General features: G+C 39.8%; 3 protein-coding genes across 3 annotated transcripts in view; 1 reads left to right on the forward strand and 2 right to left on the reverse strand.

The window, feature by feature from the left end:
* Positions 1-23,957: 23,957 nt before the first annotated feature.
* Positions 23,958-88,134, reverse strand: SUCLA2 (succinate-CoA ligase ADP-forming subunit beta). The gene is made up of 11 exons (XM_007960374.3): positions 87,996-88,134; positions 82,131-82,311; positions 73,850-73,949; positions 73,514-73,676; positions 58,126-58,254; positions 52,001-52,139; positions 36,190-36,351; positions 35,934-36,076; positions 31,229-31,349; positions 30,684-30,772; positions 23,958-24,737 (listed from the first exon to the last, which is right to left on the reverse strand). The coding sequence occupies exons 1-11, from the start codon at positions 88,083-88,085 to the stop codon at positions 24,663-24,665; spliced, it is 1,392 nt and encodes a 463-aa protein (XP_007958565.3). The 5' UTR covers positions 88,086-88,134; the 3' UTR covers positions 23,958-24,662.
* Positions 88,135-103,484: 15,350 nt separating this feature from the next.
* On the forward strand, positions 103,485-112,771 carry NUDT15 (nudix hydrolase 15). The gene is made up of 3 exons (XM_007960376.3): positions 103,485-103,708; positions 105,810-106,006; positions 111,243-112,771. Exons 1-3 carry the CDS (start codon positions 103,551-103,553, stop codon positions 111,380-111,382), a joined length of 495 nt encoding a protein of 164 aa, XP_007958567.1. The 5' UTR covers positions 103,485-103,550; the 3' UTR covers positions 111,383-112,771.
* Positions 112,772-133,863: 21,092 nt separating this feature from the next.
* The window catches only part of MED4 (mediator complex subunit 4), a 19,223-nt gene continuing 8,907 nt past the window's right edge, over positions 133,864-144,179 (reverse strand). Inside the window, exons 3-7 of the mRNA XM_007960377.3 lie at positions 144,172-144,179; positions 140,473-140,530; positions 138,911-138,997; positions 137,134-137,265; positions 133,864-134,599 (exon numbers count right to left, since the gene is read on the reverse strand). The exon at positions 144,172-144,179 is cut by the window's right edge and continues 163 nt beyond it. Of these exons, the coding sequence (XP_007958568.2) occupies positions 134,427-134,599; positions 137,134-137,265; positions 138,911-138,997; positions 140,473-140,530; positions 144,172-144,179 (458 nt within the window). The 3' untranslated portion in view covers positions 133,864-134,426. The remainder of the gene's footprint in view (positions 134,600-137,133; positions 137,266-138,910; positions 138,998-140,472; positions 140,531-144,171) is intronic.

Here is a 144,179-nt window from a genome sequence, read left to right on the forward strand (position 1 = left end):
AAGCTTCATAAATGAAGGAAAAATTGTTCTTTTTAGACAAACAAGTGCGGAGAGAATTCACCACCACCAAGCCTGCACTACAAGAAATGCTAAAAGGAGCTCTAAATCTTTAAAGAAATCCTCAAAATACACCAAAATAGAACCTCCTTAAAGCATAAGTCTCACAGGGCCTATAAAACAATAACACGATGAAAAAACAAAAACAAAAACAAAAAAAAACAACAAGGTATTCAGGCAACAATTAGCACAACAAATAGACTACTTCACATCTCAGTACTAACATTGAATGTAAATGGCCTAAATGCTCCACTTAAAAGATAAAGAATGGCAGAATGGCTAAGAACTCACTGACCAAGTATCTGCTGTCTTCAAGAGACTCATTTCTTTTTTCTTTTCTTTTTTTTTTTTTTTTTTTTTTGAGACGGAGTTTCACTCTTGTTGCCCAGGCTGGAGTGCAATGGCACAATCTCAGCTCACCACAATCTCCACATCCCGGGTTCAAGCAATTCTCCTGCCTCAGGCTCCCAAGTAGCTGAGATTAAGGCATGAGCCACCATGCCCAACTAATTTTGCATTTTTAGTAGAAACGGAGTTTCTCCATGTTGGTCAGACTGGTCTCGAACTCCCTACCTCAGGTGATCCATCCACTTTGGCCTCCCAAAGTGCTAGGATTACACTTGTGAGCCACTGCGCCTGGCCAAGAGACTCATTTCTAACACAGAACAACTCACATAAGCCAGGTGCAGTGGCTCATGCCTGTAATCCCAGCACTTTGGGAGGCCAAGGTGGGCAGATCACCTGAGGCCAGGAGTTCAAGATCAGCCTGGCCAACATGGCAAAACCCTATCTCTAGTTAAAGTACAAAAAAATTAACCAGGCATGGTGGCGCACACCTGAAGTCCCAGCTACTTGGGAGACTGAGACAGGAGAATCGCTTGAACTCAGGAAGTGCATTGAGCTGAGATTACTCCAGCCTGGGTGACAGAGTCAGACTCCATCTCAAAAAAAGGGGGGGTGTGGAAAAAGATATTCCATGCAAATGGACACCAAAAGTATGCAGGAGTAGCTATTCTTATATCATACAAAACAGACTTTGAAGCAACAACAGTTAAAAAAAGACAAAGATACACATTATATAATGATAAAAGAACTAGTCCAACAGGAAAATAGCACAATCTTAAATATATACGCACCTAGCACTGAAGTTCCCAAATTTATAAAAACAGTCACTACAAGACCTAAAAAATGAGATAGACAGCAACACAATAATAGTGGGGGACTTCAATACTTCACTAACAGCACTAGACAGGTCATCAAGACAGAAAGTCAACAAAGAAACAATGAACTTAACTGTACCCTAGAACAAATGGACTTAACAGATATTTACAGTACATTCTACCCAACAACTGCAGAATATACATTCTATTAATCAGCACACGGAACATTCTCCAAGATAGACCATATGATAGGTCACTTTTCAAGTTTCAATAAATTTAAGAAAATCAAAATTATATCAAGTACTCTCTCAGACCACAGTGGAATAAAATTGAAAATCAACTCCAGAAGGAACCCTCAAAACCATGCAAATATATGGAAATTAAACAACCTGCTCCTGAATGATCATTAGGTTAACAATGAAATCAAGAAGGAAATTTAAAAATTCTTTGAACTGGACGACAATAGTGACACAACCTATTAAAACCTCTGGGATACAGAAAAGCAGTACTAAGAGGAAAGTTCATAGTATTAAATACCTACATAAAACAATCTGAAAGAGCACAAATAGACAATCAAAGGTCACACCTCAAGGAACTAGAGAAACAAGAACAAAGCAAACTTAAAGCCAGCAGAAAAGAAACAACAAAGATCAAAGCATAACTAAACAAAATTGAAACAAACAAACAAACAAAAACAACATGCCAAAGATAAATGAAACAAAAAGCTGGTGCTTTGAAAAGAAACTAGAAAACCTAAAAGAAATGGATAAATTCCTGGAAATATACAACTCTCCTTGATTAAACCATGAAGAAATAGAGACTCTGGACAGACCAAGAACAAGCAGCAAGATTGAAATGGTAATTTTTTTTTTTTTTTTTTTTTTGAGATGGAGTCTCACTCTGTCACCCAGGCTGGAGTGCAGTGGCACGATCTCATCAGCTCACTGCAAGCTCCGCCTCCTGGGTTCACGCCATTCTCCTCCCTCAGCCTCCCGAGTAGCTGGGACTACAGGTGCCCACCACCTTGCCCGGCTAATATTTTTTGTACTTTTAGTAAAGACGGGATTTCACCATGTTAGCCAGGATGGTGTCGATCTCCTGACCTTGTGATCCGCCTGCCTCGGCCTCCAAAAGTGCTGGGATTACAGGCATGAGCCACCGTGCCCGGCTGAAATGGTAATTTTAAAATTGCCAACAACAAAAAAAGTCCAGGACCAGAGAGATTCACAGCTGAATTCTATCAGACATTCAAAGACAAATCAGTACCAATCCTATTGACACTATTCCAAAAGATAAAGAAAGAGAGAATCCTCCCAGAATCATTCTACGAAGCCCGTGCCATCCTAATACCAAAATGAGGAAAGGACATAACAGAAAAAGAAAACTACAAACCAATATCCTTGATGAACATAGATGCAAAAATCCTCAACAAAATACTAGCTAACTGAATCCAACAGCATATCAAAAAGATAATCCACCACAATAAAGTGGGTTTCATACTAGGGATTCAGGGACAGTTTAATATATGCAAGTCAATAAATGTGATACACTACATAAAATTTAAAACAAAAATCACATGATCATCACAACAGACACAGAAAATCATTTAACAAAATGCACCATCCTTTAACATTAAAACCCTCAGCAAAATGGGTATAGAAGGGAAATATCTAAATGTAATAAAAAGGTATTTATGACAAACCCACGGCCAACATAATACTGAATGCGGAAAAGTTGAAAGCATTGCCCCTGAGAACTGGAACAAGACAAGGATACCTACTTTCATCACTTCTATTAAACATAATACTGGAAATCCTAGTCACAGCAATCAGATAAAAGAAAGAAATAAATGGCATTCAAATTAGAAAAGAGGAAGTCAAACTGTCACTCTTCACCAACATGATTGTATACCTAGAAAACTCTAAAGACTCATCCAAAAAGTTCCTAGAACTGGGCTGGGCACAGTGGCTCACGCCTGTAATCCTGGCACTTTGGAAGGCCAAGGCAGGCAGATCACTGGAGATCAGGAGTTCGAGACCAGCCTGGCCAACACAGCAAAACCCTGTCTCTACTAAAAATTCAAAAATTAGCCGGGTGCGGTGGCACATGCCTGCAATCCAGGCTAATCGGAAGGCTGAGGGAGAAGAATCGCTGGAACCCACGAGATGGAGGCTGCAGTGAGCTGGGATCATACCACTGTATTCCAGCCTGGGCAACAGAGGAAGACTCCATCTAAAAAAAAAAAAAAAATCTCCTAGAACTGATAAATGAATTTAGTATACAAAATGAATATACAAATCAGTAGCACTGCTATACACCAACAGCAACCAAGCTGACAATCAAATCGAGAACTCAACCCCTTTTACTATAGCTGCAAAGAAAAATGAAATACTTAGAAATATACCTAACCAAGGAGGTGAAAGACCTCTACAAGGAAAACTACAAAACACTGCTGAAAGAAATTATAAATGACAAAAACAAATGGAAACACATCCCGTGCTCATGGATGGGTAGAATCCACACTGTGAAAATCACCATACTGCCAAAAGCAGTCTACAAATTCAATACAGTCCCCATCAAAATATCACCATTATTCTTCACAGAACTAGAAAAAATAATCCTAAAATTCATATGGAACCAAAAAAAAAAAAAAAAAAAAAAAGCCCTGCGTAGCCAAAGCAAGACTAAGCAAAAAGAACAAATTTGGAGGCAGGCATCACATTACCCAACTTCAAACTAGACTATAAGGCTATAGTCACCAAAAGAGCATGATACTGGTATTTTAAAAAGGCACATAGACCAACAGAACAGAATAGAGAACCCAGAAATAAAGCCAAATACTTACAGACAACTCATCTTTGACAAAGCAAACAAAACCATATTCAGCAAATGGTGCTGGCATAATTCACCAGCCACATATAGAATAAAACTGGATCCCCATCTCTCACCTTATACAAAAATCAACTCAAGATAGAACAAAGGCTTAAATGTAAGACCTGAAACCCTAAAAATTCTAGAAGATAACACTGGAAAAATCCTTCTCGACATTGGCGTAGGCAAAGACTTCATGACCAAGAACCCAAAAGCAAATGCAACAAAAACAAGGATAAATAGGTGGGACTTAATTAAACTAAAAAGCTTCTGCACAACAAAAGAAATAATCAGCAGACTAAACAGACAACTCACGGAGTGGGAGAAAATATTCACAAAGTATGCATCCAACAAAGGACTACACTGGCCAACACGGCAAAACCCGGTCTCTACTAAAAATACAGAAAAAAAAAAAAAAATTAGCCAGGCATAGTGGCGCATACCTGTAATCTCAGCTACTGGGGACGCTGAAGCAGGAGAATCACCTGAACTCAGGAGGCGGAGGTTGCAGTGAGCCAAGATCGCACCACTGCACTCTAGCCTGGGTGACAGAGTGAGACTCAAAAAAACAAAGAATCATATCCAGAATCAACAAGGAACTCAAATCAGCAAGAAAAAAGAACAGTTCCATCAAAAACTGGGCTAAGGACATGAGCAGACAGTTCTCAACAGAGGATATACAAATGGCCAACAAACATATGAAAAAATGCTCGACATCACTAATTATCAGGGAAATGCAAATCAAAACCTCAAGGTTTTGATTTGCACCTTACTCCTGCAAGAAAGGCCTTAATCAAAAAAATCCAAAATTAATAGATGGTGGTGTGGATGTTGTGAAAGGGGAACATTTTTACATTGTTGGTTGGTATGTAAACTAGTACAACCACTGTGGAAAACAGTTTGGAGATTCCCTAAAGAACTAAAAGAAGATCTACCATTTGATCCAGCAGTCCCACTCCCGGGTGCCTACCCAAAGGAAAAGAAGTCATTATACGAAAAAGATACTTGCACACGCATGTTTTACACACACAATTTTCATCAAACCAGCCCAAATGCCCCTCAATCAATGAGTGGATAAAGAAAATGTGGTATAAATATACCATGGAACACTACGCAGCCATAAACGAATGAAATAATGGCATTCGCAGCAACCTGGATGGAGCTGGAGACCGTTATTCTAAGTGAAGGAACTCAGGAATGGGAACCCAAACATCATATGTTCTGACTCATATGTGGGAGCTAAGCTATGAGGACACAAAGACCTAAGAATGATACAATGGATTTTGGGGACTCGGTGGAAAGGTTGGGAGGGGAGTGAGGGATAAAGGACTGCATGTTGGGTACAGTGTACACTGCTCGGGTGATGGGTGCACCAAAACCTCAGAAATCACCGCTAAACAATGTATCCATGTAACCAAACACCACCTGTTCCCCTCCACAAAAAAAATAAATAAAAATTTAAAAATCAAAATTAAAAAAAAAATTGAGACAGATGGGAAAAACAAAAAAAGTAAAAAATAAAATAGTAGTAAATTGTAAACCATTGAAAAACAGGAATTCATGAGTCCAAGCAAGAGATGGCTCCTGCTTGTAGTATTAGGTTGGTGCAAAAGTAATTGCGGTTTTTGCTATTGAAAGTAATGGCAAAAACCGCAATTACTTTTGCACCAACCTAATAGAATGCTGAGGGGTGACTATTCAACGCACAACAAATTGGAAAAAATCATCATTTGGGGGCTATCACTGTGATGTCTGGATAAAGCAAGAAACATCAATGGATGCTAAAACCAAGGGGGAATTTTTAGTGAAGAGCACAATATTTGGCTGGTCTTGAAAGTGTCTCCCTACAGAATGCATATTAATTACAAGGAAAAAAGAAGAGTGGTAATTGTAATGTGTAATTGTAAGTGTAAATGTATTACAGTGGAGAAATGGAGGAAAACTTTGACAAAGTAATTGAAATGATCACCAGTGAGAGCCAGACGGACACCATGCACTTGTCAATACACTGAGAGCACAAAATCAATGATGCAGTGTTCTTTCAAGCCAAGAATGCAGAATCCACATCTAATCATAAGAAAAAGCTAGATGAATATAAAATAAAAAACACTAACTTTTGTTAAAGGCTGTGGAAATGTTTCAGGTTAAAAAAAGGCTGAGACATGACAACTACATCCAATACCTAACCCTCAACTGAAGCCTGCACTGGAGGGGGAAATGCTACAAAAGACATTATGAGATCAACTGACAAAATTGGAATATAGATGGTAAAGAATTCTATCAATGCACATGTATCACACCGACAACAGTACTAATGGTATATAAATGAATATTCTATTTTTTAGCAGTTTATAAATAGTTTGTTCTATTCACATTATGCAGAATTTCAGTATCATCCACAATGTGAGTACAGTAACTGAAACACAAAGGAGAAAGCAAGGCAGTGGGGTCAGGGTGAGGTTCAACATGTGGCCTGACAAAGCCCAAGAGTTCTTTCCTTTAGTGCGCATCTCCCACAGGCAAATAATATCAGTTCATTGTTCGAAGGAGAGTAGCCTATGCAGGATTCGTTTATTGTTCAGGTGTCTTTTCCAAAGTATGATAAAACAGGAGTAAGCTCAATAATGAATATCTGCAATCCAAACCAATTTAGCTATAATCAAGGATATCTTTCTTATCTATTACCACAAACATCCCTGTTGCCTCCATCTGTCTTAAAAGAGTTTTTCAAAAGTAAAGACACAATTTATTATACCTTATTAATTTCCTCAAAAGCAAATTAAAAAAATGTGTGTACCACTCAGCATACAAAAGTTACACATTAAATGTGCATAGATAGATAGATAGATAGATAGATAGATAGATAGATAGATTTCTTAATTGGCCCAGTCATGAAATTTACATTATTTACATTTGGCCATCCTTACTTTTAACATGTCCAGAATTCTTCATGTAAATGTAGATGACTATACTGGTTTTTTTTTTAAAAAAGTTACTTCCATACAGTACACGCTTCCTTCATGAAATGTTAACCTCAGTTCTCAATATTGTAAACTTGGATAAACCCACAGTTTGTTGGACAGCTAACATACAAACATCACAAATTTTACTAAAAATTTGGGCCAACTCATTGTACATTTGCCCCCTGAAATGAAAAACATACTAGAATTGAAGCAGTATATTGCCATAATTGACCTTAAGGGTAAGGAGATTCTCCTATATTTATAGACTAAGACTGGAGACATGACTGGTAATCTCTAATACAAGTGCTTTTAAAGAGAATCTAATTTTAAGCTTTGAGGTAGCATAGGATAAGCCTTATAAAATTCATTTTTCTTTTCTCAAAATAATGGAAGAACCTTTTGAAACCTAATATCTCATCAATATTACCACATTATAGAGCTAATGCAACCCTGATAGCTTGGTCAAAAGGACAAAATACAATAAAAAAAATTAAGGTGTTATATGAAGGAGAGAAGACAATGAAAATAATTTAAGGCCTTGAAGTGAATTAATCAGTTTAATTTAAAGCTGAAGAATAAACCATAAACTATCCACCTGAAATGCAAGCAGTATGCTTTTTCAGCTTCTGTTCTGTGGACAAAACAATAGAATATTCTTATCCTTAAGAAATACTCAAAGCATTTAGGGGGAAAGAGCCATGATATATGTAGCTTACTCTCAATTGGTTCAAAGAACATCATGAAGAAAGGAAGAGAAAGACAGAGCAAAAGATTAAGCAAATGGAGTGAAATGTTAAGAATAGGCAAATTTAGGTAAAGTGTACATGACTATTCCTTGTACTATTTTTATTTTAGCAACTTCTAGTAAGTATGGAATTATTTCCAAATAAAAGTTTAAGTCTTTTAATACTAATATTCCAGGTCAGAGAAAACAAAAGATGCAACTTACGCAATACTAACCAATAATTCCTTTGGGCTGTCAAATTGAAGACGTACCATTTTTTGGGCCACTTGTGGTTTTCAGAGGTCATTTCCCATCTATTTGGCAGCTAGTGGATTTATTTGTCACCCTTACATGTAGAAAATCTAAAGTACCTTTGAAAGACAAGGCTGAAACTCAGAAGAAATGATTTAAGACTCCAAGTCCCACAACAAGTGGTTACAAAACAAATTTAAATTCACCTTACAGGTGTGAAGTGAAGTAAGTGTCCTTTCTCTATCATTCAAGAATAACTACTCATAAAGATCCTTTGAGCCCTGGGCCCTACTGGCCGCCTGGAAGCTCAGAAATGAATGGAGGAACACCACTACCTTCATATTTCATCGCCTGTGGGCTCCTCCTCCCTGCTTCTATCCTAATGTTCCGTTTCTAGGCTAGTGTCCCTGGGCACATGGTACCTGCTCATAAGCCAGTGTCTCACCTCTCCACGTGTGCTCAGTCCCTCCAGCCTACCTGTCCCAACGTGGTGGATTCCTACTCCTGCTTCAAGATCTGGCTTTGAAAGCCTTCCCTCTCTCCACAGCATCTCTTCTCCCTCAGCACCCTGAGCATGTCGTTGTGAAAGCTACAGTCTAGTAAAAGGGCAGGTGTTTTTCCTGTATTTCCCTCGAAGCTCCTTGAAGGGCAGAAATCATGCCTCGGTCATCTTTGCACTCCCCATTTCCTACTAAGTGTCTCCTTTGTTTAACCAAATGGAACTGCAAGTCTTTTGCTGTAGCCACCAAAAGTCCTTTTGTTGAAAGAAGAATATAAATAAAACTGAAATATGAAATAGAGTGAGTTACAGAGGTAAGTAGTAGCTCTACCTCTCAGAGAAAGAAATGATCTGTCCTGCAAACGCCCATTTGCTGGGTCTTAGGTATCACCACAGAAAATAAGGAAAGAACCTTTAACCCATAAAGAACTATTTAGTTTAAGTTGAGGAAAATAAATCTCCAATGCTGTCTTTCAGGGTGATGAGAGATTTCCCTATGAGAAAAGGCAGCTAATTCCTGGACACTTAAGGATAGCACTATCTTGTCCAAAAATGGCAAAAGTAGTATCCTGGGCAATGCTGACCTAAGGTGATGGCTTATAGTAAAATGAAAGCAAATTGTAAGCACAAATCTTACTCTGCATAAGTTATTTACTACCCAGACATGTATTCTTTGCTGATTAAAGGTACAGTATCAGTGAACTACTGGAGTTATTTTTAGCCAGAGACAGAGGAGATTTTTTTAATCCTTGAAAATTAGGGGGTAAGATGTTCCTTACCCTATGCCGCCTCATGTCTCATTCCTTCTCACAAGGTCTGGTATTCTTTCTACTCCCATGCAACATTAACAGCTTTTCTGGAATATGATTATAACAGCACTATCTTAGTCCATTTATGTCGCTATAAAGGAATACCTGAGGCTGGGTGATTTATAAAGAAAAGAGGTTTATTTGGCTCATGGTTCTGCAGGCTGTACAAGAAGCATGAAGCCAGCATCTGCTTCTGGTGAGGGCCTCAGGCTGCTTCCACTCATGGCGGAAGGTGAATAGGGGCCGTATGTGCAGAAAGCACATGGCAAGAATGAAACCGAAAGAGAGAAGCGAGGTGCCAGACATTTTTTAACAACCAACTCTCAGGCTCTCACAGGAACTAATAGAGTGAGAACTCACTCATTACTTCAAGGATAGTACCAAGCCATTCATGAGAGATTCCTCCAAGACCCAAATACTTCCCACTAGGCCCCACCTCCAACCCTGGAGATCAAATTTCAACTTGAGGTTTAGAGGGTCAGATATCCAAGCTATAGCAGCACCATCCCATGATACATTTGGTATCTATGTCCTTAACCAAAGCTCCCTCCGGCTTTGCTGTCGTTTACTAAGCTGTATATTATACTTTGTGTGGGATTTTCTCACTGCCCCCTAACATGGAGCATAGAATCTATTGCTGGAGCAATTTCCTCTGAATACTTTTCAGTTTGGTGGCTTAACGGATATGCTTATTGCACCTCCTCTGCAGACCCAGAGGTTCTTGGAGTCTGGCCACTGCTTGTGCCAATGACAAAGAATGCTTTAGCTCTGAAGTCAGAGCTCAGACCATGAGAGTAAAGCCTATGTATTAGCAGAAGAGAAAAGCAAAAAGAAAAACAAAGAATACAGAGGAAAAGCAGGGAAATGAAGGGAAGCAGGGAAGAGGAGTAAGTGAAACGAATCCCAGGAGTGGTAAGGCACAGCGGGCGCCACTAGAAACTGCCCTCTGATCTAGTTCTCCTAACATGCAGAAAAGGATCCTTTGTAGATTGAGTTCACTATTCTTCCAGCAACCACTACCAGATGACAGAAATTCTAAAGCCTAACATCACTTCCACTTTACGACCAGCAAGGTATGAAGGAGGTAGGTAGTAATAGATTACGAAGAACATGAGGCTGGGCATTGTGGCTTACACCTGTAATCCCAGCACTTTGGGACGCTGAGACAGGAGGATGACTTGAACTCAGGAGTTCTAGAGCAGACTGGGCAATAAAGCAAGATCCCATCTCTACATTTAAAAAAAAGAAGAAGAAGAAACGAAAAACATAAAATTTGAAGGCAGAAGGCCTGGTTCAGGTCATAGGCTATGAGACACAGGGTAACCACTTCTTAACCTTTTCATCTCAGCGTTCTTATCTGTTAAATGGGGATAATAACACCTGCCACACAGGATTGTTGTGAGCATCAAATGACTGCACATGAAAGGGTAAGTTCCTATTTCAACCATGGATGAAGAGATGGTTAACATGCCTGTACTTCACAGATTCTGAGAACTAAAGGACAAATAAACCCAACAAGCAAAATTCAAGGTGCAATTGCTTTATTAGATTATATCCAAGTACTCATGTATCTACACATATTTCTCTATATCAACTAATAAAATGGGGAGGCTTAAAAGAAACACAAGTATTTTTTTCAAATATTTGAAGGGTTCCCAGAAAGGATTAGCTATTTCCAAACTGGTTCAAAGATAGAACCTTAGTCAGACTATCAGGTAAAAGCTACAGGGAAAAGGATTTGGGATCAATATAATAAAGAGCTTTCCAATATTTCAAACTGTTTGAAAATGAGACAACTCCCCATAAGGAAATGAGCTCCCTGAAAGTGAAGATGTTTACACTGAAAGGAATGACCGACTGTCAGGATATGTTAGATGTTGGGTGAGGTGCAAGTTGTATGAGGGCAGGGGGTGTGTGTCTGTTTTGTTCACTGCTATCACCCTGTGCCTAGTAGAGTGCCTAGCATGTGGAAGGCACCCAGATATGACAAATAAATGAGCAAGCTGGGCATGGTGGTGCATGCCTGTAGTCCCAGCTACTTAAGAGGCTGAGACAGGGGCATTGCTGGAGTCCAGAGGTTTGAGTCTAGCCTGGGCAACATAGGCAGACCTTGAGAAAGGAAGGAAGAAAGGATGGAAGGAAGGAAGGAAGGAAGGAAGGAAGGAAGGAAGGAAGGAAGGAAGGGAGGGAGGGAGGGAGGGAGGGAGGGAGGGAGGGAGGGAGGGAAGAAATGAGCATATTCTGTGATCACTTTGAATCTAAGACTCTAATTTTATGATAGATGTTCAACAGTTCTTAGTTCTGCTGAGCCTGTGTCAGCTCAGCAGCTCAGCTGGGCATCTCAAAGGCCAAATCATTTAAAGATTTTCTCCGAGTCAAACTCACAAACACAAGGGTTGATTCTACATTTGCAGACAAACAGGTACCAGAAAGCCCTACCTCACTGTTACACACGAAGAGTGTGGAATGAACAGCAGGTGAAATAGCCAAACCTACACAAATCAACCAACAAAATCAAACGGGAGTTGAGGAAAGGGGTAGGTGTTACTCAGGTATAGTGCCAAGTGGATCTGCGGACAAGAATGTTCTCGTATGCATCTCTATATCCGTAATACCGAGCACAGTGCCTGGCACAAAATAGATGCTCAAAAAACCGTTTGCTGAATTCAATTGAACTGAAATTTATGTCTGACAATTATTAAACTATTTGCCTTTTCATTTCATATCAGGTTCACAATTCATTGTTATATATTTATTCACACACTGACTTGGATTTAATTGCTTGTATCTCCCCCACTACATTACAAACACCATAAGGGACCATGGATCCTATTGATCATTGTATACCCTGTAGCCCTGGTATACTGTGTGGCACATAGGAGGTGTGCACTTCATATTTGTTGAATGAAGTGAATAAATACTGGAAGTGGATCTCTAAAACAACTGTGTACTTGAAAGAATTCTAGAATCATAGAATCTTTCTAACCCTTTTAGTTATTATTTATTATCAAGTCTGCCCATTTAGACTGAACCATTTAAGAAATGAAGCAATTTAATCTAGATAAAGTAATGGTAATGCAATAGTAGTATCAGAATATTTCTTCTAAATTGATGGTCAAAAATACTAATGAGAGTCCCCAGAAAGACTCTGTGCTTCAAGTTTTTTAGGGAAACATTTTACTGGCCAACATTCCCAGTTTCAAAGAGACTTCACAGTCAATCCAGAGGCTGCAGATAACTAAGTTAATCCTCTTCTTTGGGCTATATAATTGGGTTTGTCTTTTCTTTGGCACTTCTACTGAAGGGCATACTAAGCAGAGAAAAGAAATCCAGTCAAACCATAAGCATGAATTTTGGCAACTTTTATAACAGCCAAGCCTAGTGAACAGTTAGTATTTGGTGACTCCAATGTCGTCTTTCTGGACCTCTTCCCACCCAGTCATGGAGATATCCCTCCACCCAGAGCTGCTCCATTCATACCTAAGGCTCAAATGTCTGTAAAGACAGTGTTTGTTACCAGTCTGCAATAAGATAACATACATCAGAATATAAATGAAAGCACTGAAGCTTCCTCCATTGGAAAAGTCTTGCTACCTTGCTACCAAGATAAAAATATATTTCAGACAAACTAAATAGTACACTTCATGACATAATTGACTTAAATCCTGGCAAAAGATCCTTACCAGGTTGCAAATCAGGAACAAATAGCTTCAGAGACTGGCTCTTTGAGTAGCATTGTGCTAACCAATAAAATGATATCTGCCCCTGGGTATCAGCATTTTAAAGGACAGTAAGAAGCTTCAAACCGAAGGAATCATTCCCTAAGCACAGGTTCTCACAAACATAGGGATATTATGTCTCGAACAGGTGGACACGGTATTTGGGGTTTAGAAGGGAACCACTGAAATGAGGCATCCTGCCATAACCAGACCTAGTACATAATACGTGCATAAAACAGTATCAATTCCTTTTCTCCTGCATCCTGACCCAATCCAATTTTTTTTTCAAAGGAACACATGCATTAAAATCACCTAAGAAATTTGTTAGACATGCCTGCTGCCAGGCCAGTTGAATTAGAATAGCTGGGTATGGGCCTAGGAATCTGTATGCTTAGCAGGCATCCAAAAGATTTATGTACACTGAAATCTGGGAACCACTGGATTAGATAAGCTGAGACTACAGAAAAGATCTTTTTTTTAACTGCAAAGGAAACAAAAATAAAAGTACAAAGTGAGCACCACATAGGAACTTTTGTCCCTGCCACAGGTATTTCAGAAAGCACATGAATACAGCACAGCCAATCAACTGATGCAAGCACCTCCTACACCATAAATAGTCTTTGCCCTATAGTGTTTGCCATTTGCTGTTTAAGCAAAAAAAATTTTAACTGCCATTAACCTCATAGGATTATTGATGCTGGGTATCCATTTCTCAGAGATATCAGATATTTGACCAGTTTAAATTGAGAAACACTGGATTCTTTGGCTTTGGTTTTGTGAATGGAACTTCCTCACCTCAGAAACAGCCTGTAAGTCAATTAGCCTTTTTCTCACTAAGGAAACAATGGATTTTATTCACATGGTATTTCACTCACAAGCCCCCTAAATTACCGGCTTGTCAAACCCTGCTCAAGTAAGAAGGCTGAGTGACAGTAACAGAAGCTAAATCATTTGGCATTTCAGTGACAATGTGTAACAGTGTATAAATTTTTTAAATCCCCTTACTGTTGTGCCTTCTCAGCAATGACACATCTACAAAATAGGCAGTAGGCCAAGTACCCTACCACAAAACAAAATCGTTGCCTGTTGTGGTATTAATGCTCAGTGAAGTCACTGGTCTCAGTACACAGTCAAGTACACCAGAACAGGCCTCAAAGGGTAGACCCGAACCGTTAACCCAAAGTATCTGAGACGGGTCTCAGTCAATTTAGAAAGTTTCTTTTTTTTTTTTTTTTTTTTGCCAAGATTAAGGAGGCACCCGTGACACAGCCTCAGGAGGCCCTGATGACATGTGCCCAAGGCGGTTGGGGTACAGCTTGCTTTTATACATTTTAGGGAGACATGAGTCATTAATCAACATATGTGAGATGTACACTGGTTCAGTCTGGTAAGGTGGGACAACTCAACGTGGGGGCTTCCAGGTTAGAAGTAGATAAAAGACATAAGGGTGCATTCTTTTGAGTCCTGATCAGCCTTCCACTCAATACACAACTTAGTCTGGCTCAGTGAATCTGCATTTTTACATAAACAATAGGGCAAAGGAAGCAATCAGATATGCATTTGTCTCGGGTGAGTCTCACAGGGATGACTTTGAGTTCTGTCTGTCCTTTGTCCACAGAGAATTTCCTTGTGGACGAGGATCTGTGGCAAATTGTGAGGCAGGTATGTAGCTATGTTATTTACGAATAAAATGGTAGGCAGGTTTGCCTGATATAGCTCCCAGTTTGACTTTTCCCTCGGCTTAGTGATTTATTTTCCTTTCACATAACCACAGACGAGAATGCCATGGAGAGGGGCCATAATAGGCACTGAACGTCAGGAAAGCTGACAGGGGAGTCAGATACGGCTCCAAGTCTGTTCAGTGGTCTCCACAGGCTTCCACAAAGACCAAAGGTTTCACACTGACTTATGATACCCAACACAAGAGAACCAACAGTGTAGGCAAATTAAGTCTACGGTTTTTTATGAGTTAGCCCATAATGAAAAGTCTCTCACAGACTGAAAAAATGGTCCATATCAATCAAATCACAATATTTAAGAAAGCCATGACCAATTTGCTTAAGATTGCTCCTTCGCTGCCCCTCTTCAGCATCCCTCACAGAGAAAGAAAAAGCATTAGTCAAAAAGATTCAGATGAACACTGCCCCCCTTCAAGACAGTCATGGCACACCAGACACAAAGCAGTGAATCACCTGTCATTTGTTTCCAGTTCTTCCTTATCAGCCCACACACTGTCACACATGTGGAATCAAATAGTATAACTTTTTTTTTTTTTCGTAGTAGAATCAGAGTCATTCAATTGAAAGCTGAATGTTAGGAAAATGGAAAGTTCAAATTTTCTACAAATAAACAGGGATAACTTTGACAAGTGAATGACTGAAGGAGAAAACAATGCTTTATCTGCAACACTCTCTGTCGTGGTTGCAACAGATCTCTTTCTTACCTCCTACTTTAAGTAAAAATTAAATAGTCTCCCTGTATGTGCCAGTTTCATATACACGCAAGAACATACAGGAAGTTAATATATGATAAAGATGATATTTTAAAACTAGTGGGAAATGGATCAAATAGAGAAAAGTAAATCCCTTAAGGGATAAGCAAATGGTGTTTGGGAAACAGATTAGCCATTTGAGAGGGGAAATTTGCATTCATAACTCAAGTTCAGACTTTATAACAAAACAATTAAGCCTTTCAAAACATATCATGAAAACTAGAAACCACAAAGACTAATATATTTCATTATATTTAAAACGACATATGACATATATATAAAATACATAATAGGCAAAAATGGTTAATCTCAATATACAAAAAGTTATTAATACTAGGAAGAATGAACAGTCAATAGAAAAACAGTCAAAGAACACGAAAAGGAAGTCACACGCTGACACACACACACCCATACACACATACACTTCCACAAATGCCCAGTAAACAGATGAAAGCTCAATCAACATTAAACAGCACATGGTTTTTGCCCATTGGAATTAGAAATACAGTGTAATCAGGTATGGAAATATTATTGTGCATTGTGAATGGAAGAGTAACCAAAAGAGACTTTCCGGAAAGCAGTTCATGCTTTTACACAGCTATTCCACTTACAGGTTTTTACCCTAAGGATAAATTACCCATGTGCTGAAAGACATATGCACCAGAGTGTTCACCTGTTATTTATAATGTTAAAGACATATAAACCAAATGTCAATAAATGCAAGACTAGGTTAAATAAGCCATGATATATACATTCTCTTGTATGTGCAGTTATTAAAAATTATGTAGACCTATATTTGATGCCATGGAAAGATCCTTAGTTGACTGAAGAAATGCAATTATAGAACATTATGTATATGATCCTATTTACGTAAAAGTGTATTCATATCTATGCACATATACTCACATGTAGAGACAACCAGAAGATTGTTTACAAAACTGTTAACATTAGTTATTTCTGGGTTCTGGCATTGCAGGTGATTTTTACTTGTCTGCACTTTTTTGTATCATTCCAGTTTTGAAGGGATTTATTTTTTCAATGAGTATGTGTCATTTTTACTAAAACAAAGATCTTTTTTCTAGAATGATGCTAGTTTCATCAAACAAGGATATCAAAAACAAAAAGAGGCTTCTCTGCTTTAAGAACACATCATAGGAATAATCGTAAAGTAGTTTAGGTTTTTCTCCAGTTTCCTTCTTATTACATGCTCAGCTGGTCACTCTGGAATTGTCACTCTCAACTGATGAACTGCAGGGTCTCAACTGGTGGTCAATCAACTCCTATTGAAGACATTAATAGATGTTAGTGTTTCGTTGGTGATATGGTTTGACTGTGTTCCCACCCAAATCTCATCTTGAATTATAGTTCCCACAATTTCCATGTGTTGTGAGAGGAACCTGGTGGGAGGTAATTGAACCATGGAGCTGGGTCTTTCCTGTGCTGTTCTCATGACAGTGAATAAGTCTTTTGAGAGCTCATGGTTTTTGGTTTTTTGTGTTTTTTATTGTTTTTTTTTTTTTTTTTTTTGAGATGCAGTCTCGCTCTGTCACCAGGCTGGAGTGCAGTGGTGCAATCTTGGCTCAGTGCAACCTCCATCTCCAGGGTTCAAGCAATTCTCCTACCTCAGCCTCCAGAGTAGCTGGGATTACAGGCACACACCACCATGCCTGGCTAATTTTTGTATTTTTTTTTTTTTAGTAGAGACAGGGTTTCGCCATGTTGGCCAGGCTGGTCTTGAGCTCCTGACATCAGGTGATCCGCCCGCGTCGGCCTCCCAAAGTGCTAGGATTACAGCTCGTGAGCCACTGGTTTTATAAGGGAGTTTCCCTGCACAAGCTCTCTGCTTGCTGCCATCCATGTGAGACATGACTTGCTCCTTCTTGCCTTCCACCATGATTTTGAGGTCTCCCCAGCCATGTGGAACTGTGAGTCCATTAAAACTCTTTCCTGTATAAATTACCCAGTCTCAGGTATGTCTTTATTAGCAGCGTGAAAATGGACTAATACAATTGGCAACAAATGAACCAGGAAGCTTAGGCCACTCCTGGCCCTTTCAATACTTCTCCCAACTTGCTAAACTTAGTGATTCTGTGTTACTGTATTACCACTGACTAGACTCTAGGACACGCAACAGTCATGACTTCTTTAGTTAATGTCAATTTCACAGATTTACATAGCTGTGAGTACCATAATGCTAACCACAACTATTCAATGCTGAGTCTCTTATCCCTAGATATTTGTTTACAGCCTACTTCCAATTTGGTTTATAGCCTCACAAATTGGATGTGATGGAGTTTTTTTCAGTCCTACCTACTCAAAATGTTATCTGTGGACTGACGCCAGTCCATAAACAGATCACAAATCTGCAAGCGATAAACAGATATTTAAAAGTATTTAGAAACTTTTATAGCAGTTTGAAAGAGGAATTTTATCCTGTAGAACCAAAAATAAATGAATAAAAGAATTGAGGCTTTTCTATGCTTTTTGAAAATTTCACTTTTCTAGTAATTGTTTTTAATAAAAGAATCAGTCCCTTATAGAATTTTAATTTCCAATTTTTAAAAAATGGCCCTTATTTTTAAACTCATCTTTCCTCTCAGGTTAAGAGCTGGCTTATTATAACTTATGCACAGAGGCATAAATATGGTAATGTATTAAATTTCCTATCTCTGCCATCACAAATTAGCAGCAATTTCACAGTCTAAAACAACACAAACTTATTATCTCACAGTTCTGTAGGTCAAGCACCTGGATGGGCTTGGCTGGTTTCTCTGCTTAATTTCACAATACCAAAATCACGGAGTCGGTCAGCTGTGCTCTCGTCAGGAGGCTGTGAGAAGAACCTACCTCAGAATGCATTCAGATGGCTGGCAAAGTCCAGCTCCTTACACTTGTAGGACTAAGACGCCCACATCCTTGCTTGCTGTCAGCTAACAGCCACACTCAGCCAAAGGTCTCTCTCCAGTCCTTGCACACAAACCCTACATCTCAGAGGCAGCAATGGGGCAGTGAATCATTGCCTCCAGCTGTAGATTATTCTCTGCTTTTAAGGGCTCATGTGATTAGATTGGGCCTGCAGGGAAATCCAGAATAAGCTCCCCTATTTGAAGGTCCACACCTGAATGACATCTGCAAATTTCCTTTACCATGGAAAGTAATGTATACACGTTTCAGGGATTAGAGCATTAATTAATATCTGTGGAGGTCCAAAAGTCCTCATGTATTTGCTTCTTTGCCTGGGGAACTTGAAAGCTAAAGCCAAAAGAATGAAGGCTACAATGACAGAATGAGACAGAAGTGATGGGGAGGGCAAATCAAACTCCTACAGGCAGCTGCCTGACTAGGCCCTGGGAAGGTCAGTGCTGTCGGTCTCATTTGTCCTCACAGTGGGACTAACTGCTTACTGAGTCAGAGCTTCCTGCTGACTGCACAACCAATGAGAACGCCTGGTGAAGACAGGCAGGTTGGGATGGCATGCATGGGAAGGCTACCTCCCACTAACCATGGAAGGGAGGCAAGACACAGGACAAGGATGTACACACAAGACTGAAAGAAATGAAAAACAGAAGCTGGTACTTGTGAAGAAAAAGATGAAGAAACAAAAAGCTGCCTATGGTCTTAATCCACAGGAGGCAAAGTCATGAATAACTAAGGTCCTTAAATTTCTTCCGAATAGAAGAGGAAGGTTGGAGCTCCTAGGAAAGGAGAACAAAGACTGCCACAGCCTCAATCCAAAAAGCACTCCAACAGTGGGTCCAATCCTGGCGTTCAAGAACGCTGGTTATTATCGCTTCTCTTCTACGTCATCACAGATCTCCCTCCTTCATTTCCCAATGTTCTCCGCTTCAGGCTGTCACTTTGAAGACCAACTTTGAAATCAACAAGATCTTATCCCTTGACTTTCACCTTCTGATTTTAAATCAAACTTTAAATTTAAACAAAAATGTATTTACTAACCTTTTTTTTTTTTAAGACCATAGTCTTGGTCTGTTTCCCAGTCTGCGGTGCAGTGGCACGATCTTGGCTTACTGCAACCTCCACCTGCTGGGTTCAAGCAATTCTCCTGCCTCAGCCTCCAGAGTAGCTGGGATTACAGGCGCCCGCCACCACGCCTGGGGTTTTGTATTTTTAGTAGAGATGGATTTTCACCATGTTGGCCAGGTTGGTCTTGAACTCCTGACCTCAGGTGATCCACCTGCCTCGGCCTCCCAAAGTGCTGGGTTTACAGGCGTGAGCCACTGCGCCCAGCTTACTTTTTTCCTCATTTTATACTGCAAACCTCTAAATCTTTTACCACTACTTGTTAAATGATAGAAATCTAAAAATTGATTTTACCACAGGACTTTCCTCAACCCTTTACATCGACAGGACAAAAGAGCATGACTAACTACAGAACTCTACCCTTGACCCACCATCCAACATTTACATCCATCATTTTGCAAATTTTTTTTTTTTTTTTTTTTGAGACAGAGTCTCGCTCTGTCGCTCAGGCTGGTGTACAGTGGCGCAATCTCAGTTCACTGCAACCTCCACCTCCCGGATTCATGCGATTCTCCTGCCTCAGCGTCCCGAGTAGCTGGGACTACAGGCGCCCGCCACCACGCCCAGCTAATTTTTTGTATTTTTAGTAGAGATGGGGTTTCACCATGTTAACCAGGATGGTCTCGATCTCCTGACCTCATGATCCGCCCACCTCGGCCTCCCAAAGTGCTGGGATTACAGGCATGAGCCACTGCGCCCGGCCTTGCAACTTCTTTAAATAGAATTCTTTGCCAGATAGAAACAACTCACCAAAATATTAAAAGCTTCATTGCCCTGCTGGAGTTTTGAGAGTTGGGTTTTTTTTTGGTTTTGTTTTTGCCTGCTTATTTTCCCCCTTCATGTGCATCTGCCACCAAGTGCCAGAATCAAGCCGGCTTAGTCTAGGCTTTGTAACTGCAAGGTTAATAGTCAAAACTGGTTGTACTCAGTACAAACCACAGTAGTCTAGGATCTACTCAACTATACCTTAGATGAAGGTATAGGTAGCGGGTATATGAAGCGGGTAGGGCCCACAAGGAAGCAAGTTATCAGCCCTGCATAAATACTCAAGGTTGTATGTGTTTTAGGAAACGGAGGTGTGAGGGTGTATAAGCAGCTACCAGCTGGTTGCTTCACGTCTCCATTCTCCACATTCTCCATAATCATTCTTGCCAAGACTATAGTTTCAATTCCACTGGTTACTTTTTAGTCCTTACCATACTTAACTTCTGAGCTGCACTAGACACCAATGATCACTTTGTCCTTGAAATATTTTCTCCTTGCCTTACCTAATACTTTGTTGCAGTTTTCCCCTTCAGCCACTTAAGAAACACTGGAAGCCAATGCACTCCTTTTTGCATTCCAAGCATCAGAAGCCTTCCAAACTAGCAGATTCCAAGTACCACCTCTGACCTAGCAGCTTCTAAACAGAGTTAACTCAACATCCACTGTTTGTTCTTTCAGTCTTCAAACACGAATTGTGATGCTTTTGAAAAAGGTTAATAAATTCTTTGGTGCTTCTCCCTTCAAAAAGTGGAGCTTAATTTCCCTCCCCTTGTGGGCTGGATTTAGAGACTGATTTCTAATAAATAGCAGAAGTGACAATGAGACTAGAACACAAAAGCACTGTGGCTTGGGGGGCAGGGGGCAAAGATCCAGCTGCCATGTCACAAGGACACAAGCGGCCCTGTGGATAGGTCCACATGAGAAACTGAGGCCTCTGGCCAAAAGCCATACAAGTTAGCCACCTTGGAAGTAGGTCGTCCAGGCTCAGTGACACCTTTGAATAACTGTAGCACCAGAACCAATCCCAGCCACACTGATCCCAAACCCACAGATATGAGATATAAATGAGACAGGAAATGTTTGAAACTCACTGTTTGTGGTGATGTTATGCAAGAATAGGTAACTAAAACACTAGTATTACCAATAATCTGTATTGTGTCCTCTCTAACAAGCATTGTTTTTAACTCCTCAGTAGACCTCAAATAATACAAATAATGCCAATCTTAGTTAATCACTGACTGGTAATCTTTGGAATGAATCTTTAAAAAGTAAAAACTAAATGACTGGACTTTTAATTATAACTTTATCATATTTTATTTTTTTTAAGATGGAGTTTCGCTCTCTGTTGCCCAGGCTGGAGTGCAGTGGTGTGATCTTGGCGCACTTCAACCTCAGTCTGCCTCCCAGGTTCAAGCGATTCTCCTGTCTCAGCCTCACGAGCAGCTGGGATTACAGGCGCCCGCCACCGTGTCTGGCTAATTTTTGTATTTTTAGTAGAGACAGGGTTACACCATGTTGGCCAGGCTGGTCTCAAACTCCTGACGTCAGGTGATCCACCCGCCTTGGCCTCCCAAAGTGCCGGGATTACGGGCATGAGCCACCGCACCCGGCTATAATTTTAAATGGTTTATGGCTCTGATACTCTGGGTCATATATATGTAAACTACCCAATATATATTTGGCTAAAAATACATATTTTATGTTTTCTAAATATAAATTCTCTCACATATTTTTGTTCTCTTCCCTTACTAAACTTCACTGATAAGAAAAGAGCTAAGGAATCTGAGGGACACGAGCATCAAAACTTATTCTAAAGCAGAAAGACTACTTGATGCCAGCCTAGGCAATGTGGCAGGACCCCATCTCTATAAAAAATAAATTAGCTGGGCATGGTGGCATGCACATATAGTCACAGCTACAAAAGGAGGCTGAGGCAGGAGGATCACTTGAACCCAGGAGATTGAAGCTGCAGTGAGTCATGATTGTGCCACTGTGCTCCAGCCTGGTTGACGGACTGAGGTCCTGTCTCAAAAAAACAAAAAACAAAAGCCCTCACATAGCTAGTAAATAGTGGATCCAGATTCAAAGCAGTCTACTTTCAAAGTCTGTGCTCATAATCACTACGTTATGCTGCCTCTCATAGTACATACATCTGATCACACTTTAAGAACATCACAGCCAGGCGCGGTGGCTCACGCCTGTAATCGCAGCACTTTGGGAGGCCGAGGCGGGCGGATCACAAGGTCAGGAGATTGAGACCACGGTGAAGCACCGTCTCTACCAAAAATACAAAAAATTAGCCGGGCGCGGTTGCGGGCGTCTGTAGTCCCAGCTACTCGGGAGGCTGAGGCAGGAGAATGGCGGGAACCCGGGAGGAGGAGCTTGCAGTGAGCCGAGATCACGCCACTGCACTCCAGCCTGGGCGACAGAGCGAGACTCCGTCTCAAAAAAAAATAAAAAAGAACATCACAATAGGTAGAAGAAGTTCTCAAATCCATCAGTATGGTTAAAAAGTCTACTGCTTGGTCAATATTTCCTTCCATGGCATTAGTTAACTACCAAGTTTTATGCAGTGAGCAAAAGGTCAATATGTATACACACACACATATACATATATGGACAGAAAGAACAATGTGACTACAATGTCTAAAAATATCCACCTGTTACCATATAAAACATCATACACACTTTGGGAGGCCAAAGCGGGTGGATCCCGGGGTCAGGAGATCAAGACCATCCTGGCTAACACAATGAAACCCCGTCTCCACTAAAAACACAAAAAATCAGCTGGGCGTGGTGGCAGGCGCCTGTAGTCCCAGCTACTCAGGAGGCTGAGGCAAGAGAATGATGTGAACCCAGGAGGCGGGGCTTGCAGTGAGCTGAAATCGCGCCAAGGCACTCCAGCCTGGGCAAAAGAATGAGACTCCGTCTCAAAAAACAAACACAAAAACATCACACAAATTTAGACATGCCCAAGACCAAAATACAAACTCAGCTTCTCTCTTCCCCAGTAAAATAGTTAAGAAAAGGCTTTGAAGTTAGGCATCTTGGATTCAATTCTCCCCCGTTTCCTTTAGAGGATATACTAGATGGCATATACATAAATAGCAGACTTCCAGTGAACTATCTATCTATAAGTAGCTCTATAATATGTATGGCTGGCTGGGTGCAGTGGTTCATACATGTAATCTCAACATTTTGGGAGGCAAAGGCAGGAGGATTACTTGAGCCCCGGAGTAAGAGACCAGCCTAAGCAACATAGTGATATCCTGTCTCTACCCCAAAAAAACAAAAAACAAACAACAACAACAACAAAAACATGGCACGTGCCTGTAGTCCCTGCTACTTAGGAGGCTCAGGTGAGAGGATCACTTGAGCCTAGGAGGCAGAGGTTGCAGTGAGCATGATCATATCACTGCACTCCAGCTTGGGCGACAGAGTGAGACCCTGAGTCAAAACAAAACAAAACAAAACAAAACAAAACAAAAACCCACCATCATGGCAAGTATATGATTTACAAATTGGTGCTTAGACCTGTATACTGCAATAATGAACACATCAACTTCTACTGTGTTAACTTCAAAACAAGCAAACAAAAGTCATTAATCCAAATCATATTGGGAGATTTTTATTAACTTAAATTGACATTCTTAATTTTGTCTACAAGTCCTTGCTAATATGCCTTTATTTGCAACAAACCTACAGGTGTTTCATAATATGACAGAATCATGAAGACTTGCAGTTCATCAGTGTTTCCTAATGATTCAATGTTCAAATAATTACAAAGTTACTTCATCAAAATACTTAGAAGAATATTCTGAGGAGTGTTTGAAAGCTCTGTTTATAAATAGTGACTGATACATTTATGTATTTGGTGCTGAGGATAAACACTTTTTACATAAAACAGTTTTAATATACTGCTCTACTAATGAGGCTAGTTATTAAATATACTGTATTTTAACACTAAAGAATAAAGCTTTATCTTCACATTTATCTTATTTATAGGATTCTTATCAATGAAGAACTTTGTATCCAACAATAATAAATGCAAATTGCAAGTTATGTTTTGTAGGAGAAGCAAAAAAGACTGGCTGCAACAAAAGAAGATAACTGCATTATACATGCTTCGTACAAACAGTCCATTCTGAATGGTACAATTGAATGCAGACCAAATCCTTTTAAATGTTTGTGTGCCTAGATGGCAATTACAGTCTCCACACACTAAAAAGAAAAAGAACAATAACACAGAACACAGTATTCTTAATGATTATAGCGCATTTAACACCTTCAGTCATCCACTGGGTTTTCAGATCATATTGGCAACTGAAATTTCACATCCACATGCGCTTGCTTCGCTAAGGTCACTATTTCAGAGAGCTTTACAACCTAAAAGAAAAGAATGAAGAAGTTTCACGAAAAGGTTAATTCAGAACTACAGGGCAGTGCAAAATTAATGTACACTCAATCTTTTCCATTTAAAACATCTGGGTTATTCTGACATCACTATAAATCACATTACATTCTTATAAGCAAATGACACTCTCAAAGGATAATCAAGTCTGACACTCTTCATAGCCTAAACTTCAATTAAATACTTTCTGATTAAGATGTTACACCACCTGATAGGATTATACATATGTATTCTATCAGACTATATATGTGTGTATAAAATGTGTGTGTGTGTATATATATCGTATTCTAAATTTTATCTTAAAGACAGAAACAGTGAGTGTCTCTGTTGGATACTCCACAACTCAAAGCACATCGAAATAAAAATTTGTTTTGCTCTGTCTAAAAAAAGAAAAAAGGAAAAAAAAAATGTTTGTTTTGAAATACGTATACAATCTTAACTTAAAATATTGGGACATAAGTTTGGGTCTACTAGTTAGTACTTTACTTTTTGTCAGTAAGTTGATAATTGCTACCCTGAGTTCCAATTCCCTCTACAATCTGTCTAAAAATATCCACCTGTTACCACACAAATCATACAAATTTAGACAGGTCTAAGACTAAAAAGCAAACTCAGCTTCTCTCTTCCCCAGTAAAATAGTTAAGAAAAGGCTTTGAAGTTAGATATCTCGGATTCAAATCCCCCCTCTGATGCTTATGACATATAACCTTGAATAAGTTAACTTATCTAGCCTGTTTTTCCATCTGTAAAAATGGAAATTTTATCACCAAACTCAAATGAGATAATCCTTGAAGAAAATAGCTTAACATTGCATGCATAAATACTCAATAAACGGTAGTAACTGCTAATATCATCATCATCTCATCCAATATTATTGTTATGACTTCTATAATCTCCCAGTCAATAAAAACACTGCAGTCACAACTTAAATCAACTGTTCCACTTTTACCTCTCACGATCTATTTGATCAAGGTCCAGCTGGTTCTTCTCCTTCTTTTCCATGTCCTCCAAGCTTTTCTTAATTCAAGCTTTCATTCCAAAAAAGTGCACTTTCAGAGGCAAGTTATAACCTATTTATTACCTTTACCTTTTCTCATATCTAAATATTGCACTAGATGGACTTGTACTATCTCTCCTTTCTTCCCTTCAACATATCCCACATCTCAAAGTCAAAACAGGCTTTCTGAAATATTTTCTCCTACTATTCCCTTGATTAAAATCTTTAATTGTAACTCAGATTTAAGTTTAAATTCTTCTGTCTCTAAACTAGAGTTAAATTTCATTTACTAGTAAGTACTTTCCCAAAGAAGGACATAAGACTTTTATTACTTTTGTGAAATGACATCACATTAACTCAGCAAATTCAAGAGTCTGGCTAAGTGTGGGGGCTCATGCTTGTAATCCCAGCACTTTGAAAGGCCGAGGTGGGTGGATGATATGAGGTCAGGAGTTCGAGACCAGCCTGGTCAACATGGCAAAACTCTCTCTCTATTAAAAATACAAGGCCAGGTGCGGTAGCGCATACCTGTAATCCCAGCACTTGGGGAGGCCAAGGCAGGTGGATCACAAAGTCAGGAGTTCGAGACCAGCCTGACCAACATGGTGAAACCCGGTCTCTACTAAAAATACAAAATTAGCCAGGTATAGTGGTACATCCTGTAATCCCAGCTACTTGGGAGGCTGAGGCAGGAGAATGGCTTGAACCTGGGAGATGGAGGTTGCAGTGAACCGAGATCGCACCACTGCACTCCAGCCTGGGCAACAAGACCGAAACTCCGTCTCAAAAAAAGAAAAAAAAAATTAGCTGGGAATGGTGGCACACACCTGTAGTCCCAGCTACTCAGGAGGCTGAGACATAAGAACCACTTGAACCCAGGAGGCAAAGGTTACAGTGAACTGAGATCATGCCACTATACTCCAGCCTAGGAAATAGAGCAAGACTCTGTCTCAAAAAAAAAAATTCAAGAGTCTACTATTGATTAAGCTATAGAGCCCAAAGACTGTTTGAGTGTTCAATGAAATGTCTATAAACATAATGGAAGGGAAGACAATAAAAAACTCTCATCTTGGCTGGGCGCGGTGGCTCACACCTGTAATCCCAGCACTTCAGGAGGCCAAGGCGGGCGGATCACGAAGTCAGGAGATCGAGACCATCCTGGCTAACACGGTGAAACCCTGTCTCTACTAAAAATACAAAAAATTAACCGGGCATGGTGGCGGGTGCCTGTAGTCCCAGCTACTCGGGAGGCTGAGGCAGAAGAATGGCGTGAACCCAGGAGGCAGAGCTTGCAGTGAGCCGAGATTATGCCACTATACTCCAGCCTGGGAGACAGAGCAAGACTCCATCACACACACACAAAAAAGATAGGGAAAAAAAATTCTCATCTCTCTGTATCTACTATGAAGTGTTCTCTGATACACATTATTGTTAAGTAAAAGAAACAAAGTATACATTACCATTAAAGTGGGGAAAGGGAGACACACACACAAAGTCCCCCCTTATCCACAATTTCATTTTCTACAGTTTCAGTTACCTGCAGTCAACTATGGTCCAAAAATTTTAAATGAGAAATTCCACAAATATAAAGTCATTAAGTTTTTAAACTGTGTGTTGCTCTGAGAAGTGTGATGAAATCTTGCACCATCCTGCTCCAAGCGGAATGTGAACCATCTCTTTGCCCAGCGTATCTACGCTGTATAAACTACTCTTCCATTAGTCATCAACATTATCTGCTCTCGACATCCAGCTATCAACATCATGGCTCAATGATCCAGGATGAACCAAAGCAGATGATTCTCCTTCTGCTACACCATTAGGTCAGTAGTAACCTAACACTATGTCACAATGCCTTCATCATTCACCTCACTTCATCTCACCAAGTAAGCATTTTATTATCTCATTATCACCACAAAGGTGAGTATAGAACAGTAAGATATTCTGAGAGACCACAATCACATTTGTCACAGTATATTGTTATAATTGTTCTACTTTATTATTGTTAATCTGTTACTGTGTCTAATACATAAACTTTATCAAAGGTATGTATGTATAGGAAGAAGCATAGTATAAAACAGGGTTTGGTACTGTGATTCAGGGCCTCCTGGGGGTCTTGCAACACATTCCCTGCAGATAAGGGGGGACTACTGTACACATACATAGAGTTATATACATATAATTAGCTTACGTTTTTAAAAAGTGGAAAGATAAACCAAAACTTTCTTATAAAAAAAAAAAAAAAAGACAGGTAAAAAGGTTACCTGTTGGGGAAGAAGGAAAGAGGGAAACATATAAAAGCTAGATTCCCTGATAATACCTTGTTCTATACTTTCGACTTTGGAATCACGTAAATATAAAATATAAAACAAAAGGGTTTTTTTTTTTTTTAAAGCAATCCCTTTAAAAACAATGAAACTATATCAAACCAAGGCAAAACACACAGAGAATTATTTCACATGAATTTCAAAATCCAGTAAGTTGTGGGACATACCCAAAAGGACAGAAAGAAATGCAGATATAATTGCTTTCAGTAATCAGACTGTTGGTATTCTTATTATAAAACTGTCATATCTGTACTAAGGGACAAACTAAATGAATAATTATGATAGTATGGCATGAAAGAAGGCACAAACAGATGTCAGATAAGAAAAAAATCTAGCCGGGCGCGGTGGCTCAAGCCTGTAATCCCAGCACTTTGGGAGGCCGAGACAGGCTGATCACGAGGTCAGGAGATCGAGACCATCCTGGCTAATATGGTGAAACCCCATCTCTACTAAAAAATACAAAAAACTAGCCAAGCGAGGTGGCGGGCGCCTGTAGTCCCAGCTACTCGGGAGGCTGAGGCAGGAGAATGGCATAAACCCGTAAGGCGGAGCTTGCAGTGAGCTGAGATCCGGCCACTGCACTTCAGCCTGGGTGACAGAGCGAGACTCCGTCTCAAAAAAAAAAAAAGATAAAAATCTATACTCCTGGACTTGCATTGAAAATACCAGTATGAACTCAAATATCATCTCTTTTAAAAATACATGTTTTCTCAGACTTGCCACTTAAAAAGCTCAGAAACAATAATCAACCCAGTATCTATGAATACTCTTAAGGCCCAAATTGTGGTCTCTAAATACCATTTGGCCCATTCAAGTTCTGACTCAAGAAATGTAAAGATGAGCCTGAAACATTTTATCATACCAGAGAGAGGGCGTGTCAGAAGGATGCAGTTCAGCAATTAACCTGAAGAGAGGTTCCCAAAGGCCAAAGGCTGGAGAATTTCAATCAATCACAACTTATATGAACTGAACTACATCAAATGTCTAAGTCAAAAGTTCAAAACAGTATGCCAGTGGAACACACACGTGCATGTATGTGTATGCACACACACACACCTGAAAACAAAAAGTAAACAAGATACAAACAAAACAAAACAAAAAAAAGCCTAGGTCACCTTTATTGGACATAATAGAACTAACATTATTTTGAAAATTGGTCAATAAAGGCAAACAATCAGGTAATTATCCTACTTTTTCTATGCAAAATAAGTGAAGAATGACAGAATTACAATAGCACCGCTTTGCTACACAAACAAAATGCTGGATCTAAGCTATGATGTCAATGGCTAATAATACCACAAAAAGAAAAGTTCTAACATTGTATATGTTTTGATGAAATTAAACAATACCTACTATGAAATATTCTTGTTCCCTGCTCCCCAAAATCAAATATGAATACGGTCAAGCCTATAGACTGAACTCCCGGTTTACAGGAAATACAGATGGCAGAGAACATAGAGAGGGCAGAGATCATAGTAAATGAATGACACCCTAAAGCTGCAACCATTAAAATCCAGACTATGAGAAACTTAACAGGACCATCAACCTGGATTTTTCAACAAATAAACCACAGAAAATGCTTTTCTTTTTAAAAGGGGAAACCAACAGATTAAGAAACTTAGTGACATATTAACCAACTGCAATGCAGAGACTTATTCTGATCCTAACAAAGAACTTAAACAAAAGATATGAGAGACTCAGAAATTTCAAAGACTATATTATTTTTTATAAAACATAACCATAATACCATTACCCCACCTAAAACAAATACACCATTATCAATACCTATATCTTTTATAGATGCATGATGAAATATAAGAAATGATACAATGTCTGGGATTTACTTGAAAATAATCACAGTTGAAGTAAGAATATAGACAAAACAAGAAACAAGATTGGGCAGGAGCTGACCATTGTTTAAGATGATCACAGGTATAAGACGTTCTGACAAAGATTCTCTACTTGACCAAACTCTTTTCGTTTTTTCAGTATATATTTATTGAATATAGATAGATAGATACACACATACATATATATGTGTGTGCGTGTGTGTGTGTGTGTGAGAAGACAGGGTCTCCCTATGTTGCCCAGGCTAGTCTCAAACTCCTGGACTTAAGCAATCCTCCTGTCTCAGCCTCCCAAAAGCTACTCTGAACTCTCTTCCCAACTTGGTCCTAACTTTTGGACTTCTGTATTTGTCCCTGCATAGTCCAATTTTAGCAAGAATCTTGCTTAAGTCAGTTTAGCCAAGGTCCTCCCTTACCCATAATGCATCCTTTTAGTAACTTTTCATCCACTGCCCCCACCCTCTTCCTTGGTTATAAATTCCCACTTTTCCTTGTTGTATTTGGAGTTGGGCCCAATCTTTCTTACCTACTGCAAAACTCCACTGCAGTAGTCTCTATTCTTATTGCAACAGTTCCTCTGAATAAAGTCTGCCTTAACATCTTTCAGCAAGAGTCATAAATAATCGTTTTCTTTAACCATTCATAACACACATAATATTTAGCTGAAGCACAAATTATTAGCTGCAAGAATAATTAGCTTCGTTTTAGAATCTGTGTTTATAAATTATCCTTAGATTAACATGGCCCATTTACCATTCTAGCAGCTTCATCCAAGTCATCACAAGCAAGTATTTTAAGTCCACTTCCTGCTATCAGTGCCTTAGCATCATCGACTCGTGTACCTATAAATGATTTATGCAAATATAAATGTTTTAAATATACACACAAAAGCATTTTAAAATGTTTGCCAAAACATGGTACAAGAATGAAACCTCAACAGAGGAGACTTCCATTGTTTAGCATAAATGCTTCTAAACCAAAGAAAATACTGTAAAAACCCAGGTTATCTTATAAAATATTTTGCCTTACAATAATTCTGACTTGCTTAGTAATTCGGGCAAGTCAGACTTCAAGACAAATCACAACAAATAAAATGTGTATCAAATTATACCAAGCAAAAGTATAAACATTTTTGCCCCAATGTTAACATTTTTTTAAAACTATAGTTTTAAATTTCATATCGTATAACGATTTCAAAGACACAGCTATTCAAAAACTAGGTTTTAATGAACCGAGCTCCATGGAAATGTGAACTTTTAAAGAATTAGGAACAATTGCAAGATACCTTTTACACTCACCTTGTAACCGTACCACAACAGGTATTTTAATTTCCAAATCTTTTAGTGCCGTGACTATACCCTGTGCAATAACATCACAGCGCATGATTCCTCCAAATATGTTGACCAGAATAGCCAGTACCTATGAATAAAGTGTTCTGATAGATTAAAATTTAAAAGAAATTTAAATTCTTTCCCCCCCAAAATACTAGTATATGTGCTTCATGATAAACATTAATTTGATAGAAAGATTTTCAGACCAAACCGCCATACCCTCTTCTAGCTTTCTTTATTGAAGTCTGTGTAGTCCACTGCCCACCAGAACTTATTTCCACCTCCTTGGATAATTTCAATATCTAGTTCACATTTCCTTCTCTACTATATCCCATATGAACAAGACCATCTAATTCCATTTACTTTCTCCTGTTAAACTTGGCCATTCACCAACATGACTACCCCCAGATCATATTATAAGATAGTCTCACGTGCAAGATCTCCAATTTAGTATTCATCACCTATCATTTCCTCATCTATTCCTGTAGGAATGGGGTGTGTTGCATGGCAAGAGTAACACCATCTTGAAGCAAAACTGCCATAATGACCAATATTTGACTCCTGCAGAGCAAGGCCTTCTGCAGCAAGGTCAAGAAACACTGCCTGTAACATAGATAACCCTTAGAAAGAAAAAATGCCTGTCGCATAAATGACTCCTCATAAAGATGTTTACCCAACTTCCCCAATGGTCACAAGTTTGACAAGAGGGTCTCAGACGTGACCAGCTGTACACATGTTACCAAGGAAAAAAACTCACTATATAAAGGATACTTTCTGGAGGGTGAGTGTGGAGATCCACCATCTTGCAGCCACCCATCCCATAGTTTCTGTTTCTAAGTCTCCATATAAACTTAGTTTCTTTCTGAGAACTGGATTTGCCAGCCTCTTTCTTTGGCCTCTCAGATCCCTTGGCCTCTGGGGGTACACGTGCATAGACTTGCTCACTGCAAAACAATCCCCATCAATGTAATCAACTTTTCACACAAGCAAGGCCCTAACAATCACCCAACTTCTCCTGTATGGCCCTCTCTTGGCTACACTTCACATCCAAATCTCAGGACCTGCTTGGGTCAGCATTCTTTCAACATCACAATGATAGTTCTGAATCAGTGTTCTCCTATCATTTCCAAATAATCTCATCTTTTAAAAAAGAGGTTTAGGTTCACTCAGCTACACCAGGGTTTCTCAAACAGTGAGATTAAAACGGGTTGTAGATACACCAAAATATTGTTTCCCTCAATTCTTGGGGCAGCTAGAAACGTTCTGGGGCAGCAGGAGCTTCAGGGTCAGTGGACTCTGACTACAAGCAATCTTCTCCATCTACCTCCAAGGCCTCATTGAGGTATCTTCTGTGAATGCCATGACATGAAAAGGGTTGAGCTATACACTATACATTCTTTACCTTATCACTATTATTAGCAGACCTTCAAGAAATGAAGCTCTGGAATTCATATAGACTAGAACTCACAGTAGCCTTTGGCATCTCCCATCTCTCTCCCTCTCACCTCATTCTGGATAGTTTCCATATTCACCACCAGGCACCATCTAGCACTCCAGCCTTAAAGTTCTTGGATCTTTACCAAGCCACTTTCACCTGTAGTCAATTTAAACGAATTACTACCATAGATAAATCCTGGACTAGGCCAGAATGAGTATCTCTAGAATATTAAATGTATAAATCTCATTCTCTGCTCAACCTCCTTCCCCTTTCACTTTAATGCCTTTTACCTCTAGCGCTATCAAACATTATCTTTTCCTCTTAAAAGCCTCTAGTTCCTCAATCAATCTCTAATCTTCAACTCTATCAGCTCTCAATGGATGTGACTTTCTTCACTATAGAAACTGGAACATATGGCTGAGCAATTCAATGTCACTGCCACCTACATGCTCAATTCTGTCCTACCTATTCCTCTGCCATCCTACTTCAAACTATGCCTCTTTGGATGATTCCAGCCATAGTTCACTCAAGGAAAAGTAAAAAAGTAAAAACTGAAAACACAACTGGAACACTAGCATAACCTGAAGAGCAATAAAATAATGATTCATCAGCAAACCTCAACTTAGTAGTCTGCCTCATATCTCTAACTCTCGTCATAAGCCTCCTATCCCATGCAAGCGCTCTAACTTTTAGCATACAACCTTCCTTTCTCTAGTAGCACCTCAGAAAAGGAGTAACCACCTTTCCAAAGCTAACTTGGCCAGATAATTATCTCCATCTATTCATTATATTGTATTTCCTCCAGGTCTTCACCCCTCTAGCTACATTCTCTCTCTTTATTTTCAAATCTCTTCTCTTCCTCCAACTAGAAACACCTCATCTTCTTGATCTTCTAAACAAGCAAGAAAACATACGCCACAAAATTCTCCTCAGTCCTACTGCCTTTGATAGCACTACATCCCTTCCACACCTTTGTAGAAAAAAAAAAGTCCTGGAAGAGTAATCTCTCCTGGATGTCTCTATTCCCTCAATTCCTCGTCAAATCACTCCATTACAATCTGGCCTATGCCCCCATGTCTTCTACTATTCTTACTAAGGTTCATACTCACCTCTTTCAGTTCTTACTCTATCTGAATAGTCCTACAGCATTTGACATTATTTCCCAATGCCTTACTTCTCAAAACTCTTCACCTTGGTCCTTCGATGTAACCACTCTCTCCCAATTAGCTCCTACCTCTGTCATTTGTTCTCTGTTTTTCATTTGGGTTTTCCTTCTCTATTCAACCCTTCAACAAGAATGAAGGGGCCAGGTTCCATTCTTGGTTCCTCATCTCACTTGCATGGATCACCTCACCAACTCCTAAGACTTTATTCTCCACTATAGGAAGTACAACCCACAATCTTTTCAACCCACTGTCTAGTAGATATAGTCACCACAATCCAAACTTGACATTCAGAAATACCTATTCTTCGACTTTGCCTCTGACAGCATGAAAGGCATCACCACCCAGTGATTCTCCCCAGACCAAAGTCCTAATGTTAACTTAACCAACCCTTCTACGGGGTTCCCAGAAAAGAAGGAAAAAAAAAGAATTTAATGACCCTATCTCCCCTATCTCAGAAATGCCTCTAAATTAGGTTTCTTTGTTTCTTTTCTTCATTCTTACTGATATTGCCTTTATCAGAGATCTCTTCCATGACAAGAGAATTCATAATGAATGAATTCTCTTTGAAATTGATCTCTCCTGTCAGTCAGTGTTTCCCTACTCTTCATTTCACTCCCTACTAATCTTCTTTTAAAAATTTCTTTAAAATAAAAAACAAAAAGGCAGGGGATAGATATATGCATTTGTGTATGTGCTGGGGTAGGGAGTTAAAATCCAAACTCCTTAACTATAAATAATAGGGATCTTCAAAAATGTGGTCACAATTTGCCAACATTATCTCTTATCATTTATCTCAATAATGCCTTATTCTTACACATAAGCATCTTATCACCCCATGAACATAATGGCCCTCTCTGGATTCCGTGTCTTTGTATATTTTCTTCCTCTTACCCTCATTTAATTTTCAAGACGGCTCAAGGTATCATCCATTCAGTGAAGGCCACCCTAATTCTCCCAGTTTTTGCCTGTCTTCTGTTCTCCTGTGGAAGAACAGCACTACTTTTTGTCGATCACCCCAGTAAAACTATAAATAACTTAAGAGAAGGGCTCATGTATTCCCAAGTCCAAGCATAGTGACCATCACAAAACATATAGTCACTTCAATGCTATCCACATTGACACCCTGGGTCCCCGTTCTGTTTCCAACTCTGATGCCCATCACATCAGTCCCCTACAACTCTTCATATACTTTTCTCCATTCTTGCACCTGGGCCCTAAAAGCCATGCTTAGAAAAATAAACAACTAGAATTCTAATTCTAGTTGTAAGTACTCAATTCTAGTAGTAAGTACTCAACAGTTACATAATTAGATTGTCTTAAATACTCTGCTTCTCCGGTTTAAGTCAAAAGACGCTATAGTTCCAATAAAATGTTTACTTGTTTTAGTAATTACTAAACAAGGGAAATAATGCACATTTTACATCTCATTTTAGTTTAATCCTCTTTGCAAAATTAATAAATATGGAAAATAAGGCTGTAGGCTCAAAGGGAAAGGCAGTGAAGTAAATTTATATTTTAAACAATTCTACAGTCTAACACCACAAATAAAAATATACATTATCAGCATCATCATCAATAATAAATATTGATTAATGACCTACATATGTACTAGGCATTATACCAGACACTAGGAGAAGCAAGAATTAGTAAGATATGATCCCTATCAATAAAGAATTCTCGGTCTAAATCCAGTAAGAATAGTTCCACAGAGATTATTATCTTTTTGTAAGCCTTACACTGGCCACACAATAGATACACTCCTTAACAAATATCTAGTGATTAATAATATATATGTCTTTTGAATTATGATACTTCACATCCCTTGTACTTTGATAATCATTAATAAACACATAATTCTAAATTATGGCACATCTATAATGACAGATTACACAAACATTAAAATGAGTGTTCAGAAGAGTCTCTTGGTGAATTGCAAAAAAGATACGATAGCAAAAAAAGACTCAAAATATATATAAGACATATATATGAATTCTAAAATATAAAAATATACATGTTTATGTTTTCATGTATTTACATGATATAAAAACATATCAAGCCCTGCCCTTACCTTTTTATCTGAAGTGATAAGCTTAAATGCTTCTGTTACTTGATGGACTGTAGCACCACCACCAACATCAAGGAAGTTGGCTGGAGTCCCTCCATGAAGTTTTATTATATCCATTGTGGCCATAGCCAAACCAGCACCATTAACTATATAGGGGAAAATGATTTGTATAAGCAACAAACATAGAGAAAATAAATTAAACTTAGTAAATCCAAATTAAACTTAGTGAATCCAATTCTAACATAAAAACACATGGTACCTAGGCAGCCTATATTTCCATCGAGGCCAATGTAGTTGAGATTTGCCTGAGCAGCGTCTTTGTCCCTTTCATCTTCCTGGGTCCAGTCCTGTAGATCAAAGATTTTCTTTTGGCGATAGGCTGAATTAGAGTCAAAATTGATCTTTGCATCCATACACAATACTTTGAAGGGAAAAATAGAAAATGACTTCAATTTCAAGACAGATACAATAAAGTATCAAATAATCAAGTGGTCTTTCATTTAGGGAAAAGACACATTTTAACTTTGTTACTTAATGGAAGTATTTCAATTTATGTTCACCATGAATTCAAACTGTTCTTTAAAAAAGAATATTTGAGAATTAAAACTGCCCCATCAAAGTTATTGGGTCTACATCCATACTATGCACTAGATAAAGAAAAAGAAAACCTCAAAAATATTTTAAATTATTTAAAAATTGTCAAAAATTAACTATACTTGTTCCTAGCTAACCCCATCACTTGGGCCCCATATCCCATCCCCTCTCTTCTACTCAAAAATATTGCTCCAGCAATTCTGTCTCCCCTACATTATAAACCTGCCTCCCCCTTACCTTTCTATTGGCTAAATCTTGCCAACTTGCTAAAACTGTTTTATTTCCTCACCTTAACAAAGAGGGAAAAAAATCTTTTAACTCCTATCTCCTCCTTACCCTTCACTACACAGCAACTCCTTGAAGATCTGTCTAATTAAAAGAGGGGTCTCAAAACAAGGGTTTCTGGGGGAAAAAAGAAACAGAGGGGTAAGCAAACTATGGCCAAATTTGGCCTGGGCCTGTTTTTATTTTTATTTCTTTTTGAGACAGAGTCTCGCTCTCACACCCAGACTAGAGTGCAGTGGCATGATCTCATCTCACTTCAACCTCCACTTCCCAGGTTCAAGCGATTCTCATGCCTCAGCCTTCAGAGTAGCTGGGAATACAGGTATGCACCACAACACCCAGCTAATTTTTGTAGTTTTAGTAGAGATAGGGTTTGCCATGTTTTTGCCAGGCTGGTCTCGAACTCCTGACCTCAAGTAATTCACCTGCCTCAGCCTCTCAAAATACCAGGATTAAAAGTGTCAGCAAACGAGTCCAACCTGTGCCTGTTTTTCAAATGGCCTGTAAGATAAGAATGGGTTTTACACTTTCAAAGGATTATGAAGACAAAAGGGGAAAAGAAAGAAGGAGAAGAACAAGAAGAAAAACAGCAGCACCAAAAACTATATGTGATCCATAAAGCCTAAATAAAATACTTATTAACTGCCAATCTCTGTGCTTAAACTCCTTGTATCAAATTTTTTTCCTGCCATTATCTCTTATGCCCACTCTAATCAGGCTTTTACTTCCAGCACTCTACCAAAATGGCTCTCAACAAAGGTCACCTCTCTGACTTCACCTTTTAGTACTCTACCCCTTCCTTACTCCAATCTAACCATAACATTCTCCTTGCAGTTCCTGAAAAGATACAGGGTTGAAAGAAACAGGCAATTTCAGCTGCTGCCCAACACAGGAGACAAAGTTTGGAGCCCAGCTAAGTTAAGTACCACTAATATCAAAAGTCAATATTCTTTCAGAGGAAGACAATAGAATTCAGTCTTTACACCTTATCTCCCAAAATGTACAATATACGAGTCAAACTTACTAGATCTGTAATGAAACGGGGAAATGTGACCACTATTAAAGAGAAAAAGTAGTCAACTGAAACCAAACCCACAGTAACCCAGATTTAGAATAATCAGGAGACTACTATAAACTTTTTAAAACATGTTTAAGGATTTAAGAGAAAATATGGTCATAATAAACGAACACACAGGTAATATCAGCAGATAATAAAACAAGGGAACAAATGGAAAATAGAACTAAAAAGTATAATATCTGAAATAAAAAATTCACTGGATGAACTTAACAGCAGACTGGTGATGGGTCAGTGAACCTGAAGACAAAGAGAAATGATCCAGCTGCAGAAGAAAAAAAAAGAAAAAAGAAACTGCACCTCAGTGACCTCTTAGACGTTATCAACAAGTCTAACGTGAAACTGGAAGAAAAGGAGAATGGGACAGGAAAAAAGTGATGAAAGAAAAATATATCAAGCCAAGATTCTATATTCAGTGAAAATATACTTCAAAACAAGGACAGAATAAAGACATTTGCAGAATAATGGCAACAATATTCATCACTAGCAGACCTGCGCTAAGAGAAATGCTACAGAAAGTTTTTCAGGCTCAAGGCATATAACATGTGGAAATTTGAATCTAAAGTGGTAAATTTCAAGAAGAGTCAGTTTTGTCCCAAAGGGGACATCACAAAATGTCTGGGGGCATTTTTGTTTGTCAAAATGGGGGATGCTACTGGCATCTGAATGCTATTGGATAAACATTCTGTTAAACATCCAACCAAACACAGGACAGCCTCCCATAACAACAACAAAAAAATCAACCTACCCTAAAATGTCAATAATGCCAATGTTGGTAAGTCTTGATCTACGGGTAGGAAAGAACAACAAAAATACATGAGCAAATTGAAACCAACCCAATAGTCCCACCGACTGTTCTTTTGGATAAACAGTGAAATTGACCTTTCTGGTCTTAAAGCTTGAAGCTTATACTTGTTTTATCTGAGTTCCTTCCTCAGGAAGGGACCTTCAGGGCTCTGGAAAAAAAAAGTATCAAAGAACTGAAACTCACCAGACCACCATATCCAGACAATGAGACTAGACTCTGGACCCCTCATTCATCATGATTGCTTCCTTGACCCTTCCTAGTTCCTATTTTCTTACACATTGTTACATTTTTCCCCTGCTATATAAACCCCTAGTTTTAGCCAGTCAGGGAGATGGATTCCAGACTGAGCTCCCATCTCCTCAGCTACAGCACCCAATGAAAGCCTTCTTCCTTGGCAATACTTGTTGTCTCAGTAACTGGCTTTCTGTGAGGTGAGCAGCAGGACCTAGACCAAACCCCTAGTGTTTCCGTAACAGATTTTGGTTAACTGACAGGGAACATGTTGTTTATGACTCAGCTGATGTGGGCGGGGAGTCTCAGTAGCCATCCTAAGCAACCGTCCGCCCAATTTTGGCTGAAGGTGAGTGTCAGTCTCTCTCTGGCCCCACACAACCGGCCCCAACGACCTTCCTGATCGCCTCATTAGAACTGCCTTTGAAACTTGTATCTGCATCCGTATAGGTGAGTGTCCTTTGTGGACCCAGACATAACAATTTGCTCCTCTCTATTTGGAAAATCTTTAAAAAAATTTTCATTTGTAGGTTGAACAAGCCCAAATGACTGAGAGAGGGAAGCACCCTGTTTCAGTATGAATATTCTTGGAGGTTTTTTGGTAATTGCATGTTGTGTCCGGGCAAGTGAGTGTCCTTTGTGGGTACTGGACAGTTGGATCAGCTCCTCTCGATTTGGGAAATTCCTAAGGAATTTTTGTTTGCAGTTGACCAAGCCCAACTAATGGAGAGAGGAAGCACCCAAGTGTTTCAGTTTGGACACTCTTGGGGCTTGTTTGTTGCTGTAGCAGTTGGATTGTGTTTGGGTGATTGTGTGTGTTTTATACAGTTATGAGAAATTAGAATTTGGTAAAATGATATACTTTTGCAATACTGTTTGGTCCTACCGTTGTTTGGAATCTGGAGTTCGCTGTTGAATGACAAAGTGGGATGGAGATGCATGTTATCCAGGCTTTTGTGTTGCTATCCTAAGCAGGGTTAAGCCTGGTTAGCATGTGATGTTCTCCTTTGGTGATGTTTGGCCCCAGTGTTCTTTGGAGTACGGAGAGGTTTGGCCTTTTAAAAAATCAAACTGCCATGAAAACTGCTTTACCCAAGTTTTGGTTCACAGCTTTCAGTGGATTACCTATTGGGGTAAACAAAGTACAACCATGTAAAATCAGTGAGTTTGTATTGCTATCTCATGGCTAGAGTTCCAAGGTAAACACTACTGGATTTTCATTTGTGTGTGTGTATACACGTCTAGATGTGTTTATATGTACACTTATTGTTATATGTTGTGTCTACCAAATTAGCTTATAAGTAAAAGAGTGCATATAAATTAAGACCAAGCAATTTTTAAATTCATGTGACTTAAATAAATCTTTGCTAAACAAGCTAGCTTTAAAATTGTTAGTAAAATATAAAAAACTAGCTGGGCAAGGTGGCGGGTGCCTGTAGTCTCAGCTACTCCGGAGGCTGAGGCAGGAGAATGGCGTAAACGAGGGAGGTGGAGCTTGCAGTGAGCTGAGATCCAGCCACTGCACTCCAGCCTGGGCGACAGAGCGAGACTCCATCTCAAAAAAAAAAATTGTTAGTAAAATTAAAACAGCAATGTCTTCAGAATGGTCAGCATACATTTTTACCTGGATTTTATATTTGTCTCTGGTAGAACTTTGAGGTGTCAGGGTTTGGCATAGAAGGTTATAAAACTATAAACACAGTCAAAACAAAATGATCTTTGTGCAAATTTTTTGATAAGACTAATTATGTTACTGGTTTAATGAAAATAGTTGAATCTTCTAAGTTATTGGTGAAAATGCCTATGTAGTTAACTTTAAAGTTCTTATTTCACTGAATGACTGATATTCATAGATTATAAAATGGTTAATAAGGAAATAACTCTAAATGATGGCATCTATCAGTTTTCAGAAGTAATCTACATAAACTGTTTAAAATGAAAGAACTGAATACATGTATTTGGGATAAACGTTTTAGGTAAACTTTTTGTGTAATTTAAAATCTTGAAATTATTTTTGATACTTATTGGATATCTGGATCATTTCCAATTAAGAAAGGGTTATGATATAGGGATATATTTTTCTAAAAACTGTGGAACTTTTCTCATCTATAAAATGCTAATATACTTCAGGATTGCTTCCTAGGGTTTCACTAACATTTAAGGTTACTAAGGATAAGAATTAATGTATAATTCTGTTTAAAAAAAGTGCCCAAAAACTGTCATGAGGAAAATAATAAATTTGTTTAATTCAGAAGTTATCTAAAAGTTAATTCAAATTATGGGCTTGAAAAAGTTTTTTATGAAACAAGGTAGTAAGGAAATAAGTGGGGGAGAAAGGTGTGAAGAAAATTATGTATATGAAGATCATGTATTTTTGGTAAGGAAGGCTATAAAGCAAAGATAGTAATTTTGTATGTGAAAGGATCTTGTATGGTAAATTGCTGTCCTGGAGTAAAATGTTATTTAAAGAAAAAAGAAAGAAGAAGGGGGAGGCGAAGTGGGGAGGAGAAAAATCGGGGACTGATGGGAAAGTCCAAGAGGAGGAGGAAGAGGAAAAAAATCTGGGACTGATCAGAAAGCTCAGGTATGTCATGGATGGTCTGTGTAAGTCATATGTAGCTTTTCTGGTTTTCCAGTGTGTCTGTCTTCATGCACATAAAGAGAAAACGGAACACAGAAAAGGTTTAGATAATAGATTCTTTAAAACCTGAGAACTAGAGAAATTTGGCTAATTAACATTTCATAGTTAAAGCTCTTAGTCTTGATGAAGGTAAAATTAGAAATACTGTAAAGAAATGCATCGGCAATTTAACAATTCTTAATAGTTAAGTATGAAGCCAGATTTAGCATAGACCCAAATTTCACATGCATACATACTTGCATTGCTTCACACTATGTTAATTGTTTTGCATGGATAGTGCTGGCACTGAATTATTTACTGGTCATGTGCCTAGAATGAATTTCTTGATTGCACAGGATGTATGGTGATATTGGTGGACTTAAGATTACTGAATTGTGTACCAGGAATAAAATATTCATCATGTGGTTTTTTGGGAGGCTATGGGAACACTGTAGCCTCCAGGGTAGACTGAGTAGGGGACAGATTGAGGGCTGGGTTTCCTGTTTGTTTTTGCTTCTAATTTTCATTTGTTTGCTGTTGTTCTTCTGTGGGTTTTGCTTGTATATGTATATATATAAAACCATAAACTTTTTCATTTCCTAATGGAAAGCTTTTATTTCCTTCTACAATTTGCCTTATTTATCTAAAGTTCCTAAGCTACTTTGGTCAAGCCTTTAAAAACTGATAGAGAACACCAGCCATTTAAACTATGGTGGGTTTTGCTTACCTCTAACGATCTAGAGAACTACAAGAGCTTTAAGGTTTCTGGCACACACACAAAAATAATAATAAAAGACAATTTCTGAACAGTACATTATATATTCTGTTATTTGGAAAAAGGTGAGAATAAAAATGTTTAAGTGTTCATACCCAAAATAATTCAATTCAATCAAATTAACGAAGAAAAACTGTAATATGAGTACAAAATTTTAAAGTTCAGAAAAGACTGACTTAATTTCCCTGTCATTAAGGAAATTATATTCATTAGGATTTCTCCTCAAACTCATTTAGTTGTGTTGACCATTACTAAAATTAAGTGACATTCATTTGAATTAAGTAGTTTAAAAAAAAAAAAAAGAGACTTTCTAGTGACTTTTGATCCCTAGACATTTATCAATGATGGGCCTTCATGTGTGTACTTGTAAACAGAATGAATGTGTGCACGTGTTGCACTGGTTTGAAGACTAACACTCATAATGAACTGCTTTTATGAGACACGGGACCAGAAGTTAAAATGATTCAATCCCTCTAGGCCCAGGCACCACTGTGGAAGAAGTGGTCATGTAAGATTGTAAAGGCTGATTTTGAGGGATAAGATTAGTTCACAGTTTTTCTATATATTAAACATTAATACCAAAAGCACACTGATGCAAGGCCAGCATCTGGGTCTATGTGTTAGAACAACATGGTTTTCTTGGAGCACTGATATGCTCTTTAAAAAGAAAATTGGGAAGTTATTAAAAGTTTATGAAAATCTTACCTAATTATCAAGCTGATTAAAATTAGGTTTATACAGTTCTATTAAAATTAACTTTAACATTAATAACATATCAGATAAAGGAAAATTTTGGTTTTTGCTTTTGAACAAAATGTATGTGTAATATTAAGAGATGAAAGATTTTGTTTACCTTCTGAGTAAGCTGCAGGGAGAAAATGGAGGGGGAAGGGCCAGACAGGTTTAGTTGGCATGCTATCTTTATTACGTCTTATTGTTTAGGAAAATGAGTTCCTCTCTATCAAAGAGTAAATGTTTTTGTATAACTTTGGCTAAATGAATGAATTTTACAGTGATAACAAGTGTCTTAAAACTTTGATATTTGCCAAACTTTCTATAAGGAAAATTTCAAGATCTAAATTCAGTCTTTTTGACCTCAAACTATTTTTTTTTTTTTTGGATATTAGGTTCCCTGACGTCCAGGAGAGCTATATTAGGCTTATTAAGCTTGTTACGTTAGAATTATACAGGAAGCATTGTCAAATGTGAGGTTGTATTTAACTGTCTTAGGGTTATATTTATATAGATATGTTGTTAATATGCATTCCAGGATTGTATGACATTCCTGAAATTCTGATGTGTCTTAATATATGTTGTCAGTTGTAATTATGATTATGTTAAATTGTTGTATGCCACACAAGTAACCTAATTACCTTATCAACTGTGTCTTCATGACTGTCTTATGGCTTTTGACAAGACAGTTGATATATTGCTCTGATTCTCCTCAAAAAGTGACTTATAATCACCTATGGTCCAGGGCTTGCTCCTTTGGAGGAGTTCATGAAAAGGACTCTTTAATGCAGGTTTCTAAAAACTTTGGGAGTTTGTGCCCCTGGATTAGAGAGACCTTCCAGGACTCTAATTAAAGAGCTAATGTGTTTAAAAAGATTGCTAACCCAATATGAAGTACAGCAGGAGTTGATTGCATGGACTGAAATAATGGAAGACTGAAATAATTTTTATGGCTTTTGTTGTTTGAAATATTGCTGATTCTTGTTTGTTTTTTGTTTTTCAGAGTCTGGAGAATATGTTCCTTTTGAGCTATATATAACCTTGATATATCCTTTAAGTGTATTGAGTAGAGGATACTTTTGTAAGTAGAATTTGAGGCATATTTCTCTCTCTGCCTAATTTCTCCAGAATTTGGAAACTATTTGTGAATATTCTTAATTCATTGGAAATGTGTGTGTTTGCATACATTTAATAAAAACCTGTTTTCTTTTGTAATAGGACACAGCTGGAGGAACTGGCTATTTTCCTAGGACTTTGACTGAAACGACCTTGTGAGATGTTCCAGCAAAGACAATTTGGAAGAATCTATGGGCAATGATTCTTGTTGTACTGTGTGTGGGTAATCAGGCCAAGTATATGGGACTGAAGCCTATTTTGCATGTAGATTGGTAGAAGCTTATTTTGCAGGTAGATCCTGCTGTGATTTGTCTTTGGTGGAAGTGGCAGACCAGAGAGAGAAACATGTGTCAAAAGAAACTCTCTATTACATGAACCTTTGATTCCTTGGTGGCTACATGGTCGCCTATGGTACAGAGAAGAAACTCTCTATGAGAGGAACCTTTGATTCCTGGGTGACTACATGGTCACCTATGGTATGGAGCTGCCTATGACACCCCTCCTCAGCATGAAGCACCAGAAAGACCAATGACCGGATTCCTCATGATTGAGGAATTGATAAATAGAAAGGGAAGACTGAAACTGACCTAACAGTCTCATAGACTGTTCTTTTGGATAAACACAGAAATTGACCTTTCTGGTCTTAAAGCTTAAGACTTATGAATTCTTTCCTCAGGAAGGGACCTTGGGACCTCTCAAACGAAATGTATCGAAGAACTGAAACTCAGCAGATCACCACATGCAGACAATGAGACTCTGACCCCTCATTCATTATTACTGCTTCCTTGCCCCTCCCTAGCTTTTGTTTCTTACACATTGTTACGTTTCTTCCCTGCTATATAAACCCCTGGTTTTAGTCCCTCAGGGAGATAGATTTGAGAATGAGATCATCTCCTCAGCTGCAGCACCCAATTAAACCCTTCTTCTTTGGCAATACCTCTCAGTGATTGGCTTTCTGTGTGGGAAGCAGCAGGACCTAGACCAAAGCCCTGGTGTTTTGGTAACAAAATGAATAAATATATTGAAGCTAATAAAAGCCATTTATATAAATGTTGAGTAAGAAAATTATAAATATAGAAAGTGGTAAAATTAGAATAAACCTTGAAGAACTCAAGTGGAATTAGAGTTATCAGTATACATTTGGAGATTTTTTTTTAAATGGCAAAAACTGCAATTTTTGCACCAACCTAAATATTAAGAAACTGACCCCTTTGATAATTAGTATTCCTCACAATGAACCCTACATTCCTTGCAGTTGTTCAGTTTGAAATATTTTCTCATTTCCATTATTATTTCTTCATTAATTCATAAAGTATTTTCTTTAAATTAAAAAAAAAATAAGCTGGGTGTGATGGCTCACACCTTTAATCTCAGCACTTCAGGAGGCTGAGGTGGGAGAATGGCTTGAGCACACGAGTTGGAGACAAGCCTAAGCAACAGACTGTGGGCCCATCTCTACAAAAATTTTTTTTTTTTTTTTTTTGAGATGGAGTCTTGCTCTGTCGCCCAGGCTGGGGTGTAGTGGCCGGATCTCAGCTCACTGCGAGCTCCGCCTCTCGGGTTCACGCCATTCTCCTGCCTCAGCCTCCCGAGTAGCTGGGACTACAGGCGCCCGCCACCTCGCCCGGCTAGTTTTTTGTATTTTTTAGTAGAGACGGGGTTTCACCGTGTTAGCCAGGATGGTCTCAATCTCCTGACCTCGCGATCCGCCCATCTCGGCCTCTCAAAGTGCTGGGATTACAGGCTTGAGCCACCGCGCCTGGCCTTACAAAAAAATTTTTTTTTAAATGCAGATAGAAGGCTGGGCGCGGTGGCTCACGCCTGTAATCCCAGCACTTTGGGAGGCTGAAGTGGGCAGATCACCTGAGGTCAGGAGTTCGAGACCAGCCTGGCTAACATGGAGAAAACTCCATCTCTACTAAAAATACAAAAAAAGTAGCTAGGCATGGTAGCATGTGCCTGTAATCCCAGCTACTCGGGGGGCTGAGACAGGAGAATCTCTTGAACCCGGGGGGTGGAGGTGAGCTGAGATCACGCCACTGCACTCCAGCCTGGGCAACAGAATGAGACTTGGTCCCAAAACAAACAAGCAAGCAAACAAACAAAAAAAACAGACATAAACATAGGTGTGTTTTTATGTATGTGTACAAACATATACATACACATACACACACATACTACTTGGCTGTGTTTGCTGAAAAGGCCTAGAAGCAATGACACAATATTAGCAATATGCATTAAGTAGTATATCTATCTTGGTACCTATTAATAAATATCGTTTTCCACAAAAGCCAGGGTCCTTTGGAGAAACAACAGATTGCCAAACTGTGACAAGGAAAACAGAAGACAATCCTGGAATATATTGTTGCACAAAATTTAAAGCCTTGCTCAAATAATAATATGGGCATATCAAAAGGACAAAGGGAGGACTTACAGTCACACAAACCTTGCAAATGTTTGTAGCAGTTTGTTGGTAATAGCAAACTACTAGAAATAACCCAAATATCCTTCAAAGTGTAAATACTTGAATGAAATCAGGTACTTCTATACAATGGAATGCTACTCAGCAATAAAAAAGAAACTATTGGTAGATGCAACAACCTGGATAGACCTCAAAGGCATTATGTATAGTAAAAAGGTCAACTTTAAAAGGTGATATATGATTGCATGTATATAACATTCTCAAAATTAAAAAAAAAAAAAAAACTATAGAGGATGGAGAATAGACTAGTCATTTCCAGGGCACAGGGACGGGGTAGGAAAGAATGGGTAGAGGTTGTGAATACAAAGAGGTCTCCTGTATTGATGGAACAGTCTGTATCTTGATTGTGGTGGTGGCTACTCAAATCTATGTAAGGAATAAATTACACATACACAAATGACTGCAGGTTTAAAATGTTAAAAAAAAAATGGTGAAAACGAAATGAAATATTTAGTCTAGCTAACAGTAATAAGCCAATGTCAACTAACTATTTGGGTGTATACAGCTAAATAAGATGTCATCTTTGGGGGAAGGGCATGCAAGACTGTATTATTTTAACAACTTCCTGAAAGTGTATTTGTTTCAATATTGTAAGTTAAATTATAATTTTATTTATAATTTTTCATTTATTAAAAAAAAAAAAGATGCCACAGGAGCAAGCCTGAAAGTGGCCTGTGCTGGCCAAATCTGGGACAGTCCGTGCAACAAAATAATGATTAAAATGGGTAACTCATTGATTAAAGAATGGATAAGCCCATCCTAATACAAACGAATGGGGCAGAAGAGAAAGCTCTTCTTTCAATACAAAGTCAACTATTAAATATAGAGGTCATGATGTAGTTAGAAAATCATCAGTAGATGCCAAAACTAATGGGTAAAAGTTTGACAAGTAGTATAATATTTTCCCACAAATTTCATAGTAATTACAATGGGAAAAAATAACGATTCTATAATGAAAAAACCTTCTGGACACTACCTTAAACAAGTGAGCCAAGTTAACATTATCAATACTGGAACAAACCAACATAATGTACCTTCTGACAACATGCACCATGAAGGAAAAAAACACCATGAGGGAACATCAAACAGAGAAACACAAACTGAAGGGCATTCTACGAAATAAATGACCCCTTCTTTAAAAAAGAAAAAAAAAAAAAAGGAACAAAAACATAACGTCAAGAAACAAACTTCAAGATCTGTCCCAGGTCAAATGGACGTGACGACTCAATTCACGTGTGATCCTGGTCCTGGGGGAAAATAGTATAAAGGACATTACTAGGACACCTGGCTACATTTGAATATGCATTATGAATTAGATAATATTTTCTCAGTGTTAAATTTCTTGGTTTTCATAAATGTAGTCAGGTTACATAAGAGAATGTTCTTGGGTCATGTCTGTAATCCCAGCACTTTGGGAGGCCAAGGCGGGCAGATCATGAGGTCAGGAGATCAAGATCATCCTGGCTAACATGGTGAAACCCCGTCTCTACTAAAAATGCAAAAAATTAGCCGTGTTGGCGGGCGCCTGTAGTCCCAGCTACTCGGGAGGCTGAGGCAGAAGAAAGGTGAGAATCCAGGAGGCAGAGCTTGCAGTCAGCCAAGATTGCGCCACTGCACTCCAGCCTGGGCGACAGAGCGAGACTGTCTCAAAAAAAAAAAAAAAGAATGTTCTTGTTTTTAGACACTAGAAGAACAATGTCTCCAACTTACTCTTAATGGTTCCAAATATATTTATATTTTTATACACACAAATGCAAGTTTACGCAGACAGAGAACAGAAAGAGAATAAAATAGAGTGAAATGTAAACAACTGGCAATGTTGAGGAAAGTGTATTTAGGAGTTCCCTATACTGTTTATTTTTGTATCAAAATTTAAAAGTAAGGGGAAAAAAGCCCACACGGTACCATATTCACAGTAAGGAATGATTTAGTTCAGCAAAATATCACCCATTAAATTAATGCTGTTGAACAGGAAAAAAATTGGCAATTCTTATCCTTTTGCTTTCCATATAAACTGGATAAGGATCCACTCTTGGATGGTTCTTGGACAGTTTATCTTTAGATAACTACATTTAAGTTATACAGGCTGGTGCAAAAGTAATCACTGTTTTTTTTAAAAAATGGCAAAAACTGCAATTTTTGCACCAACCTAAATATTGAGAAACTGACCCCTTTGATAATGAGTACTCCACACAATGAACACTACATTCCTTGCAGTTGCTCAGTTTGAAATATTTTCTCATTTCCATTATTGTGTCTTCATTAATTCATAAAGTATTTTCTTTAAATTTAAAAATAAAATAAGCTGGGTGTGATGGCTCACACCTTTAATCCCAGCACTTTAGGAGGCTGAGGTGGGAGGATGGCTTGAGCACACAAGCTGGAGACAAGCCTAGGCAACATACTGAGGGCCCATCTCTACAAAAATTTTTTTAAAAAATTAGCCAGGCATGGTAGCATGCACCTATAGTCCCAGCTACTCAAGAGGCTGAAAAGGGAGGATCGCATGAGCCCAGAAGACTGCAGTGAGCTGTGACTGGGTCACTGTACTCCGGTCTGGGCAACAGAGCAAGACTGTCTCAAAAAATTTAAAAATACAATATTTTATATTAATTTCCAATGTTATTGCTTTGTGTTTAAAGATCATTATCTGTGTTATGAATTCTTGGATATCTGCTAATACTTTTTAATTTGTGACTCAGTATTAAGGTTTTTTAAATCCGTATTTGGATTTTTAAAAAGTGTTTTTCTAAATACTGGGTAGCCCACTAAATTTTAAAAAGGAGGGGAGGGGCATGAGGAACACCTTGTGAAGGCAGTAGTCCTTGCTAGGCCTCTGGAGGACACTCCAGAAGATCAAGGCAGGTTTACTGAGGAAGCAGTTGAGGGCGATTCTCCAATGGAAAAATACTCAGGGTGAAATCCCTAGGAAAGAGATTTCTTAGGCAGAAGGTCTGTAACAGGCAGTAGAAGCAGCCACTGACAATACATGCTTACAAGTAAGTATGGGTAGAATATCGTAGAGCCCATTCTCAGTTCACACTGAGGTGCCTATTTCATGGTACTCAACAGGTGAGATGACACATTGGTAGTTTTCCTCTCTAGAAATAACAAATGCATAGTACAAAATCAATTTTTGCTTGGAGATTTCTCCTGAGTTTCAGTCCACAGGAAAATAATCAGGATGACTGGTATTCTGGTGAGACTAGTATCTGTCTACTCTTCTTCACTCAGATACCACTGAGTTTCTGCCACAATCTTTGATAAAACTAAGGCCAAGGTTCTGGAACATAGTAATGCTTTGGATAATTGTTCCCAGTGAATGGCTAAGGTTTTGGGGTGCTATTATTTCCCCAAATTTGGTAATTGAGGAGTCAAAGCTGTGATAAACTTGTATATATTAATATGTTATGTATCTTTAAATGTGAAACACATGAGACTTAAAAATCAAACAATAATAACTTCTGAGACCATGAAGAAACTCAACCCATTCCCATGAGAAACTGTCAAAATTGCCATGGTTGAAAGAATCCCACTCCACCTAGAATCCATAATCCCTCTAGATAATAGTCAGTCAAACAACAAATTAGAGAGAACATCAATTTCCTTGAACTTCTACCTCAAATAAGAGAATCTGACGTAGGACTTCAGTTATCAAGGTCCTTTGGATCTTATCACATTTGGACTTTAAATTCCAAGTGTGTCTTCATGCAGTTTACTATTAGAGTTTTTTAGAATATCTTAATGCCATAATTTAATCTGACTGCAGAACTTTAGCTTTACTTGAAAGCTTAAAAAAAGTTCTCACTGCAGAACCTTTACTTTAGCTTTACTAAAAATAGAATAAGATACTCTAAAAAACTAAAAGAAAAGCTAAAGTAAAATATTAATTGATTAAACATTTAAAAGTAAAAAAGAAACAATTTAAAAAATAGAACATATCTGACTAAACTGACCCAAAAGAAAAAACAGAACACGTTGAGGATATTTACTGATCTTAAGATGGAGAAGGCTGGACACAGCGGCTCACGCCTGTAATCCCAGCACTTTGGGAGGCCAAGGCGGGCGGATCATGAGGTCAGGAGATCGAGACCATGGTGAAACCCTGTCTCTACTAAAAAAACACAAAAAATTAGCCGGGCATGGCAGCGGGCGTCTGTAGTCCCAGCTACTCGGGCAGCTGAGGCAGGAGAATGGTGTGAACCCAGGAGGCGGAATTTGCAGTGAGCCGAGATCACGCCACTGCACTCCAGCCTAGGCGACACAGCAAGACTCCATCTCCAAAAACAAAAAAAAAAAGTGTAAAAGATGGAGAAAAAAAAATATCTCAGTATAAAAGTAATGGAACTTAGCTGGGCGCAGGGGCTCACACCCGCAATTCCAGCACTTTGGGAGGCCGGGGCAGGCAGATCACCTAAGGTCAGGAGGTCAAGACCAGCCTCGCCAACATGGTGAAACCTCACCTCTACTAAAAATACACAAAAAATTATCTAGGTGTGGTGGTGCATGTCTGTAGTCCAAGCTACTTGGGAGACTGAGGCAGAAGAATTACTTGAACCCAAGAGGCGGAGATGGCAGTGAATCCAGATCACGCCATTGCACTCCAGTGTGGCCAACAAAGCAAAGCAAGAACCAGTCTCAAAAAAAAAAAGTAATGAGATTTGAGTATATGCAAAAACAAAAATATTTCCCCAAAAATCAAATAACATTAAACAATAAAGTACAATCTCAGAAAAAGATTCAGAATAAATGTCAGACAAAAGATTGACATCCTTAATATATAAAGACTCCATATACATAAAGAGTTCCGAAGGATATGTTACTAAGTGAATAAAGAAAGATGCAAAATGTATATAGTATGCAATCTATATATCCAGATAGCTAATTCCATAAAATTACAGCTCAATCACCACCACACTGGATACACTAACCCAGCACTGCCCAATAAAACCTTCTGCAATGATGGAAATGTTCTATATGTGTGCTCTCTTAATATGGTAACCACATTTGGCTATTGAGTATTTCAACCATGACTAGTGCAACTAAGTAAATGAATTTTTAAATCTTATGTAATTTTAATTAATTTTAATAACTACGTGTGGCTGATTGTCACTGTATTGGACAGTGCAGTTCCGACCCCTCTGTGCATGTCTCTATAAAGTGTTTTTTTGTTTTGTTTTATTTTAATGGGTTTAATATTTGTTCATATTCGTTCTATTTGTTATTTTTTTAAAAAGCTTCTACATAGGTAGAAGTTTAACTTCTTTAACTTCTATGAGTTTAACTTCCTTAGGGAAGCAAATAACAGAGAAATAAATGAATAATCATATTAGACAAAAGAAGATACTTTACCAGCTCCATCTGAATCTTCCACCATTGGATTTATTTCTATCATGGTTGCATCATATTTCAGAAAAAGGCTGTAAAGCTTGACCATGTTTTCTGCCGCTGATTCCACAATATTAGGTGGAAATCCCATCTTCTGTGCAAGCTGAAATCAATATTTCTTTTTATTATAGGTGGTTTGCATATGTCTAATCAACATTATTGTAAATAAAAAGCCTTGTAGTTTGTCACTTAAATGATAAATGAGTCATTTATAGTCAAACATTAATTACTGAAATAGCAGCTACCATTACTAAATGGTTAAACAAAACTTTTTACTCAAAATCTTCAAAGGGTAGATATTATGCCCATTTTATAGATGAGAAAGAGATTCAGAGAGATCAAGTAACTTGCCATTGGCCTAGATTCCAGTTCCAGGGTTTATTCCATAATGTCCATACTGCCTAAGCTTTATGGCCAACCTAAGCTGAAAGAAGAGGCTTATATCTTATTAAAACTATATATAAAATGTGGGCCAGGCACAGTGGCTCACGCCTGTAATCCCTGCACTTTGGAAGGCCGAGGGGGCCGGATTGCTTGAGGCCAGGAGTTAGGGACCAGCCTGGCCACCACAGTGAAACCCTGACTCTACTAAAAATATAGAATGTGACAACCCCAATGGTCCAAATAAAAGCCAAAATATTAGAAGACCCTATTTTACCTTTTGTGTAATTTATAAAGAGTGTCTATCAAGCAATAAGAATGCATGTCATTCAGTCAAATGAGTGTTACCCCATTCATTCAAAAATCTACCGAGCACCTAATAAATTCCAGGCACTGTGCTAGGCCCAAAAGATAAAGATATTTAACTTTATAATATAATAAAGGAGTTTACAGTCTTGAGGGATTCCCAGTTAGAGATACCCATAGAACTTTTAAACAATACAATATCAAGGTCCCAACTCAGAAGTTCTGGTTGACAAGTTCTATACTAGATCAAGCATCTATCATTTTTCAAGTTCCACAAGCAATTCTGAACCACTGGTACAGAGGGTACATGTCTATATGTTTTTTCTAACAGTGCTGCCACTGCTCAGGAACACTATAGAGAATTCTTTCCTATTTTTCATTTGCTATCTAAGGTTGTAACACATTCTTTTGATTTTCAAGAACAAAAAAATTCTTAAATTCTTTGAAGATGAAGAAGATATTTACAAAGAGCCAAATGCCAATAAATAAAGTAAATGATCAAGCTAAACAATGTAATCTGGGCGCAGTGGTTCATGTCTAATACCAGCACTTTGGGAGGACAAATGGATCACTTGAGGCCAGGAGTCTGAGACCAGCCTGGGCAACATGGTGAAACACTGTCTCTACTAAAAATACAAAAATTAGCCAGGTGTGGTGGCGCATGCCTATAATCCCAGCTACTTGAGAAGCTGAGACACAAAAATTGCTTTGAACTCAAGAGGTGGAGGTTGCAGCGAGCCAAGATCACACCACTGCACTCCTGCCTAGGTGACAGAGTGAGACTGTCTCCAAAAAACAAACAAACAAAAAGCACTAAGGAATGTAATCTTTTGTTATGACCTATTTCAAATAAAGAATAATATGAAACTACCATTTTATTATGAAAGTTTTTCACTATGTCATAACTCACCTAAAAAACCAAAAACTAAAACCAAATGTTTAGGCTTAAACATTTGAAAACTACAAATTCTGATCAATTCATTATGACATCAATTTGCTAATGCTAGGCACTATCTCCACTCATCACCATCAGGAAAAATGCTATATAATCTTAGATTATTTCTTCATGTATTCTTGTAAATCAAGTATTTTCTTCCTCATCTAAATTTCACTCTCATCATCTTCACATAACTACCTAATAAATCAAATCTGTGCCTTTTAAACATTTATATCATTCATCTGCCAAAATTATTTGCTTTACTCTCCATCAGAAACATTTCTCTATCTCCTTTAAACCTTTGTGCCGGTCAAAATTCTTGCACTTGGCTGGGCACAGTGGCTCACGCCTGTAATCCCAGCACTTTGGGAGGCTGAGGTGGGCAGATCATGAGGTTAGGAGTTCGAAACCTGCCTGGCCAACATGGTGAAACCCCATCTCTACTAAAAATACAAAAATTAGCTGGGAATGGTGGCAGGTGCTTATAATCTCAGCTACTTGAGAGCTGAGGCAGGGAAATCGCTTGAACCCGGGAGGCAGAGGTTTCTGTGAGCTGAGGTCATGCCACTGCACTCCAGTCTGGGTGACAGAGCAAGACTCCAACTCAAAAAAAAAAAAAAAAAAAAAAATTATTGCACTTGCTGTACTTCAATACCATAAACTTATTCTTTTTTTTTTTTTTTTTTTGAGACGGAGTTTCACTCTTTTTGCCCAGGCTGGAGTGCAATGGTGTGATCTCAGCTCACCGCAACCTCCACCTCCTGGGTTCAAGCGATTCTCCTGCCTCAGCCTCCCGAGTAGCTGGGATTACAGGCATGCGCCACCATGCCTGGCTAAATCTGTGTTTTTTTTTGTTTTTTTTTTTTTTGAGACGAAGTCTTGCTCTGTCACCCAGGCTGGAGTGCAGTGGCCAGATCTCAACTCACTGCAAGCTCCACCTCCCGGGTTCGTGCCATTCTCCTACCTCAGCCTCCCGAATAGCTGGGACTACAGGCACCCGCCACCTCGCCCAGCTAGTTTTTTGTATTTTTTTTTTTTAGTAGAGACGGGGTTTCACCGCATGAGCCAGGATAGTCTCGATCTCCTGACTTCGTGATCCGCCTGCCTCGGCCTCCCAAAGTGCTGGGATTACAGGTTTGAGCCACTGCGCCCGGCCGCTAATTTTGTATTTTTAGTAGAGATGGGGTTTCTCCACGTTGGTCAGGCTGGTCTTGAACTCCTGACCTCAGGTGATCCACCCGCCTCGGCCTCCCAAAGTGCTGGGATTACAGGCGTGAGTCACCACAACCAGCCATAAACTTATTCTGACATAGTTTCTCATGAAGAAATGTTTAAGGAGAATGGTGTGAACCCGGGAGGCGGAGCTTGCAGTGAGCCAGGATCGTGCCACTGCACTCCAGCCTGGGCAATAGAGCAAGACTCCATCTCAAAGAAAAAAAAAGAAAATAAAAATAAAAATGTTTAACTTCAAAGTTCAATATGCGAACTTTTCTTTTAAGATGAGTCACTAGGCCAGGTACAGCGGCTCACACCTGTAATCCCAGCACTTTGGGAGGCCCAGGCAGGCAGAACACTTGAGATCAGGAGTTCTGGAACAGCCTGCCAATATGGTGAAACCCTATCTCTACTAAAAATACCAAAAAAAAGTTTGCTGGGCATGGTGGCGCATGCCTGTAATCCTAGCTACTTGGGAGGCTGAGGTGGGAGGATTGCTTGAACCTGAGAGGTGGAGGTTGCAGCAAGCCGAGATCGTGCCACTGCACGCTCCACCCTGGGTGACAGAGCGAGACTCTCCATCTCAAAAACAAACAAACGAAAAGATGAGTCACTTATTTTTATATCCAAAACAAACAATTTAATTCAATAGCAGCATTACAAATATTACCAAGCAACTCTCACAGGCCATAATATTAAACTCAATAGGGACTTTTTTGTGTGAGGGGAAGAATGGAGGGGAAGAAGCACACAAGGACAATAGAGAAGACCAGTAAAACTGTAGGCAAAATTTTATTGTGAACATATACAAACTGAAAGAAGGACCACAGCATTCAATGAATTCTTAAAATCATTCATAAACCACAGCTCTATTATGGAGATATATAAGACAGTGTCCCATCCATTCTATACAATTTACAGAAAATAAAGGGGACACAGGAATATTTTAAATGTTCAACCACTTAAACCATGGAGATATAAAATCCAGACCACAAAAAACAATGAATGATAATCACCTCAGTTTCTTCAACAACTAAACTGGAAGAAAAAATATGAAGACGGCAAAAAAGAGAAACCTGTAAGTTTTTGAAGACCTGTGAGACAAATCAGTCAGTAAATGTGAAGGGGCCCGGCGCAGTGACTCACGCCTGTAATCCTAGCACTTTGGGAGGCTGATGAGGGCGGATCACCTGATGTCAGGAGTTGAAGACCAGCATGGCCAACATGGCAAAACCCCATCTCTACTTTAAAAAAGTACAAAAATTAGCCAGGCATGGTGACGTGCACCTGTAGTCCCAGCTACTCAGTAGGCTGAGGCAGAATAGCTTGAACCCAGGAGGGAAAGGTTGTGGATCACAAGGTCAGGAGATCGAGACTATCCTGGCTAACGCGGTGAAACCCCGTCTCTACTAAAAAAAAAAAAAAAAATACAAAAAACTAGCTGGGCGAGGTGGCGGGCGCCTGTAGTCCCAGCTATTCGGGAGGCTGAGGTAGAAGAATGGCACAAACCCGGGAGGTGGAGCTGGCAGTGAGTTGAGATCCGGCCACTGCACTCCAGCCTGGGTGACAGAGCAAGACTTTGTCTCAAAAAAAAAAAAAACAAAAAACAAAATTAGCCAGGCATGGTGGCGCATTTTGTTGGAGGTGGAGGTTGCGGTGAGCTGAGATCACACCATTGCACTCCAGCCTGGGCAAAAAGAGTGAAATTCTGTCTCAAAAAAAAAAAAAAAAAAAAAAAAGAATAAGTTTATAGTATTGAAGTACAGCAAGTGCAATAATTTTTTTTTTTTTTTTTTGAGTTGGAGTCTTGCTCTGTCACCCAGACTGGAGTGCAGTGGCATGATCTCAGCTCACAGAAACCTCTGCCTCCCGGGTTCAAGCGATTTCCCTGCCTCAGCTCTCAAGTAGCTGAGATTATAAGCACCTGCCACCATTCCCAGCTAATTTTTGTATTTTTAGTAGAGATGGGGTTTCACCATGTTGGCCAGGCAGGTTTCGAACTCCTAACCTCATGATCTGCCCACCTCAGCCTCCCAAAGTGCTGGGATTACAGGCGTGAGCCACTGTGCCCAGCCAAGTGCAAGAATTTTGACCGGCACAAAGGTTTAAAGGAGATAGAGAAATGTTTCTGATGGAGAGTAAAGCAAATAATTTTGGCAGATGAATGATATAAATGTTTAAAAGGCACAGATTTGATTTATTAGGTAGTTATGTGAAGATGATGAGAGTGAAATTTAGATGAGGAAGAAAATACTTGATTTACAAGAATACATGAAGAAATAATCTAAGATTATATAGCATTTTTCCTGATGGTGATGAGTGGAAACAGTGCCTAGCATTATTATATTATAAGATCGTACCACTGCACTCCAGCCTAAGTGACAGAGCAAGACTCCATCTCAAAGAAAATAAATAAATAAAATAACGATGAAGGACCTTATTTGAATCCTGAGTCAAACAAATTGTAGATGAAAAATTGATTTGAAACAACTAGAGAAATTTGAATGACTGAGTAAGTGATGATACTAAGAAATCATTGTTGGCTGGGCGTGGTGGCTCACGCCTGTAATCCCAGCACTTTGGGAGGCCGAGGCGGGTGGATCACCTGGAGTCAGGAGTTCAAGACCAGCCTGACCAACAAGGTGAAACCTTGTCTCTACTAAAAATACAAAAATCAGCCGGGTGTGGTAGCTGGCGCCTGTAGTGCCAGCTACTTGGGAGGCTGAGAAAGAGGAATTGCTTGATCCCAGGAGGCGGAGGCTGTGGTGAGCCAAGATGGTACCACTATATTCCAGCCTGAGCAACGGAGCGAGACTCCGTCTAAAAAAAAAAAAGGAAAAAAAAGAATTATTGTTAATGTTACTAGACAGGGTAATGGTACAGTGACTTTTTTTTTTTTTTTTTTTTTGAGACAGAGTCTCACTCTGTCACCCAGGCTGGAGTGCAGCGCCACAATCTCGGCTCACTGCAACCTCCGCCTCCTGGGTTCAAGCGATTCTTCTGCCTCAGCCTCCTGAGTAGCTGGGACTACAGGCACGCACCACCATGCCTGGCTAATTTTTTTTTTATTTTTAGTAGAGATGGGGGTTTCACTATATTGGCCAGGCTGGTCTCAAACTCCTGACCTTATGATGCACCTGACACTCAAAATATTTAAATAAGTTTTGACAATTACTTCAGTTGTATAGTTATCTTTAAATATCATAATTCTTTAATGATAAGATAGAAATTGTTCAGGAATACAACATACCTGGAGAGCTTGTTCCTTTTTGATGCCTTCTTCAATATCAATAGGTTCTTTAATTATTGCTTCAGGAGTCTCAGCAGCAACGTCTTCAATGTTGACACCACCATGTGAACTTCCTATTAATACGGGACCCTGGCAAGGGTAGGAAACCACCAAAACTAGATTTATTTTAGACTCATCAATGAAACTTTAAAACCTACCCATGCATAATATCAGATGTAAGCATCTATTACTCTCTACCCATATTTTAAAATTTTCTTGAGAATTTATCCTCACATCTCCAGCATAGTGCCCTCTTATAAATATTCAATTAAAGCAATGAAAAAAAAGTAAAAAAAAAAAAGAAGAGAATAATGGCTTGCCTGCAAGAAAAATAGATTTAAAATATACACAAAAACTTACACCACAATAGCAACAACTTGGAACCAACCCAAATGCCCATCAATGATAGACTGGATAAAGAAAATGTGGCACATATACCATGGGATACTATGCAGCCATAAAAAAGAATGTGTTCATGTCCTTTGCAGTGACATGGATAAAGCTGAAAACTGTTATTCTTAACAAACTAACACAAGAACAGAAAACCAAACACCACATGTTCTCACTCATAAGTGGGAACTGAACAATGAGAACACATGGACACAGGGAGGGGACCATCACACACCGGGGCCTGTGGGGGTTTGGGGGCAAGGAGAGGGATAACATTAGGAGAAATACCTAATGTAGATGATGGGTTCATGGGTGCAGCAAATCACCATGGCACATGTACACCTATGTAACAAATCTGCACTTTATGTGCATGTATCCCAGAACTTAAACTAAAAAAAAAAAAAGAAAAAAACCAATTTACACCAAATATGTAAACATATACATGTGAAATATAACCTATGCATTTTTCATAAAAATTGAGGGGACATTAAAAGTATTGCCTAAAGCATAAACACTAGAAAATCCTGAAAACAGGTATTTGAAAGAAAAAGCCTAAGAAAACGTAAAGTCTAAGCTCTAATCCTACTGCAAAACAACGAAAAAGAAAGCTGGTAGCTGGGCGCAGTGGCTCTCACCTGTAATCCCAGCACTTTGGGAGGCCGAGGCGGGTGGATCACGAGGTCAGGAGATGGAGACCATCCTGGCTAACATGGTGAAATCCCATCTCTACTAAAAATACGAAAAATTAGCCGGGCGTGGTGGCAGGCGCCTGTAGTCCCAGCTACTGACAAGGCTGAGGCAGGAGAATGGCCTAAACCCAGGAGGCGGAGCTTGCAGTGAGCCAAGATGGCGCCACTGCACTCCAACCTGGGCAACAGAGTCAGACTCTGTCTCAAAAAAAAAAAAGAAAAAGCTGGCCAGGCCCAGTGGCTCACACCTGTAATCACAGCACTTTGGGAGGCCAAGGCAGGAGGACTGCTTGAGTTCAGGAGTGAAGAGCAGCCTGGGCAACATAATAAGACTCATTTTTACAAAAAATACAAAGAAATTAGCCAGGCATGGTGGCATGCCCCTTTAGTCCCAGCTACACAGCAGGCTGAAATAGGAGGATGACTTGAGACTGGGAGATCAAGGCTGCAGTGAGCTGTGATCACACCATGGCATTCCAGCATGGGGAAAGAGCAAGACCCTGTCTCAAAAAAAAAGTAAAATAAAATAAATAAAAGAGAAACCTAACTAGTTTGAAAGAATAGCTCTGGATATTATCATGAACAATACGAGAAGGTAAGGTATCAATACCAATAATTATTAACCTTTAAGTTCTTGAATATCAATCAAGAAAAAATCATAAATTATCTAATATATCTACTAATTTATGCATTAAACTAGAAATAAGGTTAACATGAAAAAATAGAGAAACAATAAAACTGTATTTAAAGATTATTTACTGACATAGGAAAATACTGATCTGTAGTGCGTTATGTAGTGTATGTTTACATGTAGTGTTATGTACGAAAAAATGACACAAAACCCTAGGAAACGACCCTAGGTCGTTTTCTCAATTGTATTATTTTTTTAACATAAAATGCGTTTCAATGTGCTCCATATTGACAGAAACAAAAGAAGAGTGGGGAATAAAACATTAAAAGACTTTTGTTATTTTAAATGCAACTCTTTTCCAAAAAAATTGTTTTAACAATTAACATATTACTTTTATACCCAGGAAAAAAAAAAAGAGGCATGACAATTTTTTTTTTAATCAAAAACTAATTTCACTTTTCTTTGATATGGAATGTTGTTCTGTCACCCAGGCTAGAGTGAAATGGTGCGATCTCAGCTCACTGCAACCTCTGCCCCCCAGGTTCAAGGGGTTCTCCTGTCTCAGCCTTCCAAGTAGCTGGGATTACAGGCATGCGCCACCATGCCCAGCTAATTTTTGTATTTTTAGTAGAGACAGGGTTTCACCATCTTGGCCAAGTTGGTCTTGAACTCCTGACTTCATGTGATTCACCCGCCTCAGCCTCCCAAAGTGCTGGGATTATAGGCATGAGCCACCACGCGAGCCTAATTCCACTTTTCTATCCTAGTACTTAGTGTTTTAGTAATATACTCATTTAAGGTATAAATTAAAGGAATAGTATTGCATTCGTTACTGTTTAGAGAACAAAACGGTCCTTCAAATAGTTTAAATACTGCAGTAACAAAAATTAAAAAGAAGAATCTATCACTTTTTTAAGAGTGTTAACATTCTATTTAGGAAAAAATTATTTTGTATCATGTGATTCGATTTCTATAAACATTTGTAACAAGCAATTTGGCTGACTTTTGTCCCCAGGGTCTTGGAAGTAACTTCTAAACCCTCCAACCACATCTGATAGTTGATGCTAACAAGGAGACTTATGGTGGGCTCCTAGACAGTTTACACTAAGGAGATGACTCAGGTGGGCAATGGCCACGCCAGAAAGATCGATGTGATTAGAGGTTTAGGGTTTTCAGCCAAATCATATCAACCCACTCTGCAGAGAAGAAATGGGCTAAGTCAACTGCACAGACAATGATTCAATCAATGATACCCAGGCTGGGTGTGGCAGCTCACATCTGTAATCCTAGCACTTTGGGAAGCCAAGGCAGGAGGATTGCTTGAGTCCAGGAGTTCGAGACCAGCCTGGGCAACATAGTGAGAACCTGTCTCTACAAAAATTTAAAATTAAAAAAAAATTGTTTTTGTTTAATGCCTACACCATGGACCCCCAATGAAAACTCTGGACACCAAGGCCAGCAAGATGACAAAATAGGAAGCCCAAGACCATGCTCCTGATAAAAACACTGACTTTAGCAACAATATATGATCCAAAAAGCTTTTATGACAATGACAGAAACCAATTAGGAAGTCACAGTACCCCAGGTAAGCTCAAAGCCAAGAACATCTGTATTGAAATTCAACATCAGCATCCTTCCCCCCACCACTCCAAACTAATAGTTTGGGATTAAAAGGCTTCTCCATTTGGAGAGAAAGAGAAGAGTAGAACACATGTTCAACATTCCAGCTGCTTGGAGGGCTGTCCAAGGGACTGTTTCCTGCCTCAACTGACATGGGTGCTGTTGGGGAACCAGCATACTCTAGATGCCTGTGGGGCATCGAGAACAAAGGCGTGTGCACAGGCTCATGGCAGCACCAGAAAACGTGTAACATCCCAGAGAGAAGTTGACACAGCTTACCACAACTAGAAAACACACTCAGCTCCTGATTTTTTTTACAGGTTGAGTATTCCTCATCTGAAATGCTTAGGACCAGAAGATTTTGGATTTCTTTGAATATTGAAATATTAGCATTATACTTACCATTTGAGCATCCCAAATCTAAAAATCTGAAATCCAGAATGCTCCAATGAGCATTTCCTTTAAGTGTCATGTCAGTGCTCAAAAAGCTTAGGATTTTATAGCATTTTGGATTTCAGAATTTCAGATTTGGGATGCTCAACCTATATTATACCACAAGATACTAGAAAAAGAACAGCTAGGCCAGGCGCAGTGGCTCACGCCTGTAATCCCACCACTTTGGGAGGCCGAGGCAGGCGGATCACAAGGTCAGGAGATTGAGACCATCCTGACTAATACGGTGAAACTCCGTCCCTACTAAAAATGCAAAAAATTAGCCAGGCATGGCGGCGGGCACCTGTAGTCCCAGCTACTCGGGAGGCTGAGACAGGAGAATGGCGTGAACCCGGGAGGCGGAGCTTACAGTGAGCTGATATTGCACCACTGCACTCCAGCCTGGGCGACTGAGCAAGCCTCCGTCCCAAAAAAAAAAAAAAAGAAAAAGAACAGCTAAACCCAAAGTTGGCAGAAGGAAGAAAATCATAAAGATTAGAGCAGAAATAAAAGAAACAGGGAATAGCAAAAAAAAAAAAAAAAAAAAATCAACAAAACTGCAAATTGGCTCATTGAAAAAGTGAATAAAATTGACAACCCTTTAACTATAAAAAAAAAAAAAAAGACTGAAAAAACAAAAATCAGAAGTGAAAGGAGACATTACAACTGTAACAGAAATAGAACAGAGCCTAAGAGACTGCTATGAAAAACTATGTATCAACAAATTGAATAAACTAGAAGAAATGGATAACTTCCTAGAAACAGTCTTCAAAATCATAAAGAAATAAAAACTATGAACAGACCTATAAGTAGTAATGATACTGAATCAGTAATCAAAAACGTCTAAGCAACAGGAAGCCCAGGATCAAAGGGCTTCACTGGAAAATTCTATCAAACATTTAAAGAACTGAACCAATCTTTCCCAAACTCTTTAAAAAATTGAAAAGGACAGAAAATTTCCACACTCACTCTATGAAGCCAGCATTACCATGATACCAAAATCACAGAAAGGTATTAAAAGAAAACTACAGGATAATACCTCTGATTAATAATGATAAAAAAAAAATACCCTCAACAAAATACTAGCAAACTGAATTCAACAACACATTAAATGGACTTTACATCATGATCAAGTAAGACTTACTCCTAGAATGCAAGGATGGTTCAACATACAGAAATTCAGTATAATACATCCTATTAACAGAATGAAGGACAAAAACCACAATAATCTCAATTGACACATAAAAGGCATTTAACAAACTTGAATATCCTTTCATGATAAAAACAAACAAAAAAAGACTGAAGGAAATGACCGCAACATAATAAAGGCCATATAAGAAAACTCATAGCCAATATCATACACAATAATGAGAAACTGAAAATCAATGTGCAAAAATCACAAGCATTCCTATACACAAATAGACAAAGAGCCAAATCATGAGTGAACTCCCATTCACAACTGCTACACAGAAAATACAATACCTAGAAATACAACTTATAAGAGATGTGAAGGACCTCTTCAAAGAGAACAACAAACCACTACTCAAGGAAATAAGAGAGGACACAAACAAATGGAAAACATTCCATGCTCATGGATAGGAAGAATCAATATAATGAAAATGGCCATACTGCCCAAAGTATTTTATAGTCAGTGCTATCCCCATCAAGCTACCACTGACTTTCTTCACAGAATTGGAAAAAAACTACTTTAAATTTCATATGGAACCCAAAAAGAGCCCACATAGACAAGATAATCCTAAGCAAAAAGAACAAAGCTGGAGGCATCACGCTAACTGACTTCAAACTATACTACAAGGCTACAGTAACCAAAACAGCATGGTACTGGTACCAAAACAGATATACAGAACAATGGAATAGAACAGAGGCCTCAGAAATAATGCCACACATCTACAACCATATGATCTTTGACAAATCTGGCAAAAACAAGCAATAAGAAAAGATTCCCTATTTAATAAATGGTGTTGGGAAAACTGATTAGCCATATGCAGAAAGCTGAAACTGAATCCCTTCCTTACACCTCATACAAAAATTAACAAGATTGATTAAAGACTTAAACATAAGACCTAAAACCATTAAAATCCTAGAAGAAAACCTAGGCAATACCATTCAGGACATAGGCATGGGCATGAATAAACACCAAAGCATGAATAAAACACCAAACTTCATGAATAAAACACCAAAGCAATGGCAACAAAAGCCAAAATTGACAAATGGGATCTAATTAAATTAAAGAGCTTCTGGACAGCAAAAGAAACCATCATCAGAGTGAACAGGCAACCTACACAATGGGAGAAAATTTTTGCAATCTATACATCTGATAATATCCAGAATCTACAAGGAACTTAAACAAATTTACAAGAAAAAAACAACCCCATCAAAAAGTGGGAGAAGGATATGAACAGACACTTCTCAAAAGAAGACATTTATGCACCCAACAAACATATGAAAAAAAGCTTATCATCAATGTTCATTAGAGAAATGCAAATCAAAACCACAGTGAGATACCATCTCATGACAGTTAGAACGGTGATCATTAAAAAATCAGGAAACAGGCCGGGCACGGTGCCTCATGCCTATAATGCCAGCACTTTGGGAGGCCGAGGTGGGCGGATCATGAAGTCAGGAGATCGAGACCATCCCGGTTAACACGGTGAAACCCTGTCTCTACTAAAAATACAAGAATTTAGCCGGGAGTAGTGGAGGGTGCCTGTATTTCCAGCTACTCAGGAGTCTGAAAAATGGCATGAACCCGGGAGGTGGAGGCTACAGTGAGCTGAGATCGTGCCACTGCACTCCAGCCTGGGTGACAGAGCGAGACTCCGTGTCAAAAAATAAAAATAAAAAATAAAATAAAAATAAAAAGACACAAAAAAATGGAAAGACATCTTGTGATCACAGATTGGAAGGCTTAATATTGTTAAAATGTGCATACTGCCGTAAGCAATCTATAGATTCAATGTAATCTCTATCAAAATCTCAATGGCATTTTTTTATAAAAATAGAAAAATACGGCCAGACACGGTAGCTGACGCCTGTAATCCCAGCACTTTGGGAGGCCAAGGTGGGCAGATCACGAGGTCAGGAGATTGAGACCATCCTGGCTAACATGGTAAAACCCTGTCTCTACTAAATATACAAAAAAAAAAATTAGCTAGGCAAGGTGGCGGACACCTGTAGTCCCCAGCAACTCGGGAGGCTGAGGCAGGAGAATGGTGTGAACCCGGGAGGCGGAGCTTGCAGTGAGCTGAGATCATGCCACTGCACTCCAGCCTGGGCAACAGAGTCAGACTCTATCTTAAAAAAAAAAAAAAGGGCAAGAAAAATACACTAAAATGCATATATAACCTCAAAGGACCCAGAACAGTCAAAACAATCTTGAGAAAAAAAAAGAAAATGGAGGTCTCACACTTCTTTTAAAATATATTATAAGGTTACAGCTATCAAAACAGCATGATAATGCATAAAAAACAGACATATAGATTAATGGAATAGAAAAGAGAACCCAGAAATATTCCCTCGGGTATATGATTACATGATCTTCAACAATGGTGTGAAAGCTACACAAGAGGGCAAAAAGAACAGTCTCTTCAACAAACAGTGCTGGAAAAATTGGAAATCCACATGCAAATGAATGAAGTTAGACCCTCACCATATACTATATGCTAAAATTTACTCAAAATAGATTAAAGACCTAAACATAAAACTTGAAACTATAAAACTCATAGAAGAAAACAAAGAGAAAACAGTTTATGACATTGGATTTAGCAAAGATTTCTTAAATATGATACCAAAGGCACAGGCAGAAAAAAAGCAAAAATTGACAAATGGAACTACATCAAACTTAAAAACTTCACAGCAAAGGAAATAATCAACAAAGTAAAAAGGCAATCTATATAATGAGAGAAAATATTTGCAATCCATATACATGGTTAACAGCTGAAATCCAGAATATGTAAGATCTTCTACAACTCAATAACCAAAAAAAATAAAAATAAAAAACCCAAACAAAAAAATTTAAAGATAGGCAAAGGACTTAAATAGACATTTCTCCAAAGCAGATCTACAAATGGCCTGTAAGAACATGAAAAGATACTCAATATCACTAATCACTGGGGAAATGCAAATAAAAACCACAGTGAAATATAACCTCACACCCTTTAGGATGGCTACTACCAAAAAAACCAGAAATGAATGTTGGCGAGGATGCAGAAAAATTGGAAGCTTTGTCTGTTGTTAGTTGGAATATAAAATGGTACGGCTCAGCCAGGTGTGAAGGCTCATGCCTATATTCCCAGCACTTTGGGAGGCCAAGGCAGGCAGAACATCTGAGGTCAGGAGTTCAAGACCAGCCTGGCCAACATGGTGAAACCCTGTCTCTACTAAAAATTAGCCGGGCATGGTGGTGCACGCCTGTAGTCCCAGCTACTCGGGAGGCTGAGGCAGGAGAATCACTTGAACCTGGGAGGCGGAAGTTGTGGTGAGCCAAGATCACACCACTGCACTCCAGCCTGGGCAACAGAGCAAGACTCTGTCTCAAAAAAAACACAAAAATAAAAAAATTAGCAGGGTGTGTTGGCGGGTGCCTGTAATTCCAGCTACTCAGGAGGTTGAGGCAGGAGAATCACTTGATCCTGGGAGGCTGAGGTTACAGTGAGCCGAGACTGCACTACTGCACTCCAGTCTGGGAGACATAGGAAGACTTGCCTCAAAAAAATTAATTAAATAAATAAAATGATACAACTGTTATGGAAAACACTATAGAAGCTTCTCAAAAAATTAAAAATAGAATTATCATATGATCCAGTAATCTCACTTCTAAGTATATATCCAAAAGAAAACAGGATCTCAAAAAAATACTTGAACATCCATGTTCACTGTAGCATTACTGACAATAGCCAATACATGAAAGCAATCTTAATGTCCATCAAAAGATGAATGGATAAAGAAAATGCAGTATATATATAAAATGGAATAGAACTCAGCCATAAATAAGGAAACCTTGTCATACACTATATCCTGAATAAACCTTGAGGACATTATGCTGAGATAAACCAGTCACCAAAAGACAACTACTTCAGGTATCTAAAATACTCAAACTTTTACAAACACAAAACAGAATGGTGATTACCAGGGGCTGGAGGGAAGGCAGACAGGGAAAAGGGAATTGTTCAATGAATAGTTTTAATTTTGCAAGACAAAAAAGTTCTGGAAAAATTAAAGAAAAAAAAAGATTTGGAGATCTCTTCTGGAGATGTTGCACAAAACGTGTTTTACTCTGTTCCTTTTACCAAAAGAGAAATTAACATTCTCCTTCCTCCCTCCCTCTCTCTCTCTCTCTCTCTCTTCCCTCCCCTTCCCTTCCCCTCCCCTCCCCTCCCCTTCCTTTCCTTTCCTTCTTAGTATGCACTGCATACTCAAAATGGGTAAGGTAAATTTTTTGTTATATTTTTGACAATCAAAAAAAAAAAAAAAACGCTGAACATCAAAAGCTTGGGGAGCTTTGGGTTGGCGATATTCTGCATACTGTCACACATTAAGATGCTAGCAAGACAAAACATTCCTGAGAATAGTGGAAACTTCATATTTGGGAACCCTCCCAGACCTTGTCCTATTTGTCTTTGCATTTGGCTGGTTATGATTTGTGTATCCTTGGGCTATACTAAAACTGTAATCCTAAGTTTAATATTTTCCTGAGCTCTGTGAGTTGTTCTAGGGAATTAACCCTCAAATTTGTAGCTAGCTAGTCAGAAATGAGGGTAAACGGGAGACCACTAAAATTGAGGCTGGTGTCTAAAGGAAGGGCAATCACGTGCAGGACTATGCCCTTAACCTCTGAAGTCTGGCTAAACTCTGGGCACTCGGTATTAGAACTCCTTTCAATATAAAAAAAAAAAATTTTTTTTTTTTTTTGAGACAGAGTCTCGCTGTGTCACCCAGGCTGGAGTGCAGTGGCGCGATCTCGGCTCACTGCAAGCTCCGCCTCCCGGGTTTTACGCCATTCTCCTGCCTCAGCCTCCGAGTAGCTGGGACTACAGGCGCCCGCCACCACGTCCGGCTAGTTTTTTGTATTTTTAGTAGAGACGGGGTTTCACGGTGTTAGCCAGGATGGTCTCGATCTCCTGACCTCGTGATCCACCCGCCTCGGCCTCCCAAAGTGCTGGGATTACAGGCTTGAGCCACCGCGCCCGGCCAAAAAAAAAATTTAAATAAAAGAATTCATTGAGCCTTCTGAGGCTAAAGAAGACAACATTAGCAAGTCTAAGTAAAGAGAAATGTTTGAAATTACGGTCTAATTTTCAGTCCCTCTATAAATTTCAAAGGAAAGGGTATTCTTCGTTTTCTCGCTAGCAAGGCAGTTCATAATTATAAGCTTTTACAAAGATCTAAAGAGCAGGAAAAAATTCTGATTGAAGAAGACCAGTTCAGTATTAGTCATGCCACTGAAATAGAATATAGACAAATTAAGTGTATAGATAACCGTAAAATATAGTTTTATTCAACAGGAGAGGTACAGACCAAAAAATCTTTAAAATATTCTAACAGAAACAGAGTCTCGCTCTGCCGGTCAGGCTGGAGTGCAGTGGCTCTCGGTTCACTGCAAGCTCCGCCTACCGGGTTCACGTCATTCTCCCGGGTTCACGTCATTCTCCCGGGTTCACGTCTTTCTCCCGCCTCCGCCTCCCAAGTAGCTGGGTCTACAGGCGCCCGCCGCCACGCCCAGCTAATTTTTTGTATTTTTAGTAGAGACAGGGTTTCACCCTGTTAGCCAGGATGGTCTCAATCTCCTGACCTCATGATCCGCCCGCCTTGGCCTCCCAAAGTGCAGGGAATACAGGCGGGTGCCACCACGCCCGGCGTCTTTTCCTCATTTTAGTTTTACTTTCTCTTTTTATATCAACTGGTAAAAGAAATGAAAAGCCATAGAGAAGGCAACACTAGTTGAGGAGAAAAGTTAATATTACATTCTCACTAAGTAAAAATCAAATCTTCAACAATTGGTTATAAGTTAGAAAAAAAACTAAAAACAAAACAAAACAAAACAAAAGGAAATAATAATACACAGAAGAAAGTGGAGTCTCTATTTTGTTAATTCTACAACCAGTTAGAAAGGAGCCAACTTGCATGGGTAAACAGGTTAAACAATGAGGTTCCACATTTGGTCATCACTGTAGAATAAATAGCTAGTTCACGTTCAAACGACTTGGCTTCACTTTTAAATCTTAGTAATAAACTTTCAAAACAATTTCATTTCAAGCAAGTAGCTGAAATTTCAAATATGTTAATAATGCTAATTCCCACTTGCTTAACCTAAATTCTTTTCTTGTTGGTATTTTTTAAAATTTGCCTTAAAATAAGCTTAAATGTAAAAGGCTTAAATGACAAAGCAACCATATGTAAAGATCTGTAGCTGGGCGTCGTGGCAGGCGCCTGTAATCTCAGCTACTCGGGAGGCTGAGGCAGGGGAATCACTTGAACCTGGGAGGCGGAGGTTGCAGTGAGCCAAGATGGCGCCACTGCACTCCAGCCTGGGGGACAGAGCAAAAAAAATAAAAATAAAAATAAAAAATAAAGATGTGTATTTAAAAAAAAAAACATACAAAATAAAACTAGAATTCTTAAGCACATTTTATAACTATTTCAGGTAAAGTCAAAAATTGACACAGGAAAATATCCCACTCATTTGCAGCAGACTGCAGTTGTTTTACCAGAAAAATAAAGTAGTAAATGTGATTTATTAAATAGACTTGACTCAGCCCAAAGTACCCAAAAGGCACTAGGCAAATGTTAAGAAATCTAACTGAACAAAGGTATCACACGGCAAGTAGGTACTTTAATTGATTTTCTGGCATGCCAACCCCATAGAAGACACCCCCTGGAATCAGGATGTGAAAGGTACTAAAGACCAATAGAACATATGACACATCTCCTAAAAACAAGTCAGTCATAAAAGTAATTATTTTCTGTTTTTAGTTTTGCTTTGCTTATTCTTTTTTTATTTTTCTTCAACTTTTAAGTTCAGGGGTACATGTGCAGGATGTGTAGGTTTGTTACAAGGTAAACATGTGCCATGGTGGTTTGCTGTACAGATCATCCCATCACCCAGGTATTAAGCCCAACATCCACTAGCTATTCTTTCGCCCCCATCCCAACAGGCCCCAGTGTGTGTTGATCCCCACCTTGTGTCCATGTGTTCTCATCATTCAGTTCCCACTTATAAGTGAAAACACACGGTGTTTGGTTTTTTGCTCCTGCATTAGTTTGCTGAGGATAATGACTTCCAACTCCATCCATATCCCTGCAAAGGACATAATCTCATTCCTATTTTATGGCTGCAGAGTATTCCATGGTGTATATGTACCATATTTTCTGTATCCAATCTATCATTGATGGATGTTTAGGTTGACTCCATGTCTTTGCTATTGTGAATAGTGCGGCAGTGAACATACTGATGTATGTATCTTTGTAATAGAATGATTTATATTCTTTTGGGCATATACCCAGTAGTGGGATTGCTGGGTCAAATAGTATTTCTGTCTCTAGGTCTTTGAGGAATTGCCACACTGTCGTCCACAATGGCTGAACTAATTTACACTCCCATCAACACTGTAAAGACAGACATTCCTTTTTCTGCAAAACCTCACCAGCATCTGTTGTTTTCTGACTTTTTAATAACAGCCACCTGAGTGGCATGAGATGGTGTCTCATTGTGGTTTTGATTTGCTTTTCTCTAATGATCAGTGATAAGCTTTTTAATCACATGTATGTTGACCATATGTGGCCATTTTTTTTGAAACAGAGTCTTGCTCTGTCACCCAGACTGGAGTGCAGTGGCACAATCTCAGCTCACTGCAACCTCCACCTCCCAGGTTCAAGCCATTCTCCTGTCTCAGCCTCCCGAGTAGCTGGGATTACAGGCACCCACCACCGTGCCCAACTGATTTTTTTATTTTTAGTAGAGACAGGGTTTCACCATGTTGGCCATGCTGGTCTCGAACTTCTGACCTCAGGTAATTCATCCATCTGCACCTCCCAAAGTACTGGAATTACAGGCATGAGCCACCACACCCAGCCTGTGTCTTCTTCTCAGAAGTATCTGTTCATGTACTTTGCCCCCTTTTTATTGGGGCTGCTTTTTTCCTGAAAATTTAAGTTTCTTATAAACTTTGGATATTAAACCTTTGTCGGAAGGATAGATTGCAAAAATTTACTCCCATTCTGCAGGTTGTCTGTTCACTATGATGACAGTATCCTTTGCTGTGCAGAAGCTCTTTAGCTTAATTAGATCTCATTTGTCAATTATTGCTTTTGTTGCAATTGCTTTTGGCGTTTTTATCATGAAATCTTTGCCTGTGCCTATGTCCTGAATGGTATTACCTAGATTTCCACCTAGAGTTTTTACAGTTGAGTTTTACATTTAAGTCTTTAATCCATCTTGAGTTAACTTTTGTATTTGGTGTAAGGAAGGGGTTCAGTTTCAATTTTCTGCATGGCTAGCCTGTTCTCCCAGCACTATTTATTAAATAGGAAGTCTTTTCCCCATTTTAACAAAAGCAATTTCTAATGATTAGTTGATTCCCATGCATGGGACATTAACTCAATCACAAGTGCTCTTTGTAGTTTAAATAGCTGACTAATTTTTGTTGTTCAACAGAGATCTGTCCACAGGGATTCCCAAAAAAATGGCTATACCCCAAAAAGTAACACCAACCAACTCTACATTGGTCTAATGTGATAATATCAAAGAATGTTACAATGTCTTCGGTCAAATAGTCTTACTAGTACTATAGATTTTTAACCTGAATTATTATAACCATGTATTATTATTAACCATGTATTAAAATAAAAACATTTTATCCTCAACAAGACTTAAATAGTTGTCAGAAAATTCAAGTTCTTAAGATGAACTCAAATTTGATCCTTTTCCCAAATGCCTTAACATATCTTTAAGGATACATATTCATTAAGCTACCTTTACTACAATAAAGATGAATTACTATGGATAGAGAACGCCTATCTCAATTCATCCAGGTATTTATACCTTGTTCTTGGCTACTATAACAAAAAGTAAAAACATAACTAACAAAATGACAGATGCTGATATATAATGTCAACGAAAAGAAAAATGTAGTGAAAATAAGTCAATGTGTAAAAATATGATTCATGTAAATTTTGGGTAATATATGAGGTTACTGTCATGGGATTTTTAAAATAACTTACAAACTAAATTCTACCACATAGAATATCACTTGAGAATAAAACAATGCTTCTTAATTTTATATTCTGAGTGGATTTTTACTACCATCTAGTGTTATTATCTTAAGATTTTATATACCTTATAAAAATTAAAAGTTGCAAAAGATGTATCACTCAAACATTAATAGAAGATTTAATTGCAAGTAAGAAAAATCACAATATAGAAAGCTGTTATTTTTTAAAAAGCTATTCTACATAAGAAAATTATTTTTCATGACCCTTAAAATTTTTATTACTCTAAATTCTACACAATTAATGTTCTACATCAAATCCTTACTGGAGCTTTCAAATATATACTCAGTTGCTTCAAAAAAACAAGCTAGTTCTAGGTGGGCACAGTGGCTCACTCCTGTAATCCCAGTACTTTGGGAGGCCGAGGCAGGCGGATCACAAGGTCAGGAGATCGAGACCATCCTGGCTAACACGGTGAAACCCCGTCTCTACTAAAAATACAAAAAATTAGCCGGGTGTGGTGGCAGGCACTTGGAGTCCCAGCTACTCAAGAGGCTGAGGCAGGAGAATGGCATGAACCCAGGAGGTGGAGCCTGCAGTAAGCCGAGATGGCACCACTGCAAGCCAGCCTGGGTGAGAGTGCGAGACTCCCTCTCAAAAAAAAAAAAGCTAGTTAACACACAGATTCAGCTTGTAAAACCTAACTAATACCCTAAAAAAACAGAAAATTCTAGTATAAAATGATTATCAATGCTCTCTCCAAACACCAGGTCTATAAAGGGATTTTCTCTTCACCAGAAGCTTCAACATTTTAGGTTCCAATAAAGAGAGGAGAGCTGTGCTAATATAATAGTCCTTAAAATCATATTGTTTGCTACTTAATGTCATCCCTCAAATTACCAAATATTGAATCATATAGTGAAACAAATCCCCCAAACTATTAAAAAAAAAAAAAAAAAAAAACAAGAAGTTGAGAAAACAGAAGATGATGCAATGGATACACACTCTTCTAGTGGGTTCAGCGACTTTCTCTTTCATTAGAATATTTTACTATGCTAGATATTATTTTCTCAATCTGGAGATGATCCAGAGATGATTTAAGCTGTTGTTAGTGAATTAACAACTTGAGAATCCCATGAAATTTATTACAACAGAATTTTTCCTATGATTTTAAAATCATGATATATCAAATTTTATGGCATAACAAAGCTGTTTTTTAAATGACATAAATATCATGCTCACGACATACAGATTAGTTTGTACTTTTAAAATCTTTCCCACATAAATAGAAACAATAATCAACTTTTGAAATTGAATGTCATAAATTTATCCTCTATGTATCATGTCTGCAATTACTCACTTGAAATGACCTTTCCATTGTTATTGCAAAGTAGTATTCTCTCCTGGGATATTTCCGCTCACAGACCAATACTTGATTGCATATTCTGCCCTTTTCTCCCGTTTGCTTGGTAAACAATTTTTTCCCAATCATTTGTGAAGAAACAGCTTTTGCTTCTTCTGGACTAAAAGAAGAAAAATAAGTCAAATTTTTCTTTCCTCCAGTTGAGAAAAAGCAAATCCACATAATAGCCAAAATTTTATCTAATATTTAAATTTCAGTATTTTTATCAATTCAATAAGCAATCTTTAATCAATCTTTAACAAGGATGATTTATCCTTAAAAAATATGACTTACGAGAAAACTATCTTCACTCCTCCTTTGAGGCCACTTTCAAACGTTCCTTTTCCTCTACCACCAGCTAAGACCTGCGCCTTTATCACAACATCTTTTGAACCTAGAAGAAAAACACTCCTATTAAATGTGAAGCATGGAGCAGCATGCCAGACATAATATTTTGTTATTTAACATACATATAGACAGGTGGTATTAAATCAAGTCTAATTTATTCACAATGTCCAAAAATGAGGCATTCTGTTTATGTAGATTTTCTTTTTTTTTTTTTTTTGAGACGGAGTCTCGCTCTGTCACCCAGGCTGGAGTGCAGTGGTGGGATCTCGGCTCACTGCAAGCTCCACCTCCCAGGTTCATGCCATTCTCCTGCCTCAGCCTCCCGAGTAGCTGGGACTACAGGTGCCCGCCACCACACCCAGCTAATTTTTTGTATTTTTAGTAGAGACGGGGTTTCACTGTGTTAGCCAGGATGGTCTCGATCTCCTGACCCTGTGATCCGCCCGTCTCGGCCTCCAAAAGTGCTGAGATTACAGGCGTGAGCCACCGCGCCCAGCCTATGTAGACTTTCTAGATTAGAACACTAAAATAATCACTGTCTAAAAGATCCACAATTTTCAAAATTAGTCACTTACATTAAACCATTTCTTAAAGTAAACCGAAAATAATTTAACCATTCCTTGACACTTTGGAAAATGTCATCTAGAACTTTGGAAAGTATTAAAAGTATAAAATTGAATTTCATGTATTCCTAACACTTCCCTCCCTCTCTAATCACATGTAAACTTGCTGTCCTGAGAACATTTGAGTTGCATATGCTATAGCAGAAATATGTCATGACTTGGGGGATATTACCATTACCAGTATTGATACTGATTTATACTGTCCCACCAAGCGAAAGTTCTATTAAAATACATTATTGAGCAGTACTGCATGAGTAGTACTATCAGGAGTTATTAAAGTATCTGTATCAAAAGATTTCAGAATGCTATGCTTGCAAAGCTTATGCATATTTTTAAATAAATGGACTGAATTTTTCTTCTTCAACAGGTAGACTGATTACTATTTATCCTTTTTCCTCTCCTTTCTAATTTGCTGTGGAAAACCAGCAAACTAGCTGTTTAGCCTAGATAGTACTCATCATTCATGATCAAGAGTAAATGGGCCAGGAGCAGTGGCTCACTCCTATAATCCCAGCACTCTGAGAGGCTGAAGCAGGCGGATCACATGAGGCCAGGAGTTCAAGATCAGACCAGCCAACATGGCGAAATCTCGTCTCTATTAAAAATACAAAAATTAGCCGGGCATGGTGGTACACGTCTGTAATCCCAGCTACCTGGGAGGCTGAGGCATAAGAATCGCTTGAACCCGGGAAGCAGAGGTTGCAATGGGCCAGGATTGCGCCATTGCACTCCCTCCTGGAGGACAGAGCAAGACTGTCTCAAAAGAGTAAACGCTCTGGGTGATAGGTATCCTAAATGCCCTGACTTGATCATTACACACTCTATGCATGTAACAAAATATCACATGTACCCCGAAAATATTATGTATCAGTTAAAAAATAAGAGTAATACCTCTTACAAAGGCATCCTCTGTCTACCAGACAGGCAGAATTTCAGAGCCTCCTCATTTTGCCTCTCATAGCATTTTGCCCATACTGGCAGTGTGGTACCAACGATACATTATGGCAAAAAAATTAACCTTTGAGATCAGGGCTAAAGGTCTCATTGTATTCATTTTATCCCAAGCACAAGGCAGTCTCTGGGATATAACAACTATTCCATAGACATGGATTTGAACAGACTGAAGTAGGGTCCTCTACAACTAGGATGTCACTCCACGACGCACTTATCAAGCAGAATGAACCAACCAAATAAATGAGGTAGGAAATGGAGTTTGAAACCAAACAAAAATAACCTAAAGTTTACACATTAACAATTATTTTAAAAGACCATTTAGAAAATTACTGATGTAAGCCTTCATCAGAAATGCGTGCTATTTAAACCAGATCATGACCCTATGCATAGTCAGTCAAGAGAGTGTTTAAAAAACTTGTCTTTCTCAAACCCCACTTCCATTCAGACAGGAAATCATACTGGTTTTATCTTCAAATTAATCCAGAATCTTCACCATTCCTCATCACCTGCAGTTTAGACTCTGATCCCAACCACCACTATCTCTTACCTATATGACCTTTGTCCCCCACAGAATATTCTCAAGGCAGCAGCCAAAGCAGGCACACCATTCCTCTACTTAAAAGCTTGCACTGAATGCCAATCTCACTCAGAGTATATACATGAGAAAGTCCTTACAATGGCCTAGAAGACCTTATAATACCCTCTACACCCTATAATACTCTCTACCCTTTTTATCTCCTAGGCCCTCCTTGTTGCTCACTCAGTTCCAACTGCGCTATAGTTCTTCACTATTCCTGGGCATGTTCCTGCCTTCAGGACTTGGCTCTAATGTACCCTCTGCCTAGAATACTCTTCACTAGGTGTCCATTTGGGAAAGAAAAGCCCCCGATCCTTCAAGTTTCTCTTTAAATCTCATGTTGCCCATGAAGCTTACCCTACTAACCTGCCCACCTGTGACCAATTCCCCTTACCTACTCCACTTCTTTCCGCCACAGAATTCATCACCTTCGTACATACGTAATTTTCTTACATATATCATTTGTTGTTTTGCTTCCCCACTAGAAAAGAGGACCAGGAGAGCAGAATCTTTATTGTATTCATAGATATTAATAAGCGTCTGGGAGAGTTCCTAGCACATAATATTTTGCTGAATGTTGAAATAAAGGAACATTTAAAAATATGAACAGAATTCTTATAAATCTGGATTTTTCACTGCTCTTACAAAAACTCAGAACTGGAAAAACTGGGTGTACAGTACTACAACTAGAGCTGATTAGAAAAAGTACCTTGTTTAGATAAGACAGACTCTTTTCAATGAGCCTGTCTCTACCATTCACAAGGTATCACAACTAATATTAGGTAATGAATAGAAACAACTTAGAAATTTCCTTGAAACAATCAATTACGATCTTATTGAGAATTCTACAGGCAGTCTCTGAACTGTAGCAAATTAGAGAGTTTGTATCCAAACGGAAAGGAGCAGCCACTATTTATTACACCTGTTTCTGTTTACCTGTCAAGTCCTGGTTTTCCAGCACTTTAAGTATTTGTTTATATCCAAAGAAGATAACTACAATGCAAACAATGCAAATGTAATGTAAAAAACATAGTCAACACTGTACTTTACTGAGCTAAATTCAATCATTCCTATTCATTAAACTGGGAACTTAACACACTAACTTAACACACTGACCTATTAAGTAAGAGTAATGAAGCTCTATTTTTTCAAAAACATTTTGCAAGACAGAATGTTCTTCTCTTCCCCACAAAGTGTCAATTTCCTTTCTTTAGGAATATAAAGTCTTTAAGGGCAAAAGATGATTCTTCAAAAGTTCCTTCAAAAAAAAAAAAGCCCTTCACAACGAAAGCAAAAAAAAAAAAAAAAAAAAAAAAATTTCATAAAATACAGTCTCATCAACTATCAAGAAGGGAAGAAGGATAAGAAGAGAAGTCTGAGGACAACTGGTTGAAACAAACATTTTATTCAATTCCATTAATTCACTCAACAGGTTCATCTACATACCAGACACTGTGCTAGTGCTGTAGATACAACAGTGAGTGAGACCTCTCCTGCCCTCATACAGCCTGCAGTCTTACTACATTTGGCACTTTGTTCTAGTCAGACAAGATATTTTTTGGATCCCAAGACTGTCTCTCTAAAACACAATCACTATCCCACCTACCTTTAGTCACTCACAAACATTTTAAGCATTCCTTGCATACAGGCATCTAACTAATAAATATTTAGAAGAAGAAAAAAAGAAGGTAAAGTCCTATTATATGCCATTAGAAATCTCCCTCCAGACTGACATTCATGAATCAGCATCCTTTACATGTATCTATTCAACCAGATAGGGATTCCATCTTAAATATACTAGAAGCCAAACTATCTTTCTATAGTCAATAGGGAAATTCTAAAAATTCTTCCAAATCTGTGCCCAGGCGCAGTGGCTCCCGCCTGTAGTCCCAGCACTTTGGGAAGCCAAGAGTGGGTGGGCTGCTTGAGCCTAGGAGTTTGAGACCAGCCTGGGCAATATGGTGAAACCCTATCTCAAGAAAAAATACAACACTTAGCCAGGCATGGTAGAGCACACCTATAGTCCCAGCCACTCAGCAGGCTGAGACGGGAGAAGTCGCTTGAGCCTAGGAGGTCAAAGCTGCAATGAGCCATGATCGCACCACTGCACTCCAGCCTGGGTGACAGAACAAGATACTATGTCAGAAACAAAACAACAACAAAAATTCTGCCAAATCCTTACTAAAATCACATTTTCTTGAATTATGAACTGTTAGAAAGAGATAGTTTGCTCTCAAAACTGACTCCAAATTATATCTACTACATTTATCTGTGCTAACAACCATCCCTTTGATAATCTATTCCAGAAAGTTCATGATCTTCAAGCTCACCAACCTTCATTCTGGGGACTCATATAGTCTTTTAAAATATTAGAATTAGATTTCTTTCTAACCATTCCTCCATTCCTAACCTCAATTATTCACAACAGGTAAAACTTACCTCCAGGACAACGTCTCTCAACTTTTTTCACATCATCACACAAACAGAAAATGATGGACATGGTAGGAAATACTGGGTAGAGAGGCTCAGTGGCCCCAAACCCCATGCTAACTCAACTTCTCCTGCCACCACAGGACTGGGGAGAGACAATAGTCTGGCAAACCTGTAAAGCATTTATACTCTATTATATCACTTCTTGAGCAAAGCGCTGAGTTAAGAGTTTTTATGAAATGAGAATTAGCATTTTGTGAATTTTGCAGAAACTTAAAAAGCAAAAATCACCCTGAAGCACTGAAAAATCAGTACTGGGAATTGCTAGCTAGATGAACAAAACCAGGTGTACTTCTAAGGTCCCTCATTCTACACCTTGTGCAACTAGATCCCATAATCGTTATCTTTTGTTATCAATGACTCACTAAAAACACAAAATGGTCCTCCATGTTTTCGCCGAAGTTTCTAAATTTATCTTTTAAAAAGTAGGATTTCTGCTCCTCTAGATTTAAATTTCCTTGTTAATTATTAGTCTCACTCCCACACTATAATCATCATTTGCAATATTCTTTGACAATAAACACTTTCTAAATGAATAAGGTATCTGTTCCAACGGGCTCAAAATCAGAGCTGCCTACCTGCTTCTTACTACTTGTGAGTTCTAGTCCCAGAGAACTTGCCAGAAATACTCAGTTACAGTTTATCCTGCACATATTCTTTCTTTCTTCTGTACCTAAGAATCATTAAAAGTTTTTATAAGGCATAATCAAAACAGATTGGTATCTGAATAAATCCTGTTCATTTTATGAAAAAGTTTCTATGCGAATTATTTTTTCTGACAAAACAATGGAATTTGACTAAATGAGAAAATATATGGAAAACTAGTTAAAGAAACCAATTATAACAATCAAAAAGGGCCGGGCGCGGTGGCTCAAGCCTGTAATCCCAGCACTTTGGGAGGCCGAGACGGGCGGATCACGAGGTCAGGAGATCGAGACCATCCTGGCTAACACGGTGAAACCCCGTCTCTACTAAAAACACAAAAAAAACTAGCCGGGCGAGGTGGCGGGCGCCTGTAGTCCCAGCTACTCGGGAGGCTGAGGCAGGAGAATGGCGTAAACCCGGGAGGCGGAGCTTGCAGTGAGCTGAGATCCGGCCACTGCACTCCAGCCCGGGCGACAGAGCAAGACTCCGTCTCAAAAAAAAAAAAAAAAAAACAATCAAAAAATAGATAGGCACAGTGGCATGTGCCTGTAGTTCCAGCTACTTAGAGGCCTAGGTGGGAGGATCACTTGAGCCCAGGAGTTTGAGACTACCCTGGGCAATATAGTGACTCTATCTCTAAAAAAAGTGGTTTTTTTTGGAATTTTGAAATCTGGAAACAAGGGGAAAACCGTTTTTACTGACGTAATTATATATAAATCAGGTCCTATTAACATTATGCAGAAGTTCCAACTATAGGTCACCATTAATTAACAAAAATTTCACCACAATTAGTATGAACTTATACAAAGCTTTTGCTTAATAAAAAGTTTGCTTGTAATCTGATTTAAAATAATTTTTTCTGATTAACAACAATAATAACTAGCAAACTATAAATGAAAAATCATGCTTCCAAGTCAAGGAAATCACGGTCATCTCATTCAAAAACACAGCTTATTTGACAGTTTTCTTAACTTGTATGTATCTTTAATTTTGAAAGAAAAATCCAGTCTAGAGACAAATAAGTACTACCCAAGATGAATACTTTTAAAATTTCAAACACTTTGAAAATGTTCCTTATCTTTCTTAAAAAACATAAAAGCAAAGTATTCAACAAATAATATTAAAGTCATATTAATTAAATGTACATAGAAAAGAGATGACTTATGCTAATCTACATAAAATTGGTGGGATTTAAAATACTGCTAAAAAGAAAATGCAGTGCATAGCTAGTACATCAGCTCATGTTTTCATGCTAAATCTTTAAAAATGTAAGCTTATTTTCTGAAATCAAAAATTTTTTTAAGAAATTGAAATGGCCGGGCGCGGTGGCTCAAGCCTGTAATCCCAGCACTTTGGGAGGCCGAGACGGGCGGATCACGAGGTCAGGAGATCAAGACCATCCTGGCTAACCCGGTGAAACCCCGTCTCTAGTAAAAAATACAAAAAAATAGCCCGGCGAGGTGGCGAGCGTCTGTAGTCCCAGCTACTCGGGAGGCTGAGGCAGGAGAATGGCGTGAACCCGGGAGGCGGAGCTTGCAGTGAGCCGAGATCCGGCCACTGTACTCCAGCCTGGGCGACAGAGCAAGACTCCGTCTCAAAAAAAAAAAAAAAAAAAAAAAAAAAAAAAAAAAAAAAAAAAAAAAAAAGAAATTGAAATTAGGCCGGGCGCGGTGGCTCAAGCCTGTAATCCCAGCACTTTGGGAGGCCGAGGTGGGTGGATCACGAGGTCAGGAGATCGAGACCATCCTGGCTAACACGGTGAAACCCCATCTCTACTAAAAATACAAAAAAATTAGCCGGGCGTGGTGGCAGGCGCCTGTAGTCCCAGCTACTCGGGAGGCTGAGGCAGGAGAATGGCGTGAACCCAGGAGGCGGAGCTTGCAGTGAGCCGAGATAGTACCACTGCACTCCAGCCTGGGCGACAGAGCAAGACTCCGCCTCAAAAAAAAAAAAAAAAAAAAAGAAATTGAAATTAACAAAAGCTATTAAGGCTTCTGTTATCAATAAAGGAATCTGCTAATAAACATGGGCAACTATTAAATTCATTTAATATTTATTAATTTAGTATTTATTGATTACCTAAGTGTAAGGCATTCTTCTAAGATTTTGGGATGTATCAGTGAACAAATAAGAAAAAGAAACTCGGGCTGGGCATGGTGGCTCACACCTGTAATCCCAGCACTTTGGGAGGCCAAGGTGGGCGGATCACGAGGTCAGGAGTTTGAGACCAGCCTGGGCAACATAGTGAAACCCTATCTCTACTAAAAATACAAAACAATTAGCCGGGTATGGTGGTGGGTGCCTGTAATACCAGGTACTTGGGAGGCTGAGGCAGGAAAATCCCTTGAACCTGGGAAACAGAGGTTGCAGTGAGCCAGAATTGCACTATTGCACTCCAACCTGGGTGATAAGAATGAAACTCCATCTCAAAAAAAACTAAAGAAAAGAAAAAGAAACTCTGTTCTCATGGAGTTTACATTCTAGCACTCTACTTTTTGTTCCCCTTTGGTTCCATATTTTTCATGACAAATAATGGAAGGGGAAGCACTGGACCTCTCCTTATAAGCACATTAACAGCTAAGATTTTTCTTCACCATTTCCCCAAAGAATCATCACAACTGCCATCCTTTAAGCTCCAGAGTAGTTAGAGTAGTAGTAGTAGAATTCCCTTCCCCATAATTATATTCCAACTAAAAACAGGACTTCAGCTTCCTAATGCCAATGTAAGGGACTCCCACGTCACTGGCACTATGGGAGCGCATAATAATAACAATAATAATTTTAGAATTTCAATAATCATAAAGTTCCACCTTCTATTTTAAGCAAAGAAAATGTACTTAAAAAAAAAAGTTAAAAGTTGTTATCAAACCAAAACTAAACTTGAAATCTTCTCAGAGCTCTCATGTCAAGGTGGCAAAAGTTTTTCTTAATTTAGTACCTAATTTTTTGGCAACTGCATAAGCTTCATCTGGTGACTTTGCCACACATCCTTTGGGAATGGAGACACCAGCTTCTTGTAATAATTCCATACTCATGTATTCATGTAGTGAGAGATTCCTTTGCTGTTGCTGCTGTACTTGGAGTCCATGGTTATTAAACAATCCAGAACTTCCCAGGACCTAGAAAGATTGGGGACATATTTATATATGACAGTGATTTGGCAGTCAGTCTTGTTAACTACTTGGTTCTTCGTAACTATAACAGAACTGTTTTATCAAAATACAATATTCAGAGTACCTGCATTACAGCATAAAACTAAAAGCTAGCCTATCAACTAAATATCACTGTAACCACTGTCGTTTTAATTATTTCCTTATCATCTCTCTTCTTTATTTTAGATTTCAGCTTTACTACCATATCTCCAATGATCTACAGGGCAGTTCTACCTCAATGCCATGTTCAGCAGATCTAAAACCAATCTCATCTTTTCCACCAAACCAAAACTCCTTCCCAATTTTCTTCTCTCTACCATTCCTCCAGCACCTAACAAGTCACCTGACACTAGATACGTAAAAATAAAATAATTTAGTACCATTACTCTTTCATACACTCGATACTCAAAACCATGGCTTCATCTGTAGTGGATATTGCAGTATGCTGCCCATATCCCCCCAGCACTCCCCATTCAGGACCAAGGCATTCACAGCCCCAGCTGCCGCTGCTGGGAGTGCTGGTTGCTGACAGCTCTCAGCCAAGTCCTCTCACTGGAGACTACTTGCCCAAAGTCACACCTCCTTCCCACTGGCAGCCTGTACCCAATGACTGGTCAATGGAATCACGCATTTAAGTGTTATCCACACATTTCCATAATCTCAATACAGAATGCGGTATACTGAAACATGGTTCATATGAAACACACAATGTCATAAGAATTAAATTTAAAGAGGTCATATAAACAATCTGTTTCTTTTTTTTTTTTTTTTTTTTTTTTTTTGAGACGGAGTCTCGCTCTGTCGCCCAGGCTGGAGTGCAGTGGCCGATCTCAGCTCACTGCAAGCTCCGCCTCCCGGGTTTACGCCATTCTCCTGCCTCAGCCTCCGAGTAGCTGGGACTACAGGCACCCGCCACCTCGCCCGGCTAGTTTTTTTTTTGTATTTTTTAGTAGAGACGGGGTTTCACCGGGTTAGCCAGGATGGTCTCGATCTCCTGACCTTGTGATCCACCCGTCTCGGCCTCCCAAAGTGCTGGGATTACAGGCTTGAGCCACCGCGCCCGGCCCCTAACAATCTGTTTCTTAAAGTAGGTTCATGAGCTTTTGCCTCAAAATGAACTGGGTTGTTTGTAAACTGCTGATTCCTGAGATCCATTCTCAGCTGCAAAATTAGAATCTCTGGACTGGGCCCAAGGAAATCTGCATTCATAACAAGTCACTCAGTTGATTCTTAAGAACCCTACAGTTACGAAAACTACTAGTCTTACAAATCAATCATATATAATAGCAACTTATTTCTGATTCATTTAGCGAGCTAAAATCCTTGGTAACATTTGACTTAAGTAGCTCAATTCCTTGATTTAGTGTCACTTCAATATTAAAAGCCAGCAACCAAGCTGGGCACAGTGGCTTACACCTATAATCCCAGCTACTCCTGAGACTGAGGCAGGAGGATCGCTTCAGCTCAGGAGTTTGAGACTGCAGTGAGCTGTGAGTTCACCATTGTCCTCCAGCTTGGTCAAGAGAGCAAGACCCTGTCTAAAAAGACAAATAAATAAGTAAAAAAAAAAAAAAGAAAGAAAGAAAAAAGAAAAAAGCCAGCAACTTCTCAAACTACTGTTTAGCATGCCTCCACCTTCTGACTCAGAAATCCCATTCCTGGGTATAGATCAATGGAAATTAGTCCTTGGCGGGGCGCGGTGGCTCACGCCTGTAATCTCAGGACTTTGAGAGGCCAAGGCGGGCGGATCATGAGGTCAGGAGATAGAAACCATCCTGGCTAACACAGTGAAAACCCGTCTCTACTAAAAATACAAAAGATTAGCCGGTCATGGTGGTGGGCACCTGTAGTCCCAGCTACTCGGGAGGCTGAGGCAGGAGAATGGCGTGAACCCATGAGCTTGCAGTGAGTGGAGATCGAGCCACTGCACTCCAGCCTGGGTGACAGAGAGAGACTCCGTCTCAAACAAAAAAAAAAGAAAGAAATTAGTCCTTACATCTATCAAAAGGCACATATAAAAATGTCCAGAGCAAGCTTATTTATAACAGACAGAAAACAGAAATTGGCTGATTGCCCATTAACAGGAGAATGGATAAACTATGGTATATGTATATAACAGTATATTACAGAGATATAAAAAGAAAAAAAAGTGCTATGGCTCACACATCAATGGATTAATCTCACAAACATAATGTAGAGGGAAAGAAGCCAGAAACAAGAATATATACTTACATGATTTTTACAGAGTTCAAAACCAGTCAAAATTAGCCTATGATGACAGAGTCAGAATTAGTTGCTACCTTCTGTCAGGGAGTATTGATAAGAGAGAAGACATGAGAGCCTTCTGAGCGCTGGAAACCTTGTATATCTTGATGTGGATGATGGTTACACAGGTGAATACATACACAAAAATTAATCTAGCTATCTACTTAGCTGTACATCTTACTGTAGATAAATTATACCTCAAAATAATAATAAAAATAAGTGGGTAGGGGAGTAACCAGCATAAGCTTGACAAAAATAGTCATACATTCAAATTTTTTTTGAGACCGAGTCTCACTCTGTCGCCCAAGCTGGAGCGCAGTGGCGCAATCTCACCTCACTGCAACCTCCATGTCCGGGGTTCAAGCGATTCTCCTGTCTCACCCTCCCGAGTAGCTGGGACCACAGGCGCGTGCCACACCCGGCTGATTTTTTTTCATTTTTAGTAGAGATGGGGTTTCACCATGGTAGCCAGGATGGTCTCGATCTCCTGACCTCGTGATCCACCCGCCTCAGCCTCCCTAAGTGCTGGGATTACAGGTGTGAGCCACCGCGCCCGGCACACTCAAATATTTTTTGATGACTATGTACTAGACAGTGGACTACAGACACTAAAAGAATAAAGACACCTGGGTCCCAGCCACAGAGTTCACAGGCATGTAAATAAACAACTGCAATACATAGGTCACCAGCATGTAAATCACTAGGTGGCACCTAATTGGTTAGTTGGATCAGAAAATATGTCATAAGGTCTGATCCCAGTTTAAATTTTAAAAAATCTAATGTCTATAAAGAACACTTCGGGGACGACTAAAAAAATCTGAATCTAAACTATATATATTCATGTTACAGCAATATTGAATTCCTAAGTATGATCATTATATTGTGGTTATTTAGAAGAATGTCCTTATTCTCAAAGACATATGCTGAAATATGTATTTTCAACGAAGATACACTAGGCTAAAGATATCAAGAAATTGGAGGAGGGTCAGAGAACTTAAAAAAAAGTTGAAAACAGGCCAGGCACGGTGGCTCAAGCTTGTAATCCCAGCACTTTGGGAGGCCGAGGCGGGCGGATCATGAGGTCAGGAGATCGAGACCATCCTGACTAACATGGTGAAACCCCGTCTCTACTAAAAATACAAAAAATTAGCCGTGCACGGTGGCGGATGCCTGTAGTCCCAGCTACTCGGGAAGCTGAGGCAGAAGAATGGCGTGAACCCGGGAGGCAGAGCTTGCAGTGAGCAGAGATCGAGCCACTGCACTCCAGCCTGGGCGACAGAGCAAGGCTCCGTTTCAAGGAAAAAAAAAAAAAAAAAGTTGAAAACAAATTGCTAAATTAAATGTGTGACCTTGAACAAGTTTCCTAAGATTCTGTACTTCTATGTCCTCATCTACAAAAGCAAAGGGTTAGACTAAGGTCCTTCCAAACGCTAGAGCTGCATTTCTTAATAGCAGGGTAGAAGAGAACAACTGGAATAATGAAAATAATATTAGATATTTCCATATGGAGAAATGAAGCCTTTTAAATGAACTTCCAAAAAGATAAAGATTTTGATTAGAATGAAAACGTACTTGTCACCAAATTCCCCATTTTCTAAAAACTAAATGGCACTCTTGTAAGACTCACAAGAAGGAAGTTCAAGGCCAAAAAGTCACTTCTTTTGGGAAGCAAACTCACAGAACTCACTACCCCTAGGCTGAAAGTATGAACAACTTTTTGTTTGTTTGTTTGAGATGGAGTCTAGCTCTGCTGAGCAGGCTGGAGTGCAGTGGTGCAATCTCGGCTCACTGCAAGCTCCACTTCTCAGGTTCACGCCATTCCCTGGCCTCAGCCTCCCGAGTAGCTGGGACCTCAAGCGCCCACCACCAGGCCTGTCTAATTTTTTTGTATTTTTAGTAGAGACGGGGTTTCACCGTGTTAGCCACGATGTTCTCGATCTCCTGACCTCGTGATCCGCCAACCTCGGCCTCCCAAAGTGCTGGGATTACAGGTGTAAGCCACCGCGCCCGGCGGCACTTTAATAAAAATGAAGGAAAAAAAAAGGTAAAGGTCAGGCGCGGTGCCTCAAGCCTGTAATCCCAGCACTTTGGAAGGCCGAGACGGGTGGATCACGAGGTCAGGAGATCGAGACTATCCTGGCTAACACAGTGAAAGCCTGTCTCTACTAAAAAACACAAAAAACTAGCCGGGCGAGGTGGTGGGCGCCAGTAGTCCCAGCTACTCGGGAGGCTGAGGCAGGAGAACAGCATAAACCCGGGAGGCGGAGCTTGCAGTGAGCTGAGATCTGGTCACTGCCCTCCAGCCTGGGGCACAGAGCGAGACTCCGTCTCAAAAAAAAAAAAAAAAAAAGGTAGCGGCGGAGGGCCCCAAATCAATGCATACTATGACATGAATTAAGAGTTAATTAAGAGTTACTTCAGAAAAAAAAAACTAAAACTCTGGAATTTACTTAGGACACCAATAATGCCCTTCCACAGGTTTTTGTTGTAAAAGTTGGAAGATGTTTGTTTTCAAAGTTGTCGAGCCGACTCAAGTACACAGGCTTTAGAACCAGGCAGCTCTGGGATTAAATCTCAGCTCTGATCTTACCTCCTATATGACCTAGTCCAAATTACGTGTTCTCTTAACCATAATATGTTCAACAATGATGCAGGTATTGAATGACTTCCTCACAGTTGCTGAAAAACCTGAGAGACTACACATAAAGCGCATAGCACATTACCTGGCACACATCAAATATTCAAAACAAAGCTAGTAACTACTATGCTATAGCCTATCCAGAAATAAGGCTATACAAAAGAAGATTATTTTCTTACCTCTCCAGCTGGTAGGTAGAAAACATAATCCTATTACTGCTATTAACAAGTAGAACAGCATACAACTACCGGGAGGAGAGGGGAGACTTCCCTACCTTGCCCCAGAAAAGGCAAGTCAGCAAACACCGCTGGTCCTCTGACATTCCCACCTATGACAGCTCCCAAGAAACACAAAAGTACATTTGAAGGGCATTCCCCCCTGTCCAAAGAGGGGCCGCTCAAGTCTCAGCCCACCGCGCCAGACGCGGGAATGGCAGCAGACTGTCCTGACCCCCTCACCTTCACCCAGAGCCCACCTGCTCCCGCCCACCCCTCAGAAACTGCAGGAGCAGCCACGGCCGGGCCGTCCGGGCTCCTCGCGGACTGAGGGCTGGGGCAGCGCGGCGCAAACTTGGGCTCGCTCGTAGTCTTGGCGAGCAGCACTCCTAGGCAAGTAGCCCGAGGGCCTTGCAGGGCACCAAAAAAATGTCACTGCCGGCGAAGTGACCCCGAGTCGGGCCACGAGACCCCTCACACCTCACCCTTTCTCCTGCCGACCTTCGAGATGAGAGTGGGCTGGAAGGCATTACCTGAGCAGCGGCCCCCAGAGCTGTCCGAGGCCTGTGGTTCCGAAGGGTAGCTACAGCCAGCAGCCGGCCGTAGAACACGGAGGCCGCCATTTCTGAGTCGGACCCCGTTCCCTCAGCGCCCGCGCAGGCGCACAGGCGCTAGGCGGCCCAAGGCGCAGCCTCTCTGCAGGGCTCACCAACGCCCCGCCTCGCCCCACCCGTTGCGGGCGGGGCCTCGGGTTAACACTGCAGCTGCTAGACCATCTCCCTGGCCGGCGCAGAGCAAACTTTGAACTTTGGAACTGGGCACTGCAGCCCCAATATCTGCCCTGCAGTCAGAAAGCAACCTGAACACTTCCAGGTGAATTGCAATGGAAAGGTGACCAGCGCTGCCACTTGTGTGAACTTAACTTCTCTGAGCCTCAGTTGCCTCATCTGTAAAATGGGTTTCATTCAAGAAATGGTTACCCAGTGTCTGCTTCGTGCTAAACAGCGTTGAGTCCTTGGGCTACAGCAATGAATAAAACCACTTGTGATGCTCAAGAAGAAGATGGTCGGTGTCACGCCCGTCCCTATGAAGAGACCACCAAACAAGGCTGTTTATTTCACCTGGGTGCAGGCGGGCTGAGTCTGAAAAGAGAGTCAGCGAAGGGAGATAGGAGTGGGGCTGTTTTATAGGATTTGGGTGGGTAGTGGAAAATTATAGTCAAACGGGGTTTTTCTCTTCCGGGCAGGGGCGGGGGTCACAAGGTGTTCAGTGGGGGAGGTTCTGAGCCAGGAGAAGGAATTTCACAAGGTTAATCGCTCGGTTAAGGTGGGGCAGTAACAAGTCACAATGGTGGAATGTCATCAGTTAAGGCAGGAACAGGCCAATTTCACTTCTTTTGTGATTCTTCACTTGCTTCAGGCCTTCTGGATGTACACGTGCAGGCTTGGGCTCAGAGGCTTGACAGTCAGCCACTAGTTACCAAAGCTGGCGGCAGGCTGGAGTCACCTGGGAAGCTATTGATTGATTGATTGACTGATTGACAGGGTCTTGGTCTGTCACCCAGGATGTAGTGCAGTGAGGTGATAACGGCTCAATGCAGTCTCAACCTCCCATGGTCAAGGGATCCTCCCACCTCAGCCTGTCAAGTAGTTTGGGACCACAGGTGTGTGCCACTAGGCTTGGTTGATTTTTTTATTTTTATTTTTTTAGGGACAGAATCTCTCCATGTTACCCAGGCTGGTCTCCAACTCGTGGGTTCAAGCGATCCTCCTGCCTCAGCCTCCCAAAGTGCTGGGATGACAGGTGTGGGCGACCACACCCAACCAAGGATCTAGTTTTTGAAAAGATGAATAAATTTAACAAACCTCCAGCAAGACTGCAAAGAAAAAAAAAAAGAGAAGACATAAATTACCAACGTGAGGAACATACCAGGGAATATAATTACCCTTCAGACACCAAAAAGGAATGCCATAAATAGCACCACACAACATAAATTTGACAACTTTGACAAAATGAGCGAATTCCTCAGAAGGCACAAATTACTACAAATAACCTAATATGAAAAGGATAGTTTAAATAGTCCTCTAACTAGAGAGAATTGTAATTGTAATTTTTAAACTCAAAAAAAAAAAAAAAAAATACCCGAGATCTCCAGGCACAAAAACTTTCACTAATGAATTCTATCAAATGTTTACACAAGAATTAACACCAATTCCATACAACCTCTTCCAGAAGATAAAAGAAGAAGGAACAGTTCCCGATGTATTGTATGAAGTTAGAATTACCCCAGTGCCAAAACCAGGAAAAGACCTTACAAAAAGAGAAAAATTCCAACATTTCTCATGAATATTGTTGGAAAAATCCATAGCAAAATATTAGCAAATTTAATTCAGAAATATATAAAAAGAATTGTACAATATGACCAAGTGGGATTTATTCCAGAGATGTAAGTTTGTTTTAATATTTGAAAATATGTGTAATGCATTATATTAACAGAATAAGTTAGAAAAATCACATCATAATTGTCAGGCCTCTGAGCCCAAGCTAAACTGTCATATCCCCAGTAACCTGCACGTATATGTCTAGATGGCCTGAAGCAACGGAAGAGCCACAGAAGTGAAAATAGCTTAACTGATGACATTCCACCATTATGATTTGTTTCTACCCCACCCTAACTGATCAATGTTCTGTATAATCTCCCCCATCCTTAAGAAGTTTCTTTGTAATTCTCCCCACCCTTGAGAATGTACTTTGTGACATCCACCCCCTGCCCCCCAAAACAGTGTTGTTAACTCCACCACCTATCCCAAAACCTGTAAGAACTTATGATAATCCCATCACCCTTGCTGACTCCTTTTTCGGACTCAACCTGCCTGCACCCAGGTGAAATAAACAGCCATGTTGCCCACACAAAGCCTGTTTGGTGATCTCTTCACACGGACACGTGAAACAATAATTTCAATCAAAACAAAAAAAGTTGCTGGGCACAGTGGTTCATGCCTGTAATCCCAACACTTTGGGAGGCTGAGGTACGAGGACTGTTTGAGCCTAGATGTTCAAGACCAAACTGGTTGGGCCACTTAGCAAGACCTCATTTCTATAAATAATTAAGCCAGTCATGGTGGTGCACACCTGTGGTCCCAACTACTCCAGAGACTGAGATCGGGGAGCTCACTTGAGCCCAGGAGGTCAAGGCTACAGTGAGCAGTGATCGTGCCACTGCACTCCAGCCTGGGTGACATAATGAGACCCCATTACAAAAAAAAAAAAAAAAAGGCAGGAGGGGATTCTCCTCTTCTGCCCCAGCCTTGTCATGCTTCCCATTTGAGTCCTCCTCTGAAATGAGGTCATCCCAAAGAGTCTCCTATACCAAAGCAAATTTGGTAACATAGTATGATCAGGTGGCCATAAAGAGAGGGACCTCTTCAGCACTCTTTGTTGCTCTATTTGGACTCTTCCCATCTCTGGTCTGCCTAAACCAGGAACACCATACTGAGTCTACATGGATGCCAGGACTTTTCAGCCTCCTACATCTGGGTTCTTTTTTTGGAGATGGTCTTGCTCTGTCACCCAGGCTGGAGTGCAGTGCCACCATCATAGCTCACTGTAGTCTCGAACTCCTGGGCTCAAGTGATCTTCCCACTCAGCATCCCCTAGTAGCTAGTACTACAGGTGTGAGCCACTGCACCCAGCTACATCAGGAACATCTTAAGTAGGCTGGGAGCAGTGGCTCACGCCTGTAATCCTAACACTTTGGGAGGCCAAGGCAGGCAGATCACCTGAGGTCAGGAATTTGAGACCAGCCTGGCCAACATGGTGAAACTCCGTCTCCACAAAAATTACAAAAATTAGCCAGGCAGGGTGGCAGGTGCCTGTAATCCCAGCTACTCAGGAGGCTGAGGCAGGAGAATCACTTCAACCTGGGAGGCGGAGGTTGCAGTGAGCTGAGATCGCGCCAGTGCACTCCAGTCTGGGTGACAGAGTGAGACCCTGTCTCAAAAAAAAAAGTAAAGGGGCACAAGGAGAAAAAGATGATTGAGAAGACAGCCCTTTAAACCAGAACAGAGTGAACATGATTTAATGGGACCAAGTTGAACCACAATGAACGTTTGATTCATTTTACACAGACCCATATCCCAACTAATGACAAAGAGATATGGGAGAAAATCAGACTCCATATTAAAAAAAAAAAAGAAAGAAAGAAAGAAAGAAACTCGTTTTCTTTGCACATCTGAGTTGCAGTGTGAATTAAATTTGTGATTCAGTTACAATACATACCATCTAATACTACACAAAACCATAAGGTGGGTTCTTGAGTTTTATACATGAAGCTTCAAATATCAAACGTTTCCCCAGAGGAAAGAGGGAAAAGAAACTGGATGAGTTTAAACAAGAGGCTCAGGTCTGAGAGTAGAATCAAGCACATCCAGGCCGGACCTGGTGGCTCACGCCTGTAATCCCAGCACTCTGGGAGGCCGAGGCAGGCGGATCACGAGGTCAGATGATCGAGACCATCCTGGCTAACACAGTGAAACCCCATCTCTACTAAAAATACAAAAAAAATTAGCCGGGCGTGGTGGCGGGCGCCTGTAGTCCCAGCTATTCCGGAGGCTGAGGCAGGAGAATGGCGTGAACCCGGGAGGCGGAGCTTGCAGTGAGCCGATATTGCGCCACTGCACTCGAGCCTGGGCGACTGAGCGAGACTCCATCTCAAAATAAAATAAAATAAAATAAAGCACATCCTGTCAGCACAGGGCTGCCCAGGGCAGGGTGGAGTGAAAGAATGGCTCCAGCTACAGTGAACTCTCTTTTCCACATCAATCTCCTGAGAAAGAGTTACAGGTGAAGGAAAGAGGAATCGGACAGCATGACCTTAACTGCTTTATTTCATCTTATAACCTAACTGTATTTGTTACACGTTATTCAGGAAAATTAAGGAGAGCCTGCTTCCTACTTCATTGCTAGGAATATTCTCAGCCTTAGTTCAAATTACCTTCTGGTAAAAAGCTGACTCAATAATAATAGATACATAAAAGAGGTATGAAAATAGAACACAGAGGCTGCCATTAACATAAGAATGTACTGGAGCAGAACAAAATAGCCAGTTTGAGGGGCATTCCAGCATCCCCCAGACTGAGGCTCTTTCTTTTTTCTTTTTCTTTTTTCTTTTTTTTTTTTTTTTTTTGAGACGGAGTCTCGCTCAGTCGCCCAGGCTGGAGTGCAGTGGCGCGATCTCGGCTCACTGCAAGCTCCGCCGCCCGGGTTCACGCCATTCGCCTCCCGAGTAGCTGGGACTACAGGGGCCTGCCACCATGCCTGGCTTTTATATATATATATATATACACACATATATATATGTATATATGTATATATATATATATATATATATTTTTTTTTTTTTTTTTTTTTTTTGAGACAAAGTCTGGATCTGTCACCCAGGCTGGAGTGCAGTGGCCGGATCTCGGCTTACTGCAACCTCCGCCTCCCGGGTTCACACCATTCTCCTGCCTCAGCCTCTCCAGTAGCTGGGACTACAGGTGCCCGCCACCACGCCTGGCTAATTTTTTTTATTTATAGTAGAGACGGGGTTTCACCATGTTAGCCAGGATGGTCTTGATCTCCTGACCTTGTGATTTGCCCGCCTCGGCCTCCCAAAGTGCTGGGATTACAGGCATGAGCCACCGCACCCGGCCTATAATTTTTTGTATTTTTAGTAGAAACGGGGTTTCACCGTGTTATCCAGGATGGTCTTGATCTCCTGACCTTGTGATCCGCCTGCTTCGGCCTCCCAAAGTGCTGGGATTACAGGTGTGAGCCACCGCGCCCCGCCGACTGAGGCTATTTCTATGTAAAAGGAGGGAGGTAAATGTTGCTCTCCTGGCAGAGTGCTGGAATTGGGCAGGAGAGGGGCCTCTTTGCCTAGATCAACCTTCCTTCAGCTGGGAATCTGGATAAATGTAGAAAGTGTAGCAATAAGGAGCTCCGGCAGGTTCTCATGCTGCAGTAACTTCTGGTAGATCCTGTTCAACGGGTTGAGAATCCTGCAGAAGGGAATTCAATATGAGGATTCTCTAATTAGAGTAATATTTATGTGGGTTGACACTTCTTTGATATGATTCATAAACATCAGCTTGGTGCTTTTTTTTCATGACCATTTGTACTTACTTGAATCATGCCACTTTTCTCCACACAGCATGAAGTTTTCAGGAAAAAAAAAAGTTTTCTTGTTTAACTGTTTAAAACGACAGATGCTCCTCGACTTACAATGGGGTTACATCTAAATAGAACCATTGTAAGTTGAAAGCAAAATCTTCAACTTGACTATATTTTCAACTTACAACGAGTTTATTTGGAAATAACCCATCATAAGTCAAGGAGCCTATTGAATGTTATTGCTTTTGCACCACTGTAAAACAGAAAAATCGTTACGTCAAACCATTTAATCTAGGGACATCTGTATTTTGTTACACTGGTATAAGGGAGAGCAGCTTTTACTCAAGTACTCATTTATAGTGTGTGTATGTGTTAGTCACTGTTTGGGCACTAGAGATACTGACATCAAAGCCATCCTCCTTGACCTTAATGCTTCTCTGGGCTGGTGCACCTTTCTTGTCATTCCTTTATGGGAGGATATACTTAGGCTATTCCAACTCTTCAAAGCTTAGTAAAGATGAGGCTGTAACATATAAACAGGTTTTGTTGAAGGTTTTGGGATAATGAAATGGAACCACTATGCAATAAAAGAAAACCTTAAACTGGCTAGCAAATGTGACTTCTGAATGTCTTAGGCTCTCCTCTTCATCTTCCCACGTCCTGTTAGCCCCAGACTTCCTACTATGTTCTAGGAGTGGCCTACTTACCTCAACAGGAATACCTGGGACCATGAATACCACCACCCCAGAGCCAGGCTCTCCAAGTCCTCCAAGGCCCAGTGAGAGGAGGAACCTGCTAAGGCTAGCCTCTGCAGATATATAATCTTCATAGGCTCTGCTCCACCCGAAAGGATGACCCCTTTTTATATTAAGTGGAACAGTTCAGCTCAGCATTGCTTTGACACTTTCTACTGCTGAATTGTATCTTGATTTTTTTCTTTCTGGAAATCCACATTACATTTTTCTTTTTTTGTTTTTTTCAAAAAGTTTCATTTTAGTTTTAATATACAGATAGCAAAATTCATCTTTTTTAGTGTGCAGTTCTATGAGTTTTAGCAAATACATAATCATATTACCACCGTGATAATCAAGATACAGAATCATTCCATCACCCCCACAAAATCCCCCACATCTTTTTGTCATCAACCCCTCTCCATATCCTCAGCCCCAGGCAAACACTGACCTGTTTTCTATGTCCAGAGTTTTGCCTATTCTAAAATGTCATATAAATGAAATCATACAGCATATAGCCAATTATATCTGATTCCTTTCATGTAGCATAATGCAGTTGAGATTCATCGATGTTGTTGAGTGTATCAGATGTTTGCTCCGTTATATTGCTGAGTGGTTTCCCATTGTATGAATTTACCACAGTTTGTTTATCCATTCACCAGTTGAAGAACATTTGTTTCCAGATTTTGATGATTATGAATAAAGCCACTATAACTGTTACATAGAGGTCTTGGTATGAACATAAGTTTTCATTTCTTGTGAGTAAATATCTTGGAGTAAGGTTACTGGGTTTTATGATAAATGTATGCTTAACATTATACGAAATAGCAAATTGTTTTCCAAAGCAGTTGTGCAATTTTGCATTCTCACAATGTATGAGAGTTCTAACAGCTCTGTATCCTCACCTGCATTTGGTATTGCCAGTTTTCATGGGGATTTTTTTTCTTATTCATTCTGATAGATGTGCACAGGTACCTCAGTTTGGTTTAAGCTTTTATTTTCCTAATGATTCATGATGCTTAGCATCTTTTCATGTGCTTATTTGCCATCATAACTGATATGGTTTGGCTGTGTCCGCACCCATATCTCATCTTGAATCGTAGCTTCCATAATCCCCACATGTTGTGGGAGGAACCCAGTGACAGATAATTGAATCATAAAGGCAGTTTCCCCCATACTGTTCTCGGGGTAGTGAGTAAGTCTCATGAGATCTGATGGTTTTATAAGGGGTTTCCCTTTTCACTTGGCTCTCATTCTCTCTTGTCTGCTGCCATGTAAGATGTGATTTTCACCTTCCACCATGATTGTGAGGCCTCGCCAGTCACATGGAACTGTGAGTCCATTAAATCTATTTATCTTTATAAATTATCCACTCTTGTGTATGTCTTTATCAGCAGTGTGAAAACGGACTAATACAATATCTCTTCTTGGTGAAATATCTGTTCAATTCTTTTGTCCATATATTTTTTGAGTTGTTTGCTTTATTATTGAAAGCTGAGGATTCTTTGCATCTTCTAGATCCAAGTCCTTCATAAGATATGTGCTTTGCAAACATTTTCTCCCAGTCCACAGCTTGCCTTTTTGTTTTCTTAACTAGGGTCTTAGTGAACTGAGGCTACTATAACAAAATGCCATAGACTGAGTGGCTTAAACAAGAGGCATTTATTTCTCACAGTTCTGGAGGCTGGGAAGTCCAAGAAGATCAAGGTGACAGTAGGTTTGCTTGATGGTCAAGGCCTTCTTCCAGGCTTGCAGATGGCTGCCTTCTCACTGTCTTCTCACAGAGCAAAGAGAGATTGTCTTAGTCTGTTTTGTGCCACTATAAGGAATGGTTTCTGTTTGGTAATTTATAAAGAATAGAGATTTATTCCTACAGTTATGGAGGCTGGAAAGTCAAAGTCGAGAGACTGTATCTAATGAGGGCTTTCTTGCTGTATCTTCCCATAGTGGAAGAGCAGAGGGTTAAGAGAACACATATGCACACACGTGTGCATGAGAGAGAGAAAGAAGGGAAAAGCTGGAAGGGCCAACTTGTCTTTTTATCAGGAACCCACTCCCACAATAACTAACCTCCTCTCAAGATATTAGCATTAATGCATTCATGAGAGCTCTGCCATAATCACCTCTTAAAGATCTCACCTCTCAACACTGTTGCATTGTGGATTGAGTTTTTAACACATGAACTTTGGGGTACACATTCAAACCATAGCAGAGATAGAGTGACAACCAAAACGAGTGATTGAGGCATAAGTCTCAAATCATCCAGGTTTATTGAGCCAGCTTAAGGGTGTGCCTGGGAAAAACATAAGTCACAGAAGCATCTGTGGCTATTTTTTCCAAAAAGGTTCTCAGGAGGTTTAGCATTTATACATTTTCCTTAAAAAACAGGAGGCAGCAGTGAGATAAATGATTACATACTTACAAGACTTTAGAGCCCAGTAAATCTACATTTTACAAATGATAAGGTGAACATTTGAAGAAAAAGGGAATAGAGGAAGCTTCCGTCTAGGGGAGAGGTAAAGGAAACATCAATCTCATTTTATCTCAGGGACCAGTGAACTATTAATTGCATCTTGGTTTTGTTCTGCACCTGGGAAGATAAACTAGCAGTCTTTTGAAAGGGCTAGTTTCTGTTTGGCTTTTAGGGAAGAAAACCTAATGACTTTTTTTTTTTCTGAGACACTTTCAGTCTGTCACCCAGGCCGGAGTGCAGTGGTGCGATCTCGATTCACCACAATGATGCGGTGATTGGACCTAACACCAGGTCGTGGGGGAGACGATGTCCAGCAGAGTCAAAGGAATGAGAAAAGATAGTTTGAGAGAGAAAATGGGTCCAGGGCATGTATGGAGTATGGAGACTGTGAATGTCCCGAGCTCTGGGAGCCCACACTATTTATTGGTGATCAAACAAAGAAACAGGTGGTAAGGATGTGGGGATTGAAAGGTAGTGATCCATCAAGCAAATGAGCTACAGCTGTGACGGTTTAGCATTTTCTTTGCAGCATATGGAACATGTTCTACTATTTGAGATAATGAGAGTGCTAGAAGCAAGGAGCCAGCAAGTCTAGACACATTCCAGAGGCCAGGAGGTGTTTTATGCCCTGAGCCCTGGGTTCCATACAAACCACGAGGGGTTTTATGCCCTGGGCTTAGATTATGGTGCGGCAGGGCAGCCTTCCACCCTTCAGCACAGAGCTTGTTGTTCCAAAGGCCGCGAGGGGTTTGAGACCCCGGACCCAGACATGTTCCAAGACTCTTTTACGTTATGTCAGACATGCAAGCGCTGCCTCAGCTTCTCTCCCAACACTCAGCTTTTCTCCCAGCACACAACCTCCACCTCCTGGGTTCAAGTGACTCTCATCCCTCAGCCTCCCAAGGAGCTGAAACTACAGGCACTGGCCACCACACCCGGCAAATTTTTGTATTACTAGTAGAGACAGGGTTTCGCCATGTTGGCCAGGCTGGTCTCGAACTCCTGACTTCAGGTGATCTACCTGCCTCAGCCTCCCATAGTGCTGGGATTACAGGTGTGAGCCACAGAGCCCGGCTGAAAACCTAATGACTATTAACAAGGGAGGGGGTATAATGAGGTGTGTCCAATCTCCTATCCTATCATAGATGTAAATTCAGCATCCAAGGTTTCTCTGGCATTCCCTTGGCCAAGTGGGGGGTGCAAGGGGTCCATTCAGTCAGTTGGAAGCTTAGAATTCTGTTTTCATTTAGCAAGAGCAAGCAAGCTCTGTGGTCTCTTCTTACAAGGCCACTAATCCTAGCATGAAAACCCTAGCCTCATGATCTCATTTAAGCTGATTACCTCCCAAAGACCCCTTTTTCAAACACCATCATGTTAGGGATTAGGGCTTCAACATGTCAATTTTGTGGGAACACAGTTGAGCCCATAGCAGTGTCTCTCAAAGAGAGAAAGGTTTTAATTTTGGTGAAACTCAGATTTTTCTTTTTTTTTTAGACGGAGTCTGGCTCTGTCACCCAGGCTGCAGTGCAGTGGCTCGATCTTGGCTCACTGCAAGCTCCGCCTCCTGGGTTCAGGCCATTCTCATGACTCAGCCTCCCAAGTAGCTGGGAATACAGGCGCCCGGCATCACGCCCAGCTAATTTTTCTATTTTTAGTAGAGACGGGGTTTCACCATGTTAGCCAGGATGGTCTCAATCTCTGGGCCTTGTGATTCGCCCACCTTGGCCTCCCAAAGTGCTAGGATTACAGGTGTGAGCCACCATGCCTGGCCCAGATTATCATTTTTTAAGGGTCATTCTTTTGGTGTCATAGCTATGAAATCTATACCTAATTAGAGATCACAAATATTTTTACCTATATTTTCTTGTAGAAATTGTATACTTTAGATGTTTTTATTTAGGTCTACAATCCACTTTGAGCTAATTTTTATATATGGTGCCAATTATAAATTGAGGCTTTTTGTTTACACTTATATGTCAAATTGTTCCAGCACCATTTGTTAAAAAGACTATCTTTATTGAATTGTATTTGCACATTTTCAAAAATTATATATATATATATATATGGATCTATTTCTAGTGCCTCTATTTTGTCTCATTGATCTATGTGTCTATGTTTTTACCAGTACCATACTCTCTTGATTACTGTGGCTTGATCCTAAGTCTTGAAATCAAGTGGTGTGAATCCTCTAAATGTTTCCTTTTTAAAAACTGTTTTTGTTATTCTAGTTATTTGTGTTTCCATACCAATTTTAGAATTAACCTATCAATTTCTACTGGAAAGGGAAGCCTTCTGTTATTCTGATTGGGACTGCATTGAATCTATGTAAGTTAATTTGTAGAGAATCGACATTTTAACAATACTGGGTCTTCTGATCCACGTTTATCATATTTCTCTTCTTTTACTTAAGTATTTCATTTTCTTCAGTAATGTTCTGTCAATGAAAAGAGTCAAAATCTGGCAAACTATGCATCTGACAAAGGACTAGTATCCAGAATCTACAAGGAATGCAAACAAATCAGCAAGAAAAAAACAATCCCATCAAAAAGTGGGCAAAGGACATGAATAAACATTTCTCAAAAGAAAATACACGAACAGCCAACAAACACGAAAAAATGTTCAACATCACTAATCATCAGAGAAATGCAAATTAAAACCGCAATGAGATACCACCTTACTCCTGTAAGAATGGCCATTATAAAAAAGTAAAAAAACAATAGATGTTGGCCTGGATGTGAGGAAAAGGGAACACTTTTACACTGCTACTGGAAATGTAAACTAGTACAACCACTATGGAAAAGAGTATAGAGATTCCTTAAGGAACTAAAAGTAGAACTACCATTCAGTCCAGCAATCCCACTAATAAATATCTACCCAAAGGAAAATAAGTCATTACATAAAAAACACATATGCACATATAGCAGCACAGTAAGACACGGAACCAACCTTAGTGCCCATCAGCCAACAAGTGGATAAAGAAAATGTGGTATATGTACACCATAAAATACTATTCAGCCATAAAAAGGAACAAGATAATGTTTTCTGCAGCAACTTGTATGGAGCTGGAGGCTATTATTCTAACTGAAGTAACTCAGGAATGGAAAAGCAAACATTGTATGTTCTCACCTACAAGTGGGAGCTAAGCTATGAGGATGCAAAGGCATAAGAGTGATACAATGGGCTTTGGGGACTCAGAGGGGAAAGTTGGGAGAGGGGTGAGGAATAAAAGACTACATACAGTGTACACTACTCAGGTGATGGGTGCGCTAAAATCTCAGAAATCACAGCTAAAGAATGAATCCATGTAACCAAAAACCACCTATACCCCAAAAACTTGAAATAAAAAAAGAAGTCAAACTCTGTAAAATAGTTGAAGGGATTTATTCTGAGCCAAATATGAGTGACCATGGCCTGTGACACAGCCTTTGGGAGACCCTGAGAACATATGCTCAAGGTGGTTGGGGAGCAGCTTGGTTTCATACATTTTAGGGAGACATGAGACTTCAAATACACTTAAGATACAGATTGAACACTGGTTTGGTCCAGAAAGGCAAGACAACTTGAAGTGGGGCAGGGGTTCCAGGTTATAGGTAGATTTAAATTTTTCTGATTGGCAATTGGTTGAAAGAGTTATTATCAATAGAAAGGAATGTCTGGGTTAAGATAAGACATTGTGGAGACCAAAATTTTATCATGAAGCTGAAGCCTCCAGGAAGCAGCCTTCGAAAAGACTAGATTATAAATGTTTCTTATCACACTTAAGATCTGTGTTAATGTTAAATGCTGGTTGGCTTTTCCTGAATTCCAAAAAGAAAGGGGGGCATAATGAGGCATATCCGACCCCTGCTTCCATCATGGCTTGAACCAGTTTTTCAGGTTAACTTTGGAGTTCTCTGGCCAAGAGGACGGAGTCCATTCAGATGGTTGGGGGTGAAGGTGTTTAGAATCTTATTTTTGGTTCACAGTTTTTTGTTTTTGGAACAAAGTTTCACTCTTGTTACCCAGGCTGGAGTGCAATGGCGTGATCTCAGTTCACTGCAACCTCTGCCTGCTGGGTTCAAGCGATTCTCCTGCCTCAGCCTTCTGAGTAGCTGGGATTACAGGTGCCCACCACCACGCCCAGCTAATTTTTGTATATTTAGTAGAGACGGGGTTTCACCATGTTGATCAGGCTGGTCTTGAACTTCTGACCTCAGGGGATCCACCTGAGGTCTCCAAAAGTGCTGGGATTACAGGTGTGAGCCACCATGCCCGGCCATTGGTTCAGTTTTATAGTTTTCAGTGTAGCAGTGTTCCACATCTTTTGCTAACTATATTTCTAAGTATGTTTTTTTTATGGTATTATAAATGGTCTTGTTTTAACAATTTACTTTTCGATGGTTCATTGCTAATATATAGAAATATAATCAATTGTGTATATTGACCTTGAATCCTATGACTTTGATAAACTTGCTTATTTGTTCTAAAGGCTTTTTAATTAATTCCTCAGGATTGTTTTTTTAAAAAAAAGACGATTACTTATTCCTTTCCAATTTAACTACCTTTTATTGATTTTTAAATTTTATTAATTGTGCTAACTAGAATCTCCAGCAACATGATAACTAAACGTGCTCAGAGTGGATACCCTAGCTTCTCCCAAATCTTAAGTCTTTCACCGAGACTAAGGCTAGGCTAGTGCTATGGCTGCCATAACGAAGTGTCAAAGACCGTGTGGCTTAAATAACAGAAACTAATTTTCTCACAATTCTGGAGGCTAGAATTCTAAGATAAAGGTGTCAGCAGAGTTGGTTTCTTCTGAGGCTGCTCTCCTTGGCTTGCAGACGGCTGCCTTCTCCCTGTGTCATCACGCAGTCTTCCCATAGAACATAGTCTGGGTTCTAATCTCCACTTCTTGCGAGGACACATTAGAATAGGACCTACCCTAGTGGCTTCATTTTAACTTGATCTTGTCTCCACATGCTAAGGTACTGGAGGATAGGACTTCAACATAGGAATCTTGAGGGGACACAATTCAGCTCAAAACAGTTATTAAATATGATGTTAGCTGTAGGTCTTTGTAGATGCCATATATCATGTTGTTAAAGTTTCATTTTATTTCTAGTTTGCTCAGAGGTTTTGTGGGTTTTTAAAATCACAAATGAGTATCGGATTTTTTTTTTTTTTTTTGAGACGGAGTTTCGCTCTTGTTGCCCAGGCTGGAGTGCCGTGAAGCGATCTCCGCTCACCGCAACCTCTGCCTCCCGGGTTCAAGCATTTCTCTGCCTCAGTCTCCCGAGTAGCTGGAATTACAGGTGTCCACCACCATGCCAGGCTAATTGTTTTTGTATTTTTTGCAGAGACAGGGTTTCACCATCTTGGCCAGGCTGGTCTTGAACTCCTGACCTTGTGATCCACCCGCCTCAGCCTCCCAAAGTGCTGGGATTACAGGTGTGAGCCACCGTGCCAGGCCTGGATTTTGTTAAATTTTTTCTGCATCTGTTGAGATGGTTATATGTATTTCCTTTCTCCCTCTGTTAATATGCTAAATTACATTGGCTTTTCAAATATTAAGCCAACCTAGTATTTCTGGGATTAATCCCATTGTTTAATATATTATCCTTTTTATAGACTACCATTTTTTATTTGAGAAGATATTATAGAGTACACTTGTAATGAATGTGAATGTTGACAGTAAGGAGAGATGCTGTAAAAAGCTTATCCATTTACTATAACATGGAGAGTAAGCATATTACTTAGAAATACGTAGGCAAATTTCAGAAATACAGTTCAAAGAGTTAAAAGAGATTGATTCTGGAAGTAGGAGTAGAGGGTCAGGTTGTTCTCGCTGCGGTTTTTGCATCAGTTTACTTCTTAAAATCATAGCTATAGGTCAGGAGCAGTGGTTCACACCTGTTATCCCAGCACTCTGGGAGGCCCAAGTGAGAAGCCTGCTTGACGACAAGAGTTGGAGATCAACCTCGGCAAAAGAGCAACAGCCCACCTCTACAAAAAAAAAAAAAAATTAGCTTGGTGAAAATTAATAAATTAAAAAAAAATTACCAGTGTGTGCACATTACTTTGGTAGAAGTAAAAATAATGAGAGAGAGAGAAAATCCTCCCAGTGACTAGTCATTTGTTTTTATGATTCAGCTGGTTTGTGTTTTGCAAGGTACATGGTGTGCAGACATCTGAAAACGTCTGTTTTCCACTGTTTGTAACTAACTGGTAGAATTAGCCTTGATTTCCTCCCATGGCTTATGAATATACTTTAAGCATAGTTGTCTATAATGGGATGTTTCTAAACGACCTATCCTTGTCCTGGTACCACGCTGATTTGGGCTATAGTGCAAACGGGTGCACCATGGTGGGCGAGGTCATTCAAAGGAAAAGAGGAGAATGTGCAGTGGTGCCGAGGTTTGTAAGAGCAGGCGGCTTGTACATGCAAATACATGGTTTGGATGAATCTGGGAGTGGATAGGCTGATGGGTGATGAATACTCAAAGCACAACAGTAAGCAACTTTAGTTAGAGCGAAACTCTTAAAGCACGCTGCCCTTTGGCAGGAAACACGACATTCCGCAAGCTGATAGCCCTCCGCGACGCATTACGCACAACAGACAGCTGGAGACGCCGAGGTGCTCTCGCTTTGATTTCGGCGCCTGCGCCCGCGCGGGGAGAGATTGGCTGGGGCGGCGGGACTGGGCGGTGAGCGCGTCACTTCCTGCCGCTGCCAGGCGCGTCCTCCCACGCGCTATGACCGACCGTGCAGAGCCGCGGGGGCGGCGGCCCGGAGTCGGAGTAGGAGTCGTGGTGACCAGCTGCAAACATCCGCGTTGCGTCCTCCTGGGGAAGAGGAAAGGCTCGGTTGGAGCCGGCAGTTTCCAACTCCCTGGAGGTCATTTGGAGTTCGGGTGAGCAGCCGCGGACGCGAGGAAAGCGCAGCGTGCGCTGAGGGACGAGCTCACACTGTGCTTCCTTCGTGCGCCGTGCGTGACAACGTCCGCGCTGACGCTGCGTCGTTTCTCGTGCGTTCCCTCGGTTCCTCCCCTCGACTTAGGCTCTCGCCCAGGATGGGGCGCTGTGACGGGTCAGGCGAGGTCATTGCTTGGCTAGCTGGGTCCTTCCGGCTGCGCGCCCGCTAGGTGGTGGTTGGGATTTTGTCTGTGAGGTGTTTCTCACAGCTTACACACAAAAGGAGGAAAGCAGGTGTGTGTAAACCTCCAGCAGCCCGATGTTTTCAACTAAGACATTGCACCGTTTCCGTGTGATTGATTGATTGATTGGAGAGACTGTCTCGCTCTGTAGCCCAGGCCGGAGTGCAGTGGCGTTATCTCGAGTCAGTGCAACCTCCGCTACCCAGGTTCAAGCGATTTTCATGCCTCAGCCTCATGAGTAGCTGGGATTACAGGCGCCCGCTACCACGCCGTACTAATTTTTGTGTTTTTAGTAGAGACGGGGTTTCGCCATTTTGGCCAGGCTGGTCTCGAACTCCTGACCTCAGGTGATCCACCCGCTTCAGCCTCCCAAAGTGCTGGGATTACAGGCGTGAGCCACCGCGTCCGGCCGGTTTCCATGTGATTTAGACCAACACAGATCAATTTAATACCTACTGACCGCGTAACCAAGCCCATTTGCTTGGCTAGAGTGCAACCAAAAAATAAATAATCATGAATGAGTATTGGATTTTGTCATTTTTTTCTGCATCTGTTGAGATGATTATATGTAAAATTTTAGTTGCACGCTAACCAAGCAAATGGGCTAATGAAACGCTTTGAGCCTCAGTTTCTTCATCTTTAAAATGGGAGCGTTGGACTAAATCCCCTTGAAGCTGCCTTCTGCCTTGGCACTTCCGCAATTCATTATAACTATCAGAGGAGTTGGACAGCTAAGGAGACTCAGTTCTATACAAGAGTGAAGAGAGCCCGGATAGTTTATCACCTTGACTATACTATCATGGGTGTGCGCATATGTCCAGACTCATCAAATTGTATATATATTTAACATGTACATTTTTATGTACAAAAGTGTATACGAAACACTTTTGTAAAAAAAAATAATGTTTTTCAAGTTAAAAAAAAAAGCCTGGGATGGTGCTAAAAAGTGGATTCTGAAGTGAGAATAATGCTAATCAAGAACAGATAAACAGCATCTAAAGCATCAGAGCCAGCACTTGTTTTTCCTTCAGTATAAATTTTCAAATGTACATCAAAGTGGAGAAAATAGTGAATCCTTTTGTGCCCATCACAGAGCATTTTCTTTTTTCATCTTGACTGCCCTTCCCTCCGCCGCCCAAAACACACACACACACACCCCTGAATTGGACATTTTTAAGATCACGGAGGAAAATGCTACACACACTGGGTATCAGATGATACTTAAAGAATTATTTTGTTAGGTATGAAAATGTTTGTCGTTGTGTTTTTTTTAAAAGTCTATTCAAGGTACATACTGAACTATTTAGGGATGGTATAATAGGATGTCTGAGATTACCTGTAAAATAGTTAAAAAAAAAGCCCCCAACACACACACACACACACACACACAAAACATTTAGCCATCTCAGCACTAATTTACAGCTGGAGTGCAATGGCACCATCATGGCTCACTGCAGCCTTGACTTCCCAGGCTCAAACTATCCTCTTGCCTCAGCCTCTTGAGTAGTTGGGACCACAGACCATAGGCACGCATCACCATGCCTGGCTATTATTTCTTTTTTTTTTGAGAGATGAGGTCACACTATGTTGACCTCAGCTGGTCTCAAACTCCTGAACTCAAGCTATCCTCTTGCCTCGGCCTTCCAAAAGATTATAGACATGAGCCACATGCCGGCTGATTTGTTGTTTTAAAGCAGGAACCAATTACAGTTCTTTTTGCTTTACACTAGAAACTTCTGGCCAAGAATTTCATGGCAAAATATATATACACACACACGTATATACATTTATATATATACATATATACACACATATGTATATATAAAAAATATAATTAATTTTTTTTTCTGTTTTCCAGTGAGACCTGGGAAGAATGTGCTCAAAGGGAAACCTGGGAAGAAGCAGCTCTTCACCTGAAAAATGTTCGCTTTGCCTCAGTTGTGAATTCTTTCATTGAGAAGGAGAAATACCATTATGTTACTATATTAATGAAAGGAGAAGTGGATGTGACTCATGATTCAGAACCAAAGAATGTAGAACCTGAAAAAAATGAAAGTAAGAGAATTATATATAATCCTACATTTTTCTTTGAGGAGAGCCTGTGGTCTGGAAGAATATTACAGTGTGTTGCCATATGAAGAGAATGCTATTGTCTGAATGCTTGTGTTCCCCCAGAATTCTGTGTAGAAATCCTAACTCCCATGATGATGGTTTTAGGAGGTGGGGCCCTTGGGAGGTGATTAGATCATAAGATAATGAATGGAATTCGTGCCCTTGTAAAAGAGACCCCTGACCCCTTCCATGATGTAAAGATACAGAGAGAAGATGGTTGTCTAGGAAACCTGAAAGTGGGCCCTCCCCAGACATGGAATCTGCCAGTGTCTTGATCTTGGACTTCCCAGTCTGTAGAACTGTTGAGAAATAAATTTCTGTTGCTCATAAGCCATGTAGTCTAAAATATTCTGTTATAGCAGTCTGAATAGCCTAAGATATGTGAATGTAGAGATGTAATATAGAGATACAGATAGGTAAATATATTTGGACCATGAGGAACCAGACTGCCTGTGTTTGTGTGCTGGTTCTTAGAGCTTTGTGACCTTGGGCAAATTATTTCGTGCCTGGGCCTCTTTTCTCATCTGTGATAATAGTAAGTACCTTGGATGGGTTCTTGTAAGGATTTACATATGAAGAACCTCGTGAACACAGTAAGTTTTATTGTTAGTGTTTAATTTTGTTTCAGGCAGTAATTTTAAGGAAAATATTTTATCTGTTTTCCTCAGTTTTCTCACCTGTGCAGGAGAGTTAATACCATCCATTTACTGTAAATAATTACACTGATAAAACAGTTATTGTTTCAGAGCAGTTGGGTTCTCCTTGCCTGCTGCCCAGAAAAAGCCAGTACCCTGAGACAGTAGGAGTTGTAGCAGAGAAAGAGTTTAATAATCACAGGGCAGCTGCCTGAGGAGGACAGGAGATACTTCTTAAATCCTACCCATAGAGAATTAAGAGGCTAGGGTTTTTCAAGGATGGTTTGGCAAGCAAGGGGCTAGGGAATGAGAAATGCTGATTTGTTGGGTTGGGGATAAAACCATAGGGATGTCAGCTGCTTCTTGTGCTAAGTCAGTTCCTCGATGGGGGCTTCACAGGACCACTTGAGTCAGGGTTTCTTTGTGTGGCTTACCGATTTGGGTGGTACCAGTTGGTCCATTAGAATGCAAAGCCTGAAAAAGATCTCAAACACTAGTCTTAGGTTTTACAATAGCATTGCCATCTGTAGGGGTAATTGGGAGTTATAAATCTTTTGATCACTGGCTACATGCTTCCTGAGCAGTAAGGCAAGTTATAAAATGATGCCTGGTTAGAGTTTAACTATGCCTACATCTTAATAGAATTCTGGCCCTTACCATAATTCTAACCTTGTGACCTTTTATTAGTTTTACAAAAGCAGCTTTGGTCCCACAACAAGGAGGGGGTTAGTTTTGGGAAGGGACTATTATCATCCTTACTTTAAAGTTAAACTGTAAACTAAATTCCTCCCATAGTTAGGTTGGCCTGTGTGTAGAAATGAGCAGACAATTTGTGAGGTTAGAAGCAAGTTGGAGTCAGCTTTGTTAGATTTCTGTCACTGTTATAATTTTGCAAAGGTGGTTTCATTATCTGTTACCCTCTATGTTGAATTGAGTGCACTGAAAGTTTGTTTACTATGTGCTAAGCATTGTTCTAAGGATTTTCTGTCTACTGTCTCTCCTCAACTTCTCATAAAACAGAGAAAAAGAACTAAAGAGAAAAATATCAAACTTTTTCAGTATATTCCTTGCCATATGAAACTTTATCCATGTGGTCTCATGTATTGAAGCACCCCTCTAAACATTTAATTTCTTCTCTAATAGGGAAGAATCTTTTCATTCAACAGATACTGATACTTATTGAGTGGTGTGCCAGACACTGTTCTAGGCACTGAAGAAACAATGTTGCGTAGAACAAAGTCCCTGCCCTCTTGGTACTTTACATTTTAGTGAGCGGGGAAAACGACAGATTACAGATACTTTATTATAGTAGCAATAAGGACTAAAAAGAGCAATAAAGCTGTGTAAGAAAGGGATATATGGGGCCGGGCGCGGTGGCTCAAGCCTGTAATCCCAGCACTTTGGGAGGCCGAGACGGGCGGATCACGAGGTCAGGAGATCGAGACCATCCTGGCGAACACGGTGAAACCCCGTCTCTACTAAAAATACAAAAAATTAGCCGGGCGAGGTGGCGGGCGCCTGTAGTCCCAGCTACTCGGGAGGCTGAGGCAGGAGAATGGCGTAAACCCGGGAGGCGGAGCTTGCAGTGAGCTGAGATCCGGCCACTGCACTCCAGCCTGGGAGACAGAGCGAGACTCCGTCTCAAAAAAAAAAAAAAAAAAAAAAGAAAGGGATATATGAATGCTATATCAGGGTGGTCGGGAAGGGTCTCTGACAAAGGGACGTATATACATATACTGGGCAACATAGTGAGACCCTGTCTCTACAAAACTAAAAGTGTTAGCCAGAGTGGTGGCACACACCTGTAATTGCAGCTACTCGGGAGGCTGAGACGGAAGGATCATGTGAGCCTGGGAGGTCAAGGCTGCAGTGAGCTCTGATATCACCACTGCTCTCCAGCCTGAGCAGCAACAGAGTGAGACCCTGTCTCAAAAAGAAGAAAAGAAGAAATGGACTAGACATTTTCTTATTTTTCTTTTTTCTATGGGCAAATAAAGCTGAGACTAGAAGAGACAAATATGATGAAATAGTTAAGGTTTTTTTTTATATATATTCAGTATCCTTCACAGTGGGCAGATACAGAAAACCTTCATTTTTAGAGAAGGTGCTATAGAGAAAACACCAAGGTCACTGACTGTCCCACCAGCTTTATTTGACCATTCTTACTCACCAAGCCACCTCTGGGTACTTCCTCATTCTTCAGTCCTCTTTTTGCCCTGTCTGGTCTCTGTAGGGATTTGAGTTGGGGAATCTTGATGCAAGTTATAATTTTGAATCTCGCTTCTCTGAGCTGTGGGCCTGTGTTTCCAGTTGCTTTCTAAATATCTTCCCTTAATGTTCAGAAGGCATCTCAAATTCAACTCAACTTCAAATTATGCTTTTTTTTTTTTTTAACTGAACTTTGAATCTATAAAGAACAGTTCTTTTTTTTTTTTTTTTTTTTTGAGACGGAGTCTTGCTCTGTCACCCAGGCTGAAGTGCAGTGGCCGGATCTCAGCTCACTGCAAGCTCCTCCTCTCGGGTTCACGCCATTCTCCTGCCTCAGCCTCCCGAGTAGCTGGGACTACAGGCACCCGCCACTTCGCCCGGCTAGTTTTTTTTTGTATTTCTTTTAGTAGAGACGGGGTTTCACCGTGTTAGCCAGGATGGTCTCGATCTCCTGACCTCATGATCCGCCCGTCTCGGCCTCCCAAAGTGCTGGGATTACAGGCTTGAGCCACCGCGCCCGGCCAAAGAACAGTTCTTTTGGCTTATACATTTTGGACTCTTCCCTACCAAACAGAGTGTCTGGCTCATAATCAGTATTCAAAATATGTTGAAGGAAGAAAGGACCCAGTGAATGAATATACAAGCCAACCTCTTTCTGTGAAGCTTTCATTTAGTACTAGCCTGTCCTACTTTTGAATAACTTCTATAAGATTACTATTCTACTTTAAGTACTAAATCATGAGTTTTTATAACCATGTAACTATATGTATTGTTTTATTCCTCTTAGGATATAGTAGCTAGGAGTAGTTTTACGTGCATTGTGATTTTTAAAATTCATTTATGTAACTTTTTTATTTGTCCACTTTCATTTTGTTAACTCTCTGACATGAACCTTGCTAGTAATCTCAAATAAAGCAGTACGATTTAGAAGGTCCAAGATTACTAGCATCAAATCAGATTTGATCAAAAACATTTATTCCTCTATATCTGTTAGTAAAAATACAGCAGAAATTATGTTCACTTTATTCCCAGTTGCAGCCTGATAACCAGCTATACTGATAACCAGTTGCAGCCTGATAACCAGCTATACTGATAACCAGTTGCAGCCTGATAACCAGCTATACTGATAACCAGTTGCAGCCTAGCCAAGGTGCAAGGGCTTGGTAGGTCTTTGCTTTCTTTCTAGTATAAAGATACAGTCTCTCTGTCCCATGCTACTCAGGCCTTGGATCTGGATAGCCTGCTTCAGTTTACTATTTAGTGCATCTTTCCTCCAACCATCTAATTATAGTTTGGAGGCTCATCCAGACACTTCATTTTCTAGGGGATGGGGTAATCTCTTCATGGACAGCTTTTTGGAGATCCGGTTAATTAAGCATCTTGCACCGCATTGTTGGGTACTCAATCTGTCTCTCTCTCTCCCTTTCTCTTTCTTTCTTTCTCTCTCTCCCCCCCGCCCACCACACCACCTCATTAGTGTATGGTTACAGTTATTAATCGTCTCTTCCTGTACTTGTTCCAGTTTCATGGATTTTTGGCCCCTGCATTCCCAAAGTGAAAATACATACCTGTATACCTGTATTTTATGGGCAGAGAGATACTTAGTGCTTACACGTAGTAAAAACAGGTGATCATAAAGAAACAGAACATGGAGTGTATATCTTAATATATTATGTAGGTATTTGCCTGTCATAAGCATCTGTGCTTCTATGTTATTTACATTTAAATCATGAAAGAAAACACCATTCTCTAGAATCTTTTTCTAGAATTTCATGTACTTTATAACTGATAGACACTGTTAAATCTTTCTTGTTTGAATGGATTTTAAAAAATTATCTTCTGTATTTGTTTATCTAAAATATGCCAAGGTACAATATTTTATTTTCCTCTGCACAGCTTTCATACTTTTTTAAGAGATGGAGGATATCTTAGAAACTTTGTAATCTACTTTATTTTATAGGTGAAGGAAATGGTTTATTTTAATGTAGTATAACCTATAGTATATAAAGTTTTTTGCATTTTTTACAAAAATATTTAAATAAACATTGACTAATACTAAATCTGTGTTTACCCTGGCATAGCCTTTGTAAACTGGGCTTCACATTCAAATAACACAATGTTTTAAATGACCACCATTCTCTTCATAAGATCTTCATTCTACATGCAAATTATATTTGTATAGCCAAGCAAATGTAAAGCATTACTATTAGAGTTTATTAGTAGCAAGTTATTTTTAAATTCAATTAATTTTTTCTAAATATAGGTTAGCTTACCCAAATAAATACCCTATGTTTTCTGTTAGCTAAATAAATTGATTTAGCATTTTTCTTTTCTAGGTTGGGAGTGGGTTCCTTGGGAAGAATTTCCTCCTCTGGACCAGCTTTTCTGGGGACTGCGTTGTTTAAAAGAACAAGGCTATGATCCATTTAAAGAAGATCTGAACCATCTGGTGGGATACAAAGGAAATCATCTCTAGGTGGCTGAGAAGATTTCTTGATTTTCTTTAAAAACACAGGAATAAGGTCTAGTTAGGGAATGAAAAATGTCTACATTGCAGAACAACTCCATTTTATCTAAAAAAGATCTTATGATCACCAATTTATTTGCAATCTCTTAATGTATCCACCACCGTTTCAGCCAGTACTTGAGAAAATTTTTCTGAAATATGTCATTGAATTGTATTCCAGACACAGAATCTATGATAAATACTGATATTATGGGTAATCTGCTTTCCATATTTACCTATGATATTTACTGTGCAGTTTGTCATTACTAGCTTGCATGGAGTAGGATGCAGTCGAATTTGCCTTAGTGTTTCTGTTCAAATAGAGACCTGAATTCAAATATTGTAGTTTATGTTCAAACACAGTATGCCTGTTGCAAAATTTACCAAATTTGTTGATTACCTCTTTTATTAAAGACATGTGGGGGAGAGGGTAATAAATAAATTGTGGCAATCTTTGCAACTTACAGCGAATAGGACAGGTCATTAGGGTGTATTTCCCAGGTTTCCAGTTGAGAACCTAAACCAACAGAAGTGAGACAAACCATCTAATGTCTGTATCCTCCTATTAACAGGCTGTGATGTTGAGTTTCTCACTTACTCTCTCTGAGGTCCAGGGTCCTTACATGTAAAATGAAGAGATTCGTCTAGAGCAGTGGTTCTTAAAGTGTGGTCGGCGGGGGGGCCTCAAGAGCCTTTCAAGGGTATTCTAGGTCAAAGCTGTTTTTATAACACTTACCATTTCATCATTTATAGTTTTTCCTTTTTTTTTATTTGAGAAGGAGTCTTGCTGTGTTGCAGTGGCACGATCTCAGCTCATTGCAGCCTCCGCCTCCTGGGTTCAAGCAATTCTCCTACCTCAGCTTCCTGAGTAGCTGGGATTACAGGCATCCACTACCACACCTGGCTAATTTTTGTATTTTTAGTGGAGACGATGTTTCACCATGTTGGCCAGGCTGGTCTGGAACTCTGGAGCTCAAGTGATCTGCCCACCTCAGCCTCCCAAAATGCTTACAGGTGTGAGCCACCACGCCCGGCCATCATTTATCTTTTTCACTCATTTTTTCATGAGTGTGCAGAGGAGTTTTTGAGAGGCTATCTGGTGTGATATTATAATAGGCTGAATGCAAAAGCAGATATGAGAATCCAACTTTCGTCTGTCATCAGACATTGAAGAAATTTGGAGAAATGTAAAGCAGCAGTACTCTTGTCACTAATGATTTTTGTTGTTGGTTAGAAAAATGGTTATTTTTAGTGGGTTTTAATATGTGAAAAAAATAAAAACTGTCAAAAATGTTATTTACGTGTTTATACATAATGGGATTTTGTTACTTGTAAATGGCTAATAAAAATTTGAAGAAATTTCTCAGTTTTCATTTCTATATGATAAATATTTCTAGATAAAACCATACAAAAACAAAATCACTTTGTGGTCTTTGGAAATTTTTTTTTTTTTTTTTTTTCGAGACAGAATCTGGCTCTGTCACCCAGGCTGGAGTGCAGTGGCGCTATCTCGGCTCACTGCAAGTTCCGCCTCCCGGGTTCACACCATTCTCCTGCCTCAGCCTCCTGAGTAGCTGGGACTACAAGCACCCGCCACCACACCTAATTTTTCTATTTTTAGTAGAGACGGAGTTTCACCGTGTGAGCCAGGATGATCTCGATCTCCTGACCTTGTGATCCACCCACCTTGGCCTCCCAAAGTGCTGGGATTACAGGTGTGAGCCACCACGCCTGGCCAATTGTTTACTTTTTTAAAATTACATATGTACATTGTACAATTTGTCATGTATAAATCCCATTTTCTATTAATTGTATCTTTACCTATTTTTATTTTTTTCCGACTGTCAGCCAGGCTGGAGTGCAGTGGTGCAATCTCGGCTCACTGCAACCTCCAGCTCCCAGCCTCAAGGGATCCTCTTGCCTCGGCCTCCTGAGTACTTGGGATTACAGGTATGCACCACCACGCCTGGCTAATTTTTGTATTTTTAGTAGAGACGGTTTCACCATGTTGCCCAGGTTGGTCTTGAACTCCTGACCTCAAGTGATCCACCCACCTTGGCCTCCCAAAGTGCTGGGATTACAGGCATGAACCACCGCTCCCTGTCCATATTTTTGATGTTAGATGCCTGATGTTGGAATGTTTGAAGAGCTCAAATATAATAAGTGTGTATGTATGCCTTGTTCTTTGGATATATGAATTAATTTCACACTAATTTTTCAGCTCCTATTTGATTATTCCATGTCCTTCTGTTGCTTGCTTCCTCATTTTACTTAATTTCACTCCTTCAGTTGACTGAATCCCTGTCCCTGGCTTCTCCTAAGTGACAGACATGTGAGGCTTGATAAGAAAGCTAGCAAGCTTATGGATTAAACCCATTCATAGGTTTATCTCTACTACAGTTCATTGGTAATTCATTAAGGTATCTCTTTATGTTAGTACTTATCCATGCAGATGTTTTATAGCTTCAAACACTCATCACAAGGTCTGGCACAGTGGCTCACACCTGTAAACCCAGCACTTTGTGAGGCTGAGGTGAGAGGACTGCTTCAGTTCAAGAGCTCAAGACCAGCATGGGCAACAGGGAGACCCCGTCTTTATGAATAATTTAAAAATTAGCCAGGCATGGTGGCGTGTGCCTGTGGTCCCAGCTACTTGGGAGGCAATGACAAACTCACTGAAAGCTTGTGAGATTTTTTGGTTTTTGTTTTTTAACTCACCCAACTTGACATGAAATGTATTTCAATGGAAAGAAAATAACCAGGAGTTTTATTCATAGGAAAAGGTAAAAAGGTGTTGGGAGCAAGCCCCCCAAAATCTGGCCATAAACTGGTCCCAAGACTGGCCATAAACCAAATCTTTGCAGCACTATAACATGTTCATAATGGGCCTAACACCCAAGCTGGAAGGTTGTGGGTTTATGGGAATGAGGGCAAGGAACACCTGGTCCACCCAGGTGGAAAACTGCCTAAAGGTATGTCTTTCTATTATATACCTAAGCAGCCAGAGTGGTAACTGGTAATGCTAAATGCCTAATACATACTAGCTGAATGAAAAAAATACCTTTTAGTATTTCTTTTTCTTAACTTTTTATTTTTCTGGGTCAGATGAAAACAAGTAGTACTGAGGATCCTCAGAATAGGAAATGCAAATACTGCATTCCAATTATTGGCAGGGACATGAAGAATATCTATTTCTATAGGTGTAAGGAGAAGTTAGGGTCCAAAATACAAACAGAAGTGACACACTGGCTAAAGATGTACACAAAGTCCACAACTGGGTAAGGAAGCTGAAATCCAAATGCCAGTTTACTAACGCGAGGAAAAATGAGGGCAACTTACTATGTTGTAGGGGAAATTATTAAGTAACATGCATGTGAAATGTACCTTATAACAAGTTTTGTATTTTTCAAGGGATATAATTATGTGTTCATGCATATTTGAGAATTTTATTAGGTTGTGTTTTATTAGTGGAAATAAATCAGTGGAATTAGATAAACCTGACTCATACAATAAGATGTTTCAATCAACAAGATCCTTGGGATGCAGAGAAAGTGACTATTTAGGTAAGATATTCTTGCAACCCCAAGAGAGGTAAACCAGACCACAGGTGGAAGTCCAGCAAGTAGGAACCATGAACTGCCTCAAGGGAGTGGGGAGCAGCTTTAAAACAGTACGAGGAAGGGCTCAACTTGTCCACAAAATGTTTTAGGTCTACCAGTTTGAGAACTGCAGGACACACACGTGCATTTTCCTCCCTCTGTTGTTGCCACTGGTGAAAATAAACCAAGTGCTCTCGACCACACGTTGCTTCACCCGTCTTTCTTATCAGCAGTGCTGCATAGAAGGAATCCAGGGCCAGGAGAATTTTCATTTTCTTAATGGCTTTTGCATACACTGGGTTTACAAATACTTATGGCAGTTCACTAACTTAATCAATGTCCCTGCTCATGCCACCACCAAACAGTTGAATTCAAATGGAAGGAGAAAGAATAGGTGGTCAACAGGTTCAGTAATGAAAGATGCCATGTTGGGCAAGGACCATAGTAAGGGACTAAAGGACTGGGGGAATGGAGTGAGGAGTTTAGAATCAGGGAAATAGTAGATCAGCAGGTCAGAAAAGGGGAGTGCTGTGAGGTTCCGAGATGCCACCATCCCACCCCAGCCACCATGCATGGATTTTTCTCCATGAGCCATCCCAGGTGAACTGTTTGGGGGTCTAGCTGACTGACCCAAAGGGCTAGAAGTGAAGTGGCCAGAAGCAATAGTTGCAAGGACCAATGGTTAGAACTGCGGTAGAAACACCAGCTCAGTAGCTAGTTCTATCCCCTAAGAGTTTGTTTTATGTAGGATCTAACAAAACAGGCAAGCAATATAACCAAGAAGTATTTATTAAACAATCTTCTGTGCTAAATAAAGAAGGCTCTTGCCAGGCGCGGTAGCTCACACCTGTAATCCCAGCACTTTGGGAGGCCGAGGTGGGTGGATCACTTGAGGTCAGGAGTTCGGAACCAGTCTGGCCAACATGGTGAAACTCCATCTCTACCAAAAAAATACAAAAATTAGTTGGGCATGGTGGCACACATCTGTAGTGGCAGTTATTCAAGAGGCTGAGGTAGGAGATCACTTGAGCCCAGGAGGTCGAGGCTGCAGTAAGCCAAGATCACACCACTGCACTCTAGCCTGGGTGACAGAGTGAGCCCCTATCTCAACAAATAAATAAATAAATAAATAAATAAATAAATAAGGCTCTTTTGGTATCCTTAATGCCTAGTGTAGTCCCTGGCATATTAGTAGGGCTCCATAAATATCTGAATCTATTTGAAAGATTCAAATGGATTATAGAAACAAGATGATAGAAAATTAAGTGGCAGCGTTTTTTTTTTTAACTTTTACATTCAGGTATAGCATGCACATAGGCTTTCCATGAACTTTTAACAAAATGAACACACCTATACAACCACCACCTAGATCAAGAACTGTTTTACCATCACCCCAAAAGTGTCCCCTCACGAACATAACCACTATTACCACCATCTCATAGATTAGTTTGTTTTTAATTTGGTCTAAGTGGAATCATACATTATGTATTTTTGTGTCTGGTATCTTTCAGTCAACATTGTTTTTGAGATATTTATCTGTGTATGGCTGTAATTCACAGTATTCCATTGTTTATACCAAAATTTACCTAATGTTGATGTTCACTTGTGTTGTTTCTAATTCAGGGCTATTACAAATAAAGCTGCCATAATGTGCACATGTGTTTTACATGTGCGTGTGTGCTTATTTCTGTTGGAAGAATATAAACCTAGGAGTGAAAAGGCTGGGTCATAGAGTATATATGTTTCTGCCAAATAAATTTTCATATGCTTGTTTGACTTATAAGGTGCTGCTTCTGGCTTTAATGGGGACATATAACACATGGTATATAAATCCTATTAACCTTCCAAAAGGCAAAAAAAGAATTTCAAATTCTGAAATACATTTAGACCCAAAGGTTTTGGATGAGGGGTTATGGAGCTATATATATAAATGCACATGAACATGTACATAGCAATTTGATTTCTTAGAGGCACATGTGAAATTCCCACTTCTTTTTTAAAATTCACTCCCCATTAATGCTTCTTAGAAGTAATCTATGTATTCTTAGTTCTACCTGTTTTTTTCGGTTTGGATTTCTTTGTTGTTATCTTTGTCTATGTTGGCTTATAAATAAAAAGCCTAGGGGAAAGACATGCTAAGATTCTGGGATAGTGAATGGCAATGACTAAGAAAGGTCCTTAAAGGCTTCAGGGCTCCAGTGCTCAAATGTGCATAGGGTCTCACACAAAGCTTCCCATTCAGATGGTAAGGAACAGGTTCTTGAATCACTCTGGTGTCCCACCAAAATTCATGTGCTGAAGCCCTAATCCCCAGTACTTCAGAATGTGACTGTACTTGGAGATAGGGCCTTTAAAGAGGCAGTTTAAGTTAAAATTAGGTAATTAAGGTGGGCCTTCATCCATTCTGACTGGTGTCCTTAGAAGAAGAGAAAATCTGGACACACGTGACACCAGGGATGCATGAGCAGAGAAAACGCCACAGGAAGATTCAGCAAGCAGGTGGCCATAGGCAAGCCAAAATCACTATATCTTGTTATGGCAGCCCTAGCAAACTAATCCAGATGGCCTAAATCTCACAGCTGTGTTCAAAGTACTGCAACAGAGTCAATAAATATTCACTACAGTGAGGTCCCACACACTCCTTCCATATCTATCATCCTGGAATTGGAATTCTGGCAGCATCAAGGACATCTTTAGAGAGTACCCAAACTTTTCCATTCCCTGGCATTTTAAAACAGGGTATTGGGGGAATACTTTTGATGTGGAGAACAAAGGAATTTTTTTTTACATGAAAAATTTAAAACATACCAGAGGAAATAGAAAATAGGACAATGAATTCCCCCCACACACCTATCACCATTCAACAAGTACCATGATTTCACCATATTTGCTTCCTTGTCTCCATGCCCCCTTTTTTCCTTAGCTGTAGTATCTGTTTTTTTATTCATCAACATTTTACTTATTTATTTTTAGCTGGAATCTCGCTCTGTGGCCAGGCTGGAGTACAGTGGAGCGATCTCAGCTCACTGAAACCTGCGCCTCCCGGGTTCAAGCAATTCTCCTGCCTCAGTCTCCCAAGTAGTTGGGACTACAGGCACACACCACCACACTCAACTAATTTTTGTATTTTTAGTAGAGACAGGGTTTCACCATGTTAGCCAGGCTGGTCTCGAACTCCTGACCTCAGGTGATCCACCCACTTCGGCCACCCAAAGTGCTGGGAATACAGGCGTGAGCCACCGTGCCCGGCCCATCAACATTTTATTTTATTCACTGCATAACAGACACTACGGGATGACTTAATTTATGTATATTGGTATACATACATAGGTAAAGAAACTGAACTAAACTGAGATAAAATATTTACACTGTCAGAATTCCAAACTATAATACTGACTCTATGCCCTATATTATTTCAAGTTACCAATCTAAAAAACAATTTTGCTCCTGGGAAATTGCAGAAGTTGAAAGACAAATTTTTAAAGTTGTTTCCCTACATTGACGTATTTCAAATTCATATTATGCTTTTTCATTGAGATATAATTCACACACCATAAAATTTACCCTTTAAAGTGTACAATTCAGTAGTTTTTAGTACATTCAGAGTTATTCAAGAACCACCATCTAATTTCAGAACATTTTCATTGCATTGAAAAGAAACCCAGCACCTACTAGTTGCTCTCCATTGCTCCTTCCCCCATCCCTTTGGAAACCACTCGTCTACTTTCTGTCTCTGAAGATTTGTCTATTCTGGACATTTCATATAGGTGGAATCATACCATATGTGGCTTTGTGTCTGGCTTCTTTCACTTAGTATCTATTTTCTTCAAGGTTCATTCATGTTGTAGCATATATCAGTACATTTTTCCTTTTTATAGCTGAAGCATATTCCATTACATGGACATATCACATTTTATTAACCCACTCATTAGTTGAACACTTTGGTTGTTTCTGCTATTGACTATTATGAATAAAGCTTCTAAAAATACTTGTGTACAAGTTTTTGCACAGATATGTTTTCAATTCTCTTGGGTATATAACTAAGAAGTGGAATTGCTGGATCATAAAGTTTAACTGTCTTTAGCTTTTTAATATATTTTTTTGAGACAGAGTCTTGCTCTGTTACCCAGGCTGGAGTGTAGTGGCATGATCTTGGCTCGCAGTAACCTCCACCTCCTGGGTTCAAGCAATTCTTGTGCCTCAGCCACCTGAATAGCTGGGATTACGAGGTGCATCACCACATCTGGCTAATTTTATTTCTGTATTTTTATTAGAGACAAGGTTTTGCCATGTTGGCCAGGCTGGTCTCGAACTCCTGGCCTCAAGTGGTCCACTTGGCTTCTTAAAGTGCTGGGATTACAGGTATGAGCCACCACACCCGCCCTTGTGTTTAGCTTTTGAGGGATTGTCAAAAAAATTTGAGGGATTATCAAAGTGGTTGTCACATTTTATACCAGCAATATATGAGAGTTACAGTTTCTCCATCTCCCTTCCCCACTTCTGCTGGCAAACACCTTTTTACTTTCTGTCACTATAAGTGAGTTTGGCTACTCTAGGTACCTCATATAAGCGAAATCATACAGTATTTGTCCCTTTGTGACTGGCTTATTTCACTTAGTATCATGTCCTCAAGGTGCATCTATATTGTAACAAGTGTCAGAATTTCCTACCATTTTAAGGCTGAATGATATTCCATTGTGTGGACACACCACATTTTTTAAATTGATCCATCTGTCAATGGACATGGGTTGCTTCTACCTTTTGGCTATTATAAATGATGCTGTTATGAGCATGAGTGTACAAATATCTGTTCAAGTCCTTGCCTTCAATTCTTTTGGGTATATCAGTGATGTTTTATAGTTTATAATGTAAGTCTTACACTCCTTTTGTTCAATGTATTCTTTAATGTGTTGCTCTTTTTTATGCTATGGCAAATTGAATTTTTTTTTTCAGATTATTCATTGCTATTGTATAGAAATGCAGTGTTGTGAGCGACTGAGTTAATAATCAGTCATGCTTCCATGATGAAGCCTCCACTAAATCCCTAAACTACCAGGTTCAGAAAGCTTCTGGGTTGCCTTTGGCCTGTGAGCATCTGGAGGGCAGAGATCAAATATCATTTATCTGGGGGCGGAGCAAGATGGCCGAATAGGAACAGCTCCAGTCTCCAACTCCCAGCGCGAGCGACACAGAAGACCGGCGATTTCTGCATTTTCAACTGAGCCTCTGCTGCTGATACCCAGGCAAACAGGGTCTGGAGTGGACCTCAAGCAATCTCCTACAGCTACAACCTACAGCTGAGGATCCTGACTGTTAGAAGGAAAGCTATCAAACAGGAAGGACACCTACACCAAAACCCCATCAGTACATCACCATCATCAAAGACCAGAGGCAGATAAAACCACAAAGATGGGGAAAAAGCAGGGCAGAAAAGCTGGAAATTCAAAAAATAAGAGCGCATCTCCCCCGGCAAAGGAGCGCAGCTCATCGCCAGCAACGGATCAAAGCTGGACGGAGAATGACTTCGACGAGATGAGAGAAGAAGGCTTCAGTCCATCAAATTTCTCAGAGCTAAAGGAGGAATTACGTACCCAGCGCAAAGAAACTAAAAATCTTGAAAAAAAAGTGGAAGAATTGATGGCTAGAGTAATTAATGCAGAGAAGCTCACAAACGAAATGAAAGAGACGAAAACCATGGCACGAGAAATACGTGACAAATGCACAAGCTTCAGTAACCGTCTCGATCAACTGGAAGAAAGAATGTCAGCGATGGAGGATCAAATGAATGAAATGAAGCGAGAAGAGAAACCAAAAGAAAAAAGAAGAAAAAGAAATGAACAAAGCCTGCAAGAAGTATGGGATTATGTAAAAAGACCAAATCTACATCTGATTGGGGTGCCTGAAAGTGACAGGGAAAATGGAACCAAGTTGGAAAACACTCTTCAGGATATCATCCAGGAGAACTTCCCCAACCTAGTAGGGCAGGCCAACATTCAAATCCAGGAAATACAGAGAACGCCACAAAGATACTCCTCGAGAAGAGCAACTCCAAGACACATAATTGCCAGATTCACCAAAGTTGAAATGAAGGAAAAAATCTTAAGGGCAGCCAGAGAGAAAGGTCGGGTTACCCACAAAGGGAAGCCCATCAGACTAACAGCAGATCTCTCAGCAGAAACTCTTCAAGCCAGAAGAGAGTGGGGGCCAATATTCAACATTCTTTTTTTTTTTTTTTTTTTTTTTTTTTTTTTTTTTTTTTTTTTTTTTGAGACGGAGTCTCGCTCTGTCGCCCAGGCTGGAGTGCAGTGGCCGGATCTCAGCTCACTGCAAGCTCCGCCTCCCGGGTTTTCGCCATTCTCCTGCCTCAGCCTCCCGAGTAGCTGGGACTACAGGCACCCGCCACCTCACCCGGCTATTTTTTTTGTATTTTTTAGTAGAGACGGGGTTTCACTGTGTTAGCCAGGATGGTCTCGATCTCCTGACCTTGTGATCCGCCCGCCTCGGCCTCCCAAAGTGCTGGGATTACAGGCTTGAGCCACCGCGCCCGGCCTCAACATTCTTAAAGAAAAGAATTTTAAACCCAGAATTTTATATCCAGCCAAACTAAGTTTCATAAGTGAAGGAGAAATAAAATCCTTTACAGATAAGCAAATGCTTAGAGATTTTGTCACCACTAGGCCTGCCTTACAAGAGACCCTGAAGGAAGCACTAAACATGGAAAGGAACAACCGGTACCAGCCATTGCAAAAACATGCCAAAATGTAAAGACCATCAAGGCTAGGAAGAAACTGCATCAACTAACGAGCAAAATAACCAGTTAATATCATAATGGCAGGATCAAGTTCACACATAACAATCTTAACCTTAAATGTAAATGGACTAAATGCTCCAATTAAAAGACACAGACTGGCAAACTGGATAAAGAGTCAAGACCCATCAGTCTGCTGTATTCAGGAGACCCATCTCACACGCAGAGACATACATAGGCTCAAAATAAAGGGATGGAGGAAGATTTACCAAGCAAATGGAGAACACAAAAAAGCGGGGGTTGCAATACTAGTCTCTGATAAAACAGACTTTAAACCATCAAAGATCAAAAGAGACAAAGAAGGCCATTACATAATGGTAAAGGGATCAATTCAACAGGAAGAGCTAACTATCCTAAATATATATGCACCCAATACAGGAGCACCCAGATTCATAAAGCAAGTCCTTAGAGACTTACAAAGAGACTTAGACTCCCATACAATAATAATGGGAGACTTCAACACTCCACTGTCAACATTAGACAGATCAACGAGACAGAAAGTTAACAAGGATATCCAGGAATTGAACTCATCTCTGCAGCAAGCAGACCTAATAGACATCTATAGAACTCTCCACCCCAAATCAACAGAATATACATTCTTCTCAGCACCACATCGTACTTACTCCAAAATTGACCACGTAATCGGAAGTAAAGCACTCCTCAGCAAATGTACAAGAACAGAAATTATAACAAACTGTCTCTCAGACCACAGTGCAATCAAATTAGAACTCAGGACTAAGAAACTCAATCAAAACCCCTCAACTACATGGAAACTGAACAACCTGCTCCTGAATGACTACTGGGTACATAACGAAATGAAGGCAGAAATAAAGATGTTCTTTGAAACCAATGAGAACAAAGATACAACATACCAGAATCTCTGGGACACATTTAAAGCAGTGTGTAGAGGGAAATTTATAGCACTAAATGCCCACAAGAGAAAGCAGGAAAGATCTAAAATTGACACTCTAACATCGCAATTAAAAGAACTAGAGAAGCAAGAGCAAACACATTCGAAAGCTAGCAGAAGGCAAGAAATAACTAAGATCAGAGCAGAACTGAAGGAGATAGAGACACAAAAAACCCTCCAAAAAAACAATGAATCCAGGAGTTGGTTTTTTGAAAAGATCAACAAAATTGACAGACCACTAGCAAGACTAATAAAGAAGAAAAGAGAGAAGAATCAAATCGACGCAATTAAAAATGATAAAGGGGATATCACCACCGACCCCACAGAAATACAAACTACCATCAGAGAATACTATAAACACCTCTACGCAAATAAACTGGAAAATCTAGAAGAAATGGATAATTTCCTGGACACTTACACTCTTCCAAGACTAAACCAGGAAGAAGTTGAATCCCTGAATAGACCAATAGTAGGCTCTGAAATTGAGGCAATAATTAATAGCCTACCAACCAAAAAAAGTCCAGGACCAGATGGATTCACAGCTGAATTCTACCAGAGGTACAAGGAGGAGCTGGTACCATTCCTTCTGAAACTATTCCAATCAATAGAAAAAGAGGGAATCCTCCCTAACTCATTTTATGAGGCCAACATCATCCTGATACCAAAGCCTGGCAGAGACACAACAAAAAAAGAGAATTTTAGACCAATATCCCTGATGAACATCGATGCAAAAATCCTCAATAAAATACTGGCAAACCGGATTCAGCAGCACATCAAAAAGCTTATCCACCATGATCAAGTGGGCTTCATCCCTGGGATGCAAGGCTGGTTCAACATTCGCAAATCAATAAACATAATCCAGCATATAAACAGAACCAAAGACAAGAACCACATCATTATCTCAATAGATGCAGAAAAGGCTTTTGACAAAATTCAACAGCCCTTCATGCTAAAAACGCTCAATAAATTCGGTATTGATGGAACGTACCTCAAAATCATAAGAGCTATTTATGACAAACCCACAGCCAATATCATACTGAATGGGCAAAAACTGGAAAAATTCCCTTTGAAAACTGGCACAAGACAGGGATGCCCTCTCTCACCACTCCTATTCAACATAGTGTTGGAAGTTCTGGCTAGGGCAATCAGGCAAGAGAAAGAAATCAAGGGGATTCAGTTAGGAAAAGAAGAAGTCAAATTGTCCCTGTTTGCAGACGACATGATTGTATATTTAGAAAACCCCATTGTCTCAGCCCAAAATCTCCTTAAGCTGATCAGCAACTTCAGCAAAGTCTCAGGAAAAATCACAAGCATTCTTATACACCAGTGACAGTCAAACAGAGAGCCAAATCAGGAATGAACTTCCATTCACAATTGCTTCAAAGAGAATAAAATACCTAGGAATCCAACTTACAAGGGATGTAAAGGACCTCTTCAAGGAGAACTACAAACCACTGCTCAGTGAAATCAAAGAGGACACAAACAAATGGAAGAACATACCATGCTCATGGATAGGAAGAATCAATATCGTGAAAATGGCCATACTGCCCAAGGTAATTTATAGATTCAATGCCATCCCCATCAAGCTACCAATGAGCTTCTTCACAGAATTGGAAAAAACTGCTTTAAAGTTCATATGGAACCAAAAAAGAGCCCGCATCTCCAAGACAATCCTAAGTCAAAAGAACAAAGCTGGAGGCATCACGCTACCTGACTTCAAACTATACTACAAGGCTACAGTAACCAAAACAGCATGGTACTGGTACCAAAACAGAGATATAGACCAATGGAACAGAACAGAGTCCTCAGAAATAATACCACACATCTACAGCCATCTGATCTTTGACAAACCTGAGAGAAACAAGAAATGGGGAAAGGATTCCCTATTTAATAAATGGTGCTGGGAAAACTGGCTAGCCATAAGTAGAAAGCTGAAACTGGATCCTTTCCTTACTCCTTATACGAAAATTAATTCAAGATGGATTAGAGACTTAAATGTTAGACCTAATACCATAAAAATCCTAGAGGAAAACCTAGGTAGTACCATTCAGGACATAGGCATGGGCAAAGACTTCATGTCTAAAACACCAAAAGCAACGGCAGCAAAAGCCAAAATTGACAAATGGGATCTCATCAAACTAAAGAGCTTCTGCACAGCAAAAGAAACTACCATCAGAGTGAGCAGGCAACCTACAGAATGGGAGAAAATTTTTGCAATCTACTCATCTGACAAAGGGCTAATATCCAGAACCTACAAAGAACTCAAACAAATTTACAAGAAAAAAACAAACAACCCCATCAAAAAGTGGGCAAAGGATATGAACAGACATTTCTCAAAAGAAGACATTCATACAGCCAACAGACACATGAAAAAATGCTCATCATCACTGGTCATCAGAGAAATGCAAATCAAAACCACAATGAGATACCATCTCACACCAGTTAGAATGGCGATCATTAAAAAGTCAGGAAACAACAGGTGCTGGAGAGGATGTGGAGAAATAGGAACACTTTTACACTGTTGGTGGGATTGTAAACTAGTTCAACCATTATGGAAAACAGTATGGCGATTCCTCAAGGATCTAGAACTAGATGTACCATATGACCCAGCCATCCCATTACTGGGTATATACCCAAAGGATTATAAATTATGCTGCTATAAGGACACATGCACACGTATGTTTATTGCAGCACTATTCACAATAGCAAAGACTTGGAATCAACCCAAATGTCCATCAGTGACAGATTGGATTAAGAAAATGTGGCACATATACACCATGGAATACTATGCAGCCATAAAAAAGGATGAGTTTGTGTCCTTTGTAGGGACATGGATGCAGCTGGAAACCATCATTCTTAGCAAACTATCACAAGAACAGAAAACCAAACACCGCATGTTCTCACTCGTAGGTGGGAACTGAACAATGAGATCACTTGGACTCGGGAAGGGGAACATCACACACCGGGGCCTATCATGGGGAGGGGGGAGGGGGGAGGGATTGCATTGGGAGTTATACCTGATGTAAATGACGAGTTGATGGGTGCAGCACACCAACATGGCACAAGTATACATATGTAGCAAACCTGCACGTTGTGCACATGTACCCTACAACTTGAAGTTTAATAATAATAAATAAATTTAAAAAAAAAAAAAAAAAAAAAAAAAAAAGAAATGCAGTGTTGTATGTTGATCTTGTATTCTGCAATCTCACTGATTGTACTTATTGATCCTAATAGTTTTTTAGTGGATTTCTTATGGCTTTCTATATGCAAAATCATGTCATCTGCAATATATCATGTATGATGCTCGAAGTTTTACTGTTAGTTTAGTGGTTAGCTTATGATTAGACAGAGGTTTCCATAAATGCCTCTAACAAGTAAGTCTCCTGGCCTTTGCCAGGTGAGCTCTATGTGCATGTTGAAGCACACTTTCAATGCTTTTGCAGGCAGTTTACAACTCTACCGCGCCTTCACTCCCTGCTTGCACGAAGCCTCAAGGTCAGAGGTGACAGATTAGGGCCATCTTAGGTATTGCCTGGGCATAAATACAACACTGAGCATGCATGTCGCCTTCTAGATTTCGAGGAATATGTCAGAGCTTTTCAAAGCCCAATGTGGAGATCCTCTTTCCCAAATTTTCCTTTTTAAGTTTTTAGTCAGCTGTTTGTTTGCTTCAGTTGTTATTGCAACCTCAGGCAGCTGTGATATTAAACTCTTGTCACTGACTGTTTTTGACAAATGCACCCAGAGAAAACACTGTTCACAATGAGAGAGCGCTCAGGTCAAATAAAGACAAACCTTACTGAGACAGTCAAATGCCTAGGCAGATAAGTAAGGGTCCCCAGAGAATCTTCAACCTGCCCCACAAGTGTTTACATCAGATGCTTTTGTGCAGAGGAGGGGACCTGCCCAGGGCTTGTCTGGGGATGCCCACAGCTGACTGGAGCCTGATATGCATATGGGGGAGAAGTGGGTGGAGCCATAGGGAATTCACCCCTTACGCAAGGGAGGAGCTGCCTCTCTTCAGCGTGTATGGGGACCTGGGACTCAATCTGTGAGGTGGGGGGCCTGTTACCAGGACTACATTTTGTTTTGCTCAATTTTATTCCTTTTTTCCCTTTCACCCAATAAAATCCTGCTCTACTCACCCTTCAATGTGTCCACATGCCAAAATTTTCCTGGTCATGTGATAAGATTCTGGCTTTATCTGAACTAAGGAGCAAAATTCTGCAACATTTTGGCACCCAGATGTAGATGGAAGACTTGAGGAAGGGTAAGATGCAAACCAAAAAATCTTTTTTCCTTTTGCTTCTAAGCCTTTTTGTCCTCGAACTTCTGAAGGTAGAGGAAATTATGAGTCTCTCCCCTCCCAACCACTGTTGCTCCCAGGGGTTGGGAATGTCAGCTTTTTCCTGCTTTTTCCGGATGGACGGGCAAACTGGCAGCTCCCCTGCTCCCCTCTTAAGTTTCTCTCCCTGTTGGAGGAATCTATTTGCATAATAAGAGGTTCTTCCTCCAGGTGTCTTTCTAACCCTGCACTTCAAACTTTTTTTCCTTTTCTCTACCCTGTTAGCAGTTAACTTTTAAGTAAGAGTTTTTATTTTTTTTCTTTTTAGAAGACATTTTACTAGGCCAGAAATGATAAGGATCACTGTTTATATTCTCTGTAAAGTTTTCATTATGAAAAAGGATTTGTGACGTTGGTCTTAAGCTGTAGCCAATCTGGTGTGCTTTGCATGCCTTTCTGTAGAGTCAGTAGCAAACTTTGCTGCAGGCCTCCATCTTGTTTTACATCCTTGGGAGCATGACCTGTAACCACGTGGCAATGTTTTGTTTAGCCCCACCATTTTACAATGGCAGCTGGGTTCAATCCTGGCTTAGGGAATCTTTTCTGGTTTGGTATCTGCAACCTTTGCTATTTGTTGATTCGCTTCCTCTCATGAACTTGGATTTTCCTTTCTCTGAGCCTCTAGTAAAGTTTGAAAGCAAATAATATGGCCGCTTGGTGTGGCTAAAGTCAGATAACAAGGGATAAGGATTTTAGTAAAGAGCACTCGGCTTAATTAAATGTGGGTATCTAAGTTATAAGTGTATTTAAAGGGTCTTTATGTTTTTCTTTTCTTGGATCTTGTTTTGCTGGAAAAAGGGTTTTTTCTCAATCAACCGAATTATTTTTCTTCATTTTGCCTTGTCACTCTCAATGCATGCATGAGAAGCCCTAAGATAACTCCTGGGGGCATGGGACTCTTTGGGAAAAACAGAGAAGGCACCACTGACTCCGTTTTGGGAAGAAACCTGTTCTCCTCATGGAACACCAGGAATTAAAAGTGGATAGATCCCTCTCAAACTCTGTTTTTGCCCCACCTATGACTGTTTATTAGGCCTTAGAAGCTGCTTGTTTTTCTAGCGCTGTCTCTTAAAGGGCTCCACCTGGAGGCCAATAATCCAATTAGGAGATTGGCAAATGAAAAATCTTGGGGCTGCTGGGTTTCCTTCTGCCTGTGTAGTTATATATGTGTTGTGTGTATGTGACATCTATAAAAAAGAGCTCTAACTAACTTAAAGAAGGATAAGCACTTGAATCAAATATTTTCTAAAAGGGAGGTTAAAAGGTGTGGTATCTTTCAGTTCACATGACTTTAATCTTTGAGAAATAAAAAGTCTTTTTTTTTTTTTTGAGACGGAGTCTCGCTCTGTCACCCAGGCTGGAGTGCAGTGGCCGGATCTCAGCTCACTGCAAGCTCCGCCTCCCGGGTTTACGCCATTCTCCTGCCTCAGCCTCCCGAGTAGCTGGGACTACAGGCGCCTAGTTTTTTTGTATTTTTTAGTAGAGATGGGGTTTCACCGTATTAACCAGGATAGTCTCGATCTCCTGACCTCGTGATCCGCCCGTCTCGGCCTCCCAAAGTGCTGGGATTACAGGCTTGAGCCACTGCGCCCAGCCTAAAAAGTCTTAAAGGTTATTGGCAAAATGCAGATGTCATCAAAATGTAAATAGGTGGACTAAATTATGCAGGTCAGATACTAAGTTTGCTAAAAGTTTTAAGGTAATAAACTGCTTTTGTGGTTTTTGAGAACTGTTTGACTTGCCTGCTTCACAATCGGTAAGGCCTGGGGACATATTGAATTAACCACAACCTTAATTATGCTGGAAGGAGTCAAACCTTGGCTGCACCTAGCACATAATTAAAACAACTTACCACGTTTTACATTAGTTACAAATTGCTAGGAGTTACCATTATAACGTAATTGAATCTACTGGAAATAGATTTACATGAGACGTGTGCAAGAACAGTAAGATAAGTCTTTAGAAAAAGATTATAAGGTGTGGAAACATCTTTTTTCTTTTTTCCTCCTGTCCTCTCTTCACTAATAGGCAATTATGTCTCCATACTATGGGACACTCTCCTCAAATGCATCCTCCAAACTGGGAAGAATTAATTTCCCAAACCTTAGACTGTTTGGTTTAGGATTGGGCTTAGGGGATGGGAACCCAGAAGCCTGACATGCTGGCAAAAGGGTAAAAGGTCTTTTATCGGTGGAGCTTTTGGCCTCTTTCTCCCTGTGCAAACCGGTAGGCGGCTTCGGGATTTTTGAGCTGTCCTTACCCACGGCCTTCCTTTGTTTTGATATGTTTTTCCAATAACCCGGTTTGTCTCTTCTAGCCTTTGGGCCATCAAATTCCAAATGGTCATGCAAAGGACCCAGAGGATGGCCCCTTTTGCCAGGGAACCTTAGGTAGGCCTCTGAGGGAAATTTGACTGCCATTTCCCCAAAACAGCACTTCCTGTCAGCAGGAAGCAGTAAAGCTGGATCTTCATCCTTATCCTTATCCTAACAGCAGTTAGATGTCCTTCTTTGCGGGGTGGAATAAGACAGCTAAATGCCTAGGCAGATAAAAAAGGGGTCCCTTGAGAACGTTCGCCTCGCTCCACAAGTGTTTATATCACATGCTTTTGTGACGGAACCTGTCCAGGGCTTGGCTGGGCATGCCCACAAAGGACTGGAGTCGGACATGCTCACTGGGGGAAGCGGGGGTGGAGCCCCAGTGAATTTGTGCCTTACACAAGGGAGGAGCCTGCTCTCTTCAGCTTGTGTGGTGACTGACCTGAGAATCGATCAGTGGGGTTGGGGCCTATGAACAGGGCTCCATCTTGCTTTGCTGAGGTTTCTTTTTTCCTTTTTACCCAATAAAATCCTGCTCTACTCACCCTTCAATGTGTCTGCATGCCCAGATTTTCCTGGTGACAAGATTCCAATTTTAGCTGAAGGAGCAAAATTCTGCAACATTGTGAATGGGGGTTTCTAGAAAAATGCCACACAGAACTGTCAGGTCAAATAACGACAATTCTCAGCAGATGGTGTTTTGAGGGAGCTTCAGAGCCTTTCTACACCCTCCAGTGGCTGCTGGTTTTCCCTGGGATTGCCACACTGTTGGTGGTCAAGGCTAACACAAAGTTTGGGAGAAGGAGATGAAATTAGGGTAAGTGGAAACGCTACAAAGCAGGCTGTTCTCACTGATATTCAGGTGGTTTTCTTGAGTAAAACTTCCCACATTGCCTTTGGTTAATTTCCTGAATTCTGGAGTTCATTTTAACATATTCGTTGTTCTCATTGTTCTTAAAAGAGTAGCTTTTCATAGATTCTTTCTCTACCATTCCCACTGGTATCTTAAAGACAATCCTCGGCATCACCCATTTCACCCTTACGGTTCAGCTCAATATGCAGACATAGCTCTAAAGAACTACACTGCCATTGTTTAACTGCTCACAAAATTTCGTTATCATCTAACACTCAGTTTATAATGAAATAACATCGATTGGCTCAGAAATGCCTCTTTATACAATGTAATTTGTTATTCTCTCTTCTTCCTGTGAGCTATGGGGGGTTCTTTGTACTGGCTATACAGTTAGAGGAGATACAGGTAGGGCACCCCGCAAGAGTCTAGCATTAAGTAGATTCTGGCTTTAAACAAGAGGTGTAAAGGGGGCCCTTACAGTTTTCTTTAACATCTTCAAGCCAGTCCTCCAGGGATATAAATTGAAATTTTTTTTTTTTTGAGAGACGGTCTTACTCTGTCACCCATGCTAGAATGCAGTGGCACGATCACAGCTCCCAGGCTCAAGCGATCCTCCCACCTCAGTCTCCCCTAGTAAGCTGGCACTATAGGCGTGTGCCACCATGCCTGGCTAATTTTTGCATTTCTTGTAGAGATGGGGTTTCGCCATGTTGCCCAGGCTGGTTCCAAACACCTCGACTCAAGCAATTGGCCCATCTTGGCGTCCGAAAGTGCTGGGATTACAGGTGTGAGCCACTGCACCGAGCTGAGATTCATTCTTGCAATTATTATTTATTGGGGGCCTACAAAGTGCCAGGCACTATGCTGAGAAAGCAGAAACCTACTTAGAACACCCATGCATTTCACATGTCACAAGTATGGCAGAAGTTTAGGAAGATAAGATTAGTGAAGAGAGGCCCTTAAACAATTGTAAGTCTTTCTAGCACCAAGATCATTTCAAAAAGCTGACTGATATTCCCAAAGTTGTACTTATCTCTAGGCATGGTGGCTCACGTTCGTAATCCCAGCACTTTGGGAGGCCGAGGCGGGCAGATCATGAGGTCAGGAGATCGAGACCCTCCTGGCTAACACGGTGAAACCCCAGCTCTACTAAAAACACAAAAAATTAGCCAGGCGTGGTGGCGGGCGCCTGTAGTCCCAGCTACTCGGGAGGCTGAGGCAGGCGAATGGCGTGAACCTGGGAGGCGGAGCTTGCAGTGAGCCAAGATCGTGCCACTGCATTCCAGCCTGGGTGACAAAGCGAGACTCCATCTCAAAAAAAAAAAAAAAAAAAGTTATACTTATCAGTAGGAAAGAATAAACAGCCTACAGATTTCTTTAAAGGGGACACTGGAGAATCAAATACAAGATAATAACTTCCTATGAACAAATTTAGAAATCTGCCCACAGAAGTGTGCAAATGTTTTTCTTCCTCTACCCTTCGTTTTTAGCCCCAAGGTGTTTCCCTTTACCACCTAAAAATAACTGCGGATGCAGCTGAGGGGCATGGATTTGTCCACTCACAACCTCAGAATACGTAATTCTTAGGCAGATCTTACTCTAGCTTCCCAAAGCAACAACTGCACAAAGTTATACCAATATCAAAAACTGGTACTTGTGAGCCCAGCATGGTGGCCTGTAATCCCAGAACTTTGAGAGGCTGAGGCAGGAGGACTGCCTGAGACCATGAGTTCAAGAACAGCCTGGGCAACACAGTAAGACCTCATCTCTGGGGGAAAAAACAAAAAACAAAAAACAGGCACTTTTGGGCTAGATTTGTCCCACAGTTTATATAATCTAATTTTAAATGCCTGGGCATACACTCTAGTTTTGGCCAAAATTTCTACCACTCCCTGTTAAGTAGTATCTAGCCACTTCTTACATTTGTGTTAGTGGCCTCGTTTCTGAAGATAAATTTGAGTGTATGATCTTTTATAGACAAATCATTTCCAGAGGCAGTTATTCTAAGGGAATCTACTGAGACACACACAAAAAAACTTAAAAAAAAATTTCAGAAATCTATTATATAGACTTATGATATCTGACTTAGTACTTTATATAGTTAAGTCTCAGTCTTTCTGTAAAGCTGATGGAATGTACATTTGTGTAATTTTCAGGGGAAAAGTTTGGATTATTTCTGATAGGCAGGATAATGACCCCCTTCCCCCAAAGATGTCTATATCCCAATCTATACAACCTATGAATGTTGTTTTGTTAGATGGCAAGGAAGAATTAAGGTTGCAAACAGGATAAAGGGTGCTAATTATCTGACTTTAAATAAGATTATCCTGGGTTATCCAGTGGGCCCAGAATGATCACAGGATCCTTTAAATATGGGAAAGGTAGGCAGAAGAGCATCACACTAATGCGGAATGAGAAACACTCACCAACCAGGGGCCTGGAGCAGGAGCAAGGGCGGCCTGTAAAACCTGAAAGACGGGGGGAACAGATTCTCCCCTATGGCCTCCAGGAAGGAATGCAGCCCTGCCCACACCTTGATTTTAGATGAGATCCACTTTGCATTTGTGAGGTACAAAACTATGATAAATTTGTGTTGTTTCGAGCCAAGTTTGTGGTAATTTGTTTTGGCAGCAACTGAAAACTAATACAGTATTAAGAATTTGAAAAACACAATCCTTTTGAATTTGTCCTAAATATTTGGTAATAAAAAGAAGCAGTTACATTATGGCACATACCACAATAAAATTTTAGCCATTAAAGTAAATCTTTCAAGAATGTATCCACATGGATCAATATTCTTAGTATATGGACAAGGAAAGGTTAAAATTAGATATTGTGTTAGTCCATTCATAAAAATAACCCTGGGGGGAAAGACATTCAAACATTATATGTTCTTAATTCTAGATGGTGAAAATGTAAGATTAATCTCCTATTTTCCAATTTTTCTAGAGATCAAAAATAATCAAAAGGAAAAAATGATGGAAAAATGGAATTCTCAGTTCATTTGAAGAATACAGATTAGCAATTGCAAAATACAGCAGTATCTCAGGAAATATTCTCATTTTACAAAAAAGAGTATATGTGAACTTTAAAAAAATCTACACTAAAATATGAATTGATATTATCTCTGGGTAGGATGCTAACAATTTTATTTTCTCCTTTGTGCTTTACTGTATTCGCTAAATGTTTCACATTAAATGTTGTATTACCTTTGAAATCAGAAGATACACTGTCTAAAACTGATACATCAAGAAATAGTTGTATAAGCATATTACTTAAATACAGAGGTTACCACCAGAAATCAGAAGTGGTTAAAAGTGACTCCTGAGGAACTGCAAGAGGAGGAAGGTGAAGGGAAGAAATGGTTGCTTTCCATTCTAAATCTTTTCACACAATCTATTCTTAAAATCAGACAAGGCTGTGGTAAGTTTTTTCAATTATTAAAAAAAAAAAATTATTTCTTCTAATAGGAATGTGGGCCTTTGAGAAACCTATTACTTGTAATAGGTTTCAATTCAATTAGTCACTCAAGTATTATAAAATGCAACTGGAGTTACAGAAATAATTTCCCACCTACACTGACAGTATATTTAAACTAAAAAAAAAAAAAGCATACAATGTACAAACAAATTTATTTACAAAAATTACAATAATTACAAACTGTACAAATTGAGACAATTTCCCATTCCTCCAACAGAAGCCAAGAGCCTTTACTGTCAAATGGGAGTTTTTGTTACTTTTAAATGACACACAAAAAGAAATATGATGCCTATTCAGTCATCCACTGCCAGCTTAAAAATGCTTTTCTAAATAATTCCAAGAAGCCTATTAGTGATATGTACGTGGATCACTTCCCTCAACTCTATTTCTAGAACGGCTATGTACAAATCCAGCAAAACTGGAACAGAACAGGGTAAGACAGCACATAGCAACTCCTTTCTCTTTTCAACAGTAAATGTTGACTATTCCCCTAAATATCTACCTAGTGGCTTAAAACTAAAACTATAATCTTTGGCTTTAAAAAGAAAGTTTACTTTGACTTTCATTGGCTGCACAATTCTACCAAAGCCAGTATTTACCTGGTTATTCTTTGTCACCCGTGGTTTACATTTCCCTACTACTGTTAAAGAAATGGAATTCTACAGTATTCAATTCTGTATATTGTCTTTTACGGTTTTTCAATCAGACTCACTACTACTGCTTGAGGAGTCCGTTGACATAATCTCTACATCATCTTCATTTTCTTTATTATGCCCAGGAGGTTCCAACAAAAAGTCACTACTATGATTTGGTGGTAACATATTCATCGACATGTCACTTGACTGCCATGGATACTGTGGAGCAAGAACATCTGGAGAAAAAAAGAAGCATAGATAAGAACAGCTCTATTTGTAATTAATCTAGTTCTTACTTTTTCCTTTACGCAAACAATTTGAAGTATATTTTTAAAAATTTTACTTTTCTCTCTTTTTTTGAGACAGGGTCTCATTCTGTCACCCAGGCTCGAGTGCAGTGGCACGAACACATCACTGCAGCCCCGACCTAGGCTGCAATCCTCCTGCCTCAGCCTCCTGGGTAACTGGGTTACAGGTATGCACCACCATGCCTGAGTACTTTTTAAAGTTTTTGTAGAGATGAGGTCTCACTATGTTACCCAGGCTGGTCTCCAACTCCTGGGCTCAAGCTATCCCCCTACCTCAGCCTCCCAAAGTGTTGGGATTACAGGCATAAGCTATTGTGCCAATTTTTTTAAGACTAGGAAAAAAATACACATTTGGCCAAATTAATAAAAATCAAATTTATCAAGGAAAAGTGTGATATTTTAGCAACTGGGGATTTTTTTTTTTTAAATCATACTACTCTGTAAGAAACTATTCAAATAGTTGACATAATTTTTCTTTTGTAAGACATTTATAATTACAAATTTTTCCTGTATCTATGTATCTATTATATGTATATATAATATATAATTACATATACTAGGTTATGTAGATTATTCTACGTATTATAAACAGGTAATAGGTACTTTAGTATTATAATAGATTTGTATGATTTCTTGATAGAGGAACTGCTATTGTAAATGACTCTCATCAAAGAGAGGTTGATTAGCAATGTATGCATATGAAATACCTTATAAAAAAGCGCCCAAGTCACATTAAAAGTCTGTATTTCTGAAGCAAAGGGACAGAGCCCATCAACAGGTATAGTTCAAGACTCAAAGAAAGAAGGCAGAGTTTTAAAGTGTCAAAATAAAGAGTTATGGTATTAACCAGAAAGGCATGCCAGTTAGCTTCAAATCTACCCTTCTCTCTGGCCCCTGAAACCGTTTCTCCTTTGCCAGCTGCCACAATTAAGTTTTGTCAGTAGAGGGCACAGGTGGGACTCCAGTGGCAAACAAGTTTCACTTCCTGGATTAGGTGTTTTTGTTTCCTTTACTGCTGTGATGCCTGGTTGGTGTGCAAGACATTAAGTGGTGTTCACCACAGCAACTTTCAGTGGCATCTCTAAAGGTGTTTTCCTAGCAGGTTTCACCACAATCCCAAAGGGCAGCTTCCCAGCAGGTCTCCCTGGAACCCCAGTGGGTAATTTCCTGCTTGCCAGTTCTGGCCTCTGATGCCTCATCTAACTTCTCTGCCATGGAGTGGGCCACAACTACACTACACCCTCTCCAATGACAGCACCATGATATGAGTATTGGCCTTGGGATGGGGCTGGGGAGGACTGTTTCTAGGTCTGTCCCTTCCCTGGTCCAAAAATGTGGCAATGACTCCCCATATTCTGTTTTTCCTGTAGTTTTAAAACATGAGAAATATGAGGTGATATGCAAGGATATCACAGTGAGTTCCCCAGACTGTACTTTAGGTAGCTAACAAAAATGATGCATACAAAGCATTATGAATGACACAGTGACAGTCTTATGATGTAACATTCAGCAAAAAATGTATAGCAGAAAAAAGGAAACAGGCTTAAAATATTTTAAAGTGACTGCCTCAGAAAGGGTATTTTTTTTCCTTTTTAAAATGCCTTTTTCTACTTCCCAATGTTCTACCACATCAAAACAAAAGTCACCTATAAACTATAAAAGATGACGAATAATATAAAATAAATATATATAAACACAGCACAAACCTATGAAAAACTTGAGGAAAACTGAAGCTCAGAATGAAATGGATCTCACAGAAATACTATTTTATAAAGTTATAAAAGTTTATAAAAAGCTATTGCTATTCATTTTGTCAACCTGGGGGTTGTTCAGGGGTGTGTTCACTTTATTCCATAAACTATCTTACTCTATTTACATAGCGTGTTTCACAATTATAAAAAACCTATGTTTAGAGCAATAATTTAAAAGAGAGGCCTAATGCCTGAGGAAGACAGTGTAATATTTACAAATAAGAGAAAGACAGCTTATTCTAATTTCATACCTCCCTCAAGGAGAATCTTTAGAGAGTAGAATAAACTGGCAAAGAATCTAGCTATTACAATGAACTGGATCTGAGAGCCGGGCACACTGGCTCACACCTGTAATTCTAGTACTTTGGGAGGCTGAGGCAGGTGATCGCTTGGGGTCAGGAGTTCGAGACCAGCCTGGCCAACAGGGCAAAACTCCATATCCACTAAAAATACAAAAATTAGCCAGGCGTGGTGGCACATGCCTATAATCCCAGCTACTCGGGAGGCTGAGGCACAAGAATCACTTGAACCCAGGAGCTGAGACTGGGCCAACGCACTCTAGCCTGGGCGATCATACAGTGAGACTGTCTCAAATTAAAAAAAAAAAAAAAATGTGTCGGAATCTCAAACTTGCTTCACCGTAAGATATTCCAACTTGTCATCTCTGGAAAACCCTGATCTGTTTGAAAACACTCTTTGGCTTAACATTACCTGGCAATCTTCCTGCTGCGAGTGCATCTCCTGGTAAATGGCCATTCACACCATTAGTGGAAGGATTGTTCATCTGACCCAGTAACCCACTTCTCATCTCTAAATCAGTTGGGTAGGGTCTCCGGGGGTCCCCTAAAACAATAAAGACTGCATTTAATTCAATCATATTTTAAAAAATAACTGTTAATATGTTCTTTGACATACTCATTTTCCTTGGTTCACACTGAAAAGTTCAGGCTACATTTTCAGTTTTGAAATATAAAAGTCATCTGGCCGCGTGCGGTGGCTCACACCTGTAATCCCAGCACTTTGGGAGGCCGAGGTGGGCAGATCATCTGAAGTCAGGAGTTCAAGAACAGCCTGGCCAACATGGTAAAGCCCCGTCTCTACTAAAAATATGAATATTATTCGTGCGTGGTGGCACGCACCTATAATCCCAGCTACTCTGGAGGCTGAGGCAGGAGAATCGCTTGAACCTGCGAGGCAGAGGTTGCAGTGAGCTGAGATCGCGCCACTGCACTCCAGCCTGGGCAACAGATCAAGACTCTGTCTCAAAAAAAAAAAAAAGAAAGAAAGAAAGAGAAAAGTCACCTTATAAATTGTTATTAATAGCATATTACTTTTAAAAATATATGCATTTTAATTTTTCTGAATCTTCCCAAGAATATACTATTTTCTATACTTTAAAAAAATGAGAAGTCTTTTTTTGTAAACATTCTGGATGACAACTTAAGAAAATTATCATAATCTCAATTATTCAATCTTAACTGTATTTTCTAGCAAGAAAATGACAATGATATATGCTAGAAGGGAGAAAAAAATCATGACAGTTATAAGACGGAAAGGACTGGAATGTTTAATAGAAGGACTGTCTCAATTTAAAACTTTTTTTTTTTTTAATTTTCACCTTTTTGTTTTACTTTTTTTTCCTCATGCCAACTTGTCTAAGATGAAATCTTTTTCTAACCAACCTCTTTGATCTGGTCATTCAGAAACTAATTCCTATAAGTGGCGAAACAGCAGGAGCAGGTAATGTTCATCCCAAACATGAAAGCACACTAAACAGCAGTATGTGGTTGACAAAAACACGACCAGATTTGGACTGACTTTTTGGGCACATCTCACCAACTGCAGATTACTCATCCCCAAAATTATAGTCACCCTTAGTGCTTTCAGCATGGTAACACAACACCTTCAGGAGTTACTTAAGTGGAGACAACTATTAATATTTCCCCTTCCTCCAATAAGGCTGCTACCTTACGTCTACTGTTTTATGTTTCATCCACTGTCATTATAGTTGCAGCCTAATACTTTCTTTTGCTAATTATCTCAGCTCTTTCCAAGCCTGTGTGTTCACTGTTGGGTACACAGCACTTTGTACTTTAGCATCTAAGATAACTGGAACTGTCTTTCTCAGGCTGGAACCTTTGTGGAAATCCTAATGGCTCTAAAGAGTTGGCTTCTGGCCAGCCCTGATATAATGCGATATAAATCCAAAGCTTTAGAAGCATCACATTATCTTGTACTTTAAAAACAAAATCAAATTATTATTTCAAAAGAGGAAAGAAACATAGTCCCTAGCAATAATGGCTTCATAGAAAACAAAATTTATAAAACCCATGGCCTATATCATTACTTATAAACTATTAAAGATGTGAAAATATGTGGCAGAGGTTTCTAAGGATACATACATTCTAAATTAAATCTATGTGTGTACACAGTCACCTAAGAATTTTCACAATCACATATATCTAGTATAAAACAGGAGTGTGTTTACCTGGAACCCAGGTCAGCGGAGCACATACAGCATTACTTGCACTGATCCTATGTGCATACTTAATTATTTCTTCAGAGGAGATAGCACCTGAAAGAGTTAAGAGGATAGTATAACCTGTAGTCTAACAAACATACAAGTTTAGAAATGTATCTATCAGTTACTCATCGTATTTAATTTTAAATTACCTGAAAATAAAATAATCTCAGTCACCCGCCTTCCTTAACAATATCTACATATTTAGTATAAACTTAAATCTCCAAAAACTAATCCAGAAACATTAGCTGACATAAACAAATTTTGGAGATTAGCATGACAGCACTCAATAATCTCAATTATTAACTACCGTTAAATACTATTACTCTTCTGAAAGCAATAGTGAGCACAAATAAAATAGAGAAAATAGTGTTTTATTTCTCAAAGACATCCAAGCTATGAAATCAGAGCAGACAGTTCACACCACTCTGATCAATATGCCCTAAGGCTCTTAAGTAGACCTAAGTAGAAAGATATCTACAATGTACTCACTAGGTAAACAAAACACTGCTAAATAATATGTACGATATGACCTGATTGTTTAAAATACATGTACATATGTGTATTTGTATTTTTATTATATACATACTCACAGATCTAGAAAAAAAATCTAGAAGGACATATACCAAACATTAATAGTTACCTCTGAGAAGTGAGAACCACACACTTCATTTTACAAACTTTAGATACTGTTTCAACCTAACAAAGTGTATGTAAAATTTTTGAAGATTAAAAACAAAATCAAACTACGGTCTAGAAGTCAATAGCCAGCCTCAGTCATCTCTCCTAGAGATTTGTTTGTTGCTGTAGAAGCCTAACCTAACTCTCAGAAGAATATTAGCTATTTTTTATATGCAACAATAAAAAGGTAGGTTCCCAAAAAAGAGGACAGTTAGACAATAAATCTCAGATGAATAAATGTAAAATCATATGTACAAATCATTAAAGGCAAGTAACCAAAGTTGTAATTACAATTCTGACCTTTAGTATGGCAAACTAAAAAGTCACGTAAGATCCATAACAGAAGCCTTTGAAAGAGGGACAGCAGGCCAGGAAGGCATGTGGGCCTCTGCACCACCAAACGTGCTTACATGCCAAGACTATAACTGGCTCTGACTTCATGTACATCTGGCTCTGACTTCATGATGTTTCAGTCCCAGCTCAGTTGTCCAATGGATGTCCTTTCACTCTCTCCGTCCTAGCCTTCAAGATTTGGTACAAATTCCACTTCTAACCCATACTTCTCTTTCCCTCTCCCACCAATTTTATAAACTCACTGTTTTTACTGCACATTTGGGCACACAGCCATAAACTGCCTAGTATTAATTGCTTTTTATAATCTGAAAAAGGATGTGATACTTCTACCTCCCTCACAACACCTAGCACAATGCTAGAACATAACACACTTTACAATAAAATTTATTGAATCCTTTCAACAGCAGCAAATGATTATCAGTAATATCCTCTTGCAATGGTCTCTTGAAAACAGAACCTTAACTTCTCAGGTCATTCAGTCTTCCCATACTAACCTTTTCTTGCTTTTTCTATTGACTTGAGTTTCTCCTTTGCTTGGTAAACAGCTGTTGCCTAATTTAAACAACATAAAAAAAAAATATGATTTATTCTTCAACTATATCAAACTTAGTTTTTGGCTTAATTCACAAGATCCTTTATCCTACAAGAACAATCTTCGAAACTTGGAAATCCCAACAATTATCTGTAATGTTCTGAAATACCTCTTGACATTATTTATTTCAGTAATATTTAATGAAAGAAATATTATTTATGAACTAGTCTCCTAGTCACAAATCAGTTGTAAAAACAAAATATAAACTGGATTGTCTACTTTTTCTTCACGTCTTCTGTCATGAACACGCAGGAGACATCTAGACCATGCACAACCCCAGAAGCATCCTATTCTTGTAACTAGTTCAAGAATAAAATACCGCCCCCCTTTTTTTCTTTTTTTTGAGACGGAGTTTCGCTCTTTTTGCCCAGGCTGGAGTGCAATGGCGCGATCTCGGCTCACCGCAACCTCCACCTCCTGGGTTCAAGCGATTCTCCTGCCTCAGCCTCCCAAGTAGCTGGGATTACAGGCATGCGCCACCATGCCTGGCTAATTTTGTATTTTTAGTAGAGACGGGGTTTCTCCATGTGGGTCGGGCTGGTCTTGAACGCCTGACCTCGGGTGATCCACCCACCTCGGCCTCCCAAAGTGCTGGGATTACAGGCGTGAGCCACTGCGCCCGGTCTTAAAATACCTTTTTTCCCCCTAGTTTGGAAGATACAACTTTGAATTCATATTCTTATTCATTTATACATAACCTCAATGTTTAATGAATTTATCACACCACCACCCCCCCCCAACCCCCCACGTATGCTAAAGGACAAAATGAAGTTAACCTAACGTATGCATATCCTCGACTATGACCAGTGGTTAAGAGTATGGAGTCAGGTCAGGCACAATGGCTCACACCTGTAATCCCAGCATTTTGGGAGGCCAAGGCAGGCAGATCATTTGAGGTCAGGAGTCTGAGACCAGCCTGACCAACATGGTAAAAGCCCATCTCTACTAAAAACACAAAAAAATTATATGGGTGTGGTGGCACACGCCTATAATCTCAGCTACTCAGGAGGATGAGGCAGGAGAATCGCTTGAACCCAGGAGGCAGAGGTTGCAGTGAGCCAAGATTGTGCCACTGCACTCTGGCCTGGGCAACAAAGCAAGACTCTGTCTCCAAAAAAAAAAAAAAAAGAGTATGGAGTCAGAGAGATCAAGGTTTAAATTCAATCTGCTTTTTAGCCGCCATAGGTAAGTTAGTTATTAAAGTCTTGGTTTCTTCCTCTAAATGATGCCAGTGACTTTATATAATCTGTTATGAAAATGGAAGTAATGCATATAAAATGCAAGGCATACAGCCTGGTGCCTAAGCGCTCAATCAATGTTAGTTACTACTATTTAAGTCACGAAATTCAGTTTTATGGTCCTGTGTTCACTGTCTTTAATTCTTTATTTATAACACAAAGTGGGAAAATCAAACAAACTGGATACAATTATATGAAAAATATTAGGTTTCAATAAACAGTAACTGAAAGTCTGTTAGTATCCTGCTAACTACAATAAGCTAAAAAATGAATATACCTGAGACTCAAAGGAAATTGAGCAAACTATGAATAGTGGCATTCTTTCCGCAGCTGAATTAAAAACAATTTTTTCCCTCTTCTTTCCATTTTTCTGTATTTTCTGAATTTCGTTTGATAAGCAAGTATTACATACGGAAAAACAGATTTTTATATATATATATACAATATATAAACATATAAATAATATATTTTGAGACAAATATTTTTTTTTGAGACGGAGTTTTTCTCTTTTTGCCCAGGCTGGAGTGCAATGGCGCGATCTCAGCTCACCGCAACCTCCGCCTCCTGGGTTCAAGCAATTCTCCTGCCTCAGCCTCCCGAGTAGCTGGGATTACAGGCACCCACCACCATGCCTGGTTAATTTTGTATTTTTAGTAGAGATGGGGTTTCTCCATGTTGGTCATGACTTAAAGAGTCTCCCTCTGTCACCCAGGCTGGAGTGCAGTGGCGCGATCCCAGTTCATCGCAACCTCCACCTCCCGGGTTCAAGAGATTCTCCTGCCTCAGCCTCCCAAGTAGCTGGGATTACAGGTGTGAACCACCATGCCCAGCTAAATTTTTTTGTATTTTTAGTAGAGATGGATTTCACCATGTTGGACAGGCTAGTCTTGAACTTCTGACCTCAGGTGATCTGCCCGCTTTGGCCTCCCAAAGTGCTGGGATTGCAGGCACGAGCTACCATGCCTGGCTGATTTTAATTTCTTTTTTTCAGACAGAGTCTCGCACTGTCGCCTGGGCTGGAATGTAATGGCGTGATCTCGGCTCACTGCAACCTATGCCTCCCGGGTTCACACGATTCTCCTGCCTCAGTCTCCCGAGTAGCTGGGGTTACAGGCACACACCACCACACCTGGCTAATTGTTGTATTTGTAGTAGAGACGGGGTTTCACTATGTTGGCCAGACTGCTCTCGAACTCCTGACCTTGTGATCCATCTGCCTTGGCCTCCCAAAGTGCTGGGATTACAGGTGTAAGCCACCACGCCTGGCCTGATTTTAATACATTTTAAAAAACTATTTACTAGTGAGTTGTTTCCTCAGTAAGGGTGATTAATTTACCCTGAACTACGCAGGCTTCTAGTTACTGGAGCTCATTTTGACACATTTGTTAAGAGATTCATCAGTGGTTAAGGATGCCAGCAATGTGTGGTCGACATGAGAATTAAGCTCAGCTATTTCTGCAATACTATCATATTATATTAGTATTTAGTGAAGTAACTGGGCAAATAGTAGAAATAAATTGCCTCTTTGAAATAGTAGCCAAGAACAGCAAAGGAAAAACTCGGATCCTTGATATATGTCCAAAGCCTACCTAGATGAGGATGAATGACTAAATTAATGTAAATTTTAATCAATTTATAAAATGTGTATATATTTTTACTGATTTCAAAATACATAAAAAATGAAAAATGTCCCTGATTTTTATCTTAAGGATCAGAGACCAAAAAAAAAAAAAAAAACGATTTAGACTACTGATATTAAAATTTATATCAGACCAGGATAAAAGTAAAACTTTCCATTCCTATAATTCAATACTGTAAAATCCTTAAGTAATGAAAATGTGGCTCACAGGTAATGCAGGCTATCTGAAAACGTAAGTAAAAAAGAGAATGACAATAGCCTTTCATTCAAACACGGGCAATGGTTAGTGACAAGATGTCACTTTTAGACTTGGAAAGTCTAGTTTTTTTGGCCAGGTGCAGTGGCTCACGCCTGTAATCCCAGCACTTTGGGAGGCCGAAGTGGGCGGATCACAAGGTCAAGAGATGGAGACCACGGTGAAACCCCGTCTCTACTAAAAATACAAAAAATTAGCCAGGCGTGGTGGCGGGCACCTGTAGTTCCAGCTACTCAGGAGGCTGAGGCAGGAGAATGGCGTGAACCCGGAAGGCGGAGCTTGCAGTGAGCCAAGATTGCGCCACTGCACTCCAGCCTGGGGGACAGAGCGAGATTCTGTCTCAAGAAAAAAAAAAAAAAAAAGGAAAAAGTCTAGTTTTCTGCTCTTCAAAATACTGACAACAGATTTTTCAGAAACAGATTAAATAATATCCTTTTTAACCTTAAGAACCAACCTCTGTCAACTTACCAGTATCT

Source organism: Chlorocebus sabaeus, chromosome 3 (assembly GCF_047675955.1).
Source record: "Chlorocebus sabaeus isolate Y175 chromosome 3, mChlSab1.0.hap1, whole genome shotgun sequence".
Taxonomy (NCBI): domain Eukaryota; kingdom Metazoa; phylum Chordata; class Mammalia; order Primates; family Cercopithecidae; genus Chlorocebus; species Chlorocebus sabaeus.

Bases quoted from the DNA above. Each gene is read 5' to 3' on its own strand.
- SUCLA2 (XM_007960374.3), bottom strand. From the start codon at position 88,085: ATGGCGGCCTCCGTGTTCTACGGCCGGCTGCTGGCTGTAGCTACCCTT. The intron at 73,950-82,130 runs GTACTAAATTAA...TTTTTCTTCTAG, and splicing joins TGCAGTTGCCAAAAAATTAG to GTTCAAAAGATGTTGTGATA. The intron at 31,350-35,933 runs GTAAGGGCAGGG...CTTTATTCATAG, and splicing joins TTATCACTTCAGATAAAAAG to GTACTGGCTATTCTGGTCAA.
- NUDT15 (XM_007960376.3), top strand. From the start codon at position 103,551: ATGACCGACCGTGCAGAGCCGCGGGGGCGGCGGCCCGGAGTCGGAGTA. The intron at 103,709-105,809 runs GTGAGCAGCCGC...TCTGTTTTCCAG, and splicing joins GGAGGTCATTTGGAGTTCGG to TGAGACCTGGGAAGAATGTG. The intron at 106,007-111,242 runs GTAAGAGAATTA...TTTCTTTTCTAG, and splicing joins AGAACCTGAAAAAAATGAAA to GTTGGGAGTGGGTTCCTTGG.